Source organism: Diplodia corticola (genome assembly GCF_001883845.1).
Source record: "Diplodia corticola strain CBS 112549 chromosome Unknown scaffold47, whole genome shotgun sequence".
NCBI lineage: Eukaryota > Fungi > Ascomycota > Dothideomycetes > Botryosphaeriales > Botryosphaeriaceae > Diplodia > Diplodia corticola.
In genome coordinates, this window is record NW_017971526.1 from 1 (window position 1) to 131740 (window position 131740).

Consider the following 131740-nt stretch of genomic DNA (forward strand, 5'->3'; position numbering starts at 1 on the left):
CCCAGGGAGTGTGTCGGTGGAAGGGGACAAGTTGCTGACATGGAAGCGTCCACCAGGCAAGTGAAACGACGCACACATTCAGCGGCCCGACCGCGCCGTTGACCTCGCTCGCCGTGTCTCCCAAAACGTCGACGCTCTACGCCGGATGCTGGGACAAGAACATCTGGGCGTGGCCGCTTCCCCCTTCCTCTTCGCCCTCCTCCACAACAACAACAAAGTCGGCCGCGATCAGGGGCACTCCGCGCTTCAGCAACGGCCACACCGACTTCGTCAAGTGCCTGCTCGCCTTCTCGCTCGGCGGCCGGGACCTGCTGGTGTCGGGCGGCGCGGACGCGTGCATCGTCGTGTGGGACGCCGAGAGCGGGCGGCAGCTGTACAAGCTCAAGGGCCACGCGCGCGGCGTGCTCGCCCTCGCCGTCGACCCGGCCAGCCACTCCACCCGCCTCGCCCGCCTGGCCCCCGCCGTCACCGTGCTCTCCGCCGGCAGCGACCGCGAGATCCGCGCCTGGCGCATCCGCCCCGACACCGGGTACCAGATCCCCGTGGGCAGCGTGGGGAAAGAGGGTGTGGAGGAGGAGGGAGGAGAAGAAGGGAGCGGACCGGCGACGACGGCGTCGACCGGCGATCCCGTCGTCACGCCGCTCGTCATGCACGACACGTCCGTCGACGCGCTCGCCTTCGACGCCGCCGACGACCTGTGGACCGCGTCGGCCGACCGCAGCGCCAAGTGCCTCGCCCGAGGCGGCGACGGTCGCAACGGCCCCGGCCCCGGCCCCTTCGCCCACGCCGACACCAGCCTGCCCCACCCGGACTTCGTCCGCGACGTCGTCGTCGACGACGAGGCGGGCTGGGTCGCCACCGCCTGCCGCGACGAGCACGTCCGCGTGTGGGAAAAGGGCTCCGCCGAGTGCGCGCACGTCTTCGAGGGCCACTACGAGGAGGTCACCGGCCTGTGCCTGCTCCCCCGCCAGAAGCTGCTGGTCAGCGTCAGCATCGACGGCACCGTCCGCCGGTGGAGCCTGAAGCGCGCCGACGTCAAGAAGGCGCGCGAGGACGCGGAGAGGGCGAGGCGGGGCGGGGCGGACGAAGATGCGGTGGGGGAGGGGAAGAAGGAGGGCTTGTTGACTGAGGAGGAGGAGAGGGAGTTGGCGGAGTTGATGGATGAGGACGATTAGAGATCGGAGAAGAAGAAAGAAAAATGGGAAAGAAATGGACGATGGGGCGTGATGGGATGTTAGCATGCAGAGCATAGAGAGGGAGACTCCTAATAGTATGAAACAGGGAACTACTACAAAACAGTAGTATATTGATTAAACTGGGTTACATCTATGCTCAGACAAAACAACACTCGTACAACATCGAAAAGCTCATCAGCTAGCATTGTTGCAAGCTCGATGAGCAAATGTAACGGCTTGGTAAATAGAGTTTGGAGCCATCATTTCTCCATCCGCCTTTCCATTCTAGTTCGTATCCCTTATGGGGAGGCGGACGTCCGTAGATTCGCCCATGCAACCGGCCGAAAGCCTCCAATCGTAGTCGGACAGTGTTCCGGCATGGATCTCTAGAGCAATGAAGAAGCACAAGGCTGAGGGAGCAAGGCAAAAGCAAAATAAACCAGAATAATAAAACAAGGCTCAAGAGATCCTGAGCACGAACTGGAGATGTAGAGGAACGAATGGCCTCGCACAACACCGAATCGAGTTGAAAGGACAACGACTGTTGAGTAGCAAGTGCTTGAGTTCGCCTCACGCGCGCCCACCTCTTTTTACCACGCATACCCATCGTTAGCGACGAAGTTGTCCTCGCCATTCCAGTCCTCGTCGCCGCTGACTTCCGAGTCGAGGAAGTCGTTCTCGTTGAACTGCTCTTCACGGGGGCGGAGGTTGTCGATGCGGATATCGACCACTTCACACATGCCCTGGATGAATTTCTCTGGGCTGCGCTTCCAGTCTTTGGAGCTAGCGGCGGCGGTGCCGCCGCCGTCGTCCGACGTTGGGTGCTGGTCCCCTTCTTCTTCCAGAGATGAATGTTCCGCTTCGGAAGGAGACAAGGAGGGGCTTGTCGACGTGCCGTCGGCACCGGAATTGGTGGCGACCGCTCTGCGTGGGCGAAGGCGACGGGCAGCGGGCGCGGACGAGTCGTCAGGATTCTCGTCCCCGCTATGGGCGTCCTCTCCGGTAGGCTGGAGCGGCGCCTTGTCTCTGGCGCGCGGAGTGACGGCAACGTGTCGCAGTCGTCTGACGACTTTCGTTGGTGAATTATCAGGGGTTGGCAGCGTTGACTCCTTCAGCATACGCCAACGCTTACCGGACATGAAGTGTGGGTTAGGTGGGGACGACTTTCGGAGGAAGACGCGTTGGAGCCGGCCGATCCACTTGTCACGGAAGGTAGCGCGGTCGCGCCAGCCAATGTTGAGGATTGCCTTCAGTACAAGTCTGCGGAGATCAGGGAGCTCTTCTGCAGAGTCTAAGAGCGAAGAGAAGAAATTTTCTGCAGCTTCAGAGGTCCATTGTCTAAGCTGGTTTAATTCGATGATCTGGAGTGTCGCAGGCCAGCTTGGTATCTCATCGTCTTTCAGAAGGTCGATATACTTTGGTTCAGAGTCTCTGAAGGTGTCGTGAGAGTCAAAGTAGTTCAAGTCCATTTTCAGAACCTCAAGTCTTGGGCATGTTCGCTTCAGATCCGGGAGAAAGGAGATGTCGAGAGCCTGGTTGTGGTTGAGAATCAAGCTCTCCAACTGAGTTCCGTGAGAAACCAGAAAGTTGCGAAGAACTTCAGACGTCACATGGTGGCAGTTGATGACGGCGAGATGCTGCAAATTCTCTTTTAGAAGAGGAAGGAAATCCCCGTCAAGCACCTGGCAGGACTCGAAACTCAGACTTTTGAGTTCCGGTAAGAGCGCCAAATTATCCGCGAGAACTTGTTTACTGGAGCGTCCCCGATTGTCAGTGCCGTCGTTTGTCACCACAGCAAAGGATTCTGGCCCGAAATTGAACAGGGAAAGGTGCTCCAGCCGCTGAAAAGCTTCTAGCTGGTGGACTCCGCCCATCCAGAAGAGATCATGATCTCTGGAGCGAAAGTTCGAGTTCCAGTTCCAAGATTTCAATCGGATCTTGCTGGCTGCAAGGGATGTGAAGAGGGCTTGGCTATAATGCCAGCGTCCAGGCCTATTCAGAGTTCGGAATGGTGGGCGGTCCTGCGGGTGGACAATCGATAGCTCAGTCAGTTGGGGGACGAATGGTACTAGGTCACCAATCTCGAACTGCCTTCCGGCCCAGGTGTATGCAAGAGTGCTGGGTGCATCAAACTCCAGGCGGCGGATCTTGACATTATAGTTGATACAGTGAGTCGCAGTCGTGTCCGAGAGCAGATCAAGGAGCCTATGAGGCTTGTCGATGGTAAGCAGAGGGGGGGATCGGTAGAGTGCCGTCAGTGCCGGCTCCAGAAATGTTTTGCAGACTCGTGCAGTACTCGCCAGCCAGGCGATGTTGGGCGTTGGGATGAAATCGTCGTCATGCAGAGGGTCACTTGCGAACATGAAGACCTCTAACAAAACCTCATACGGTAGATTTGCCCAGTCTGGTATGACCCCATCGCTCTCTAGAACGGCTGTCTCCGTGGTCAAAGTCGGCCGGGGGTCGGGAACTGTATGGAAAAGAGTAAAGTCAGCCAGAAAAGCAACTGGGCCGAGCGAGACCTACGCTTCTTAGACTGGGTATTCCTCCGTGGTTGTTTCGCCGCGGATGACCTCGTCACTCGCTTGGGCCCAAGGCGTCTAGGGTTGCGAACTCGTCCACCCCTGCGCTCTGAGATATCACCCGTGTCCTCACTGTTGGTCTCAGTGTACAAAGGCGCAAGCTCACGACGCAGGTGAGCGCCGCTCAGTGACCTCTGAATGCGGCGCCGTCCTGTACGCCTCGGTCTTGACGGCTCAGCGCCCTCCTCTCTCGAGTCCTCATTCTCATTTGTATCGCCGTCCGACTCCCCAGCGCTGGGCAGGTGGTATGACTTCTCCGGCAGACGGCGCAGTTTTGTTGGGACTTCAGGGCTTGCTGAGAGCAAGCCATGGCTACGACTGCGCACTGGAGGCGGGGTAGAAGCGTTGCGTGCAGGAGGATGGTCTTCCCGGATGGCGCGCCTGCCGCTGCGGCGATTTGTCTCCTGCGGCAGCGATTGGGGAGCGGCTGGGGCTCGTCGCATGCGCTTGCGCGCACTGCCAGTTACTTCTCCTTCGTCGTCGCTTGTAACGGTATCCTCGTCGTCCGAGGTGCTGGGTTCGCGGTAGGAAATGCGGCTTCTCTTGCGACCTGCGCGAACCGCCGTCGCACGGGTAGCGGCAGCCATGTTTGCTGTCGTCGCGCGAAAGCGATTGGCGCGCGACAGCGGCAGCCGGATGGCGGAGGAAGATGGCGAGCAGGCAGCACAATGCAGCAGGCGACAGAGATTGGAGAGGTTGGCGCGGCACGGGCGTGGGAAAAAGTGCGGGTTGAGGCGTGCAGGGAGGTACAGAGAGGAGGCAGCGATGACGATGAATGGCCGATCGCCGGGGCTGCCTTATCGATTGGCACCCGGGCCGCTGCTTCTCCGGACGCTTGGGTCCCCGGTTGCCTCAGGCACGAGCGCCGCAGTGCGACTGAATGCCGTGGCGCAGGCGCGTCCAGGGTGGCTGGCAAGCGAAGGCTTGCTCCTCCAGGTGAAGTGAGACCAGCACAGTTGACGCGCTCTCTTCCGCGCCCGCTTATTGCGCATCGGCCGGGTGCAGACGCTGCTTGCATGTCGGCTGCTGCGCGTTCCTGCCGCATCTGCGCTGGAGGCCATCCTCGACCTGCGCGCTTTGACCGAACGCCCACCCGTGTGCCCGTCGCGACTGCGTGTACGTGAGCCGCAAGCCGACGTTGGACACATCTCGTGGCGTTGCACCGACTCTCTCCTCTCCTCTGCTCCGCGCGCGTGGCGGCGCGAACGCGATCCCCCGAGGCCTCAACAACGCGAAGTCTGCGCGCACCTACCACTCTCGACCTCGACGCGGCACGTACGCACCTATCCGCAGCCGCGCCCACCCGTGGCATGCCCGTCGCTCCGAGGTGCGCGCCCGTCCAACCAGTCCAGCGGCACCTACAGCCCTCCGGTCTGTCTCAGCGCCGCCTCGGACCTGCGGCCAGGCGCTCCAGGTCGCTACCTCCCGCCTCAGTCGCGGCCTTTCCTTTGACTTCAGTCACGCGTCATGCGCTTTATCGCGTCATCAGCTTTGCGTTTTACGGCCCTTTTGCTTTTCTCTGCGGCCTGTTGAGCCCGTTGCCGTACCACCCTCCTGGCGACACCGTCAAGCCTGGAGCATGAACTCGTCGACTGAACTCAAGAAGTACGGCGGGAACAGCGCCCTATACCTGATGATCGACCGGTCGCGCCAACGAAGCTTCTTGCGGAGAAATATTAAGCAAGCGCTTGATCAGCACGGTCAGGACTTGCGCACCTCTCAATCAAGCGCCAACGACAGCATGTGTGGTGATGCATGCGAAAAGGCCTGGAGTTTGCCTGACAAAGCGACTATGGCGGCTTTGGCCGCAAAAAAGATCCCGGTGCTAAGGATGGAGGTCAAACAACTCTTTCCGACGGGAGCAAACAGCAACTTGGTTCAATCAAAAGTAAAGACAAAGACCTACGCTGCCCCATGTAGACTTATATCCAAAGTCTACCACATTACTACGAAGAAACGACCTGGCGCTGACAGAGTCTGGGACGACATCCACACGCATACTGCGCATGCCATGATTCAAGCATGGCGCACTGGTGACAACGAAGAGTTCATCTCCGTGAGCATGGACGAGCCGGTATTGGTCTCAGCAGAGCAGCTCAAGATCCAAATGCCTCTTACCTTCGGGGAAGCATACAGGATGATCATGGCGGATGAGTACCTCATGACTATCAGCATTGTGCTTGACGACCACACAGACATGAAGGAGGTCCTTTCAATCACGAACCCCCAGGAGAACCCGCTCCCAAGGACCGCCGGCAAGTTAAATGCCAAATTTGGCAACCTTCTCTATCGTGCAGACAGAGGGTACCGCTCTCCCTTGAATTTTACGACAGGTGGCAAATCCTACCCCCTAGGCTTCGATATGTCCGTGGATGCTGGCTGGGAGGTATCCAAGGAGATGCCCATACAGGCCTACAACCAAAGATTACGCTGCATCCGAGGAGAACAGCTGTTATCGCCCATCTCGGAACCATCGACTCACGCCCAAGCTACTCGACTAGCATACTGGTTCAACGATCAAGTGCGACCAAAAGCAATATCTGTGGAAGGATTTCTGTGTCTTTTCTGCTCTCGACGCGACTATCACTCGCTGGACAGATTATACCACCATTTCAAAACCGAGCACGACATGTTCTCTTTCAACTTGCAAAAGCTAGGAGCCGATGCGCGGGCATGCCTCCAGAGCGAATACAAGGTCGAAGTCGACATCTCGGACAAGTACAGTGATCCGCGAGCAAGCAACAACGTCGCCGATCCACGAGAGATCCGATGGGTCGCTCCTAAGAAGCCTTTTGACTTGGAAGCGTATCTAAAGGGCGATGAATCTTGGATAAAAGCCGGACTAGGATTGAAAAAGAAGGCCCATCTAGCTCCCAGGATTGCGCCAATTCCACAGGGAGCTGTCGAGCCAAAGAAGCCAGTCGAAGTTCCGGACATGCCCATAGTCGAGAAGAAGAGACACCGGGTTCCCAAGGCCCCCAAAGGCTTACGGTTCTATAGATCGGACTCGAAAAGATCTCTGGAGGAAGGGGAATACCTCAGCGAAAGCGATGACGAGATCTCGGAAGACTGGCTCAAGTTGCGGCGTAATCTAGCCACCAAGGATGCTGAGGTGGCCGTTCCTGCGAGAGTCTTCATGATGAAATGGGATGATTACATGCAGGACGAGCAACTCTGCGGGGATGCCCATCTGGGAGATGCTGTGGTGCGATTTGCCCGAAAGTACCGCTCTTGGCTGAAGACTCAGGAAAGGATGGGCGATGAATTCCTCAGAAAGAGCTCGGAACTGTATAGCGACAGGATCATATGCAGCGATGTCTTCAGAGCTTGCGTTGACCTCATTGACGGTGACGGCAGTATGATGGACGCTTTGGTAGTATCCGCGGAAACCAGAAAGCGGCAACCGACTCCGTCTGATCCTGACCATAAAGGATCCTCATCCCGGCAGGGTGATCATAGGATGAAGCGGAAATACATTCCTGGAGGACCAGGCGGAGGAGGGAAATGGCTTGACGTGTTGGACGACGACAAGAAGAGACGAAGCAAGAAGGCCAGGCCAACAATCAGTCGGGAAACGTCAATGCACTCGAACCAAGAGAGTGAATACACTCTGCCAACACCTCAAGATGCCGAAGCGGGCTTTGATTGGATAGAAGAGGCCAGACAGGACAACTCAACCAAGCCACCTCTGCCAGAGGAATCTCCACATCAGCCAACGGCCGCGGTCCAGAGCGGGTGCACATGTGGCAAAGTCGTCGACGACGACGTTGCATCTATTTCGTGCGCTAATCTGGTGAGTGCCATAACATGCGGCTTTAATTCAGCACGAGTAACTTTGGTCACAGGACTGCCATCGGAGAGAGTACCACCTGAAGTGTGTCGGACTCACACGCAGGAGACCGAACTGGTTCTGTGTCGAGTGCATGTCATGAAGGACAGACGTGATCAGGCTGTGGTGACTACGAGCTACTGCCGATCGGGTTAGTAGGGAGGGAGCTGAAAAGTTTGGATGCACCGGCAGCGATGGGACGAGATATGGTCCCAAAGTACATAAATAGACGGGCCCTTTTCCCCTGGGACCCGAGGGAAGCCGTCCTCTCTAGGCGACAAAGCCAATTCGCCAATGCGTCATAGCCTCGAAAGCCGTGCGTTTGGGCGGATGGCGAAAAGGCGTTAGGGTGCAACGTGGATGTCAGGAACAGGCCCTGGGTGCATATACCTGGTAGTTTTGATGGTGGATCTCTGAGCATTTTCATTTCTCTAGCGTGCCTACGGACCTACGGAAGGGACATCAAGTAGTGTACTCCGTACACAATAATTCATCATACCTAGTGCGAGCGGGCGCGGGTCTTCGGATTGTGGTCCTGGCAGGGTGGTGATTGGATGCAGGCTCAAGGTCAAGAAACAGCAAGCTTTTTTCTTCATCACTGCAAGGCTGAGAGCTGAGACGAGGACGGCGTGGTGGGCAAGCAGCAAGGTGGGCGGGCAGGGGGTGACGGGTGACGAGCGGCGTCGCAAGCGGAGGGTGCGGCGGCAACGGGTGGCTGTCAAGGCGTTGCTGGTTTTGCTCGGGCCCTGCATCCATCGGCCGGCAGCTGTCGGCGCCGGAGCAGCGATTGAAGCAGCTAGCGCGCCTGTCGATCCGCAGAGGCTGGGGCTTGGCGCGGCGAAAGAGGCACCAGGCACCTCGCCGAACACGAGGGCCAGACGAGAGCAGCCTGCCCAAGCGCGCCTCAACAGCACCTCACCGTATTGAACACGCCTCAGCGCCCGAGCACAGATGGGGCCGGCGGACGGACGCTCGCTTGCACGATAGGGAGGAGGTGTGCCGGCACGTCGATACGCTTGGGGCGGCGGCGGGCTGGTGGCAGAGCGGATGACGGCAGCGCTGGGCGAGGATGGGCGAGGTTGGCCACACTGTGCGACTTGCGCGAGTGTCGGTCGCCGCGGATGGTTCGACTGGCAGACCGGCGCGGGGCGAGCGCGCTGACCCAAAGCGGGCAGGGACCAGCAGGTACACGAGCTCTGGACGCCGCGCAGTCCGTGGCCGAACGCCCCGTGCCCGTTTGGTCAGTGTCACGACGTCGACGGCGCAGGCCCGCTGCGTACCACCATTGGGAGTGAGTGGTCTGGAGTGGCCGTGTGGCCATGAATCTGGCTGTTCGGGGCGCGCTCCGCCGCGGCAGCAGGTGCAGTCCTCTACGGACGGCAAGGACGGAAAGCTAACGAGCCTCAAGAGGAGTCCACTAGCTGCAGGCTGCACCATCCTGGCCTTTGGTCCGTCTCTCTCCACATTACTATTCCCCTCTCCACCGACGATCGCCCAGCAACAGCCGATCGGCCTCCACCAGCCACTTCGCCGCCGAGCTAGGAAACCGCGACCCTGCTGTGTCTGCCGTATATAATCCTTCCGCCTGCGCCATCCCTGACCGCACTTCCTCGTCACGTCACCCTCCACCTTGCAGACTCTACAGACCCTTCCCTCCGACCCTGTCCTCAACCACCTGCATCCGTCCTCGCCATCATGAAGTTCCAGTCCATCCTCTCCCTTGCGCTGCCCGCCACCGTCATGGGCCTTGCGCTGCCCATTGGCTTCTACAACCGCGACGAGTTCCTGACCAAGCGCGATGCCGCCGCTTCCTTCGAGCCCACTGGCGACGAGTACCTCCTGAAGACGCAGCTCGTCAGCAGCAACTCCTCCCTGGCCAAGTTCAACAACCTCTACCTTACCGCCTTCCACACCGGCGCTGGCACCAACGACGCCGTCTTCACCGCCGACAAGGACAGTGCCGCCACCGGCTTCCTCAACGAGACCGCCGACGGCTCATACCAGGAATTCGACTTTGGCACCGAGTATGTTGACCAACTGGAACGCAATTTCCGAACCATCCAATTGCTGACACCAAGCGACGTAGGTTCCCTTGGAGTCTGGAGATTGGCTACGAGCCTTACACTGCCTGGGCTCCTGTCACCATCAACGCCGGTCTTTCTGACCAAGGTGACGGTTTCTTCACCTTCACCCCGTCCGGCCTGGTCTGGAATGTGACCCAGTTCGACGGCTGGCTTGGTAAGTCCCTTCGCGCCGCACGCTCTTCTAGCTAAAACCTGACTGACCACTTGGAACAGTCTGCGACTGGTGGCACACCACCCCCCAGCTCTTCTGGAAGACCGGTGTCGCCTACTCCAACAGCTCGCTCCCCAGCAGCTGCGCCGACGTCTACCTTGTCAAGGAGTCGTTGTAGTTCAATCTTCGTTCCGAGTCGCAAAAGCTTAATGACCCGAACTTGTAACTTCTAATGAAAAGAAGGCCTTGGGCGGGCTACATGGGCGGTTCATGGCGTTTACTCCGGTAGTTTTCTGGCGCATTTACCTTTTTTTTCTTCCCTTTTTATTACCATGGTCTCGATAGGCCCCGGCGATGGGTACTCAGGCATGACTGTACGACCAACTGCATTCACCCTCACACGGCTGAGAACTGTAACGATAGCATAGACTACGACTACGACGTGACGACGTCACAAAAAGCCTCCTACGGGAGCTCTAATGAGCTAATCCTACGACATTCCTTATGATCGTCACATTTGAATTCCCAATGCAGACTCGTGTTTAATTGTGAAGTGCATGTAGTGAACCGCGCCAGGATCATGGCTGGTTTTTCTGTGGAGACACCCGCTCCTGCCGACGTAAAACAGTGGTAGCGAGCGGTTCATTCCACAGACCAGTTGCACGCATGGAAGATCATGAACACCTGACAGATGCAAGATCGAAGGCTGATCATCGACGGGTACGCGTCACACTTTAACCTTCAAACCAAGTCATGTAACCTGAGGGGACGGCGCAAGAGATGAAATACTCAAAATTTGGTATTATGTAGACTACGTAGGGCGGACAACTCGAGAAGCGGAGCAAGAGTCCAAGATTACATCATCCAAGGGGTAAAGCGTCTCGAAACAACAACAACATCCTCAGAAGAGTGGGAAAAATAAAGAATCAAACCCGACATGGAAAAAAGTGACCATTGGCCGCCACCAATAGGAAGAAAGGGTCAGGGGTAAGAAGCGTAAATGGTTGTTTTTCCCCGAGCGCCAACCGACCAAAAAAGAAAAATCCCATCCCAAAAAGCGATATTCGTAACATGGACCTAGGCCAGATGCATAATCATCATCGGTGACGTCATTAAGACAACTTTTTGCCAAGGAAGTTAAGTGTGGGCGTGAGAAGGAGGGGAAAAGAAGAAGGGGGAGGAGAAAAAAAAAACATGAAGCAAGTATGCTCGCTCGCTCTCTCGCTCTCTCTGTCTCTCTTTCTCTAGTCGAGGGCCTCGGTAGGCAAGCCGACGCCGTTGGGAAGGTTCTCGTCGAGCTCTTGCTTCACCTTCTCCGGCTCGCTGCCGGCGACGCTGTCGACCCTCTTCTTGCCCTGGTCCTTGGCGCCGTCGACCTTCTTGTCGGCATCGCCGGCGCCCAGACCGTTCTTGAGGAAGCCCTCAGCGAGCTTGTTGACGGCGTCGTCGTCGTTAGACTTGCCGTTTTGCTGCTCCTCCTTCTTCCTCTTGCCGTCGGCGACGTAGTCATCGGCCTTCTCCTCGACGGCGCGGCGCATGTCGGGCACGAGGGCGGGGTCGATGCGCCAGCTCTGGATGCTCTTGATGAGGTCGACGGCGAGCTGGCCGTTCTTGCGCAGCGCCTTGTCCCAGTGCGGCGGGATGCTCTCCGTCAGCGCCATCATGCGCGCCACGCTCGACACCATCAGCCGGCGCATCTCGCTGTCCTCGTCCGTGTTGGCGTACACGTACTGCACGCGCCGCAGGCCCGGGTACGTGTCCGTACGCGCGTACCACTCGCGGGTGGCGCGCAGGGCGTCGCGGACGAGGCCGGGGGCCTGCCACTTCTCGCCCATGAGGTAGAGGTCGATGAGGGTGGTGAGGTCTTTTTCCTCGGACGGCGGCTTGATGTAGGCGCTGTAGAGCCAGGAGACGAAGGCGGTGAAGGGCTCGTCTTCGTCGTCCGGGAGGCCGTAGGACTGGTGGTTGGAGGGCGAGTCTTTGGAGTAGAAGATGCGCTGGAAGAAGCGCGAGCGCGTGCAGAGGAGCTTCTCGTGGAGGATCCAGTGCGTGTTGTCGGGCCCGACGTAGAGGTCGACGAGCGAGTGCGAGAGCAGCTCGTGCAGCGGCTTGTCGGCGCGCGGCGACGAGGGGCGCGACGAGGTGGGAGACATGGGTTCGCCGGGCATCTTTGGTGAGGGGAGGAGTCCGCTGGGAGAGAGTGCGGTAGGTTATAGGTGGTGGTGGAGGAGGGGGCCGGGAGGGGTAGGGATAGCCTGTTGTTGAGGATGGGACGGGTTGAAATGCAAACGGACGAAGGCCTCGCAGAATGAAAAGAAGGTGTCAGGACTTCAGTGGCGCAGGCCGTTGGTTTAAAGGTGGCTAGCGAGCAAGGGGGCAGGCAGCTGGAGGGACAGATTTTTTGTGTCCTCATGCACTACTGGGGCAGTGGGAAATCTGGGCTGGGCCAAGTTGGGCCGGGGAGAGAATGACGACAGTGGTGCTGCAGGGCAACGAGCTCTGCCTTGTTTTGCCGGGATGTCATCTCGTCCCACGCGCAGAACATCCCGGAGCGCCCGCGCAGGCGGCATGCAAGCCACAGCGACCAGTGGGAGGCAGCCGGGCGGCCTGTTCGGGCGCCCTCGAGCTGCCATTGGCGACGGCCGGGGGCCCGGATGACCTCCATGGTCCCCCAGGAGGCTGATTCTGGCGCGCGGCAGCTGAAATGGGGATTCCCAGCGGATGGACCCGGCGGGATGGTGTTGATGAAGCTGCAACGGCGTCATGGGGAGCTGCCGTTACGCGTGCGGAGGCCAAAGCGCTTGCGTCATCGCTGCATCCGTGCCCCGATCCGCCCCCAGTCGAGCATGGGATCCCCATACTCCATCTGCTTGCGGTTGTCGTCGCGGAGCTTTCGAGTCTTTCTTCACTACCGACTACTACCTGCGGCACAGCGACTGTCACCCGGTGCCGTCGGCGAGAAGCTGTGGCCTTGAACGTGCACCACCAGCCACGCCACACCACCACCCTCTGATCCTCCGATCGTCGCCTTCCGGCACACGGCCCGCATTAGTCTGGGTGGTCTAGACCATGGTGGCTGGAGGCCTTTGATGCGCCTCAAGCAGCCGCCGATCTTCCTCCCCTCTGCCACAGGAGGCCTCAGCCATCTCTACGAAACGGCCAGTCAGGTTTCACAGCGTCTGCACGAGGGTTGCGCAACCACACCTTTCGTTATCTGGAATAAATTGGCATTTGCACGTTCCCACGCATCAATGCTTCACCCGGATCAAAGTAGTCGTTGTTCCTACCATCATACACGTGCCGTACGGGCACTTCGAATTAAATACATTCCGTAAGCCCAACCTCTCACCATCACCCCAGCCATGCCCCAGCAACCATACACCTCAGCCTCTCAAGCCCGTCACCAACCAATGAGTCGACCCCGCATCAGCATTCTTCGATGAGCCTCCAACGTCGAATCCACGGCCTCAATCCGCCTCGATCCTTTTTTCAATCCTGGGGAGAGACGGAGAGTCAATTGAAGCCGGTCTCGATCCAACTCAATCCCGACACAAGGACGGGAGAGTCAGGAGAGTCCGTCAACAAGTCTCAATCCATCTCGATCCATTCGTGGAGAAAAGAAGAGCCGGAGAGTTTCCGTGGAGAGTAAGAGGCTCAAGCCCATGAAAAATTTATGCGAGGAACTCCAATCGGTAAGTATGCAAGAGAGCTTTTTTTCCCTCGTAATCTTGTTGGCGAGTGACAGTTCCGCGTTCGTGAGGTTGACATTTCGTTTCGTTTCGCTCTCCCAACAGTGGAGGTCGGGGTAGTGTGGCCGGGTCATGAGAAAAAGTCGTATGAGTGTACAGTGATGCGGATGTGTCGTTCGTGTCGTGACGGGTTTCTTTCTCTCCCCACCGTCCTTGTTGTTTCTCAGGCATTGATTTCTCAGAAATCACGTTGCAGTATCTTCTTCAACTCTGCGCTCTCCATCTCGTACTTCTCCACTTTTGCTTGGCTGGTTTGCACTTTGGTCAACAGCCACTTAATTCTAGATCCAAGCTCCCATGGCTGCTTTGGGAGCGTTCCCAACAGCTTCAGCTCGGCCTCGTACTTGTCGATGCTCGCAGTCTCGACCTTGGTCTGCTCCGCCAGGATTGAAAGATCCAGCTTGGCCTTCAGAACGTGGTCTGCTGTGAGCATCTTGAAGGCGGACTGATAAACGGGTTTTCCGGGCTTGATGCTGTGCGGCCGTCCGTTGCTCGAAACAATGGTGATGAGCTCGGCCTGTTCCAGAGCCTGGAGGACGCGTTCGCCGCCCGATTTGAAAGTGTCTGCTAGCAGGATGCCGTTGTAGCGCAGCGTCTCCTGCGCAGCAAGCTGCTTGATCAAAAGCCAGGCTTGCTCGGGCGTCCATTTCCGTTCACCGCTGTCTTGACCGACGAGGAACATCTTGAGGATCTCGGACGCAGACTGCTCGATGATTTGCTGAACCGCATTTCTCGGGCTCTCGCCAGTCTTGATCCGTCTCGCCAGGAATTCCAAATCGGTGAGACGACCACCAAGAGCACCGATGCAGTCATCCAGCTCGGCAATGTCTTTACGGCGTTGAGACGGCGTCAACTTCTCCCATTCCTCGTCCTTGTCTTTCTTGAAGTGGTGGCCCCTGGCCTCATCATCGTCTGCATCGAGATGTTTGATGACAAAGCGCTTCGCAACTTCAGGCGAGCAATCACTGAGCGAGATAAGCCTGAACACACGGTCCGGGAGGGCCTTGCTCAACGACTTTGAGAACGACACATCGTGGGTCAAGAAGATCACGTGAGCGACATTGGCGGTCGTCAGACCAGCAGCCCAATCTGCAATCTTGTCGTAAACGAGAGTGTCATCCTGGCTCTTGTGAAGGTAGTTGTCCACGACGACGACGGGTCGTTTCTCCGGGTGCACCTCGAGCCAGTCATCATCGCTGAGGGTTGCATCCTTGTCGCTGTTTTCGCGATGATGTAGCGCAATCTGCTTCAAAGCTGTCGCCGTGTTGTTGAGAATTTTACTGAGCTGGCCGTCGAGCGTTTCTGAGAAACCAGTCTTGACGCCAGCTGCGCCCTGCGCCGCGAGATCGATCATGCCACTGACGCTGTTCATCCAAGAGAACACAGGCCGATATCCAACCTCGGCAGCCGCGGCGTTGATGGTCGAGCTGTCACTGCGGGCCTCCTGGATTGGCTTGCAATCGATGATTAGTTTGTGCTTCCTGCCCTTGAGCGCCTGATCCAAGACGAGTTCTTTCTTTCCAGATCCGCGTGGGCCTTGCACTATGATGAAAGTGTCGGTAGATTCCATCAACCACGTCTGCAGCTGTTCAATGTTGGGCTTTCGATCGTCCCAAATGGCTTCCATGCCCGCGTCCTCTTCATGTTTGCGACGGAACGACAGGATGTCTGTAGCCTGGGATCTGAACCAGTTGTAGATTTTGTTGTCCTCGAAGCTGAAGGACCGATTCACGTGAGCTTTGATGAAGAATGTTCGAATGGGATCAAAGACGGTGACGGTGATGGTACCGAGGATGGCAATCACCGCAGGAATAACGATTCTCGGATGCCCGAGAATCCAGTCACGGAACCAGTGGCCCTTGCCCTTGGCCTCGTACGTGAGACGTAGTAACGTCCCGGCCTTCCCACCCCCTTCAGCTTCGGGGATCTTGACGCCATGCAGACAGTTCTTGGCCATAATGGCACGACGGGCTAGCGTGAAATCCAGGTATGCAAATTTGGGAACAATCTTCGAGTCCGGCGGTTGGATGACGATGTCCTTGAGTTTTCCGTAGGGTCTGAAGATGCTGTAGAGCTGCTCTGGGGACAGCTCGGCAGGTTCGGTGCCGACCTCTGCGGGCAGAAACTCGACCATCAAGCGTTGACTGGGCAGGCGATACAGGTCCTCGACCCACGGGCGACCGCGAACAAGCCTTGCGCGCATGCGCTGGAAGGGATTCCACCATGGCTTGATCTGAGTTTTCTTCAGGTGGTCCCGAATCTCAGTCTCGATGCTCGTCGGGTTGACGGACGGGTCATGTCTAATCTTCACGAAAGCACCACCCTCCTTGAGGCGGGGCAGCACCTCTTCGACGGTGATCTTGGCTTTGCTCAGGATCGGAGAGTTCTTCAAAACCATAACAGGGTCAGCAGCGGCGACGGTTGGGCTCTTCAGGCGCTTCATCAACTCGGGGAACTGCTTCTCGGTGGAGAAGGGAAACCGGAGCAGCCATTGCAGCTTGAGGGGAAACACATCTGGACGGCGTTAGCCTTTGGAGCTCACCACGTCTGGAACGAGAAGTCCAACGCTCCAACCGCGCTGCAGGACTGGGCGCTAGTGGCCGGTAGATAAAGGCGACTTACGGTCAAAGAAGAGGACGGCCTGGTTCAGGTCTTGATTGATGTGGCCGGACTTGTTCTCGCCGGCCTCGAGAGTGGATTTGACGCGTGCCTTGGGCGTGTAGGAGATGCATCGCTGCGGGACTGCAGCAACGCAGCCGAAGCTCGACGGCTGCAGCCTGAGACCCAGGCCTAGCCTCGAAACGCTGCTCATGAAGTTCTGCTAAATCGAGCTCACTGCGGCAGCGCACACATATTTATCGCCCGGAGAGCAGCACAGAGGGGTTGTTGGTGTCGGTGCGTTCGTAAAGGACCTTGCGCGCAGAGAGTCTCACGGTGCAACGCGCGGTGGTGGGCCCGCGGTGGAGACATTGAGTTGGCAGGACGGACCAGCCACAAGCGTTCCCGTTCGGCCGCCATTCACGTCACACGCCATCACGTGTTCTGCTGATCCCACAGCCGTCGACAGCCGCCGCGACTGGCCGCTGCGCTCGCGGTCGCTGGCGCCCGCCGCACAAACTTTCCCCAGACAGATCGTTGCCGCTTCAACATCCAGCTTCCACCCTTCGACTCCTTTCACCGGCTCCACCACCCCTCTCCACAATGTCTTCAAGGTGCGTCTGTCCGCCCAACACCCCTGACGCTCTCTGCTGACCCTTTCTGTAAATCCCGCAGGTTTAGCTCGAATCTCCACCAGCGCGACGCCCGTTCCCAGCTTTTCTCTCCCTACGACCAGCGCAAGGCCTCGCCGTCGCCGCACTCGCGCCCCGCGAGCAGGTCGCCCGCTGGCGCCGGCTACGGCTTCCCGGCTGCCAGTAGCGCAGGCCCCGCCTTTTCGGCCTATCCGGGCGGCTCGAACTCGAACCCCCCGAGTCAGAGCAGCTATCGGAGCGCAACGCCCAATACGCGCGGCCAGTACAGCGATGCCGTGCTGAGCGAGCTGGAGAGCCAGAACGATGAGGAGCTGAGCGGCATGAGCGCCAAGGTTCGGATGCTGAAAGACGTAAGTCGCTACGTCCTGGGGGGCAACAGACAGCATGTGTGGACGTGGGTTCATGTGGTGGTAGCTGGCCGCTAACGCCTGGGCTCAACGCAGATCACAACAGCCATCGGCGACGAAATCCGCGATTCGACCGCGCTCGCCGAGAAGATGAACGACTCGTTCGATAACACCCGGGTGCGCCTCCGTGGTACGATGAACCGCATGCTCCGCATGGCCGAGCGCACTGGCGTTGGCTGGAAGGTCTGGGTGGCCTTCTTCGCCGCTGTCATCCTCCTATTTTGGTATGTCTGGCTGTTCTAAAACGCATAGGGACGATGGTTGGATGGTCTAGGGTGGTTGGACATCGCTGTGGATACTCTTGTTGATGTGCATGGCTTACGGGACGCATATGGCTATGGTCTGTATGGTGGTGGCCACCTTCTACAAAAGCATGGCGTTGGGGAACGTATTCTATTATGAAAAGAACTTTCAGAGCATGCAGGACAGGCGCAGCTCATCTAATCTTATTTAATCTAGAATAGTCTTTGTAATAGGTAGCACACACTCATGCCTTCGTAAACATGCGCCCCAACGCCTCGCTGAAAGTGCAGACCGTGATGCTTCAGGCACAATGGACTACCGAGGGCCCCTCCGCCAATTCGGCCGCGGCGGAGGCTGCATCCAGGAGGGTGAGCCCCGTCCAAGCCCACGGCCCGCGTTCGGACTGCTTTCGAGGAACGATGACTCGTCTCCCAATAGAGAGCTCGGACCATCGCTGTGGAAGCTAGCCCGCAGTGCTCGGCGGTTTATATTGAAGGCGGGCACACCCGTGGCCTGGCGCGCTCCTCCCGCACCACTGCGGATTAAACCAGCATTCTCGAAGCCGGCCGGCACACCAACCCCCCGTCTGCTCGATCTTAATCGAGTGCTACGAGTGCTACGAGTGCTTGCGTTGAAGCTGCTGTTGTGCAAGTCCTCCTCAGTTATGTCTTCGATCTCCGTATCCGTATGCTCATATTCGCCAGCTTCCGGAACATCGTCGTCCAGGTCACGTTCGTCCTGAAGGTCTCCGGCCATTTCTGCCTCTTCCCGTGCAACCCATCGCTGCGCGTTTTCCACGTCCTCGTTGTGCTCCTCTCCGAGTAGGCTGGCGTCTCCATACATGCTTTCCTCGTTGAAGGTAACATCTTGCGTCACATCACCGGTCACTTCTTCTTCAGTCACTGCCTCCTCTTCATCGTCTTCGTCTTCGATGTTCTCATCGTCATCATCCTCTTCGTCGTCATCGTCATCTTCGTCATCCTCTTCCTCGCTACCCAGACTGCCCTCCGGAATGTCGGCGTCCAAGTCTGGCACGTCAGCATCCAGATCGGCGTCGCCCTCGTCGTCGCCGCCTTCGCCGCCTTCTCCTCTCTCGTCAGCCAACCCCCTTTCGATCATTTCCCTCCGCCTTGCTTCCTCCTCTTCCTGCTCCTGCGCGTTGGCCAGCTCCATCATGGCGGCCTCTCGCCTCGCCAGCATTTCCTGCTCCTCGCGTTCGGCCGCCTCGTCCATGGCAGCCTGGTATGTTTTGGCGATGCCCGGCGGGCGGATCCAGCCGGCACCGAAGCGGCGCACGTTCAGCTTGCGCTGCTCGATGATGTTCTCATCGTGCAGCAGGGCGGCCAGCGCAGAGGAGCGCGGGCCCTGGTTGTTTCGACGATGCAGTTGGTGTTGCGCGGCGCCGTTGAGGCCATCAGGCGGCTGGTTCGGAGTCGAGGCATTGGTCGGCGAGGGGGGATTAGGTCGCAGATGAGGCGATGCGTAGTGCCATATCGAGTGGTCCTATGCGTGAAGTCCTGTTAGCGCTGGCGGCGTGAGAGAGTGCGACGGGGGCGCGTCGTACGTCGTGCGGGACAATTAGAGGGAGCGACAGCATCTCTTGGGCGGCGCGCAGCTGCAGGCGCGTGACAGGAGCTCGGACGGGGGGTTGTGTGCGAATGGAGGTCTGTCGGCGGGCGTGTGCTGACAGGTGCGGCGAAGACAGAGTTCTCCGACGCTGCAGCCGCGTGACGCAGGGCCGCACGGGCGTCAATGAAGCTTGGGCGGCGTCCTTAAAGTCGCCTTCTCGCGGCAGATCAGCGCACGGGGGTGTGGGCGCATTCCAGAAGGCGGGCGTGATTGGGCAGGATGTCGGTACAATTTCCCGACATCCGCTGCCGTCCTCGTTGCAGCAAGGTGCGCGCCTGCCCAGGCGCACCAGGGCGGACCGTGCTGGCTGCACGACCGCAAAACGCAAGGGACAACGGCGCCCTTCTCCACATCACCAGCAAATTCGTACAAGCGCCGATGCCTGCATCCCTCGCCGCGCGCCGGCGCCAACCCCCGCAGGGCCCAGCTCCCTCTTCCGCGCACTAAAACGCGTCTAATATACACGTATCCGTTCCGCGCGCGCATTCCAGCCAAAGCCCTGCAGCGCCAGCTCAATCTTTGGCAGCCACTGGTATAACTAGCAGCCCATGCTCCTAGCCCGTTGGGACATGGAGCCCACCCCTGAATTCTCGAGAACACCGGCAGCCCAGAGCACAAGCACGCCAACATCCCGGGCGTGCATCCTGCATATCATAATCTTGAACGAGTAGCCACAAGACCCTCACCGGGCGCCCACCGCCTTCTCCAGTGAAGTGCTCACATAATCTCCACAATTAAACCATTCAAATGCCACCGCGTCCCCGCTCCACTTCTTCTCCTCCCACCGCTGCTGCCACCCTTCTGCTCATAGCCTCTGCGCTCCTCGTCCAACTTGATCTCATCCACGCCCTGCCCGCCCCGCGCCTCTCACCAACCACACTAACAACACCAACACCAACCCCAACCCCAACACCACCCTTCCCACCCACCTACGCCGACCATGTCCTCCTCCACCACCACGACCAAGGCCGCCGCCGCCCAAAACAAGTCGCCCTTCCGTTCGGGCATCCTGGTCCCGCTGGCCCTTCTCGGCTTCTTCCTGACGCTGCTGATGTCGCCGCTGCTGCTGGCCATGCACGAGCAGCCGGTGCAGCCCAAGGCCCAGCCCGAGGTCCAGCCCGTCGCGTAAAAGACGCGACGCCGCCGCCGCGCCGGACGCGCCCCGTCACGCTGCCCGTCGTGCCTGCCGCCGCCGCCGCCGCCTCCGTCGCCTCCGTCGCCTCCGCCACCATCACGTCCGTTGTTGAAGAAATCACCAGAAAGGAAAGGGAAGGAGGAGAAGAAGAAAAGGAACAAGGGAGGGGGGATGGTGCAGAATTGTCGTCGCCGTCGCCATTGTTGCTGCTGTTGCCGCCGCCGCCGACGCTGCTGATGCTGCCGATGCCCCAAGAGACACTGTTGCTGGATTCCGCTGCCGCTACCGCCGCCGCCACGCCCTCGGTCGATTCAATCGCCCCCGGCGACGCATACAACGGACGCGAAAAGACGCAAAGAGCATCGCAATCGCCGCCACACGAGGGCTACCCATTCCAGCAATTCCTGGAGCTCGGCACCGACAGCGGCGCCGCCGCCAGCAATGGCGGTCACGGCGGCCCGAAGAGGCAAGAGATGCACAGGGGCTCCGGCGACAGCGCCGACGCAGTTGTTACCGCCGGCGCGAGCAGTGGAGCTTTGTCGGCATCGGTCATGGGCCCGGCGCGCGGTGGTGGGGCGCCGTTACCGCCTCCGCCTCCGCCGCCGCCGCCTCCGCCTCCGCCAGGGGCGGTGTCGGCGGAAGGGGGGAAAGTCAACGACGGCACCGAAGCGGCCCCCGATGACCGACAACGACAAGATAATGGAAGGAGGAACAACAACAACAACAAAAACAAACACAACGACGGACTCAATGACGGTGACGGGAGTGATGGCGGTGGTGGTGGCGGCGGAGGTAGCAGCGGTCTGAATCGGCTGTGGAAGGATGAGATGTGAAAATTTTCCGCAGCCTGTTCTTTCGTACGGGTGCGTGGCGAGGGGAGGTAGTAGTCTTGGTTGACGACGGGGAGAGCGTGTTGTTTACGCTGATCACGGTTGTCACGAATCTTTTCTGCATCTTTTATGCATGTATTATCTTCCACATCTTCTGTTTCGGGGGCAAGAAGGAAGGAGGAAAGAGGTCCGACATTGGGGTCTCCGTATCCTGAGGGACGGTTTCTTTCTTTTCTGGTGGGGTTGGTTATGGTGGTGGTTTCGAGCTGTTCTTTTTTTTGTGCTTCGACGCACGTACCCTCTTCCCCCTCACGTCGTTTTTGTCACGAACGGCGGGCCACGAGTATCTTGCATTGTAATGTTGTTAGTTTTGAAGGAAAAAGCAAGCAAAGATGGCGGCAGTAGTCGCCAAAGGTCTGCAGACACTTGATCGTCCCCCATGTTCTATTTTGAAAAGTGAGATGTGTTCAACCAGCTACATCGTCTAAAGCACGACGATTTCATGACTGGTCATGCATTCATGCTTGCTTGTCATCTCATTTTATCTATTTCATCGATGCCATGAAATTTAGCCGAAATTATTTCTACTACCTACCTTACCATCATTTCTTCTTCTTCGTCTTATCCACAATCTCCACCCACGCCTTCGGCACTCCCCGCTTCTCCAGCGCCTTCAGCACCGCGTCCTTCTGCGGCCCCTGCACCATGACCTCCATGACGGGGTTCTTGGGCGAGCTGCCGACCTTCTGCTCGACGCTCGTGCTGCTCGCGCATGCCTTGCGCAGCTCGTCGGCCAGCGCCTGGGGGTTGATAAAGTACGGCTCGACGCCGCTCGTCTTGGTCACCGTCTTGTTGCCACTGCGCGTCTCCAGCGTGATGTTGACCTTGGGCGCAGCCCCAGCCTTCGGCTTCGCACCCGACGCGGCGACGGCCTCGTCGTTGCGCGTGATGGCGTAAAAAGGCGCGCACGACGCGAGCACGCGGTCGACGAGGGCGTCGCGCGGCGCCGCGCCCTTGGCCAGGACCTCCTTGTCGGAGCGCGCGGAGCCGTCGAAGACGGCGTTGGCCAGGACCGGGTTGAGCGTGACCATGCGCTTGTTGGTGGGCGCGACGAGCTTCTCCGCCTCGATGTACGCCGTGACGACGGGCCGCAGCTCGGCGGCCGTGAAGAGGCCCCGCGCGTCCGCGCCGGCGGCCGCGAAGAGCGGCGCCAGCTTCTCCTTCGGCCGGAAGAGCTCCACCTTCTTGAGCTTCTGCCCGATCGACGCGTCCTCGCCGCTGGGGCCGGCCGTCGCCGTGGCCGTGGTGCCCCGGCCGGCGCTGCTGCCGCCCGCCGTGTCCTTCTTGGGGAGGCGGTAGGGCTTGAAGTCCTTGAAGGTTTGGTCGCTGAAGTCGATGTCGAGGATGACGACCTCGTTCCCGTCTCGATCTTTGGATTTGATCAGTCGTGCCTTGTCCAGGGACTTGATGAATTTCTTGATGTTTTTGAAGGATGTCTTCTTTATTTGGAGAGAGGCTGTTTGCTTAGGTGTGAAGGCAGGGAGGAATGGTTGGACGAGGGTAGCCATGACGGAGGATTGAGAAAGCGGGAAGGAAAGGCCGTAGTTCGACTCGTTCCTGTTGGTCTCCATGTGGTGGTGGACTCCGTAGATGAATGCCTTCTTGAACGCCTCGTCGATCTCTGAGCAGCATTAGTTTCTGTTCTGCCAGCCACTGGTAGAGGGCTGGGCTACCTTTGGTGGTCAACTCCTGGTCCTCCGCATACTCGAACTTCTCTTCCTTGGAAACAACCTCACCATCGGCACCTTCGGCTGGTACCTCGGGATCCAGCTGCACGCCACCATCTTCAACGTCCTTCAGATCGGTGCCTTCCAGTTGGTCTGCCACCACCTCGACCTCGGCATTCTCGCCGTACCACCCCTCCAAATGCTCCGGCGGTGCTCCGCCTTCTTTCCCGGATGTGCTGCTCCACGCCCATATCTCGTCGCCCGCCCAATGTACCGACCTCACGGCATGACCCCTAAGACCCTGCACCTGCTGCAGCGCGCTGACGTCGATCTCGCACACGCCCACGGCGACGGGCACGGTTGGATTCTCCAGGCTCGCGACGGCCACGACGGCGCCCTTCTTCGCGTTCTGGGGGAAGGGCGGGCCGTTCTGCAGGCCAGGCGTCATCAGGTCGGCGCCGCCCTGGATCTTCTCGACGACGAAGCCGGGCGTGTGCAGCAGCGGCACGATGCCCGGGTTGCGCCAGAGGGTGTAGACGGTCGGATGCATCTTCTCGTCCAGCCGGATCCACAGCACGCGGTTGTCCTGGGTGCCGGCCGGGGCGCCGACGTAGACGGTGCCCGAGACTTTCCTCAGGTCGGGCCCGGCGGTGGTGGTGAAGCGGGCCGACAGCGAGCCGTCGGGTAGCAGGGCGTTGCGCAGGTTTGTCAGGCCGGCGGTGGCGGCGGCCTTGTCGGCGGGGTCGACATCTGCGGGCGGCGGCGGCACTTGGAGGCCCAGGTCCGCGATGATCTGGTCGGCGAGCTTGCGGCGCTCCGAGTTTTTGATGGGCGCGAGCGGCTTGATCTGGGCGGATTTAGCTGGAAGCAGCGGGGGCACGGCCTGGGCATTGGCGCACGTTCGGCTTCTTCTTGAACATGGTGGGCGGAGGCGGGTGTGTTTTCGGCTTCGGCGGAGGCTTTGGTTGTTGCACTGTGGTGATAGCCAGGCGCCAGTGAGGGGCACGGACGGACCTAGAGAAGCGCGATGACGTCTGGCGTCTCCCCCGCATCTCTCTCCCGGCATGCCGCAACACTTACGTCCAACATTGACTTACCTCGGACATTGCTTTCCTGTGTAGCTCCACCCGCTTGGTCTTTCCCGCGGCTCCTACTCCACATGCGGGGAGCCTGCCCAATGGAGAATCGAGCGCGCCTCGCGAGGACGCCATATTAATAACGATGGGTCGCAGCGCTTCTCCGCACTTCTCCAGACTCTCCGAAACACGTCTTCCATCATGGCGAACCAGCAGAGCTCGGCCGGACAGCGACTGACCCAGATCAAGGACTTCCTCACCATGAACAAAACCGCCACTACCATTCCCTTCGACCCGAACTCGACCAGGTTTCCCACGAGAAACGAGCTGCCAACGATCGAGGGCGCCCCCAAGGATGCTGCGTGGGTGTGGGGAGAGAATGACTTTGTTAGTCCGCCCGATGGGGCTACCCGGGCTTTTCCGCTTTTACCCTGCTAACTCGCCGTCGACAGATTGGTCGGCTGAATCTCCTTACGCCAGCCCGCGTGGCCGCTGCTTCGAGGGAAATCCAGACCGGCGAGATCGTTCCGGTGAAGTGAGGGTTTAATTCCGGGCGCGGCCAAGTACACACGAGCTGACCTCGGAAACCAGCCTGCCTCTGGATGTTCCCGAAGTCCCAGCCTTCCATCGCCAGCAGTTCAAGCATGAGATCAAGACCCTCACCGAGAACGTCGCCTACGACGATGTCTACTCACTGAACACCCAATCCGGAACACAATGGGATGGCTTCCGCCACGTATGTCGCTAGTATATTTCTTCCCCGTCCATCTACTTACCGCGTGCAGTTCTCCTGGCTGGAGACAGGCACCTTCTACAACAACGTAAGCTGCCACTCCATCTTTTTCGGGTACATGAACTCACCATCAGCAGACCAAAGGTACCGACATCGTCACTCCCAGTGGCACCAGCGCGAGCCACAAGTGCAGCATCCACCATTGGGCCGAACACGGCATCGCCGGCCGCGGCGTCCTCCTCGACTACCGAGGCTACGCAACGAAGAAGGGCATCGCGTACGACCCGTACGACCACTATCCAATCAGCTTCGAGGTCTTTTACCACCCGGCGCCCCCCCTCCACTGCCTCTCACAACTGACCGAGAACCGCAGGAACTCTACCAATGCGGCAAAGACCAAGGGATCGACATCCGCCCTGCGGCCCAGGGCGGGGACATCAAGATCGGCGATATGCTCTTCATCCGCAGCGGCTGGACCGAGGCCTACAACGCAAAGTCCCCCGACGAGCGCAACGCTCTCGCCGTGCGTCCCCACGAGTTCGGCATCAACGACGGCCAGCGGTGGGCGGGGCTGAGCCAGGAGGAGAGGATGATCGACTGGCTGCACGATTGCTACTTTGCCACCGCTGGCGGAGACGCTCCCGCATTCGAGGCCTGGCCGTCGCACGAAGGTCGGGCTTTTTCCCTCCCCGGTTCGTGGTTGCAGGGCAAAAAAAGCTGACTGGCAGATTCACAGCGCACTACCTTCACGAGTACCTTCTGGCCTTGTGGGGCATGCCGATCGCAGAGATGCTGGACTTGGAGAAGCTGGCACAGAAGTGCAGAGAGCACAACAAATGGTTCTTCTTCTTCTCCAGCGCTCCGGCCAACTGCCGTGGTAAGTCATTCACCCTCGCAGACCCGATTGTCTTGTCCTTCTAATGAGACGCTAGGGGGTGTGAGCAGCCATGTAAACGGACAGGCGATCCTTTGATTTGAAAGGTGCTTGGTGCCTTTTCGGACCGTGTTGCGACAAATTTGGCCATGCATATGATTAATGTGGTTCTTATTCCCATGAGTGAGGTCATGTAACTGTTTGAATGGACGGGGATGAAGCATGTCTACCCCCCAGGAAAGGTAAAATGAAATGTACATACTAGGGAGAACCATCACAGGTATGCAACAAATATAGAATTTTGCACGTTCCTTATTCCCCATCTTCAGTAATTCCTCTATCTGCTTCCCACTCCGCGGCGTGCCAAAAAAAAATAGAAAGCGAACGGAGAATGGGAAAACAAAAAGCTGCAAACAATTCATGGCCGGCTCCCCACCGTAGCAACAACACTCGAATCTTCGTCACAGTCATACCATTCGTCGTCTTCCGGCTCCTTGTTCGATTCCGGCCTCGGCTGCATGAGTTTCTTCCTCTGCCTCTTTTCTATGATTTGTTGACGAGTCTCTAGATGTTGTTGCTTGATTCTTTCTTGGTTGCTTAGCCGTTTTCGTCTTTCCTCGTCTTCTTTTATTTTCCGTTCCTCTGTTGAATGAGTCAGACACCAGCATCATGTACATTGATCTTTCTCTTGCAAAAGAGAGAGAGAGAGAGAGAGAGAGAGAGAGAGAGAGAGAGAGAGAAGGGGGAGAAGGCAAAGAGTAAAATCCCCAACTCACCTTTCGTCGGCGTCAACGCCTCCAGTCCCAGCACGCACAACGTCTCGTCCGACAGCAAAGAGGCGCGCTTGACGATGATCTGCTTGCCAAAGATGACATCGTGGCGGGGCATGTGTTCGAGCACGACGAACTCGTCCGTCCAGATGATAGCACCACCACCGCCACCACCCCTGTTATCGACAAAGCGCCACCGGGCGCCGCTGGCAATGTACTTTGGCCGCACCACCACCGACGATCCCTCGCCTGCCCAGAAGCTGAGGTGCGTGCACGGCCGTAGCTCGAGCCCCGCTTCTAGCGCTTGGTCGAGTCGAATGAAGTTGCAGTCGGCGCTCACGTCGAGGAGGGCGTAGAGCAGCGTCTTTTTGTCCCCGCGACGGCCGCCGCCGCCGCCGGCGCTGTAGAAGTAGACTCCCTTCTCCAATTCGGCAGCCGAGGATGAGGACGAGTCGGTCACTTCGCTCGGCCCTGGACTTGCTGGGCGATGCTGCTCGACTGCAAGGTGGTGGTCGTGCTGCTGCTTCTGCTGCTGCTGCTGCTGATGCTGCTGCTGACGATAGTGGTCGCAGCGGGTCGAGTATGTCGAGTGGTACGAATTTGATGCGTACGAGTTGGGCGTGGGCCCTTGGTGGGCGAGGTAGGCTGGATGAGGCGCTGCTGGATAGAACGGCGGCGCTTGTTGGTATATGCCGTGACTTGACCAGTAGCCGCCGTGCATCGATGGCCCCGGTGCGTCGGAGAAAGTCCCCGGCATGGCAAAGGCGGGTTGTGCGGGAGCGTAGTACTGTTGCGGAGGCGGAAATGGGTACCTTGGCTGTCGCCGAGGGGAGCTCTGCCTGGATTGTGGAGTGTAGCTACCTTGTTCGTCTTCCTGGAATCTAACACGTTGCGTGCGTCGACGTGGGGGCACCGGATCGGGCTCGGGGGGGCATGATCGTGGAGGTGTTGGGATAGGAGACAATTTCGGAGACGGGGCCGGGGATGGCGGTAAGTTTAAGATTGAGTGTGATGCTGTTGATAAAGGCGAGATTGGAGCTGATGGAAGTGATGGTTGAGGTGCTATGGGCGACGACTCAACAGGGTTGAGCGCGTTCAGACACTGTTCGTTGCTCGCCGGCAAAGGTAACTCTGCACTCGTGTCCTGAGATGCCGTTGGAGGCAGATCGCCACATACTGTAGGCTCATTTTCGTGCGTCTCCTCGCAAGTCTCACTTGCTGCGTTTGTATCCAAGCCCGTCGCGGATGTATGGTGTGAAGCTGTAAGTCCGGGTGATTCGTTGAGGTCGGCTACCTCAGGTGATAATGATCTCTCCGATTTATCCTCGGTGGTAGTGGTATGAGTGGAGCCACAGCATTCTGGCGTCGTGTCATAACTGCACACACTTGCTTTGATCTCATAAGGAGCGAGCTGGAACCAATCACCCCACCAATCAAAGGAGACTGACGGAGTTGGCTGGGGTTCGATGCTGTATGGGGATTCGACGGCAGTCTCAGGACCTGTATCCAAAGGCTCTGGGTCTGGTCCATAGTTTAGAGGATTTTGTAACGATGTTTGCTCTGAGGGCTCTGGAGGCTCGGGGTCTTCAGCCTCATCCAGAATACGATATGTGCAATCGGTAACTTTTCCTGCTTCACCCTGAGTAGAGTCAATCTGCTCGACGGGCTCGTCAAGGTTGCCATCCCCTTCGCAGGTACCCGGTGACGAGCTCGAAGACCCATGATGGTGGCTTACAGCACCATCAGTGTCTTCCGTGCCGGGAATATCCGAAGTGGAAATGCGCCCATCGTCCAGACAAAGATCAGCCCCAGAGTCAAGGGGATGTCTGTCCTCGATGATAGGAACGTCGGGGTCTTCTCTGATGGCCGGAAATTCGGTTTCAGCGAGCTCGGTTTCGTTGGTTACCGGACTGCCTTGCTGTCGAGGCTCAGCAGGGCCCTCCACAATAATGGTAGGGATTTCGGCGATGTCAACTCCATTGATTACTGAAATCTCTTCTTGTTGAGTATCAGCGGGATCCTCCAAGGGCAAGATGTGAAGTCCAGAATCTCCCTCATTCCCGTTCGATTCCGAGAGGGGAGGCCCATGTCGTTCGGCTGGCTCGGCCTGTCCCTCCGGATCATCCAGCTTCAAATTGTCGAAAGGAAGGCTGTCGATGATGTCGACTGCGTCACATGGTTCCTCCAGTTGGCCGATGTTCTGGGTGGTGCCATTCTGGTCAGTTTCACCTGCGGAAGGGCAGTCGAGGGCTTCAGGGGTGCCATCGTGCTGGTCCAATAATTGTAGGGCATTGTCTGCTTCTCCCTCAGGGCCCGGCAACAAGTTGATCTGGGGGCCGTTTGCCATGGCGCCCGTCGAGTCATCGTGCGATAGGCTCGCCGGCGGCGTGAAGCTTGGTAGGGATGCGAGGGAGATGACTCTGCGTTCTTTGAGCCTTTGAACCTTGAGATAGTCGGCCACGAGGGTAGAAAGATCGCGCTCAAGGACTTGTCCCAGCGGACACACAGGCTCCGTATGTGGCACATCACACTCCTGCCCGTAGTTGAGGCGTGTCTTTGTCGAAAAGGGTTGTGCCTGTCTCTCCGCTCTCGCACCAATAGGCCGACGGAGTTTGTCTTCTCCGCGAAGGGGCTTTGGCGGCTGTGCCATGGTATAGATGACGGCGTGCTCATTCTGTCTGTCCCGAACATCAGGCCGAGTCGTTGCCTGGCCGGAGTAAGTCTTGATCATCCTGCGGCACAGCTCAGCTACGGCATCCTGCATTCGAAGCAGACGAGAGAAGCCTACAGGCACGTGGAAGACCGCTCTCCGGGCTCGACGATGACATAGACACGAAGTGTCCCATCGGATATCTTGATGCGGAAGATCTAGAGTCGGTTAGCAGCCAGCGACGAGGCCGAAGGGGCCCAGACGGCGGGCGTTACTTTTCCGGCACTGAAGAAGTCGGGCCATTGCTCTCTTGCCACGGTCTGATAGCCTGACTCAGGAATCAGTGGAAGGTTGCCCTCTGACTATGCGATCTGAGGGGGTGGTGGGGCGCGCAGAACCAACGATGGTTGCGCAACGCGTGCACGACTCCTTGTCGACTTACTTGACGCGGCGGACCGTTTCTGGGCGACCGTGACCCGATCGGGGCGTCCCTTGGATCGAATTTTCGGCTGCATTGGGGCGAATGGTGTGGGCCGCGGAAAGATGGATGGAAGTGATACGGCGATGGATGGATCGAGGGGCGTGACGACACGCTCTCTTCAGCGACCGACTTGTTTCCTCGGTCATCCGGCAGCATCAGAGTCCAAACAGAAAGAGGCTCTGCTCGGCTTCGTCATTCACGGGCGGATGCAGAGCCCGCTTGCTGTGCGACGCCCGACGGCTTGGGCTGCAGGCGGTCGCATACGGGCGCCCCAGCGGTCGGCGTGCGATTGAGACGCGGCCACGTCCGTGACGGTGCATGCAGCGCGTATGCGAGGCGTGCTGTTTTTGCCCATACGACACGTCCATCAGCCCTAAGCCCGGGCGTATTAATTCCAATCGCACCCACTCGCAAGCGCCCAGCTGAGGGAGTCATATTGCCCACTGCACGAGCTCGACGACTCAACTTTGCAGAAAGCGTACCGACACTGTGGCATGCGACGGAGCAGGCTGGGAACTGGGAAATGATTGCGGCAGTGCGGGGTCAAGGGCTGGCGTGACCACCCCGGTAAGCATATGGAAACAGTCATCTCGGCTGTGCTTTCTGCTTTCCATCCGCTTGGTGCATTGCAACTGCCCTACGGATCCCCCTGAACGCAAGCCCGCTCAACAAAGCGGAAGGCGCATCCCACGGCGCCCTCATTTTCATGCTCTTCCTCAATCTCAGTCCTACAGCGTTTCAGTTTTTTTTTCTGGTCACCGCTGTGGCCCCTGACATCGCCCGTCCATTCAGCCATGAACCTCCACACTTCTGACTCAGATACTGTACCGACTACGTTCGCGCCTTCTTCACCTTCTCTTTCATACGTCATGTCCTCATCTCACAGCTGTCAAACCCCAATATAGAAGGGGAGCTCCGCGAAGCACCACCTTCTCTGCATTTAACAGAGATGCGGCTGCAGGATGATTGGAAGGGTTCTGTGAATTCGAAAGATTAGCGGAAATGGGTCGGCATATTTATATCGTTATGACCTGTATCTGATTTCTTCGTGCTTTCTGGTTTGTTCTTTTGTTTCGCGTTCTTTTCCACAATTCCAATCCGTCGGGGTGGGCATCACAAAACTCTAAAACACTGATTGGATAGAGGCACTAGGCATGGCGTATGTTTTGGGAAGCTTACTCGGATATGCAGATGTTGAAGTCAGAAATGCGGAGGCAAAAAGGACGTTTCGGATACAGGCCTTTTGTGTTTCTTTTCTTTTGTTTGACATGCCTTTATTTTTTTTGATCCCTGCTTTCTGCGCAAAGTACACTTCGAGCATGCATGATTACACAATATGATTTCTCAACCTCAAATATAAAGAACCCATATCCGTGATCGCACACGAATCTTCGCCGCCCTGGGCTCCCTTGCTCTTGCATTTTTGACCACAGCTCGACCTGCGAAGATGTTTACCGCAGCAGCGTGGCTCTTCGTTCTATCTGTCCATGATAACCCCACTGCAAGTTTGCCAGTACCACTTAACGAGCAAAGCCTACTGCGGTACTCGCCCGGCTTCCGCGATCCGCCTCCCATCCGCCCCTTTTCTTCACAGCTTTCTTCTCAAGGCTTTAGCAGCTGTTCTTCCACATCAAGAGGCGCTGCAAATGCCCAAAAAAAATCGCTTATCTACACTACTCATCCCCGTCCAATCAAATGCCGTTCCCCACTCGCGCCAGCGTCCGCCCCACCTACAAGCCTGGCCGAAAAAAAATCCGCACACCAACACCACACCCAGGACGGCATAGATTTGTCGTAACGAGCAGCAAAAAGAGGAATTCCGTCGCCGGGAATCGAACCCGGGCCTTGCCGGCACTTGTAAGTGAGATGACTCTCGAAGGACTGAGAGCGGCAAATCCTAGCCCCTAGACCACAACGGATGTTGTGAGCTACCTCGATTTCTCAAGGTGTCTCTCTCAGATCATGGGAGTTGCATTTGCTAGAAAAAATTATATCAAGATTATCAACCATTCGTGTCAGTTCACAAGGACAAAAAGGCCATGCAATGAAACCTTCTCTTAATGGTATTCCACTGCAAACACGAGTCCACTGTTGATGTGTGGTATGTGGACATGAAACCAATGTCTGTGAATCACACCTCCCAGCTAAAGACCCGATGCACTTCAGTCAAACTTTCCATCTCCATTCGTGTCTTGTCTCGACCTTCATCCTACACAAATTTAGGAGCGCAAAAAGAACAGAGAAAAGAGAACGCCGCTCATCTTTCCCAAAACACGCGCGGTTCATTACGCCATTACCCACGCCCATCCATCCGAAAAAAAGAGAGAGAAGAAAAGAAAGACACCTTCCTTACCCTTCCCCTTATCCGCCAATCGATCAAGCCCTCGTTCTCCGCTAAACGACGACGACAACGACACCGACACCGACAGCTACTCCTCGATGCTCGAGAGGGGAGGAGGAAGAGAAAAAAAGAAAGAAAGAAAGATAGAAGGAGAGACAAGAGAATCGTTTTCCCTGCCTCGCATATCGATCCAGGCCTCTTCCCATCCTTCACTGCACTCCCACATCAAAAAATCGTATGACGCATGCGGATGATACAACAGAAACGACAACAACAATGCTAGTTTCGTTCTTTGCACCTGCTTCCCCCTCAGCCCAGTATGCGCCACTCACCACCTCCGTCGCTACTTTTTCCAAACGAAAGGTAAAAGGGAGAAGAAAAAAAAGACAGAAAAAGAAATGAATACCGTTTTTTACCTCTCATGACTCCACGCGCTATGCCCTCCACTACCACCACCGCCGCCGCCGCCACCAGCCGCCGACGTCGCCCCCAACCCGGCCATGAACGCCGCGCTGCCAGCACCAGCACCACCACCACCGGAAGCAGCACCAGAGGACGAGGCGCCGCTCCCACCAGCGCCAGGCGTTCCACCCCCGCTCCCACCAGTAGTCCCACTAGTAGTCCCACCACCATGCCCCAACCCCTCAATCAGCTTCCCCACCTGCTCCACCGCCGTCTTCGCCCTCTCCCTGACGTCCAGCTCCGCATCGCTCAGACACAGCCTCACCCGCTCCTCGACGCCCAGCCCCCTCAGCTCCAGCGCCCGCTGCCGCGCCGCGCCGTGGTCCGACGCGTCCTCGATCCACGTGAGGTTGTTGACGAGCCACACGCACGCCACGCGGATGCGGCGGTCCGGGTGCGCGAAGAGCGGCAGCAGCTCGCGCATCAGCCCTGCCTGCGCAATCACCAGCTGCCGGTGCGACGGCTTGCCGTTGGCCACGTGCACCACGATGAAGGCCGTCGCCAGCAATATCTCCGGCGGCGCCAGGTGCGCCAGGTCCGACGGCGCCGACGTGCTTCCTCCGCCGCCGCCGCCGCCTGATGCGCTGCGGGTGGTGCCGGGAGCGGGAGCGGTGGTCGTGGCGCCTGGGGGGTTGGGAGAGGAGGATTCCGATGTGTGTTGTTGGTAGGCGCTCGAGTGTTGGCTCGACGAGAAGGGAGTGGTGCCCGCCGAGCGAGGCCGCAGTTTCGCGGTCAGGATCTCGAAGAAGCGGTCTCGTCCGAAGGTCTGTAAGACGTGGTCGATCATGTCGCCAGGGCTAGAGCCGGCGTCCGTCATTATCAGGTTGCGGATGAAGTCAAGCGCCTGCTCTTGAGTCCGCAGATCTTCCTTCTGGGCGCGGATGATGGGGTTGGTCTCTGCGTCTTTGATTGCCCGCAGCTTCGCCCTGTTCTTAGCGGCTGTGCTGTTCGAGTTGGCGCTGCGGTTCCGCAGAAGCCCAATGCTGTCTGCCATGACGTCGTCCTCATCCCCAGAGGCTCCGGTATCGTTGTCAATATCCATGCTTGGCTCATCAACGGCATTTAGTAGGTCGACCTGTTCGCCCGCAGCATTGGGAGTTCCCATGCTGAGCGAAGGAGTGGCTGGTCTCGAGTGCTGGAGATGTCCCTTGGCAGGCATCTGCACCTGCCGAGCTTCTCCGCTGACGGTGTTGATTAGCCAGCCTGTACCAAGCTCTTCCAGGCACTGTATCTTGATCTCGTTGTCTGCCTGTAAGACAAGATGCTTCAGAGCCCACAGTGAAATCAAGCGTATCCGTGAATCTGCCGAATGTGCATGCTCGCAGAGAGTCTTGACGACACCTGCCTCGATTAAGTCCTGAATGGTGTGTCAGCGAAGAATTTTCTCATCAAAAGATCAGACATACTTCTCTCATCGGCGAGAATTGCAAGAGCAGGTTGCATAAGACATCTGTCGTTGCAATCTGCACGTCGATGACTGGGTGCTTGAGAAGGCCATATATCGGCTTCGCAATACCATAGTCCATCATGCTTGTTCTCAGCACGCTGACGGATCTCGACATAGCCCTGGCCGCATTGCAGGCAGCAATGAGAACAGGTACGGGATTCCCATCCTTAGCGCCGGTCAAGATGGGACCCCGTGCCATCTCCTCGTCCTCGCGTTTGTACGGGATGAGGGAATCCGCAATGCAGGCCACAGCGCCGCTCTCGATGATAGTCTTCCGGTGAGGGTCTTCCTTGTGCGCGATAGCTGCAAGCGCGAGCAGCGAACACTCCCGACTCTTCAGCAGGATGTGTACCTCTTGCGGTATGCCGGGGCTGCCAAGAACGTCCGCTCTTTCTATGCCGTCCAGGCTGTCCATCTCGTCCGGTGATGACGGAATGGGAGACCAGGCTTTCGACTGCTCACCAACAACGACATCGAACGACTTCTTAAGAACCTGGCAGACTTTCCTGATTATGCCCGAGTCCGCAGCAGCATTCTGCAGAATCGGGTCGTATTCCAGCAGCGCTGCCATCAGCCTCATGGCTTTTGTGGAGCGCTCCGAGCGGCCGCCGTCGCCCTCGTCGGCCATTTTCGCTAGCAACGGGACAATGAGAACAGCCAACAGACGGCGTTGCCCCTCCTTGGCGTATTCAGACCGGTTATCAATGGGATTGGTCTCCGCGAACTTGACCAGTTCCGCAAGCAGCTCGACAAAGACGAGCCTGTCATCGTCAAGGTGCTCTCTGGCCATGCGGATGCACCACGCGTATATCGCTGTCTCATATTCTTGCCCTGTGACATGCTTCGCGGAGTGCGCGTTCGGATCAGCGAAGCTCGATATCCTTGTTCCGTCTCCAGGAGCGGTGAGGGATCCAAGGGCAGGGAATGCCTTCGAGAAGCTGCTTTCCTTGGTCTGTGCCACCTGCAATTGAGGCAAAATATACTCGTAAGGAGCAATGTTCTGCGTATTGTAGAAATCACTCGATCGCGGTTGGATCATGAACCCGTACTTCTCAAAGGCAGAAATCTGCTTGGCCGTAGGGAAAATGGCGACAACGGGTTGCGAGTACAAAAATCGGGCCGTCCTGTAGCTAGACTCCGCAATGATACTCGAAATTGCCGAAACTATGTGGAGAAAGTTCGATTTCGACGGCGCCGGCGGGAACGATGCTATGGCGGAGACCTCCACAACTGGGGACACCAGCGACGACGCCGAAACGTGGGCCGCGAAGTGCGAAGAGAGCAGGTCCAGGGCCCCGGACTTGACCAAGAAATTGCGATGGTCATCCTTCCGGCAGGTCTTCGAGATCAACTCGGCAGTCAGACCGATCTGCTCCTGCACCGTACGCATGGCCGACCGCTGCGCCAGGATCTCAGTCAACGAGTCCCCATCGGGCTTCTGGTATATTTCGTGCGCTATCCGCTCCCGGTAGGTATTGGGGAAGAGGACGGAGCCGGTGGCAGAGGCCAGAGAAATGAGGGTGCGCAAGGTAGCTATCACAAGCTTCGGCGGAGCGTCGCTCGGGGACAGGGCGGCGAGGAGGGGTTGGAGGAGGTCTCCGGCGAGGATTGGTGCAACGAAAGGTGGTCCACCTATAATTCAATACAACGGCCGTGAGCGTGGCTGTCCAAAACGCAACAAAAAAGGCCTCGTAGGTCCAGCGACAAGCAATTGACGTACCGACAGCCAAACTGCCCACGATCAGCGTGGCCTGCAAGCGCTCCTCGTCTTCCTGCGTCCAGCTCTCGGCGCCTTCCGCGGCGGGCGCTGAGGTGGAAGCTCCTCCCCCTCCCCCATTGAGGTGGCGCTGCCGCCGCTTGCCCGCCGCCTTGACGTTTGCCTGCAGCACGCGCGCGAGCTCTGGTATTATGCCTCTGCGGACGACAAGCTCCTTCCTCTGGTCATGTCCCACGATAAAATTCTTGAGTTGCTTGAGAGCGCTGACCTGGGCGGCGGGCGAGCTGGGGCTGCGAAGCTCCCCCAAGGCCGGGGGCGAGGGTGCGCGCGTCATTCTCGCAGCGTGGTGGTCGTCGACGAAATTCGAGAACGTGGTTGTTCCGGGCGGCGGCTGCCGGGGGGCGGCTCGGATGCGAAGGCGATGGCGGGGATCAGGCTCGAGGCTGAAGGTTGCGGAGGGCGGAGGCCGGACAGCGGACAGCGGAACGGAGGAGTGACGGTGCGGCCTCAGCGGTGATGTGGGCGGAAAGAATATTATGCCATCGAACGATCGAGAAATAGCCGAGTGCAAGCCGGAGGCCCTGTGGTCGTTCCGTTTCGTGAGCGGTGCGATGTACGGCGGCGCGCGAGTTGTGAGGCGTGCTCGAGTCGAAGGTTGGCCGCACTGCTCTTGCTTCAGACGGGCGTGACGTTGATGCTCGGAGGGCCGAGCGCGTCAAGCTCCCCGCCGCCTTTCATCACCCTGCTGCCAACAGACCAATGTCACGAAGCGTGAAGAATATCGCCGGCACTCTCGTCATCACGGAGTCAAGTTGATTTGTGTAACGCCCGCTATCCGTCCCATGCCTCGAAAGACCCAAAATGCCGAAATTCATACACCACACGCGCCCAAATTGACGAATCCAGACCGCCGCCTCCCGTCATGCTATGCCCGGTCATTACCCTCGTTATCTAGCAGTTCTGGTATCGTTCATCGACTCATGCAGAAATTCCCGCCCAAGCGCGTGCTACGCGTGACCCGAACCCCTCTAGTCTTCGTCCTTTTCCGTAACCCTCCCCCCCTCCGTCAGGATCACGACGCTGATGCAAGCCGCATATGCCTCTCTGATTGCGCAGGCCATGCACGTCTTCTTGATGTTCGCGACGATGGCATGATGACCCGTCTGCGCGCACCACGAACGGGCAAACACTTCGTTGTCGCTAACGCCAAGCGCTTCGATGACGAGCACGCAGTCCAGATGCGTGGATACCGGGTCCTGCGTCGAGGCAAGCGTGACCCTGGAGTTATTCCTGGAAGACATTGGCGAAGAATCTGAATGTGACAGCCCGGGCCCTTGACCCCATTCCGTGATGTCGACGAGGCCATCGTCAACCCGGATGGCCTTGAACTTGTAGTCGAAGAAGAGCACTATACACAAAAAGTCAGACCGTTTGTCGACACCAAAGACAACAGATGCTTATGAACTTACCATGCGGGCCCTGGTGGCAGGGATACGCGGCGACAAAGTCGACGTCGTAAGCCAGCCGCATCGGCCAACTATCCCCACCACAGGCAAACATGATTGCCGCATCAAAGAGCAATGGCGCTCCCTCCCCTCCATGCTTGAGCATCGGCTGCTCCTTGACAGGGTAGAAGCTCAACTTCTGTACCCGAATGTCGTCCGTGATGTCCTCCATCTCGGGCATCACCAAGTCGTAATCGCCGAGCGGATATTCGTCCTCTTCCGGACCAAGCGGATCCGTCCGCACCTTCACAGACTCCACATCCGAAGCCGTTAGCCGGATCTTTGGAGTCGCTATCTGGTTGATCTTGACGCATTCCGTGCGCTTCAGATCCGGGCTGTAGTAGCAAGGGCCAACCCAGCCGGTTACCTGTTTGACACCTCTTGACGCGCCGAGAACTTTCCCCACGATGCATTTGTAAGACCAATATGTGTTAGCCCTGTACTGGAAGCCCGAAGCCGGCGCAACATGTGTGAGGTATTTCAGCAACGGACCGGTCTCCTTGTCGCAATCTATCAGAGAGTTCATGAGGAGCCATGGCAAGGTTGGGCCCGGCAGAATCACGCCGGCAAACCAAGACATGGCGTCTGCCGAACGGTCCTCAAGCGGAACCTCGTAGCGGTCCTTCTCTTCGAGGACGAAGTCGAGCTCTTGCATGTTCGGCCACTTCAGCATCTTCGCAAAGAGCCGCAATGCCTCCTTCTGCCTCTGCTTGTTCCCGAGTTGGAAGCTGAATACGCTCTCATTTGATGATGTACGTGACTTCTTGATCGACATGTTGGCTAGCCAACGCTCAGCTAATGCGAGGTCCCACAACACCTTGGGTGGCAGCGCGGCGATCAAGGTTCTCTTGGCTTGGGCCAGGTGCATGTCATGGTGCACCCGCAGGTACAATTCCACGGCGAGTAGGAGTTGGTGGAAGAACTTTGTTTTTCTGGCGCTGTCCTTGCTGTCGAAGAACTTGGCAACCACGTGATTTTTCGCCTGGCTGAAATCAATCCAATCTGGGTTGATGAGGACTGTGAACAGGGCGACCATCTGCTGCTCGAGCCCGGTATTTCCGTCGGGATCCGGGTCTTCGAGAAGGACGCGGTACAAATCGTGGTGGAGTTCGTCAGGGTCCTATGCCAATTGCGTCAATATAAAGCCACCGATCCCTCCCCAAAGTGAAAAGAGCCGGAGGGAAACGAACATTGTCCGGAAATCCCTTGTTCAAACTACGCAAACGATCTAAGATGTGGCCTAGCTTGATCTTGCGCGGCTGGATCGCGCCACCCCCATACTTGAGCTTGGGCTTCAAGCTTCCCGACAGGCTGACCTTGTAGTTGAGTGTCGTGGTTCCAGGCATCCAGCCGAAGGCGTACGCCATGCACGGCTGCTCCAGAGCGAGCCACGGGTACGGGCCATCGGACGACGTTGTTTGCGACAGGGTGATGTCCTTGTACGCGTCGTGCTGATACCGCGCGCGATCGTTGCGCTCCGCGTCATCCCCCTCCATTATCGCAAAGAAGCGGTAGTAGCCTGCGGGCGCTCCGGGGGCGTCCTCGACGCGGCCCTTGAATATGCTCGCGCCGGTGGATATGAACTCGTCCGCCTGGGCCTGGTCCAGCATGGACTCGACCGTGTACCCGCGGGGCGGCCATTGTCGGCCGGCGGCCGGGCGCGACTCTTCGAGCACCGAGCTTCCACGACGGCGCTGGACAGGCGAGGCGGGCTTCTTCAGCTGGTACTCGGGGGAGCTTGCTTTGCGGTGACGGATGGGCATGTCCAGCGCCCACTCGTCGTCGACCATCAAGGGCTGGACCGGATCGGAGACGTGACGTTGGGCGCGTGGACGGTGCGCGAGCGGGGCGGTGTGTGGGGTTGTGGTGAGTGCTCTGGAAGCTTTCCGCACCTGGCGCAGACGGTGAGAAACGGGCTCTACTTTAGCGGGGGGTGGGAGGAAAAGGGCCGGCCCGAAAAGAGCAGGATTGGGGTCAGTTGGCCCTGGGCGCTGGGTACCTACTGGTGTGTATGAAGGTGAAACTGCCCATTGCGGCTCCGGCGACGCTGAATACTGAGGTCTCCACCGCTCGCCATAGAAACGCTCGTCAAGGCTCGACGCATTGAGCGACGACAGCCGCGAAAGGCTGTCGCCTGTCAACGCCGTGGCCATGTTTTCTTTTTTTCTGTTTTCACGGGAAGGGCGCAGCGGGCGGGAGCTCGTGTGACTATCAAAGTCGCGTGGCTTAGCTTCAAGCTATGTATGCAGGAGATCTCGAGAGCTCGCAATGGAGGCCGCGGTAGGAACCGAGCTGCCGCGACCACGTAGACTCACGTTCATTTCACTGTTCGCCAGGCTCTTGAGACATGCGGCGGCTATGCGTGCATATGGGGTATCAATGCGCCTGCGGTGCTGCTGCCGGCGGGCGTTTGCGCGGCGACCCTGGGTGGACCAAGGCAACGAACCGGCCTGTGGCTGGACATGCAGCGTGATGCGCAGGTCTGCAGGGCGGTCTCGAGGGGCGGGAGAGGCGGGAGAGGAGGGAGCAGGCCGTCGCAGAGCCGGGTACATGAGCTGGGCGGCTGGGCGACGGCAGGTACTTCATTCTCTGCCGGCGCTGGGCGGATCTTCGATAGCGAAGCTGATGCAGCAGGCCGGGGCCGCGCCATGCGACTGCGCCCATCCTGCAGAAATGGCACGTCGAAGACGGCGGCGCGAGGGTGCTTGTCGTAGGTGGCCTCCCCGGTCGTGAGCATGGCGATTCGATACCTCGTAAGGCTGCTGGCGGCCCAGCGAGGCTGCCGGGGGTGCGGGCGCTCGAGTCCCATTGGGCCAGCGCAGCACCCGCCGCCCCAGTTCTTTCGCAAGTGCTCCGCTTCCTATCACCATGACGAGAGCAAGACCACCGTGACTCGGCTTAGGCTGCTCGCTACGTTCCGATCGAGAGCAGCTTGCAGCTGACCCCGTTCAATCAAGAAGGTTGATAGTCACGGCACGCGGCATCCGGGCCAATTGGCAGCCCAAAGCCACCCATGCCTTCTCGCGTGCTGTCAGCCTTGATAGAGGTGCTCGGAAGCTTCCATAGACGAGATATTCTGGTCCTCCATTCTAGAAAAGCCATGAAGAAAAGCCAGGCAAAAGCGCTGGCTGCAAATCCTGCATAACACCCTTGGTGGTATCCGCTATGCAATGCAATGCAATGCTGTCCCCCAACGCCGACTTTCGATATGCTCCGTTCTTCCCTTGCTCCGGTCCGCTCGCCTCGGTTTCCTGTGCCACGTCCAGCTGAGATCCCCCTCCGGGATAACACCACATCCGAAGCCACGCAGTTTCGTAGGTGTCCTGGATAGCCCTGTCCAATCCAATCCAAGCAGACCATCACCAGAAGCAACCGCCCGTGCGACCGTGTTCATGGGAGCTCGGAACGCAGCCTGCTCTCCTAAAGAAAAAAAATCACTCCTCCTCGGCGTCTGGATCGTGCGCCATCACGTAGCCGTCGCCCCGCTCCACCAAGCTCCTGTAGTAGTCGACCAGAACCTCGGGTTTTGGCACGATCCGCCATTGCAGGCGCGTGAGAAACTCCAGCTCGAGCAGGGCCAGTTCTCTTGTGCTGACACCTCCTACTCTTGCATAGGTGTTGTTCGTCCAGAAGCTGTCGCTGAGGCCCTTGGAGGCGACGGTGGCGGCAGCGATGAGGAAGCGATGCACGGTAAGGCTGCTGATTGTGAAAGCGGGATAGAGGAGGCAGAGGCGGTCGATGTAATAGACCATGGAAAGGAGAATTGGTGGCGAGAGGGTCGCATGTGCAATGAGTCGGTTGAGGTAGTCGCGGACGGAGATGCTCGGCGGTGCACTAAGGCTGGGTTAGGATCGTGGTTGACAGGTCCCCGAATGCGCGTGCCGCAGCTCACATGGACGCCCCACAACCCGGCGCGTGGGCTATGGAGCTCCCCTGGGCTGCGGGCAGGGCAGGGCGGTACGTACCGGGAGTGGAAGCGCGTCAGCTGGCCGTCCTGCAGCGGGAGGGCGTCATTCAGCCGCAACAGCTCCATGAGCATGTCGGAGATCAGAGCGCCCAGGTCTTTGACATCGCACGCCTCGTACCTGACGGGCATCACCTTGGTGCCGGGATGCAGCGGCTGCGACGGCGGCGCAGCGGCGCCATCTTGCTGCTCCGCCTGCCCCTCTCCGTCGGGCTGGCCGGCGCTCGCGACAGTGGCAGGCTGCGGCGTCACCCGCGGCTGCGGCTCCTGAGGGCCTTCCGTGGTGGCTGCTTCTGTGTCGGCGAAGGTCTCCCTCCGCTTCGCAGCCCTCGGGCTCTGGTGTGGTGGGTCGGCGCTGGCGCTGGACTGCCTCTTGCCCTGGGTTGGGCGGAAGGTAGGCGGGTAGTCGTTGGGTGTGTACTGGGTTGCGGCATCAGAGGTTTGCCGCTTGGGTATCGGGGAGCGGGCGCGCTGGACGGAGGCGGAGGTTGTGGGTACCAGCGATGGGGAGGCATCTATGCGCCGCGACGAAGGAGGCGCCGCGGCAGCTGCAGGGGTGAAGACGCGCGGAGAGGCAGCGCTGGAGGTGGACGAGCGGCACGAGGCATTGTACGGCCGCGACGGGGTGTGGAAGGGCGCGCTCGGCGAGTTGGAGGCGGAGAAGGTTGGCGAGGGAGAGTGCAACATGGCCATCGTCAGGCGCTCACGAAGTTTTTGCAGCAGGAGTGGGTAGCCGGCCGTCGCCCTGGACGCATGTTCTTCCCTGCGCTCTCCGCGGGCAGCTCAGCGGTCGGTGGCGCGAGGCGGGCGAGACCAGCGAGCGAGCAACGAGCAGGAAGAGCACCGCCGGGCCAGAACGAGAGGAAGCTGGCCTGCGGGAGGGCTGCACGCCGTTATTTATCTCGACTGTGGATGCACGCAGACGTGCGGGTGGCTGCCAAGTATCCACGAGGGGCGACAATTGGCTGTCATTTCATCACGGATCGCGGCACCGGCTGCGTGACGAGGATCAGCCAGTGTGCGCGGCGGCCTCGATGTGCCGGGCCGGCTTCCATGGTACTAGTAGGGCTGCCTGGCGACTGAGAAACGGCCCGTCATCAACAAACCTCTGCGCTTCTGGAATCTGGCCACTTTCCCGCACGCCGTCATGCTCGAGACCTTGATGGCATGGCTGCGCTGCCTCGGGGTGTTTGCCGACGCTAGCTGGGCCTCTCTCCAGCGCGCTATCTTAGGCCCCCCCGCTTCAGCCAGGTGCCCGCACGCACTTCTGCAGGTGCATGAACTTGCAGCCGCTCGACAAAAAGGGTGTATCTATTGGCCCGCCGTTCGCACTACGGAATAACATAACAAGCTGCACAGCATCATCAATATCAACACAACCATGCGCCTGTCCAACGCCGAACGCCATGTTCCTGTCGCCGCACCGGGCTCGTTCGCTTACGCCATCGCGCCTCTAGCCCTCCATCTCATGCACATGCGGCTTTTTGGGGCCCGGGGACGGCAGGGGTGGGGGTGGAGGTGGAGCCGAGCCTGGCGGCGGTGGGCTGCCTGCGTTGGACGATCTCGATATGCTGCGTCCTTGCATCAGTCTCGCGAAATAAGCGTTTGGACTCGGCGAAAGCTGTACGAACCCGTCTGAAACCACGCCGGTGTGGTGAGGATACATGCCCACCTCGGTGAAGTACGAGCGCGGGTGACCCCCAGATTGCCCGGTGCCGTAGTCGTCGCCCGCCGGCGAGTACGACGGCGGGCCGGTGTTCATCGATCCCATGTCGGCCCGCTGAAAGTAGGGGTTGCTTTGCGGGAACATGCCAACTGGCGACTGAAACATGGGCGGGCTGCCGGCGGCGGCGTGAGGACTCATCGGCGCAGATTGACGCCCCCCGTTTTCTTTCAGCGACTTGTTGCGGCCGACGAAGAAGAACAAAGCAGCCATTATAGCAACCACCGCAATGATGCCGATGACAATGCCGGCGATGGCTCCTCCAGATAGGCTGCTTGAGTGGCCACCAGCCGCTGCTGTCCCCGTCGCCTTCGAAGTCGCTGTAGCCGAGGCTACCCCCGACAGAACTGACGATGAAGCCGCTTCATCGGGGAATTTTTCGCCGGGGCTTAACGAGAAAGAACTGGCTCCAGCCTTTTGTTTCTGGACTTCTAACGATGTGGATTTGTTCTATAAAAGTCAGCATCCTTCAGTGTCTAGATTTCTCGTGTGGGCTCACTGGGTTGATGACCCCAACCATCTCGTAGTTGATGCATGAACCAGGTGCGGAGCAATAAAAGAAGATTGGGTCAGTGTCGTTGATTTGGACCGTGTAGGATGGCGGCTGGAGGACATGTCAGTATCGAGGTCATACAGCTCAGCGAGAGATACTCACGTCATCTAGTATCACATCTACCGGGTTAAAGCCAGAGTAAAAGCCAGTCTTCCCCACACCAGTCATCTCATAAGGGATACACGGGTACCCATACTCGGCACGAACGACGGAATGGTTGTTGGGGTAAAACTGGAATTTGATGAAATCGCCGGCAAGAGCTTGGGTAACGTCCGGTTCGAACTTGTGGTCTGCTTTTCCCACGAGGACGGTGTGAGTCGTGGCGGCTGAGCTGGTTGTCGACGAGGCTGACTGGGTAGCTATGGCAGAGCTGCTGCTCTGGGCAGAGACGCATGTGCTTAGAAGAGCGAGTCCACAGACCACCGCGCTGGGCAGTCGCTTGGCTTGAAGCATCTTGTCTGTCGAGACGGAAATGTCGCAAAGATGTCTGGAGACTCTTGATCAGATGCAACGAGGTGGAAGCGATGCAACAATATGAGAGGGAGAATAAGGCAACAAAGGAATCAGCAGGCGGGGTCCATACACATCAGCCAAGAGAGCCTGGATGTAGAACACAAGCCACAAATAGTGCCACTGCTCTACCTCTCAAAGGGCTGGTGTCGCTAATGGCGTCTGTGATGTGGTCTGGTTCAGCTCAGACTGCGTTCCAGTAACACATGGTAAAACCCGCATACTCCGTCACTGAACTACTCACGCCCCCATATATTTGCTAGTGGTTCTGAATGTATTGTTAACGTATGCAGAGGTGGAACTGTGCCTCGTCTGAGTGGGAGCCGTACACTGAGAATGGCGCATCTCACATATACGCTATGTGTTTATAAGTAGTGCTATTGCCAAGGTTTACGACGGGTGCCACGGCTGGGCACGGCTCAAAGACAGGCGGAAATTGGAGTGACCAGAGGAACAAGGTCTTTTCCTGAATAGGCATAAAGGAAGAATATTCATTCCAAAAGCTGCAGCCCAGCAAAAAGCGCCAACAACGGTCTAGATCGTATGTCCACTTTAGTAATATCAGGCTGATTCCCGCAGCCAGCATTCCTTACCATAATGGCTTCTCCGAGGATCCTATGACGACCATTTGAATAAACCCGGACCAGCAACAAGCTTATCCACCAGGTCAGGCAGATTTCTCTCTTCTCATCTTTTTGATTTGAAGATAATCCTTTGCTTAATAAGGATATGAGTCTTCGATAAAGGTAATCGATAGGCGCCATGCACATGAGTGGCTCTAACAAAGAGCGCCGGAAATGGCCCTGCCATTTGTTTGGAGCGCGAATGGCTCGCCCGCACCGAGCGTGGGATCCAATTGCAATGTCTATCATCACTCTGCCGTCCTTCTCGCGTCGGGCATATTCTTCCTCTCCTTGGCGGTAGCCTTCTTGCGCCTCCTCTCGATGAGCCTTTCTCTCTGTTTGCCCTTCATGTTGGAGAACTGGTCCACAAGAGCACGTTGTTTGACCTCGGCTGTGGCATGGACATGTCAGTAGGCTGTCTGGGGTGTAAAGCGGGGATGGAGGATATAATGCCGGGTTGAACAACTTACACTTCTTTAAGAAGTAAGGCGTCTTCCCCTGCTTCACTGCGTCCCTCTCCTGCTTCTTATGCTCTCGGACAACCTTTTCGTGTCGCTCCTTGGAATCCTTGGCCTTTTTCTGGCTCTCCATGCTCAACAGCTTTCGCTTCAAAATGTTCTTATCCTCCTCGTTCTTCGTCTTCTTAATTGATGCCTTCAATTCGGCCATCTCGGAGTCACGGTACTGATCGAGGAAGGCGTAGTTGTGTTTGAGCTGATTGCTATCGAGGGAACCGGAAAGCGCCTCGAAACGTGGGTCGCGGGCGGTACGTTTCTTGGACGCAAGGACTTCTCTCTTGCGACTAACTGGCTTCTTGCTGGTCATGACCGCGGGTGCATGCTTAGAGGAGCGGGATTTGGACTTCTTGCCAGAATCCTCCTGGTCTGAATTGGATGATTCGGTGTCGTCGTCGGACTCTGGTTCCTCAACCTTCCTGGAAGGTTTCTTGGTGTTGGCGTCCCCCGCTTTGGACTTCTTCAGCTCCCTCAAGCGCTCGCGCAGAGCCTGCAATTTGTCTTCCTGATCCGCCGTCTGATCCGAGCCTCGCTTTCGCTTCCTGCCGGTGTCTTTGTGCTTCGAGAGGGAATCCTGGGCTTTTGCCAGCGCGCCGAACGAAACTTTGCTTAGTTGTGCTTGGACGTCCTCGCCGTTGGTTGACTGCGATCCGAGAAGAAGATCAGTGTTTTGGCAACGCGACTGGAGCGGAATCCCGGGCGCATACCTCAGCGTCGTCCACGTCCTCATCCTGGTCAGCATCGGGCTCAGATCCTGAACTTTCAATCTCTCCACCATCGCCGGTTGCTAGCACAGAGGGCGAGCTGCCTTCGAGCTCGTCCGAGTACGGCTCGTCGTCCGACTCCTCTTCTCGCGCGCGCAGCGAGCGGCTCAGATTTCTCGATAACACCATTTTAGTGCAGACGTGTGTTGGTGTCGGTGCCGTGGTTACAGCTCCAAGCCAGGAAGTTTTCAGCGGGTTCTGCACGGACCACTCCCGCTTATCCCCGGCCCACCTGCAAACCCCGGCGGCTGATGAGTGGCATGCCATGTACAGGCAAGTATGCTCTCCACAAAAAGCTGCTGCGGGGGGGAATATTGCAAGCATGAGCTGTCGACGAGACTCAACCATGCCTTGGCAATATCGAAATACATTGCGAAAACCATGAAGAGCGCAGGTCCCGGAAGAAAGTCAAAAACCTGCGGGGGAGTCCGCCCCGAGAAAGTGGCCCCAACGCGCAGAATCTCGGGAACGATGCGGGAGCCCTACGATTTGTGGATATCGTTAAATGAAAAGATTCCTGCTCGCTTGTTCGGCTCGCAAAACATCAAAGGCGGGGATCGGCATTGAAGCTTCAGCCCTACCGTATCATGGAGTCGGCTTCGGTAGCTTGCCGCAGAGCTCCGCCGCTAGTCCCACACGATGCCTGCGAAACTCAAACCTCATCTCATCCCTCGTCCATAACCCATCCTCCACCACCATGCCATACCGTATCATTAACGACAACCGTGTGGGACTGCGCCTCGTCCTTCCAGATGAGACGCAGACAGTAAGTAACAAGTCTGCCTCTCCACTTGCAGAGCTGGGATGTGCTGACGCGGTTGCGACAGGTGTCGAGCTTTGGATGCGCGTCCTAAGAACGAAGCACAATATCCCAGCACCCAATAGTTTGCATGTACCAGTGCCCTGAACGACGCCTCCAATAAGGTTGCGTGAAAAAGAGAAGGATGTTACACGGGCCATAAACGAAACCCTTCTGTTGAATCGCACAGGCAGCTGCAGGTTTGATTCTACGCTCTGCCGTCGGAGCGCCCGCTTACTAAGGCTGCGCGGGGTATTGTGCCTAGCAAGCCAATGTCTGCGCGTGTGAGGGGGTGTTGTGTCATGTGGTGGCTCGACGCTTCGTTGCCCACTGTGCTGCGGTGGGCGAAAAACACCATGGCTTGTGATCGCGGGATGCCTCGCGATAGCCGTTAGACGGGAGGTGATAGAGAGGGCCACTGGCCTAAGGCGCTCTTCTGGGTGTACGGGTTCAAGACGCGCTAACAAAGGCAATGGTCGCGAGTAGGACAGGGAGCGACGTCCGTGTAACAGCGCGCCTGGGCCGCCGCGGTGAACAATCGGATGCGCCGCGCAACTAAAAGATGCTGCGCAAAGGTGAAGCGTTTCGTCGTGGAGCTGACGATCAAGACCCTCTAGTAAATAAGGCTATCCGCTAAACCCAGCCAATAACGTCAAGAGTATACTTGGTCTACTTATCACAGACAAATACTACCATCGCATACGGCTTATGGGGCAGGGGCCATTGAGTTTGATCCTGAGGCTAGCCAAATCAGACAGTCCCTGGAGAGTCTGTTTATTACCGGGCCCACCCTTAGTCGCACTACAGGGAGACGTTATGGATTCCTCCTCCCTATGTTAGTTGGATACGGCTTTTGGCGGCCAGGTACCTTGTAAACTGCCTGGAGAGATGCTAGCCATATTCTTCTCCAGTCCCAGTTCGAGATCCAGCGGTATTTTTTGGCCCTTTTTTTTCTACTTCCTTTTTTTTTTTTTTACAACACTTCCACTGCGCTATTTCCATCATCATTCTACTCTTTACTTACATAGACCCTACCTGAGATTATGACCAGCTAGCAAGGATGATACGCTTGTGACGAGCGATATACCGTAACGCTTTTTTTTTCTTTTGAAAAACAAACTTTGCTTGAAGTCCATAAAGCGGTGAAGCACCGCGACGGTCGGTGCACTCCTTAAGACTAAGATCAACATTGCAGATACTGGAAGTCTCCGTCTTTGAAAAGGATACGTGGATTCAACGGCACGGTTGTTTCTCTTTTCGTGAAAGGGGCAGCGCTTCTCTCGAAGAGCGGTGACGCTTTCAGGGACATCGGCCAAACGAAGTCCGGCTGAAATTATCGATTGTGACGCAAGACACGCCTTCACTGAATCATGTCTCGCATGAGTTTGAAGCACTTGATGTAAAATAACCCAATACCGCATTCGAATTCGTGGTCGTAGTCATCGCGTCATGAGCATACGACCATAAAGGCTTATAATCTGCAATAATAGAGCAAAGTGAAATCCTCATCCTGAATCCCCCAAGCATATTACGTTAATAAAAGAAACCGCAGGATACCGCAGATCTGCAATCTTCCTCTGTGAAAGTCGGGACACCAAAGCTAAGCCGCTCAACTCATCGAGACGCCAAGCCGCCCTCCAGATCCCTCGGTAAAATCCAGCATGTAAGGTATGCAGTGAAGAGGAGAATTGGAAGAGCCATCTAGCAGCACTTGCCCTGCTTCGCCTCGGTCTCGGCCGAGTTTGTGATCTCGATAACTCTGCGCTCGCCACCAATGGCGTTTTGTGCGGAGTCGCCCTGGTCGAGCGCCTTCTGTGAGACAATGCGGTAGATCTCTGCGTTTGAACTTATCAGCACAGTGTACGCAGGTAAACAGAGATGGCGTATGGAAAGCGACTATGTGGTTGGTTCGGCCCGGGTGCGTTGTTGCTGCCTGATAGCAGATTTCCCCAATGACGGTACCCAGATAAACGCTCAAAGGACAAGGCCCGGTTGAAACAAGGCGGCATGCGCATGGGAGAGTGACTTGCGTACCGGTAAGGATGTTCTGGAAAGCAAGCTCGACGTTGCTGGCGTCCAGAGCGGACGTCTCGATGAAGGAAAGGTTGTTCTCGCCTGCGATTAATCGCGTCAGTATGCGGGGATTTGAAGCAAGAGAACCCGAGTCCACATACTTGCGAATTGCTTGGCCTCCTCGGTGGGCACAGCCCTCAGATGCCGCAGATCGCTCTTGTTTCCCACCAGCATGATGACAATGTTCGAGTCGGCATGGTCCCTCAGCTCCTTCAACCACCTGGTGACGTTCTCGTAGGTCTGGTGCTTGCTGATGTCGTAGACGAGCAGCGCACCGACGGCGCCTCTGTAGTATGCGGAGGTGATGGCGCGGTAGCGCTCCTGACCAGCAGTGTCCCAAATCTGGGCCTTGATAGTCTTGGCATCGACTTGAATGGAGCGCGTGGCGAATTCGACACCGATGGTGGACTTGGAGTCAAGATTGAACTCGTTGCGCGTGAAACGGCTCAAAAGGTTGGATTTACCAACGCCCGAATCTCCGATGAGGACGACTGTGAGGGGTAGCGGTGAGCGCACGTCAAACACGACCCGACCTCTGAGTGCGTGGTACCTTTGAAGAGGAACTGTAGGCAGTGCGGGTTAGCTCCGTATCACGCCGCGAGGTGCGGAACGACGGCGGGGGACGCTCACATCATACTCGTCGTTAGCCATTGTTGCGGAGGGAAGTCAGAACAGCTTCGAGGGTGCGGGCGACCGGGTAGGTGGTGCGCGAATTGGGCGAAGGTTGCGGACCGAGGCTGGAGAGCGAAGGCGCAAAGGGGAAGGAGAGGTGCGGTCGCGAGGGAGAGTGTCAGGGTGGTGGAGCAGCTTGTGGATGTTCGGTGGCCTCCTCGCTGGCTGATGCGGCGCCCGGTATCTGCACGTGACGCACGCCCGCCCGCCGCCGAAAGTGATGGCCGCGCGTTGACCGCCCAATGATATAGGAGAGCGGGTGCGCCGCGACGGCCTGGCGCTAGCCCGAACTGCTCACGGGCGCGAAGCAGCAAAGCCAGCGTTTGACATGCGGGTCCACGCCGAGAGCTGCAGCGGCAGCTTCTCGAGCGCATGCGCTCTGCTCTGACACGCGCTATCTTCATCCACGGGCCTGCTCAGCGCTGGAGTGCAGGCAGGCAGGCCACTCATTTGCTGTTGGGAGTACGTCTGGACAAGTCTGATTTTCCCTTTGCTGCGAATCCGCATCCGGATGGCATCATCTCTTCACGATGCCGCGCTAGGTACCTGTGTCGCCCGCACTGCTGCCTGACGGCGTCATGGCGCCTGCTCGAAAGGTGGCCGCTAGCTAGCGCTTTCAAGGCCCGTGCGTGGCGAGCGTCAGCAGGACCCTACTGGCCGTGCCCCGCCGCCCCGCCAATTCAAATTCCGCCCCGCGTTTACGTTCGTTTCCGCTCCTCCCTCTTTACAGCCAGCCAGCGTGCATCGCGACACTGCACGAACGAAAAGGACAAGAACTGGGCGCAAAACTGTGGATGCCTCTCTAGCGACCTAATAACCAAGATGTTGGCACTCACCCAATCTCCCCCAAGCCTAGCGCTTGCAGCTACACTGATGCTCTTAAATCCCAGTTGTAAGGGTATGTTCTGCCACGGTTCCAAGAGCAAAGGGTTGGTTTAGTTACAAGAGGTTGTACGGGTTGCGGAGATAAGCCCGCAACGAAGGACTATCTACTTGTAAAGAGGTCACGTGCCACACGTAACGTCACCTGGGTGACTCGACGGGTGGGCTGTAACAGTTCGGTGGCATTCTATACTCTCTTGGCTAGATACTTAACCCTTTATAATTAACTTAGAGGCAACTAGCTTAGTATATTATATAATTACGTAATATCTTTTCATTTAAGAGAGCCAGTATGATTCTCAAGGCAAGCTACTTCGCAAGCATCGTGAAACTCCTCTCATGACCTGCCAGTTTTGGCTCTTCGGCCATCTCGGATGGGCTCCAGTGTCATGTCACAAAGAGGCGAAGGATTGTAGTTACGCGCACTACTTCACGGGTACAGTGTCGGACTATCGCCAGCACGGTAGCCTTATCCAAGCAGCGCACATCGGCTACTTGTATCCTAAACAGTTCCGATGCCCAGTCGAGTATGTGGCACGCAATACAGGGGCTCGATCCTGTCAAAGAGGGGAGGGCTGCAGATTCAAGCATTCTGGGAAGACGACACTGGTTGTAGGTAGCTTGGGGGAGGATGAGTTGGTCCGTCTTTTCATCCAGACCCATAAGGATGAATTCGACGAATTTGTCAAGGCGGAGGGCGTTACCGTGGGTTAGAAGAATGGCGATGGCGATAGCGATGAGCAGACGCATGCGAAGGGAGAACAGAAGATTGACTAAGGACAGAGGTTCTGTGGAAAGGAAAGGCGCAAGGCCAAGGCATTTTTCGGTGATGTCGAACAATCATAGTAGCTTGAATATTATGAACTTTTTTTTACATGTGCAGCTGAAGACGACATAGTGTATTACAATAGAAGGTTCAAGCTCTCTTACGGGTCAGTAGAAACAACCTTCTGGGCGTATACGTAAGTTCATGAGCCCTTCTAAGAAGACATTAGGTAGAGATGTCTAGATGTATCTGATTACCGTGTATATCCGGGTATGAGATTCGCCTATCCACGTAGTATATTCCGGTCGGACATATTCGAAAAGACTAGAATTCTGCGACCTGCTGTGTTGTTGATTTCAAAGTTTCACGAATACACTTGGATGTTACTTCCCAGAACGACCTGCTTGAGAGTATGGAACTCCGGTAAACAAATGTGAGTTTGTCATTCACGAGTAGTTGGGTAATGGAGTCCACAAGCTGTTCGCTCAATTAGAATGCATACTGGTATGTCCTCTATTTAATCAAACGGAATTACTAACAATGCGTCGGATGTTCTCTATCAGCTGGATGCAGACGAAATCATATGAACAATGGAGAATAAGTGATTATGGACCGAAGTAAGGCATAGCCCAAGAAGAGAAACCCGAAACGCCTCGCGCCATTGTATGCTGCATATCATACAGCTTGGCGAGCCATCCATTGCCATACCAAGAGTGCCGTATCGTCAGTCATATCAACAGCAACCACCGCCGGTCTGTCCCCTCTTCGCGGCGGCAACATCATTCATTCCCAAATTCACGGTCCTGGCGGTATTGCCGCCGCCCGCATTTGGCCCCTTAACACCCGATCGCCTGTCGTTCAAGTCGTATCTTCCAGCTTCGATATTCTGATATATGCGTTCAGCGACTTCCAGAAAGGCTCGCTCAACGTTTTCGCCTGATTTTGCAGACGTCTCAACATATTGCATGACTTTGTTCTGGCGACACCACTCCTCGGCCTCTTCGCGTGTGACTTGGCGCTTATTGTCGGCATTGGCGTGCGGGTGTTCCGAGTCATTGGAGGAGGCAACAATCGAAGAGGGTGCCAGGTCGGCCTTGTTGCCCACCAATATGACGACAATTCCCTCCTCGGCTATCTGGCGCAGATCATGAAGCCATTCCGTGACACTGTCAAACGTAGCGCGCCGGCTGATATCAAAGACCAGCAATGCGCCGCTGGCGCCGCGAAAGTAACTGCGAGTGATGCTCTTGTATGTCTCCTGACCGGCAGTATCCCAGATGGATAGCTTCATGTGTTTCTGATCCTGTTCGGTGAGCGCAGTGGCATCCTTCGCGCTGTCATCCGCACTGGGATTGTTGATTCCGAGCTCGAGCGAGGCGGGAGGGCCAACGGGTATGATGCGTGAGCCAAACTCGACGCCAATGGTCACGTCATGGTGTGGGGAGAAGCGGCCTTCGCACAGCCGGACTGTTAGCTAGACGAAGCAAACGGTTCAAATCAGCAGGCGTGTTTGGCGACCCGAAGGAGGGAGAGGTGGTGTCGTACGCTAGATTTGCCGCATCCGGAGTCGCCGAGAGACACTATCTTCGCAATATAGTTCCTTTGGAGGTGGTGAGCCGACTTGCCCCCATGCGGCTCAACAGTACGGAAAAGCCTACCATGGTTGCGCCGGGTGCGCCATTTGGGGCCGTTGGTCCCGAGGGCGGATGGGAGCGTGAGAGCGCGGTCGGACGGCGACAGAGAGGAGCGCAGGAGGCGACGGCGGCGGTCAAGACGAGGTCAAGACGGAGGTGCGATGGGCCCGGGTGGTGCGCGGCAGATGACTCTGGAGGCTGGGTCGACTGACTGTTGCGGCGAGCGGAAGTGGCTGAAAAGCGGTGATGACACAGACAAAGCGGCGCGGGTCGTGGCGCGAAGGGCAGGCGGCAGGGGCTGGGCGGAAAGGCAGCGCTTCTTTGATGGGCCGTCGTCGGCGGCTGGTATATCTGCAGTGTTCACGGTTGCGATTCTGACTGGATGTGCGGCAGCGAATGACGTTTTCGGCGAGGGTCGGGGTTGTGCTGTGCTGAGCTCCACCCACGGCCATCACCGCCGACGGCAGCCTACCGCCCAGGCATCCCCAGGCACCGCCGCAGCTGCCGTCGCCGTCCACGCCCTGTCCCGGCTCCGACGCCGCGAGCCTCACTCTTCGCCTGCGGCCTCCCAATCCTCCTCCTCCTCCACCTCCCTAGGACGATCGCATTCCTCTCCGCCGCACCTCCATCTGCCCAGGGCCCCGACGTCACCGCCCGAGGCAGCCGATCGCCAGCCGGAGCGAAGCTCGACCACTGCCACCACCGCGCCTTCAACCCGAACTCACCGACTCGCCGGCCTCTCCTCCGCGAGCACCTCCCTCTGCGCTCCCACGCGCTTGCTTCCCACCGACGTCCACCGCGGCCAGCTGCACCGCGCCACACTAGCAGCTGCCCGTGCATAAGACATCATGTTCTCCGAATGTAGGTCGCGGCAGCCCTTATCGCCCGCTGCGCCAGGCAGGTGATCGAAGCTGTCTCACCTGCCCACAACCACGTTCGCGTGACTGACATGTGCGCTCCGCCGCCAAAACAGATGCCTCGCGCTTTCTCGCGCAGTCGCAGTCGCGTCTGCTCGGTGGACAAGAGAACGGAGAACCTTCGCAGCATCCATCCCGCCCTAGTCGGCACCGCGGCCCCAACCAAGCCTCCTCCCGATACCAGCCCTCACGGTCCTATCTGCAGCGTCCCAACATGCCCAACCCGTATGGGCCCAGCGCCTCGCAGGTCTCGCGCTTTCCTTTCGCCTCGCGCACTTCCGGCCCCGCTCCGCTTTTTTACTCTGCCACCGACGACTTTCGGGAAGAGGATGACGGCTTGGAGCACGAACGCGAGGTCGCCGATTTTTACGCCCTTCAAAAATCGCGCCGCCAGTTTGGGGGGAGCCATTTGACCGACTCCTCCGATATGGACGACCACGAGCGCGCATCGAAGTCTGAGCACAGCCACGGGGGTGAAGATGGCGATGATGGAACTCCGTTTGCTAGGGGAATCAGAAGCTCGTGGAGGGGGAGCAGGGCGACAGTAAGAGGCCGAGAGCCTACCGTGCAGCCTATTCAAGAAGCCGAAGGTCGAGAACGGAGTGCCAGCGGCTCCGAAGCGAGTGCCCCAAGCAGCAAGGGGAAGGGCAAACTTGTCGATGTAGAACTGGCCTCGACGGCGAAGGATAGCGGAGATGAGTTCCACGACGACTACTCAGACGATGACCAAGATGCTCCGCCAGCATATCAGCACATTCCTCGAGCCCAAGGGATCAATCCGCCCCGTAACCCGTTACGCAACACGCTGCCGATACCCCTGGAAACAGATGAGGAGGCTCTCTTGCAGGATCCAAGGCCAGCAAGCCCAGACCGCGAAACCGTCGTCACCATCGTACCCGAGGAACAAGAGGAACGATACGACAGTTTTTGGTCGTATTTGTATCTCATTTGCCTCGCCGCCTTCTTGGGGACGACATTTCTCGTTTGGCTGCACACCTCGGCACCAGGCAAGAAGCTGCCGCTGGGAGACACCATCTATTCCACGCTGCATTCGTCATTTCATTTGCTTTCAGTCTATACGCTCGTATCCATGATTGTGGCAGGGCTTTGGCTAGCATGCTTGTCATACTTTGCTCAACCGCTGGTGCAGCTCATCACTTTGGGCGTGCCCATCATTCTTACATCGTTCTTCCTATACCCCTTCATTTCAAGCTTCAAGGGGTCAGAAACAACTTTCCAGGATAAGGCCATGCGTTGGACATCCTTTGTTCCAGGCGTTTGCGCGGTTCTTTGGATCCACATGGTATACCAAGGACGGCGATCGATCGATAAGGCAACTCGCATATTACAGCTTGCGAGCCGGGTACTTGCGGAATGCTCAGCTCTGGTCGTTGTCGGCATGGCTGTTCTTGCGTTTACCGTGCTATGGACATGGATTTGGATAGGCCTTTTCACCCGGCTATTCCTCGAGGGTCACAGGAGTGATGGTAAAATCACCCTTTGGGTTATCGATTTCAGTACCTGGTGGCTTGGCGCTTTCTACATCATCTTCTTCCTGTGGACCTCTTCAATCATCGCAGGGATTCAACGATCGTTGACGGCGGCCACCGTGAGTCAATGGTACTTCCACCGCTACGCGACGCCAAAGCCAACAAGCCGCCAAGTTGCTCAAGCATCTTTCTGGCATGCCGTTGGCACCATGTTTGGCTCCATCTGCCTTTCGACTTTCTTGACGATCGCCCTCCGGCTCCCTCTCATGGTCCTACCTCGCCGCTTTGCTGCTTTCGTGAGCCTTTGCTTATACCAGTTTATTCCAACTTCCGCGGTGATGCTCACGAACCCGCTCACGCTTACTTACGCCTCGATTCACTCGATGGATCTTCGTCGTGCAGCACACGGACTTCGCCAACTCTCCTTCGTCTCGCATTCAAGGCCCACAACAACCTTGACGCCGCGTTCCTTCTCATCACCGTCTGGCCATGAACTCGTTCCCTACCGCTTGGCGAAGTTGTTGCTGCACGCAACACGCTTCGTGATGTGCATGGCTCTAGGATTCGGTGGCTGGGCCGGTACCGCCCACTCGCTGGAGCTCGCCGGTTCCAAGCATCACGGCAGCTACTACGCGTACATCGTCGGGATGATCGCAGCTGCAATCGGCTGGAGCGTCCTCGGCGCATTTGAAGGCGTGCTCGGCTTCATCCTGGACGGGCTGATCGTCTGCTGGGGAAGTGAAGTGGGCTCGCAAGGTACGGGACAGAGCAGGTACTGCCCCGACGCCGGGCAGCTCTTCGGTGAGGAGTCTCGTAGGCATTAGTATGGAGTGGTATCCAGTTTCCCCTTGCACTCTCGGGATCATGATCACGCTTGCTCGGCCGCTTGCATTCTCCTTCGGCAACGGCGAAACGGAAGGCCTTTCTCGGACATAGTTCTCTTCATCGAAGGGGGGAGTTTGAACATGCTGGTATAGATTGCAAAGCCGGACGACGGAGTTATTATGTCTGCCTACCTCTACTTTTTTTTGGCTTCATCGTCTTTTTTTATCATTCTCTTGTTTCTCGCGTAAGGCGTTTCGACCCAGAGATGGACGGAGCATATGGATTTTTACTACCTAACGATGGGTGGGTGAACCAGGCGTCCCTCTTGGCCACCATTCTGGGAACGCGGGGGAATTATTTTTTTTTCCTTTTGGATCAAACGTGGACCGTCGTCTAGCCACGACGGGAACGTGGGGGAGTTTTTTTTTGGGATTTCCAGGGAGTGGATCATGACAATCTCATGAATCCGTAGGGACCGCGAATTGGAGCTGGGAGGGGACTGACTTTTGGGAGTGTTTCTCGGTGTACTTCGTCGCTTGTTGCCCGCTTTCTGCCAACGATCTTTCAAGAACACTTATCTGGTTCGGTCGCCGAGTGGTTGGAGGCGCATTTCAGGCAAGATTTCTCTGTGCCTCCTTTCTTCTTTTGAAAGTCCGGCTTGGTGACCGGCGTTTTTGATGTCGTCTGGTAGAAATAGAACATGATTAGTTTCTTGATCTTTGGTTCGCTGTTGAAAGGTGTATTGCTTGCTGCGAAAACGTGGTCGCTTTGTGATTGTTATGGAAAGCGAGAGTAAGTATTGGCTCTGATGCAATGGAAGGAAGCATGTATTTTTTTTCCCCTTCAGATCTAGAGGCACTGGCCCTTTCGACTGTGAGAGGGGCATGGGTCCCAGATTGTAACAGAATACAGGACGGTGAAGGGATGCGGGATACCGCAGATCATGAATGCTATAACGTCGCCAAAGCATATTTTGGTCGGCAAAGAGCCATCAGCCAATTATCTATCGCAAAAGCTTCCGGGAGACAATAAGCAAACCAGGATATCTAAATTGAGGTATCACGTCTAATCATCTTTCATAAAGCCAAGTCTTCATCTCGTAAAACAAATATCTATAGACCAAAGATAGATGAACGGGCAGGGAGCGCATCTCCTTCACCAAAACGGCGTAAGCATATCGGAGTACTCTCCCAAGACACCATCCTTGCCCCCCGTGAACTCAAAGTGCGCCTCATCGAGGCCGGCGAACAGCTCCGCCAGCTTCATCCCGCGCTGCCGCTCGGCCTCGATCTCGGGCCACGTCAACTCGCACTGGTCGTCGGCTGCGTCGTCGTCGTCGCCAGCGCGCGGCGCGAGGGTGGGCAAGACATAGGAGCCATCCACGGCGCCACTGGTGGCAGCAGCAGCAACGGGAGGAGGAGGAGGCGGGGAATCGGCATTGCTCTCGAGCGAGCCCAGCTCCTGCGGGCGCGGGCCGGGCAACAGGCCCGAGTTCAGCAGCGCCTGCTCGGCCGGCACGGTCCAGCGGCCCTTCTTGACGACGTACTTGGCGATGCTGGTGGCGTACACGGCGGCGTTGAGCTTCTTCCGCCGTGCTTCCTCGTCCTCGTCCTCATCCTTTTTTCCTCGTCCTCCTCCTCCTCCTCCTCCTCCTCCTCCCCGACGCCGGCGCCACGGCTGCAGCGTGTATGACGCGGGCGGCTCGGCGACGCCCGGGCGCACCAGGTGCGAGACGAGATAGAGCCACTTGCGGTCCCAGCACAGCAGGCGGGTCCAGATCTCGAAGCGGGCGTACGGCGCCACCTCGCGCCGGAAGTGGCAGGTGATGCCGCCGAGGGCGATGGCGAAGTTGCCCGGGCGCGTGTCTGGCTCGGATCCATCCTTGGGGGGCTTGTTGATGCTGCGGATGCCCTGGCGGAGGAGCGCGGTGACGAGGTGGGTGCGCGAGATGTCGAGGTCGGAGAAGTAGGTCGAGTTGGACTTGTGCAGGTTGTAGTCGCATTCGGTGAGGGGCGTGCGGGTGGAGGTGACGATGGGTTGGAAGAGGGCGCGCGGGGGCAGAGGCGTGGGTTGCAGGTAGAGCTGGTAGACGAGGCCGCGGAAGAGGCGGATCTGGAGGGTGCTGGGTGAGTATGGGGGTTTCGTCGTGGGGATGGAAGTGGTGATGCTTACGTGCCACATGAACGGGAGGTTCTTGAGGTTGATGGCAGCCAGGATCAGGGCGATCAGCCTCCATGTCCCTCCCGGAGCGCTGATGCCCAGGAGGCGCGACAGGAAGGCGCGTAGGGTGGAGGACGAGGCCATGGCAGCGAGAGATGCGCCGGCTCCTGCGATGGCGGCGATGACGGGCAGCTTGCCTGACGCTGACATGGTGGGCGGGAAGCGTCGGTATAAAACGACAGCTGGCGGGATCGACTCGCTTCCTTGTGACGTCTAGCAGCTCGGCGTAGCCATTACAGTGCTGTGATGGGCGGAGGTGGACGCGGTCGCGCGTGCTGGGCGCAACGAGCCGAGGTCCTAGGCAGCATTTGCGCGACGATCGGCCGGCCAGGACGAGTGCAAGAAAAAGACGCCATCATGTGCTGGAGCAGTCGATCCAAGCGTTTTGGACAAGACTGCGAAGAGTGTTGTTGCAGCCATCAAGCCTCGCCGCGAGCTGGCGCCATGGCCCTGGGCACTATTACGCGAATGCCCCATGCTGCGTGCTCCGGCCTGCAGCTTCCGCGGCCGCATATCATCGACGCGCAGATGACGCCAGGTCATCTCGCCAGGTCATCTCGCCATTGCTCTTCGGCCATGCCTGCCGTGTGTCGTCTCGGCCGGTCATGATTTCCTCCATACGATATCTCGAAGGCCCCTGCGTCTGTCCCCGACTCAGCCTCTGGAGCCTATCTACGACGTACTTGCGCGCCAATCTGCACACGCAATAATCCATCAATACCAAGTCTCGTCCCAAAGGCAGCTCCCGCCCCGCGTGCTGCAGCCTCTTCTCTGCATCCGCCTCTCTTTCTCGCCATCCTCAGCTTCCACACCACTACCGAAAACGGCAGGTGGCAGATAAGTCTAGATGGCCGCCAAGCTGTTCCTCTATCTCGTGCATCTTGGCCTTTCTTGGCCCTGTCCATTTCTCTGCCATTCCGCTCTATCACGCAACCGAGCTGGCTCCCCTCCTCAGCCCATGCCCGCCTTTTCTTGGCGTTGACCCGTCCTCCTCGCTCCTTCAGCGACATCTCCTCCCTGATGCAGCCAAAGTGCCGTTTCGTGGAATATTCGCCTGCCTGCCCCTCGGCCGGGTGAGGCTCGTCTAGGCAGTGCTGCCGCCGCCTATCCGTACGACTGCGTGTAACCCCAGCATCTCGGATGCAAGTCACACCAATCTGTCCGACGCCGCCGTGATCGATGCCAAAGTATGTTTTAGCCAGGGGAAACACGGGCCGCCCGTGACAGGGCTCCGAGTACATGTATAAAAACCGGCGTGTTCTTGGTCCACCGGCTTCTGCTGCTGTCGTGTGTGCGGGTTTGTCAATTGCGCCTGTCTCTGCTAGCCCTCTACTTCCACTCGTTGTCTCCACAAGATGCGGTCTGCCCTCCGTTCTGCCGTCGCCGTTGGCGCATTGACGCATCTCGCCGTCGCTGCTCCCAACCCGTACGCATGGAAGCCGGCGCCCAAGCCTCGTAGCGTCTGGCGCCCGGCCGTGACCTCAGTGCGTCCATGTCCCAACACCTTCCAGAAGGAACGAGGAAGAAAGAAGGAATGCGTTTCTAACACACCAATTTGATTCTACAGGAGGAGCTCCAGGCCACCATCTCGGGCGACGCGCTGCTGGGGCATGAGGAGAAGCTCCAGAGCTTCGCGTACGCCTACCCGGAGCGCAACCGCATCATGGGCGGCCAGGCGCACAACGACACGGTGACGTACATCTACGAGACGCTCACCGCCCTGGGCGACTACTACGACGTGACGCTGCAGCCGTGGTCGTCGGTTGTGCAGGTCAGTGGCGAGGCCTCCCTCGCCATCGACGGCGCCAACATCACCGAGGCCGCCCTGATGGAGTACGCGACCAGCGGCAACGTCTCCGCACCCCTCGTGGCTGTCTCGAACTCCGGTTGTGATCAGGTATGCATCAAGTCTGCCCTCTTCTGACCGTCATTTGTATCTCTTCAGGATCAAAAGAGAACTAAGGAGTGAAGAAGCATAAGCTGACTTTGTGAACCCAAATATGAAGTCCGACTACCCCTCTGAGGTCTCGGGCAACGTCGCCCTCATCTCGCGTGGCACCTGCGAGTTCGGCCTCAAGTCAGTCTACGCAGGCCTCGCCGGTGCCGTCGGCGCCGTCATCTACAACAACGTCGAGGGTAATCTGTCCGGCACGCTGGGCACGCCCCGCGAGGAGGGCCCGTACGTGCCTACGGTCGGAATCTCCAATGCCCTTGGCCTCGAGCTGGTCGACGAGATCGCCGGCGGTGCGTCGCCTGTCGCCGACCTCTACGTTGCCACCGTGATCGAGAACGCTACGACGTAAGTGAAGAGCCCCTCCTTACACTCCTCCACACGAAAGAAGAGGAGTGGAAACCTACGATCGACAGAGGGATGGTGAGGACAATCAACACTGACACCCTCCACAGCTACAACGTCCTCGCCCAAACCCGTGGCGGCGACCAAAACAACACGCTCATCCTCTCGGGCCACTCCGACTCGGTCGCCGCCGGGCCGGGCATCAACGACGACGGCAGCGGCACCACCGGCATCCTCGAGATCGCGCTCCAACTCTCCAACTACACCACCACCAACTCGGTCCGCTTCGCGTGGTGGTCGGGCGAGGAAGAAGGCCTCCTCGGCTCCACGTACTACGTCGAGACCCTGCCCGCCGCCGAGCTCGCCAAGCTGCGCCTCATGCTCGACTTCGACATGATCGCCTCGCCCAACTACATCTACGCCGTCTACGACGGCGACGGCTCCGCCTTCAACACGTCCGGCCCCGCCGGCTCCGCCGAGGCCGAGGCCCTCTTCGTCGACTACTACGCCGCGCGCGGCGTCGCCAGCGTCCCCGCCGAGTTCGACGGCCGCTCCGACTACGGGCCCTTCCTCGACGCCGGCGTCGCCTGCGGCGGCGTCTTCACCGGCGCCGAGGGCATCAAGACGGAAGAGGAGCAGGCCCTGTTCGGCGGCGAGGCCGGCGTCGCCTACGACGTCAACTACCACGCCGCCGGCGACACGACCGACAACCTGGACATGGAGGCTTTCGTGCTCAACGCCCAGGCCATTGCGCACGCCGTCGCCACGTACGCGACGAGCTTTGAGAGCTTGAACCAGGACGCGGCGCTGGCGCGCAGGGGCGTGCAGTGGCGGAAGCCCGTGTTGGAGGGCAGGGACGAGCCGAGGATCGCGAGGAGCAAGAGGAATGCGTTCAAGAGCAAGAAGACTGGGAAGATGTTTGGTTAAATGGAATAGGGGAAGAAAAAAATAGGTGGAGAGAGAGAGAGAGAGAGGAAAGATGTGTGTGTCAGGGAACTGAACCTTTCGGTGTGCTGTAGATAGCGTACGTACTAACATTGCCATCTACAAAATATCCAGAAGAGCATACACGCATGTTTTCGACCATAGGAACAAATCTGGCATACAGAGGAGAATATTTAGTGAAGTGCCGTAGAATCTGATATTCGGGCTCTCTATGGAGCACGTGCGACACGGGCCTCCTGACCTTCTTGAACAACGATCCACATGATGCCTTGGAAGGTCATCGTTTGCTTGATGAAAGGCAGCTAATACTGACTGCTTTTTTGAAGACCAAGTCACCATTTCCAAACCAATCGAGAGTGATCCATCACCGTTGTGGTTTACATCTTACAGTATTTTCGTCAAATTCCGCGGAAAAGATAAAAGGAGTAGATCAGCGCGGCTTCAACTGAGCTGCTCGCAAGCGTCGCTAGACGGGTTTTTTCGGCAATTAAAATATAGTTCCGACACCAAGGGTGAGCCACGATTAGACAACTAGCTCTCGAGCATCTCTTTCCACTCAGACACGGCGAGCAGCACGTCGAAGCGGCTGCGCTGTACCTGTGCTTAGAGAGCCCAGTCAACCCTGCTGGATAAGCTTGCTGATAGAGTGGAGCTTCAGTGATATTCGTTGCCGTGTTCGATGTCGAGTCTTTGCACTTTTTCAAGAGCGGAAGACTGGCGCCCCGCGCTAGAATCGAGCCGCAACCTGCTCCATCCTACTCAAGCTGACAGACAGGCAAGAAGCTTGAAAGTGGCGCTGACGCGAAGTCCGGGCTGGGCTCAGAAGACCTCTTCAGTGACGCGCTTGCCGAACCAATTCGACAGCTCGTCACCCTGGTCATCCTGCAAGCCGGAGAAATACGACGAGATGTTCTGGCCCTCGTCCTCCTCCACCGGCCAGTCGACCTTGAGCCCGCTTTTCTTGTCCTCCAGCATGTCCTTGGCGGTTCCCCAGCTAAAGCGGCACTCGGCCCCCCAGCCGAAGAAGGGATCCATGTTGCGCTTCAACCACCCCGAGCATCTCGCATCCGACGGGTACCCCGAGCCCCAGCCGTCGGCGGCAACCGTCTCGGCGGCACTCGAAGCATACGTCTCGTAGCAGACGTCCAGGGCGGCGTCCCTCGTGACCTTGGCGCAGACGGAGGCGGCAGACACGCAGGGGTACAGCGAGTCGGCCTTTTTGGCGACGGTGATGTGGACGGTGGGGAAGATGCGCTCGAGCCGGCGCTGGTAGGCGGCGGGCTGGCCGATGGTGTCGATGTAGATCTCCTTGACGTTGACGCCGGCGGCGAAGACGCGCTCGATCAGCTCGACGGTGGCGTCCATGGCCTGGGCGTTGAGGTTGTACGTGCCGCCCGCCTTGAGCATGCCGGCCGAGATGTCGCGCGCCGACATGACCTTGGCGGCCCAGCCGCAGCGGCGGTGCAGGTCCGTGTCCGCCGTGCACAGCTTCTCCATCAGCGCCGAGCGCACCGCCGGCGTGAGCACCTTGGAGTCGTCGAAGTGGTGCGTCTCGGCCAGCAGCGAGCGGTGGTCCGAGAGCGGCAGGTAGAGCAGCGCGTACACCATGGGGCCTGGGCACATATGTCAGACACGGCGTCGACGAGTGGTTGAGATGGCCTCGAGCTTACCGAGGACGGGACCCCTGCCGGCCTCATCGACGCCGAGCACGCACTCGGTCGTCATGTCGTTGGCAATGACCTCCGGGATGGGCGAGTAGTGAGCATAAGAAGCGCCCTTCAGGATATCCTCCGTCTTGATCGAAGGCGCGCGGAAGACATCGTCAGCCGGAGTCTCTTGCGCGACATCCTGCGCGTCAATCATAGGCTCGTCCATTTATTTTGTGGCGCAGTCGCGTAGAGCACGCTCGATGGGTGTCGCTGGGCAGTTGCTGTGAGGATGGAGACTGGAGCGCGTCGGGAAGACGCGACGGAACGCGACTGATTGCTGCGGGCACCAGCCACACTGCACCGCCTCCAAGCCACCATCACCATTTCCCCAACTCGAGCGCAGCCCTAGAGCTCACCAGAGCACCATACCGCACTTTTCGCCCCAGTCCGGATGAATGAATTCACAAGGCGGCCCAGCCGCTGCGGAAGGTCGATTGACACGCTAAGCCCTTACCCACATACATTTGTGCCTGTCAGCGGCCCCCACCCCAAGCTTCCGCCAATTGCCTCTACCGCAGCACAGCCAAAAGCTTGCTTCGCCAAATCGCCAAGCACGCTCTGCCAGGATAGATGAGGAACACACAGTCCACGTCATACCGTACAACCACGTCCATTATCCCTGCTTTTGCCCTTCACCCAAAATCTACAAAGCTCTGATCATCCGCCGCCTCGCAACTGTCAGCGACCATCTCACAAACAATTATACCTCACGCCTGTTACGACCATCTCTCTCCCTTTCCTTCTTTTCCCTCTCCATCCTACGCTGCAACCACAACGTCGAAAGACCACCAAGAGAAAGAGAAATAAAACCCTTCCAACCAACCAACCATGCCCTCCACCACCACCACCTCCTCCTCCCGCATAGCAACAACCCTGCTCGCCATCCTCCTCGTCAGCCAAATCATCCTCCTCGCAGCTGCCGACCCCGTTCCCGCAGCCGCGCCTGAGCCTGCACCCGAACCGAAGAAAGGCGGCGGCAGCGGCGGCGGTGCCGGTGGCACCAATGGCAGCCGCAACAACGGTGGTGCGGCGATGGACATGGCGGGGGTGACGATGATGACGGTGATGATGACGGTTGGGACGAGCGTCTTTGCGGGTCTGGGGTCGTGTTTTTTTTGAGGTGGGTGGGGAGCGGGGGCTGTAGATCAGAGGAGTGCTGGTGGGTGGGTGGAAGAGCGAGGGTGGAAGGTGGGTGAGAGTGAGAGTGAGATGGACGGGAGGAGTGGGTGGGAAGCGGGGAAGAGGAGGTTTGCCTTGAGAGTGTTGGCTGTCGCCTTTTTCTTTATCCTGAAAAGGAAGTGATGAGAACATGATGTGAACGGCCTGCCTACTACTATTCTATATATATATATATATATGTGATATTATCCGCGCTCAATCCATCACATAATACATGAGCATACAAACATTACCGAGGGATGAATGGCAACGGTAGTCTTTTCCCCTAGACGACCCGTGGTTCATGGAAGCAAACTTTCTATACATCACCATGCACATTCCCAAGAGAGACGTTTAAGCATAAACTTAATTTTTCGTGTGAAATCGAAGGTTAATCTGCTATCGTTTATTACCACATACAAGATATTCGAGATACCTTACGCAAACGGACTCATACGGCATCACCACATCCTCCGCCTCCTTCCGACCTCTCTCCCCTACCAACCAAAAAGTATACTCACCAAAATGTATGTACAAGAACCAAACGCCTCACCCTCCACCACCTCTCCAAACGACTAACCACCCTGAACCAACACCACGGCCCCCAGCGCCGCAATCCAAGCCATCCCTGCAACCAGCGCCACAGCCCCTGACCGCAACTCACCACCATCACCTATCGTTGTTGTTGTTGTCGTTATCGTCGCGACCGCATTCCACCTCATTACCTCTCAATCAGAATACGACGTCGCCTCGGGACAACCGACATCGCTGCACAACTCCGCATACGCCTGGTTGGGCACGAACGTCTTGAGCGGCGAGCTCCTGCTCAGCACCCGGCCGGCCGCATCCAGCGCCTCGACCGCCACGTACTTGCTGAACCCCTGCGCGCTGAACGCCGTCTCGAAGCCTTCCTTATCCTTGGTCCCGATCGCCTGCGTGAGCGCGTCGGGCGCGTCGCCGCCGTAGAAGCGCCAGCCGACGGCGTCCGTCGCGCCGTTCCACGACACGAAGACGGCCGTGGACGCGGCGGCGGTGGCGTTGCGCGCAAAGGCGTACACGGCGGGCTCCGTCTTGGGCGTCGCCGTCCAGTTGAAGGTCCAGGCGCGGTAGTTCATGACCGGATACGCGCCCCACGTGGCGTACAGCAGCGGGGTGCCGTCGGCGGCGTGCTCCGACAGCGCGTCGACGTTGCCCCAGCCGTTGAAGAAGTTGCCGTTGGGCAGAAGCTGCGTGTTGCCCTGCGACGACGACACGATGCCGCCCGCCTCGGCCGGCGGCGTGATGCGCGTGAGCATCGTCGCCTTGTTGGTCGTGTGGTCGAGGGCCACGACCATGGCCGACGACTCGGGCGACGTCTGGTTGAAGCCGTTGGAGGCGTTGTCGTAGAGTGAGAGCACCGTGTGCGTCGTGTTCTCCGACACGAAGCGTGCGTCGTGCTGGTAGGAGAAGTTGAAGTTGGTGCAGTCGAAGTCGGTGAAGGCGCCGCCTGCGCTGAGCGTCCAGATGATGCTGCCGTCGGTGGCGTTGAGGTTGTAGAGGGAGGAGACGCTGCGGGCTGAGATCAGATAAGTGTCGGAGTACGAAGACTTGTCGACCGAGTTGATATGGCTGTTGAGTTTCCAGTCAGCATGTTTGAAGCAACAAAAATGGTTGGCGAATACGTACAACCAGTCCCAAGGCGAGCTGGGCGAAAGACCGGTGCCAGAGGTATCCGAAGCGTTCGGCAGCACATACGAAGCGTTCAACGGCACGTGGTCAATGGCACGCCACTCAAAGAGCACCTTGCCCGTGTCTACTTCGACTTCCTGGAAAGTGCCATCCTGGAGGTATCCGACGCCGGTGGTGATGCCAAAGTCGGCCAAGTCGTACGGAATCGTCATGTACGCAGTGACAAGCGCAGAGGCTCCGTCGTTGATCATGTTGAACTCGTGCATGTCCACAGACGGCACGCCGCTGCCGCCAACCTCGATGGACTTGACGATCGTGTAGGACTTGTCGAGAATCAATCCATGGCCGCGAGCGTAGCCCTTCATCTGGTTGCCTTGCATGAAGCATAGGTGGTCCTCGCCGTTGTACGTGCAAACCTGCACATCGTGCGACGTCTCGGGGCCGGCAAAGCCAAATCCGGACCAAACAAGGTTCTGTTCGCGGTCTTAGCACACGTTGCCCCGGATTGCGTGCTCGGGAGATCATCAGGCGCTTACGCAAGACTTATCGTAGATGTAAGGGCCAGACTGCGTGGCTCCGTATGGCGCAATGAAGATGTAACCTTAATGCTTAAGCTTAGCTGAAAGGTCGATCATTGTGGGGAAGCGGCTGCCATGTGAGTGCATACCTGGAGCGATGCCGTCTTCGTGGATGTGGCAGGTGAGCGCGGGAGGCGTCAGGTCCGGGCGCTGTGAGCAGTCTTAGCGTCAGCGGTCGAGCTAGAGTTGGAAGAGACTGTACATACAGAATAGAAGGTCGACAGCGGCTCGGTAGTGTTGTCCTGGGCGGCGGTCAAGGCGAAAAAGGAAAAGGCGAGGGCGGCGAGAGCATTGCGCGCTCCAGGCGCATTGGTGGAAGCGAGCATGGCTCGGGAAACAAGACTAAAGGATGGGGAGAGAATCACGTCAAAGAGCAAATGGATGGCGACAGAGACCAAAAGGAGCGAATGCAGGATAGCAGCGAGGCTGGGCGTGGGGTGGTTTTAACGGGCAGGAGCAGAAATAAGGATCCGCGGCGGCAGGCATAAAAGAGACGGCTATATGGAGAAAGCCCGTAAGACGGATCAACACGGCAGGCAGGCGCACACATCATTGCCTGCCAGTCAATTCAGGTCCGTCATCGGCAGCGCCTGGCTGCAATCAGGGCGCAAACAGGCGCACAGGTCCTCATCGGGGCGCATCCGGAAGGCGATGGCGCCGGGCCACCCATGCCGCTCTGCAGACGGGAGGGGCGGACGGGGCGGACGGGGCGGGCGGGGCGGACGGGGCTGACGGGCAAAAGCTTCTCTTCGCAGCCCTTGACTTCATGATGCTGAGGCCTTGGTAGCGGCAGGTGGTGGGCTGCAGATGCCAGGGGTTTGGCCCTGGCACCCTGGCTACGGGTAAAGTGCAGCGATTCGTGAGCTCTTAAGGCAGCTCGGGCGTGCGTTTCAAAACCTCGTCGGCCTGAACGCTGTGCGGATCGTCATGATCGGACTACCGTTTCGGCATAAGGTGACACGCGGCGGACCTGGCGGCACGCCTGGCAGACGACGAAATAACCTAAAGTTTGCTTGTTTCATGTGCCATGGAACCTTGTTCCGTCATTCGCTTTGCCCATCCCGGCTGGCTCGATTGCCGCCCACGTCTGTGCCGTCAGCTCCATCCTACGGAAGCCATGGGGGCGCAAGGTGACGCGTTACTGATGAGCGGCATATGCAATCGCCGGACGACATCTCACTCCAGGACCGTCATGGTCAGCCCGATTTGGGAAACGTAGGCGCATGTGGCGGGCTGTGCGGCGACAGGTCTTGTCTGCAAGCGTGAGAAGGAAAAATTGCTATATAGGCGTTGGCGGGTCGCCGTTGGGGTGTACTGAGTAGACGTTGCGCCAGTAGTGCCTTGGCCGCGGTACGAAGTACACTAGCTCACCTCCAACGAAGCTTGTCCAATTGCAACGCCCGGCGTTGCATCTGCCTGTTAAGGGACCTACCTTCGCATCTCCCCTGGCTGAGGCAATGTCTGTGTGCCAACCGCCCGACCCGACCAACCGGGCTCCCTTGCCGGGTGCCGGGATGGCGGTGACCGTGACGGTGATGACGGCAGCCTGGCCTGGAATAATCCCTCTTCGTCTCTCCGCGGGGCACGCCAGGCCCTGTGCGATAGGTACGAGGCCACTTGGGTGCTCCCTTGACGCATGAGCAAGCCCGCCTGAAGCTTACCGCCTGTGATCTGCCTGCCGCCGAGGTCCCAAACGTCCACGGCGTTCGTAGCCTTGTCGGCGGGGTCAGCATCGGTCGGATCGCAGCTGCAGGAAGGGATCTCTACAAGCGCTGGGCAAGTGTCGCTAGGTATGTACAAGCTCATGCCGGCGATTGATGAGTTGACGCCGCCAAGGACCAGGCCGACGATCGACAACCATCACTGGGATCTGTCGCCTTCTTTTTGGGGCGGGAAACGGGCTGCGGTCGCCGGTCGGGAACGAAGGGAGTCATGCGCTGCTGGGCGAGAGGGCGTTTGGCGGACAGCGAAGCCCGCGATCACCGCTAAAGCCCGCCAGCGCCCCACGTGTCGAGCTAAGTGCCATGACGAGAAAAGCACCATGTTGGCGCAAGTGCACACACGCATATTTAAAGCCTCCTGGCCGCCCGCGAGCGAGCGGGCGTTGGTCTGACCGGTCTTCTGCTTGTCATCGTTGTTCGCAACCGCTTCTTTTTGTGACTAGGAAAAATGACGCCTAGTTGCCCATGCTCGCTGCTATCCGCAAGATGAGTGTCTCCAGACCTCCAACAAAACCTGCACCCGTGGGTGCTCATCTCGAATAAGTAATCCTTTTTTCCCCTACCATCGTTTTTTGTCCTTGTCCCGGAGTTCCAATCTGTCCCTGGATCGTTGATCCACCGTCGCAGCAATGATGATTAAAAGGAAAAGGAAAAACTCGCTCATGCTGCTCGTAAGGCAGAGGCCATGCAAAGAGCTGACGATCCATGGCTGGAAGATCTTACAAGAAAGAGAAGGAAAGGGTCGTAATCATGAATGCAGCTCCACTTCGCCAAACGAAGCTCGCCGCCGTCGAATCCAACTACGTCGCTACCCTCTTCTCGGCAGCCAGCCTCAAACTTGCGCCATCAAGGAGATGGCTTGCTTAGTTGGGGCAGGCAGCCTGGACGTGGCCGGGCTGCTTGCACTTGTAGCAGACGCGCTCGTTGGAAGTCTCGGACGGGCAGTCCCTGGACAGATGGCCGACCTCGCCGCCTATGGTACAGTCAGAACGGGTGCGTCGCGTCTTGGACGGAGTGGGAACTTACAGTTGTAGCACTTCTGGCCCTGCGTGCAGTCACGGGACATGTGACCGTAGCCACCGCAAGAGTAGCAGGTCTGACCGCGAGGACCACCGAAGCCGCCACCCTGGCCGCCGCCGTAGCCACCGCCGAAACCACCGCCGCCGGCGCCGTACGTGTTGCAGTTACGGGCGATGTGGCCGACCTTGCCGCACTTGTAGCACTCCTGGCCAGCACCCATGCCGGGAGCACCACCCTCGGGGCACTCGCGGGAAAGGTGGCCGACCTTGCCGCAGCGGTAGCAAGGCTTCTCAGCCTGAGGCTGGGGGCACTCCCTGCTCAGGTGGCCCTGCTCGCCGCAGTTGTAGCAGGTGGGGTTACCCTTGGTGGGGCAGTCCCTGGCCTGGTGGGTGGTATCGCCGCCTTCTCCTCGATTAGCTCAGACTCCCCTCGGTTGTTTGGCGCGGTGATGAAACAGGCCCAACGTTGAAGCATTGCGGGCCTTGGGGCGCGACAACCAGACAACGTAGACAAGCAGAGGGCAAATATACAGGGTGATGGGAGAGGTGGCGATTCACAAAAGGTCACATCGCAGTGCGGTGATCTTGGTCGGTCGCAGTGCGCTTGCGAGCGATGCTCGACCAAGACTGCTCGTTGTGGGCGTCGCAAGGACTCCACTCGGATCTACAGCTCAACGAACCGTCCCCGCTGTGTGTGAGAGCTTAATGCGAATTTTGTATGGAGTGTGTGCGAGAGGCGGGCAGGCGGAGCGGCGTCGCAGGTGTCGCGTTTGCGCTAGAGGAAAGGGCAGGACATACAGTTGTAGCAGCCACGGGCGGGGGGAGCGGAGAAATCCATGATGAGGTGGGTGGTGGGTTGTGAGGTTGGAAGTCTGGGCGGCGTCAGTGAGGCTGGCAGTGGGGGGGCTGGTGCGCGGCAGCAAGGCGCTGGACAGACGTACCGAGGGGTTGGACTTGGGTCGTCAAGGAAGAAAGAGGTATTGCTAGTGCAGAGAGACGTGTGTCGTGCGCAGAAGTGGACCTTGAGGTGGTTGAAGAGCAGCCGGGTGCTTTATAAAGGCTGGAGGGCAGAGGCGAAAACAAGAACGGTGGGTGCGATGCACTAGCGTCCCCGCGGGTACGGAAAGACGTCGGCGCCTTTAGCGAGTAGCATCAGTCTTCGGTTTGCACACCCAAAAGAACCTGCAGCGCCGTGTGCGCAGCTGCGAGATTGTTTGATGTAGACAGGCTTTGGCTCACTGGTTGGTGGAGTCTCGGATTCGCCAGATCTGCCCACCCCGCCGCAAGCTTTGATGCCCGCGCAGCAAGTGGATCCGTCCGCTCGAGCAAATGTTGTGCAGGGCGGGCGCACTGGCAATTGAGGCTCGTGACGGCCATGGTCGCACAGCAGCTGTCAGCCCCGTTGAATGCACGTGCTGGCAGCCTGCCAGAGGTGTCGCGCGCTGAAGCCCATGGCGCGATCGCTGTCGTCCAACCCGAATCAGGTAAGGCCAGACCGTCGGAAGGGCGGGAGAGGGCTTTTCGCACCTGCGCAAAGAGGTGATGCTGCTGTTGGAAGATTGAAGGTTCTTTCGCAACCTCAGGTCGCGATGAGGGCTCTACCGAGAGGGTCCAGATGTTGATTTGAGTTAGATAAGGAGCGGTCAAGACGCATGAAACATACCCAATATGGCCAGAGCAGAGCAAATACGTGTCGCATGTGCGTTTCCTTTCGTGCTGGTTACGAAAATCATGCGCTGCACTGTCGGGCAACTCTTGGTTCCGCCAACTGAATCCCGAAACCCGGGCTTATGGGGTCCTGAGAGCGGTAGAGGCACTCCTCGGGGTGACTATTGCTCCACTTGGTACGATGTCGTCTCGGATGGAATATCGGGTACTGCGGGCCTTCGACGCATCTCAACACAACTCACTGCCTAGAAAAGGCCATCATCTTCACGAGAGAGCGATTTGCAATGCCGCAGACACACTCGTTGTCCTGTCAACCTGGAGGTTTCCTCTAGGTGAAATCATACACAACTAACGCCTGACTTCCCTCGCTCCGTTCTCGCAACACAATCACTTTCTCCTCGTCGAATCCAATCCAACCTTTTGTGACGGTCGTCTCATCAAGGGGTTTCTCCAAGACGAATCCCACGTTAGAGTTGTGGAGGGCGTCATCGTCAGAAGGATGGTCCGAGTCCGAGCGGAGGGGAGTCCTTTTTTCGGGCCTGATCCGGATACTCAGCTCTCCAGCAGGATTGCGCCTTCTGGTCACAGAGGGGATCATGCCTCCTTCCAGCTCCCAGACGCGCAATTCATCGCCGCGTGAACTGACGGACACTGCCTTTCCCCTGCCTCCAACGTACGCTCCCGAAACTGATGACGTGTGGCCCCATAATCTTGTTCCTGGCCCAATATTCAACGAGGACGTTGTCGATGTAACCATGTAAAGCGTAAGAGTGTTATCTGGGTGAGAACTAAGGAGATAAGGATGCGAGTACGAAAGAGATGTCGGCTTGGAACATATCGGAACCGGTGTCACCGGTGTGCCCGGATCCGAACGTCCACCGGGGGAAGACGGCAGGCTCGAGTTTGAAGACAGCGATTGGAAGCCCGGCTGGTCGGCTGACGCGAGCCGTGAATCCACGAGCTTTCCTTCCGGAGTAATGTGAACCTCCTGGATACCAACGGTCCACCCTGAAAAATACGTGGGCAAAGCATATGCGATAGATGCCACAATACTCTGCGCGGAATGTCGGATAGAGAGTGATAACGGTGGCCAAACAGTGTGTGATCTCAGCGAGTACAGTAACCGAGGTGGATCCAGGATGTCTTGCGTCCGTCCATCTTGCGGTTCCTTCGGAAATGCATACAGTGACAATAGCTGCATGCCAGTCATAGTCAATATGTAAGGGAAAGCAAATGCTAGAGCTGAGAGCATGCCGTTGGACGACGCAGGGTGGTTGTATAGAAGGGTGAAGATCGTGCTACTTTCAGTCAGCTGATAGATTGAGAAGCTTCCATCTTCAAAGCCCACAGCAACGCGCTGGCGAGAAGGACTTCTTTGTTGGTCTGTATCAACGGTTAGGGATGTCGGCACAGGATGTGCGCGGTCGCTGTCTTGCGCTAAAGTAATGTTCGCAAGGAGGCTCCGGTCCTTCTGGGCTGACCAGGCACGCAATCCGGCAATCGCATCAGCAGTGTAAATAGTGCCGTCGTGCAGGTGGACCAATATCGGTGGCACGGGTGGCGCATCCGACAACGGTATCTCATCCACATCACAACTTCCCCGCGACCAGTTGTGGCGAAGTTTGTATTGCCTCTTCCAGTTGGTCTCCTTGCCCTTCTTCACCAAGTTTGCTTCGTCAAGCCATTTCGAGAGTTTCGAGGAGAAGTGAAGGTGGTCGGGTGTGTTTGCGTCTTTGAGCCCGGGTAATCTTGATGCGCGAGGTCGGACGAAACGGTTGTAATAGGCAGCTTTCCAGAGCTGATGATCGCTGGCAACGGCATGCAATCGTTTCGACACTCTAGAGAGATGTCAGTGTATGCGTCTCTCGCGGGAGTGGCGCAATGATTACCTCTGACATATATTCAACGTAGCGACTGGTACGTTTGAGAGGATGCGCAAAAGTAGCTCATCGCTCAAGCGTGATAGCTTGTCAGAGACAAAATTCCTCGTGCGCTTGGCTGGAGGGAGCGCATCCTGGTCGCTTCCTTGGACGCGACGCTTGGGCATGATAGTGACGAAGCAGTTGCGCGCGCGAGCGTGGAAAGAGGAAGAGGGCGTGAATGTCGGGTTCGCGGCAAGCGCGAATCGGTCCGTTATCGATTGCGATGATAAGGCTAAATGACGCGCACGTGCAGCGCGTCACGGCGGGGGCGTCCCAACGCGCCAAGCCCCCCAGGCAGACACGCGTAGCGCATCCTTCATCGCCACCAATTGGTCGCCAGCCTCTCCTTACAAACACTCAGCGTCACTCCGCAATCTGCAAACTCGCTGCACTCCTCCCCCTTCGCTTTGGAATATATTTCACACCCTCAACGCACCCGCAACCGCGAGACTGACGCGTAGTGACGCGTTCACATTCCTATCCGAGTCATGGAGGAGAAGCCAGATGAAGCTGCCCTACAATGGCTCGAGGTAGACGATACGGACGGCGCGATCGAGAGACACTCCGCGATTCTCCAGCAAAACATCAGAACCAACAATCTGCGCCGTATGTTCTATACCATGGCCTACCCTCTCATTTACTAATTAGCGTACTTAGATCAAAATGAGAAGCGGGCGCTAGAACGTAACAACACAGAGCTCCTTGTTCGCTTGCAGAACTTAGAGCGAGAACACGAGGAGCTGAAGTGTCAACTCGAGGCCGCCATCCAGGCTTCGACGAGTGCCGCACCGCAAACTAAACCCCTGTCGACAACCAACACGAGTGCTCCCCCACGTAGTTCTGCGACGGTTTCTACACAAGAGGCCACAGTCCCTTTCCACGAACATAAAGAACTCGAGCGCATGTACCATGTTGTCCTCAGGGAAAATGACGGGCTGAGAATAAACTCGGAAAGGCTGGCCAAGCAACATGACGTGATGAAAGGCCGGGTTAAGGAATGGAGCACATGGGCGTCAAAGGAGCGCGAGAGACGGCGTAAGGACCGTCGAGAAAACGCAACAGAGAAGTCCGTCAAAAGCTCTCTTGTTGACATGGACAGACCGCCAACGCCTATGAGCAACGTATCGCAATCCTCAAAGGCGCAACCCACACCAGAACACGGCCTGGAACCAGGAGATATGCATAAAACAATCGTTGAGCAAGCCTTTCATTTCCTGGAACACCATGAAAGTCCTTTAAGGGGAGCCTCGGCTGCAGCAGACCTTCCTGAAACCATCTTATCTGATGGCCACCAGCTTCCAGATGAACTCCCACAAACGTATCATGTCGCTGATATACATGCGGCGCTTCAACAACAGCAGCATATGAAAGACCTATCTAAACCACAAAGGATGCTGTCTAGCCAGCAAGATCAGGTCCAAGCACCGTCGCACTCCCGCAACGGTTCTTTGAGACTTACTTCGAGCCAAACAACTCAGGATGTCGATGATGATCACGAGAACATGCAGGACGCAGGAAAACATGTTGGTCAGCATCACTCTTCTGATGACGAGCCAACAATCGTCTCCGAAAGGTCCCTGAAACGAAGGCATCCAAGCCATGTCCAAGTGCATCAAGATTCTGTAGGACGACAATCGGGGCCATCTCCTCATGTCAAAGCGGAACCTTCTGATACTCAAGCCACTGCACCAGCTGTCCCTGCTCTTCTCAACAGAGTCAGCACCCTTGATCTTGATGCTATGGGAATTCAAATACAGACACCACGGAAGCGGCGTCGCATGCAGGATGCCATTGACAGTTCGCAGCTGCAGGGTGAAGTATGGGCAAAATCACGTCCAGCGCTACTTCGTGAACGGTCATCAAGCCTGCCCTTAGACTTTCCTCAGAAGACGGGGTCTGCCAAAGAGGCGAAGCTGGAGGCGCACGACAAAGCCGCCATTTATGAACTTCCTGATTCAGATCCCAGCCCTACGGCTGAAGAGCAAGATGACCCGCTGGGTTCCGCAACGGCTATCTTGACGAGAAGTCCAGACAATCCACGTAAAGCGAGCGCGCTACGCTCTCGAGATGTCAATATACAACCACGACCTCGTCTTGAGACCTTCTCTGCCCTTCGGCCTCGACGACGCGGCGACGAGAACAGAGGGGCGAAGGCTGTACCAATGCTATCAGAGGATGGAGAGGACACAGAGATACGCGAGCTCTCTCCGCTCAAGATGCAGGAGTCAGATCGGCGCTTTGCCGAATTGTACGAGAATCCACCGCCAGCGCGGAAGGCGCTCAAATCACCAAGGACTCCGGCCCCCAACAGTGCCACCCGAGCATCTCCAAGGTCAACTGTGGCAAAAAGGCGGGACGCAGCAACACCTAAACTCCGAAAGGCAGCCGCTCAAACCTCTTCTAAGAAGCACTTGACCCCTCAACCCCTAACACCGCAAACGGGAACTCGTACACCGAACAGCACCCGCTCGTTACGTCAACGTCAACGTCAACAGGCTCCCTCAGTTCCCCTACGCACCAAAACCATATCTGACCTTAACCTTTCTGACTTCAAGATCAATCCTAACGCCAACGCTGGGCTTGACTTTGCCTTTACGGAAGTCGTCCGCAATCATGATGTTCGGCGTTGCCTTCCTGGATGCACTAAGTACGAGTGCTGCGGCCGCGAACTCCACGGAATGGTCCGGGCTGGCCTGAAGCCCCCGCTGCCGCATAGCTTCTGGGAAAATTCGCAGTCTCAGCAAGAACGACCTTTCATAAACGAGCAGGAGGCAGAGGACCACAGGTACCTCGGGTGGTTCATGGGAAGCGGCTACTCCCGCGACCGCGTCGATGCCATGCCTATCGTTCAACGTGAGGACCTCGTTGTCCAAGCTAAAGTCAAGCTCCTGGCCAACCAAGTAGGTCGTCATAGGAATGCGCATGAGCGCTCGCGCACACCACCAGGATTTTGGCGCGTAGATTTTCCAGGAACGCAGGAGAGGGAGAAGGATAAGGAAGAAGCCCAAAGAAGGGAGAGAGAGGTAGTTGAGGAAAGGTGGAGAGAAGCGATGACGGAGGGCGGGCGGTGGAAATTCGTGGACGAGTGAATTGCTGTTCAACAATGCGTTTTCCAAGCGCACCATGGTATTAATCCATGTTTGCTCACCGCTTTTGCTGAGGCGGAGTGGAGAGGACTGAATTCTGCTGTTAGCTTCGCATTGAAACAAGAGGCTTTTCTGTCTTCATATCATTTCTGACATGCTTTCTGCTTTTCTGGCTTGGGGGTTCAAGTTATGGGCTTTAGTTGATCTTGACCAAGGACAAATGCTAGACAGGATACTTAGACGGACGGAGCATGCTGTCTGCTACGGCGCTAGAGGATATGTACATATATATTCGAGATTGTGTGCATGATGCAAATATAATATGTAGGTTCGATAGCGTGAAACCATTAGGCAGGTTCATAGTGCGGTGTCCATCCAGTAGACGCATTGTGGCTTTCCTTTCTTTTTCAGATGCGAATCTGCAAGCCTCGCAGATAAAGCGCTTGGCTTCTCAGGGTGCAGTATGTCTGAGCTGCACGAGCAACGGATGGCGCCTAGTCGGGGCCCTAGTTCGAAATACGCTACAGCTCGACATGCCGTTCGTGGCCTATGTGACCACTGTGATAATCAGCGAAGCCAGAATGATCAAAAATGCGCAGTCAGCCGCCCGACCGTCGAACGCAGCGCGGCGACAAAATGGGGCGCCATCCAGATTGAGATGGAGCGGTACGGAGGTACCTCTGGGCATGTCTGGGCTGCGACAAGCGCGGAATCATGGGGTGTCAAGCGACCGGGGAATTGGAGGGGCCGGAGGGCGGTAGTACGTTAGGATTCAGTTTAGGCGGCGGGCGGGGAGCGGGTGGAAGGGCGCTTAGGCTGCATCGTGCACGCGGACGCCTGAGGCTGATTGAGGACGGCAGGCGTCGCGGAAGTCGGCCCACCGAGGCGGGCGGTGCCTGCAGCTGTGAGTGCGTCGTGCTCAGCGGGCGCGACTCAGCAGGTGGGCGTCGAGCTGCACGTTCCAGAGGCACGCGAGGACGGCCCTGCAAAAGGTTTCTGCGCACTAGCGAGCAACAGGGAAAGCTGCCGCATGTTACCCCAGGTTTTCCAAGGTTCTGCGCAGACTCGGACGACCGCCGCGCACGCCCAACTCTCTTGCGCTCCCAAACCGCACAAATAATGCTGCCCCAGCCCGCCCGCAGCTTTTGATGACGCCTCGTTGGCTCCGCATGTCGCCGCCTGCCCCCATGGACTTTTCGCGACCGCCCGTCCTCCCTCGTCCGTCTGCCGCGCCTCAGCCTGCCAGTCCCGCCGCTCCCCTCCGTACAAGGGTGCGCCTTCCCTGCCTTGGCTCTGCCCTTGCTGTCTTCCTCGCGGAAGTGAGCAGGGCGGGCGCTGAGTGATACACGTCCTGTGAGTTTGCGTAATTGCTCCCGGCTTGTGCCTCGTACCGCAGCCCCGCTGTCTAACCATTCTTTTTTCCACCAGAGCGCAGCTTGCCGACCGACAATCGCCCCCCATGTCCTCGTCGCCGCCGCCCGAGGCGCTGCCTCAAGTACCCTCCCAGGCGCCGTCCGCGTCCATGCGCAACCAGTCGTCGACCAGCTCGATATCGAACTTGTTCAAGGACCTCCTCGGCCGTTCGCGCACCTCGACCTCCGACATCCCTTCCGCTTCTACCAACGTCTCTCCGGTACAAGGAATCTTTGCGAGGAGACCAAGCGTGTCTACTTTGCCCCGGCACATTCACACCTCGTCCCCAGACAATGCGGACTTCGCGAACATCCGCCATTCGCTCCGTGTAAGGCCGAGTCAGCATGATGGTGATATCCAAATCCCACCAGTCCTCGGAGGTCCTCCGGAACTAGAGGAACTTTTGGAACGGCTCAGTACGAAGGCACCGCTATCAGCGCGTATTGACGCAGCACACAGGCTGTGTCCCATACTCGAGCAATTCCCGGTGAAAGGCGTTTGGGCAGTATGGCTCCGTGCCAATGACTCACTGTTGAAGAGCAAGGATCCGGAAGCTATCCAGGCGGCATGCCGCCTATTGTCACGCCTAGTGCAGCTACCCCATCTCTCCCCTCTCGAGAGGAGCAACTTCTTCTCTTCCATCTCTGATACAAAGCAAGAACAAGTTATGGAAACGCGACTGCAGCTTCTCGGCTGCCTTACGCATGGCGGACGGAATATTGACGCTTTTGAGAGCAAGATCGCACCCGTCTTGACGCGGGTGCTCGACAGATGCTACGAGGCTGCGCGGAAGGCAAGAAATGCTCCGAGGGACTCGAAAGCGGACCTTGAGCTTGCCGAAGATGCCAACCTACAGCAGGCCTTCCGTTTCATCATCGATGTGCTCAAATTCAACTCTCAGCTCCTGGCGGACAAACATATCGAAGAGCTCTTAGAAAGGGTTCTGTATGTCTCCAGACGCACAGCAAGGAAACCGGATCTCAAGGGTGGAATCACTGTCATTGAGACACTGATCACGTACGCCGAATTGCCGCGACCGCTTCTCAAGCCGTGCTTGGAACTGCTGTGTTCTGTCTGCAATCGCATGCTTCTGCTTGACGACCTCCGAGACCAGGCCGAACGGGTCATAATGCACTTATTTAACTCCCACGTGGCACCAGCTGCTATCCATGCTTTCATCGAAATTCTTTATGGCGAACTTGGTTCCTCCAAACAGAGGACAAACGTCGTTCGTGGGGCTGTAAAGGTCCTAGAAGACATGCTCTTCGATCCAAGGGCTGCGCATCTCCAGGAACTTCAGCTGTCGCTCTTCTTGCCTGCTCTCAACAACTTGATCTCGGTCGAGTACGCTAACAGGCGAGCATCTGAGACAGCTTCGGATACAGACAATCATATGCTGAAGAAGCTCAAGGCTGACAACTTCCACCTGGAATCGGATATTTGCAACATCATGTGGAAGCTACTCATCTCTGGGGACGCGGATAACAAATACACCCGGCAACTGCTTCAAGAATACGATTGGTCAACATTCCTGGACATCATCATCAAATGCGCCAACGACGTGTCTGACAGCGAAGTTCGAGACTTCACGAACTTGGCCTCGGAGACTTTCTCGAACCCTACCGACGATGGAGAGGATGAGGAGGAAGAACCAGAAAACACCCATCCCTCCATCCCTCTTCGGGGTGTCCTTCTGAAACTGTTTGAAATTCGTAATGAACTCGACATCATTCAGAGACAAGAGACCATGGCCATGCTTGTCCGCGTTGGTGCAAAGCTCCCGGATGATATTGCTCAAGGAGTCATCAAATACTACGAGGACGAACGTCTCCTTCAGCCGCCGAGCGAGGATTGGAAGGCAGCGTGGGAACAGCTGCTCAATCCGTTCTTTAATGACAAACGTCGGTCGGCCGACTTGCGAAAGTATACCATGAGGACAATCATCAGGACATTTGAATACATTTCATTCGTGCTTCCGCCTGACGTTCAGGACACCTGCGCAAAATTCATTCTCGAGCATATTCACGAGGAGTTGGACCCGGATGTTCTAGCCATCCTTGCTGATGCGGCTGTCAACATTGCCACGGAAGCATCGGATGAGTTCGTGGAGTACGTGATGGATCTATTCCGTGTCTATCTCTGGGAGTTCATTGGAGACTTGCATGAGCATCATTCAGCCGGGGACTTGATGTACGAGGACAATCCAAACTCTCCCAGTAAAGTCATCACCAAGGCATTGGTCCGTATCTTCATCCGCACATATATCCGTTCGGCTTGGAAGGCATCAAAGGCCTACGAGCTGATCTTGTACGTGGCGGGGACAAACAAGTGCAACATGGATGCTCGAATTGCTGCAGTCAGATTCCTTGCTCGTCTTCGCAGTGATGCAAATTTTGCGTTGCGCGTCAATGCCGCTCCTGAGGGCGAGAACATAGCTGCAATACTGTGCAGGACTGCTGACACCCTCGTCCCAATCCAGAAAGAAGAAGGTCCCTCGGAAGCAGTGATTCCAGCAAGCGTGGAAGAAAAGAGCCTAACACGCCGGTCACTGGTGGGTGCGGTCCAGAATCCTCTATCGCGGAACCCTTCTCGAGTGTCCAGCGGCGTGGTGACAGCGAAACCCGCACAGCCTCTCTGGATGTACCCAGACCAGGAAGGACTCCCAGAGCAACCGCCAGCGACGCCTAGTCATGTGCTCTTCACCGACCTCGGAAGCACGAAGGCCGAAGATAACATGGAGGGCGAGGAGACACAGGAAAATGGTGACGCCATCGAAGACATCCACCGCGAACTGTTCCCAACGAGTCGTTGGCTGGAGACTGCTATTTCTCTTCTCCAAAACTGCAACGACTGGGAGGTGCTCAGCTACTTGTTCGTACATTTTGGAGCGCAGCTTTGCAACCACGCACTTTGGAAGAATTGTATTCCGCAACTGCGACTCCTTCGCAGCGTCCTGAGTGACCAGATCAGAATCGGCAGTGTGCCGGAACCTCCTCCGTACTCGGGCGTCAAGAAAGCCGATATAGCTGTCTGCTATTTCCACCTCCTCACCATGCTGGTCAGCTATCACCACCATTTTGAGAAGAGTGAGCAGGACGAGCTTGTCAAATCGTTCTACTTGGGAATCGGCTCGTGGGATAGGACATCGAAGTGGTGCATCCATGCTCTGACCGTTTGTTGTCACGAACTACCGGATTCAACAACGAAACACCTTCAGAACATCGTGCAGAAGATGTCTCAAATAATCACGCAACCGCAAATCGCAATCCATATCCTGGAGTTCCTTACCCATCTGGTTCGGCTGCCTAATTTGTACGTCAACTTCCGCGACGACGAGTTCAAAATGGTGTTTGGCGTCTGCTTCCGTTACCTGCAGTATGTGCGTGACCAGCAGGAGAAAACCTTCAGCCCTGCACCTGCCCGTCTTAGCGGAGCCGGTTTGCGACACACCGCTCCATCGCGCGATCTTAGGGAGTCGAAAATGACCGACCAGAATCCTGGCAAGGCGAAACCCGCGGATGACCTTCCGCAATACGTCCACGCGCTGGCCTACCACGTTATAACTTTCTGGTTCATGGCCATCAAACTTGAAGATCGCGAGAAGTTTGTGCCTTGGATCATCAAGAAGTTGGTCCACACAGACCGCTTTGGACGTGAGACTCTCGAAGAGCAAGCCTTGATCACCATCGACATGTTGCACAGTCGTGCCTACACTGATCGAGATGAGACTGGATATCAAGAATCATTCGCCAAAGAATCCGACGGAGAGGTCACCAAGCGATCGTGGGTTATTGGTGGAGAGATGATATTGACGCTTGAGACGGCTGCGCGGACCGGCATCACCCAAATCATCAAGCGTCGACCGTCTTATACGGGCTACGGCATATATCACCCACATCTAATCCCCCCACCTCGCCATCAAGTCCCGTTGCTTACTGGTCTGGCTGCGGATGCTTTCTACACGTCTTCTTATGTCGGAGTTCTACCCGAGGATATATTCCAGGGCTTGTTCACACCTGTCACTCTTTTCGATCCCAGTGCCGTCGAGAGATCTCCGTGGGTCAAGCTGCCGGACGACGATGTCACCCGTCGTTCTATCGGTGTGCTGGACCGCGCATCGACAGTCGACAGTCACAGAGTCGGTGTGATTTTCATCGGCGAAGGTCAAAGCAACGAGCAGGAGATCCTTGCCAATGTCATGGGCTCTGCAGACTACACCATGTTCGTCGAGGCTCTTGGAGAAGGCAAGCTTGTACGGCTCAAGGGATTGAAGATGAACACCCAAGGACTAGATCGAGAGTTTGACAGTGATGGCACGCACGCGGTCTGCTGGCGTGATCGGGCGGTGGAAATGATATTCCACGTGATCACCATGATGCCCACGGACCTGGAGGCTGATCCCTACTGCATCAACAAGAAAAAGCACATTGGCAACGATTTCGTCAACATTGTCTTCAACAACTCCGGCCTCCCTTTCCGTTTTGACACGTTCCCTTCGCAGTTCAACTACGTTTACATCGTCATCACGCCAGAAGCTCGTACAACGTTTGTCGACACGCGAGACAACGTTGGTCTTGACCAGTTTTACAAGGTGCAAGTCCTCACACAGCCCGGGTTTCCAGAAGTATCACCGGCGTCGGAGACGAAGGTCATCAGCGGGAAGGGACTCCCTGCCTACATCCGCATGCTCGCGCTCAACGCCAGCGTGTTCTGCCAAGTATGGTCAATTCGCGACACAGGCGAGTTCGTGTCGTCGTGGCGCAGCCGGCTTCGGGAGATCAAGAAGCTCTGGGACAAACACCTCCCCGGCGGGCCGACGCCACCATCCAGCGCGGCGGGCCCGAGCGTGAGCAGCGGGGGTGTGTTCCATCGTCAGAGCATTGCCACGTACAACAGTGAGGGCAACAGATCCAGCATCTTGAGTGGCACCAGCGCGGAGATGGAGCGGCAGAACTCGAGCGGGTCGCGTGGCTGAGGGTGCAAATGATTTCCCTTTCTTCATCTATTGCTCTTGTTGCTGCTTGTTTTCTCGATTGATACCCCCGTTGCGGCGTTCGGGAACACCCCTCACATCATCATCGACGGCGACCGAAACACAAAAAGACAAAACAAAAGATATAATGATGGGCATTACGGCAGGGGGAGGCTCTTTTGTGTTTGAGCTGTAAGACAGAAAAAAGTTCTGGAGTTCTTTTTCCATTCGTTCTCAAGGGTTGCACACAAAGGATAGACCGAGTGGGCGGATGCTGTTGTCATTTCATCGGCGTTGTTTTCCTTGTGCTGGCATTGTGAGCACGATGGGGGAAGTGATACACTGTGGGAATCTCATCCACGAATGGGCCAAGCTGGTGAGAAAAGCGAAAATTGCTTTTGCAGCGATGAATCGATGGGTTGCTAGAAAAGTGCAGTAGGCAGCAAGCAGAGTTGGTAATGACATCACGACGCTATGCCGGTTACGTGCTAGTGCGGGAACGGCAAGACCTCGGGCTCGCGCGGCGGCGGCGGCGTCTTCTTGGTTGCGCGGGCAGATCAGAAAGTCTTGGAGCTCTCTTTCCACTCGACTGCAAACCCACCACCTCCCTCATTCCTCTGTTTCTCGGGCCAATCTTCGCCCAAGTCCTCCACGATGGCCGGGAACACTCAGGCTATCGCCCAGCTCCTGCAGCAGAGTCTGGATCCTCGTCACTCTAAGGATGGTGCGTCTGTTTACACTGTTTGCCAGCCAAACCGATGCCCGCAGCTCCGCCTGCACACCCTCGACTCCCCGCCCCCACTCCCCCCCTGCATGCCACCACGCGCCGAAGCGCCAGAGATGCCGTTGCCATACTGACAGTCATTTGCGCAGCCGAGGCCGCCATCAAGCAGCAAGAGGGCACACAAGGCTTCTCGATTGCCCTCCTCCAGATCGTCGCCGACACCTCCATACCCCAGACCTCGAGACTCGCCGCCGCCCTCTACTTCAAGAACTTCGTCCGGCGCAACTGGACCGTACGTATCCCGCCGGGCTCTGCTAAACAGCATGGATGGTGACCGCTTTGCAGGATGTGGAAGGCAACTACAAGCTGCCGGCGGAGGAGGTCGCCACGGTCAAGCAGGAGCTCATTGGCCTCATGATCTCCCAGCCGCCGTCGATACAGCCCCAGCTCGGAGAAGCCATCAGCACGATTGCTGAAAGCGATTTCTACGAGCGGTGGGAGAGCCTTGTTGACGTACGTATGCTCGCTGGTACCCCACCCCGGACCTTTGCTTATGGACGTGCCAGGATCTTGTGTCGCGCTTGACTGCCGACAACCCCGTCACCAACAACGGCGTGCTGCAGGTCGCACACTCCGTTTTCAAGCGCTGGAGGCCACTTTTCAGATCAGATGATCTCTTCACTGAAATCAACTTCGTGCTGGGCAAATTTGCCGATCCTTTCCTCCAGCTCTTCCAGGTGCGTGCTATTGCATTGGCGAAACGGTGGGATTGCAGACTGACAGGCTTGTAGAATACCGATGCGCAAATCACCGCCAACGAAGGCAACAAGCCGGTTCTGCAGAGCTACTTCACTTCCCTTAACCTCATCCTCAAGCTCGCCGTCGACCTCTCTTGCCAAGACCTGCCTCCGCAGTTTGACGAGAACCTCAAGGGCCTGAGCGCTTTGCTCCACAAGTATCTTACCTACGACAACCCTGCACTACACACCGACGACGATACGGAGGCCGGCCCTCTCGAATTCGTCAAGGCTGGCATCTTTGAGGTCTTGATCCTCTACACACAGAAGTATGAGGATGAATTTGGACAGTACCTGGGAAGCTTTATCGAGAGCTCCTGGAACCTCTTGACCAACATTGGCCAAGAGACAAAGTACGACATTCTTGTCAGTAAGGCGTTGCAGTTCCTGACCTCGGTCACGTCGAACAATGCCCACGCTCAACTCTTCAACAACGAGGCTACCCTCAACCAAGTCGTTGAGAAGGTCATCCTGCCCAACCTGTCTCTTCGCGAATCAGACGTTGAGATGTTCGAGGACGAGCCCATTGAATTCATTCGCAGGGATCTGGAGGGCTCGGACAGCGACACTCGGAGACGTGCTGCGACCGACTTCCTACGCCAATTGATGACACAGTTCGAGGGTCTGGTTACCGGCGTGGTGAACCAGTACATTGACAGGTACCTCCAACACTATGCGCAGAACAAAGCGGAGAACTGGAAGTCCAAGGACACGGCCGTCTATCTCTTCTGCTCCATCGCTGCTAAAGGAACATCCACGGCCCAGTTTGGTGTAAAGACTGTCAACAGCCACGTCAACATTCTGGATTTCTTCCAAAGGAACATTGCTGAAGACCTCACTGCTGATAGTGTTGAACCGATCCTTAAGGTCGACGCAATCAAGTACGTCTACCTCTTCCGCAGTCAGCTTACCCCGGAGTATTGGCAAGCCGCTTTCCCCCTCCTCGTCAGACACCTCGGCGTCTCCAACTTTGTCATTTACTCTTACGCTGCTATTGCGGTCGAGCGTGCGTTGTACCTCACCAACGACAGTCGGCAACCTGTCATTCCGAGGGACACTGTCGCACCCTTGGCAAAGGATTTGCTCGTACACCTTTTCGGTCTGATTCAAAAGGAGTCGGCTCCGGAGAAGATTCAGGAGAACGAGTTCTTGATGAAGTGCGTAATGAGAGTGCTCATCGTCATCAAGGATGGCGTTCTGCCTATCACAGACACGGTGCTCAAGAACTTCATCAACATCACCATGGTCATTCGCCACAACCCCAGCAACCCTCGCTTCTACTACTACCACTTCGAGGGTATCGGGGCACTCATCAGGGGAGCAGCGCCTTCGGAGCCCCAGAAGCTGGAGACGGCCCTTTACGAACCTTTCTCGACGGTTCTTCGTACTGAGGTCGAAGAATTCACGCCCTACGTCTTCCAGCTTTTCGCAGCTCTGCTTGAGGCAAACCCGTCGGGCGTGCTCCCTGAGTACTACAAGTCGCTGATCCCCCCGCTCTTGATGCCCGTTGTATGGGAGAACAAGGGTAACATTCCGGCTTTGGTCCGCCTGCTGTCCGCCATGGTCGGCCGTGACCCCGCCAGCATCGTTCAGAACAACCAACTTGAGCCCATGCTTGGTATCTTCCAGAAGCTCGTGTCCACCAAGACGAACGAGGCCCATGGCTTCGATTTGCTGGAGGCGATTGTCGCTGCAGTTCCGGCGGACAACTTGAAGCAGTACTTTGTGCCTATGCTCACGATTATGCTTACACGGTTGTCCGGCTCGAAGACCGAGACTTTTGCCTCTCGCTTTGTGCGTTTCTACCACTTCGTTGCTGCGCGTGACGACAAGGGTTTGGGCTCGGATTTCTTCATCAGCGCCGCCGACAACGTTCAACAGGAGTAAGTTGTCCCTTGATCGCGATCTTTGATCGTCCTTCAACTAACGATGTGGCCAGCGTGTTCCGCCCGATCTACCCTCAAATAATCCTGCCCGACACCCAAAAACTCACGCGGCCCTTCGACCGCAAGACGGCCGTCGTCTCCCTCACCAAGACGCTCACCGACGGCCAGGCCTTCATCGAGCGCTACAAGAAGGGATGGCCTCTGACTTGCGAGGCCCTCCTGAAGCTCCTCATCAACCCGCCCGTCGCGCCCAGGAGCGACGACATCATGCCCGAACAGGACGTCGACGACCTGGGCTTCGGCGTCGGCTTCACGCAGCTGAACACGTGCCGCAAGGCCGCCGTGGACCCCTTTCCCGAGATCACCGACGTCAAGCGGTGGGTCGGCGAGTACCTGCGGCAGGCCGACCAGCGGAACGGCGGCAGGTTGAGCGCCTTCGTGCAGGAGAGGCTGAGCGACGAGGCCAAGCAGGCGTTGGTGGCGACGATGCAGGGTTAGGAAGCGGTCGGTCCGGTCTCCTTTGTTTGGATATAATTGAGATAGAGGAAGAAGAAAACAGAGGAAGGGTTGTGCGATTGATACCATCGAGAGAGAGAGAGAGAGAGAGAGAGAGAGAGAGAGAGGATATGTGCAAAGGTAGGCAGCAGAATGCAAAATGCTGTAGTGGCTGGCTGGCTGGCGTGGTCGAAAGAAGTGTTAGCTCCTCTCCCCCCCGTTCCTTTGATGGTCGGCGACTAGTAGTCAAGCCAAGAAAAATATCAGACTACGATTTTTTTTTATCATATGCGATGGAATGGAGAATTCGCCGTCTACCATCGCACGGATTTAGCAAACACGGCCTGGTTTTTTCGAGGCTGTTTGAGGGATGTTCGCTCGGCTGGGAGAAACGGGAATGTAAGCAAGCAGTGTGCTTAGGGAAAGCATCCAGCGAGCCGATTGAAGAAGCAGTGGGAAGAAATAGTTACCAGACGTGTTTGTGCGGGTCGTTGGATGGCTTGTTGGACCATGCACCCTTCCAGCGGCCTCATTGGCTGACCAGGATCCCATAATCCACTAACCCTCTCCAGACTAGACTAAAGGATCTGATTCTAACCTCAGGTCATCACTCGCGTTGCACGGCTTTTGTCACACTTGTCACTCAACACGAACAACAGACGTTTACTGGTATCTTGTCGTTTCTCATAGCTGATTCTGTCCAAAGAATCATCATGCACCATCGGCCGTTGAAAAAAGTCTGTACCATGAAGAAAAGGTGTCTCTTGTCGACCCCCTCCCTTTAACTTCAATCTCGAAGCCTGCTTGAGCTGTGATACTGCAAGAAGACTTGATCAGAACTTGGTGAAATGAGAAAAAGGTCCGTCGAAATGAAAATCGACAAAGAAAAGAGACCGCTACGCTGAAATAGCACTGACCCGCCCACAAGATACCTCCGTTGAGAAGAAATAGGTATGCATAGTGTGTATGCCGGAACCCTCTTCGTGCCTCGACTGTAGGCAATTTGAGAATCCTCGTCAAGCTTAGGGCGCGACGTAGGTCGGCTCATCGACCGGAGGACGAATGACATTCTTGTCGAATTCACCCTTGACATTGCCTGATACCTGAGTCAGTGCATGCTTGGTTTCTATGTGTCGTGGGTAACTGACCAACACTCTTGTAGTTGCAGACGGTCAAGTAACGGCCATATTTACCGTCAGGCAGGTAGCCGTCATGGCATTCGTTCGAACCTGAGCCGCATCCGAGCCTTTGGCATTCAGCCTGTGCGCATCCGACTTGGTCCGAGGCGGCCCAGATGACCTGGGTGAAGTGGCCGTAGCGCTCCCAAGTCGTGCTGGAAGGGTCGATCATGTCGGGAGGGGTCGGTTGGCCGTAGTAACTATCGGGCCAAAATCCAACCTCCGAGTTGTACCAGCCGTTGGTGATGGCATGCTGGATCTCACCCCTCGGACTGCCAATCTCAAGGTTCTGGCCATAGCCTCCACCGTTGTAGTCCCTGAGTCTTTTTCAGCTTTTGATACTTTCAAAAGAATATGGCGGACTTACATCAAGTGGCTGAAGTTGCACTGCGACGCGACGAAGCTGGCGCTTTCGAACAAATCCTTGGACCACTTCATGTCGGGAACGGTGTGGTTGCGGCGATGACGGTTGTGAGCGTCCAGTGAGTCTTGGCAAAGCTGGGGGTCATCCTCATGAAGAGACTCGCAGTCACTACCAACGCCGTCGTCGTCGTCGGAGCCGTAGTTGGCACTGGACGAGACAGGAGCATGGACCATCTTGGTAGTTGAGGCAGGCTTGTGGGCGACGGCAGACGAGACGCGGTGGAAGTGGGAGTTGTGACTGGCGGCGGCAGGAGCTGCAGCGCTGACAGTGATGACCTTGGCGGGACCAGTGACAACTACGGCAGACGCAGTGACAGTGGCAACCTTCCTGGTGGCGGTAACGACATGATGGACCGCGTAGCTAGGAGCTCTGGTGGACTGGTGTCCATGGACGGTGACGACTTTGTACGTCGTACGAGTGACGACGACGGGGGCCGCGGCGGCAAAGGCAGCCAGGCCACCGACAACCAGAGCCAAGAAGCGCATGATGACTCGAGAGAGGTTGCTGGTTTACTGGTTGGGATCTCAGATCTCGGTGTGTGTGATCAGAAGGACTGGAGTTGAGGGTCAGGTCAAGGGATGAAAGAGCTTGGACAAGGTGGCCGGTCCGATGGTAGTGAAAGGAAGCGAGTGAAAGCAGGAATATATATATGTATGAAAGGAGTGACGAAGAGGGCCGGCAAGCGTGGCAAAGGATCTGGAGAGGTAGGACGGTGGGTGAAGTCAGTGATGAGGTCAGTGGTTGTAGACTTACGTGGACGGGCCTCAAGCTCAGCGAGAGAACCCAGGGTGTAGGGCGGGGCGCACAAAGGAAGGAACGACGGGTGAAGAGAGCGGCAGTCGCAAGGGAGCGGGGTTGAAGGAGTGAAGATGATGAAGAGGCGAGAAGGACGGGCAAGCAGAAGGCAAGAAATAGGCGGCCCGGGGCGGCAGCGCTCGCTTAACTGGTGGAACTTCCTGTTTGGGCGGGTGCGCACGGCGGCGGGCAGCTGGCCGGGAAGGAACGACTGGCAGCGGCGGGCAAAGCAGGGCAGCGGTGACGACACGAGGGAGGGGGCACGCGCGAAGAATATCTGGCAGAGCCTCCGGTTTATACGTCCCCGCGTCGCCGACAGCCTGGGTCGGCACTGCGCTTGCGGACCAGACGAAGCATGCGCTGCATGTCTGGATATCCCTTGGGAGCGGCCTCTTGCGCGCAGCTCGCGGACGTGCAGTACCGCGGCGCAATCTTCGCTGGGACGCAGCTGTTTGATTGAGGCTCGCCGGGGTCGGGGCGGCGGCTGCTGCTTGGACAGGTCTCGCATGGGCCCGGCTCGCGCGAGGTCTGGCTCCAGCGTCAGCACCCGCTGTCATGATCAGCGGCCGGGGCCTGCTGCCGAGTGCTGCCCTACGGCGCCCTCTCGCGTGCATTGATTGGCCTCGATGCCGATCAGCCCTGGGCTCCATGCTGGCTCCGTGCTGCCCTCATCTCGGACCGGCAGGCCAGGCCAGGGAGCCTCTGCGCTCGTCTGGCCCTGCCATTCCTGCCCGGCTGCTTCCTGCGGCCACCTTGCGCCACTCGACGCCGCGTCGCTGCGGCGTTGGGCGGACTCGGGCTGGCAGAAGACGTTGCACGCATGAGCGGCTCGCCGTGTCACTGGGGGAACGGGCAGAATGCTGCCTCGCTCGACCTCGCTCGACGTCTTTCTGCGCAACCCGCGGCAGTGGGCGAGCGGCAACAAGCTCATGCGCAGGACCAGCATGACGTGCAGACATGCAAGGCACCTCGGGGCGCAGAACAACGCGTGATCGCTCCCATTGACTTACCGGGCACCCGCGAACAAAGTCAGCTCCCACAAAGACGCGCCCTTCGAAAAAGGCCGTCCCTGAAACGGCCGTGTCCCCGCATTCCGCAGCCCAGGCCGCCCAGGCCGCCGAAACGCTGCCGCAGGTGAAACAGGGAAGGAGAGGCGTTGCACGCACCTGCGACACGGGCAGCGGCAGCACCGGCCGGCTGACTGCTCACGCTGTTGCCATCCCGTCCCTTGTTTCGCGCGCCATGCGTCGCCCGAGGCCAGCAAGGCTCTTCCGCGACGACATCACAATGACATTCCTCCCGGCTGCCTGAATAACATGACGAGATTGGTTTCACACAGGTGGTTGCTTCAGAGACATGCACGAGTTGCATCGCGCTCTCCGAGTGCTTGCCCGCGTGGGAAGTAGTCGTCTCCAATCAATCCACCGTCTCGCGAGACTCAATGCTTAAGCGCCAGCGGGTATTGAAGCGCAGCCACCGGTGCCCCGTCGTCCCGATCCAGCGTTGGAATTTCGACCGTGCTTAATATAACGAATTCCATCCGCCGCGTTGAGGGCGTTATCGTCCTCCTATCCGCTGCTTTCTCCCGTCCCAACGCACAGGCATGTCTTCCGCAACACTGTCCCGCTCGCGCGGAAACTCTTGCGCCAGTCTGGAACTGTTCCGATCCACCTCTGGTCGCACAAGCGCCAGCATATCCGCCGCCAGTCTCAGAATATTGGCCAGAATTACCTAAAGCAGACACCGAGTTCTAAAAGGCCGAGTAAGCTCGCAAGAGAGGATTCAGCTGCCCAGAGCAACTGAAGGAATGGTGACGGAACGCCTCAATTGACTGCGTAGTCAACACCTTGGGGCAGACGACCCGAGCATGAGTCTGCAAAACTGCCATCGGCAGTGAGAAGATTTGCGTCAGCGTCATGTTTGCCCCCGTGTGCCACCGACCCAGCCCAAGTCAAGCATGTGGATTGCGTGAAGACCTACCGGTCGTACTTGTCTTAGGATTTCCACAGCCACATACCTGATTTCTGCTATACCGCCCGAGACACCAACAGCGTCTTGCTATAGAGGCGAATTACCCCTTAGGCTTGAACCTTTTCTGGCAACAAGGCCTTGATTCCTACAAGGAGAATGCCGCGAACATGTAGCAGCACCGAATTCGCGCCCGAGGGCAACCGCTCTGAGAAGATTCTTCCTCCCAACCCAGGGACCACGTCACCGCCGGGCACTGCAATCACTCTGCTCATGACGCAGCTGAACCACCCCGAGTCTCTCGAGACGTACCTCAGGGTCGCGCGGGGGATTTGACTCGAGCAAACGTCCATCGACCGTGCTGTGATCGAGAGTTGCAGCGAAGGGCCAGCTCTCAAGGACAGAGGCTCTCATCGATGCTATTGTACAGGACGGCGATACTGTCCCTACCCGCCAAGCGCTGGACTCATCCACTGCCGCCACAAATCTTCATGCGCCACCAACCAATGGCAGCGCATGCGTCCAACCAACCGCCTGTGCAACGGTCCCACCCAATTCTACGGGCGCCTAAGCCTTCGGGTGCAGAGAGCCGCGAATCCAATGTCCAGAGGCAGATGGAAGTCTCAAATGCAGACAAATGCGTTCCTGTATTGGGATTCAACTACCCGCGCGCGCGTAGGAATGTAGTGTCCTTGTCGGGGAGCTCAGACGGCTCAAATCTCTTGTCGCCTGCTGTGATAGTGACGATCGATGTTAGCTGTGAAGCCGGCCCCTTCGCGGGTCATCCATCACGGTTCTACACGAAATTGAAGAAAACGGGTATGAACGATGTGTGGTCGGTAGCTTCAATTGGCATTTATAGTTACAGATCAGGGAGGGGAAAGAAAGGTCGGCATAAAAAAAAACCATACCGCCATTACAGACACACAACAACATCTGCCACCTGCAACCTCTATAGGTTCCGTCCCGTCCCCACCCAACTACCTCTCGACAACAACAACAGTCACCCAACACATCTTCCGCCTCGCTTCTCCCTCACCGCCCCCTCCCTTCCAATATTCCCCTCACACCGCAGGCGAAAGAACCCCATCATCATCATCATCATCATCACCATCATCATCACACAACAACCTGCACCCAACACAAACTCCCCACATGCCCAACCCCCGCACCAGCCGCCCCCGCACCAGCCCCCGTCCCCGTCGGCGGAAACGGCCCCTCCGCAACCTCCAAGCCCAACTCGACGACGAACCCGGTCCAGCCGCCGACGCCAAACGGACACACGAGCTCGCTCTCGAGCGTGGTCTGGGCGCGGGGCTCGAGGCGGACGCGGCGGGCCCAGCCGAGCAGCTGCTGCGCGATGCGCGAGCGCACGCCGTCGTCCGGGTCGAGCTGGGGCGAGCCGCCGCGGACGCGCACGACGGGCGCGACGGTGAAGCTGTGCGCCGTGTCGGGCGAGGTGTTGACGAGGGTGGCGGTGACTTTGGCGGTGTCGCCGCGGCGGAGGGTGTAGAGGGGGCGGGGGATGGGGGTAAGCGCTGACGATGGGGAGTGGTGGTGGTGGTATGAGTGGTTGGTTGATGCGGAGGCGGCGGCGGCTGCGGCGGCGGCGGTGGTGGCGGTGGTGACGCGCAGCTCGGGCGGCAGCGACATGCTGATGGACAGGATGGACATGATGTAGCCGACCGTCTCGGACGTCAGGCGGAGCGCGGCGCAGTTGACGAGGCCGGAGCGCGCGCCCGAGCGGTCGCGCCAGCGGCAGCGCAGGCTCTGCAGCAACTTCTGCCGGTACCAGAAGCACATGCGGTCCTCGCGCGACAGCGGCTGCGTGTCCGTCAGCACGAACTGCCGGTCCTGCGCCGCCGGGATCGCGTCGTTGGAGTAGGGCAGGTGGATCTTGGGCACCAGCACCGCCATGCTGCTGGCCTGGCCCGGCTTGAGGTAGTCGGAGCGACTGGTGAGTGGGTGGTCTGCGCCGGACGACGGCGGCGGCTGTGGCCTGGTCGGGGAGGCGGGGACGGCGGCCGCCTCGTCGTACCAGGCTTCAACGCCGAGCTCGCGGTCCGAGACGTTGAGGAAGTCGAAGATTAAGACAAAATGCTCGTTCAGGTCTGCGTGCGGGAACTTGGCCGCGATGTGCTCGCTCGCCTCGCGGCCAGGCAACACGGAGAAGTGCGAGGCGGTGATGGATGGCTGGACGGTGACTGCTATCTCCTGGGAGACTCTGCTCGTCACCAAATAGTCTCCGAGCTCCGGCGGCTTGTCCGCTGCAGCGTACTCGACACCAACAATGCCCTTGTTCAGGCCGGGGACGCCAAAGACGTCAACGGTGAAGGTCATGGTCTTGTACGGGTCGAGGTGCGACGAAGGCTTGAAGTCTCTGGACTTCCACTCAGCGCGGCCGATGTCCTGGCCGAGCTCGTATATCTGCGAAGGGAGGTTACTGCTTCTACGAGAAACCCTTAGCACATCCACGGTATTGTTACGTCCGAGCATGTGCAGGATGTTGGCCTTGATGGGTTTGTCCTTCTCGTCGTGGCTGATGGTGGCTTTGAAAGTCTTTGTCTCTCCCTCCAGAAGGGAGATGGTGTCCTGTATCAGATTGGTTCTGATAGCGAGGCTCGGCTGCTGCGGCACCACGGTGACGGACGGCAGAGCCGGCTGTCCTCGCGAGACGGGTCTGATGGTCGTCGCTGTACCTGGCCTCGATGTGTCTGTAGTCCCCTTGGATTTTGCAATATTGTGGCCCACCTCCTTCATCTTCTCCACCTCTTGGATTGTCGTTCGGCTGATGGAGACATCGAAATCCCTTTCGCGGCACTGGCGCACCTTGACGCGCAGCTTGACCAGATCATGGACGTCTGGAACGGTGGCGACGACCGGGACGCGCAATGGCTGCACCGCGCAAGGCGGAATCTGGTACGTCAGATTGGGAGGACAGGCAATCTCGACACCTTTCGTCGACACCAGTTTGATGGACTCGATGTCAAGAGAAAAGGCGAAGGGGTTGCGCAGTGTTACGATGAATTCACTGGGCTCGCCTGCCACGAGTGGCACCACGGCCGAACCTTTGTTTCTGTCTCCAAAAGCTTGGTGCTCGAACCTGGCGCTGGTTCTTTGCAGCGGGTCGTCATTTGTGTTTTTGCGGAGAGTCAGGTCACGCCCTGCGCGCTCTGAATCATACTTGACGCTGTGTACAAGATGATCATACCAGAAGAGCGCTTCAGTTTGCTCCATGCCAACCGCCTTCGCAGCTTCCAAAGAACGATGTATGTTTTGTACCAACCGATGCTGATCTTCTCGTGGCATAAGGCATCTGAAGCCTGGGTCTGTCTCTTCGAGGGGTTCCTGGGGGGCAATTATGCTGAGGAACGACGAGGAAAAGTCCAATACTCCTTGAAGATCTGCCATCGCCTCACAGACATTGATACACCGCCGGAGAACTTCCGCCTTGAGCACAATACTCCCGTAAGCCCGAAGGTTTTCTGAAACGCCGTCGGCCTTGGACTCAAGTCGACTTCTGGCGGGAACACCGTACTCGCGCACAAACTGTTCTAGGAAGATGAAGACTGTTTCGCCGTACTTTCTGTCGTTGGGTTGGACCAGGCCGCCCGCAAGCATCCCTGCAGCAGGATGAATTCCCATTTCGGCAGCTCCCAGTTTCCGTGCCTGAAGCAGTGCCGGGACCAGGATATCCATCAAGAGTGTGACGACAAACGCCCGTTTCCTCGAGAGACCCAGTTTGGCCAAACACCCTGCCGCTTCAGCGTATACTGTCGCCCGTTCCGTGTCGGTAATAGTCGCCGATGAGGACACTGAATCGATGGCGTCGGAGAGAATATTTGAGATGTAGACAATCCTGCTTGAACTTCCTTTCACAGGAGGTGAGCTGTTTTCGGATTGGCTCTCCACCTTTGCTAGAAACTCCTTTGGTGTAAAAGTTTTGCCCAAGCGTTCTATTGCTGTAAGGAGATTCGACATTCGGATCTTGTTCTCCGCGTCGACCAAAGTAAGCAGATGGCCTGAATCGCTCTTGAAGGAGAGTCTGTAAAAGCTCATCACTCGAGAAATGAGTTCCGGAGTGTATTCAATGACATTTGCAAGAGTGCCGGACACCGGCATCCCCTTTGTGCTAGGCGTGCAGGTCGTGGGTATCTGCTTGACGTTAACAATCTAAGAGTGGCATGAATGTCGGGGTGCGGCCTACTTCGAACTCCTGTTCATGGCCAACGAGAATTAGAGAGCAGATAAGCATCTGCTCCAAAGCCTTTCCCATAACCAAGTGCTCGTTGACATTCTCTGCCTTGAGGTAGGTTTCATGAGCTCTCTTGAGGCCTTCGGCAACAAAGCCAGCCATTAAGCAGACTTGGGCGTCGACTAGATCATGCCGGCAAGCATTGCTGAGCCTTGCCTTTTCTTCCATGCTGCCGGATCCGAAGCCCTGGATCGAGAATCGCTGGAGAGCGCGAGGGCGTGTAGGCATGGAATCGGTCGGAGTCGTCTCGCCCGATTTATCTTCAGCTGGTGAGAGTTCTGGAGGGGTAATTGCGCGGAGATGGTCGGCAGGGGGACTTAGCCGCAAACCAAGGGAGCCTCGTCTCCCGGTTGCTTCCTGCTTCTGCAGCTGCTGGATCTGAACAGGCTGGGCAGGAGATGCGGTGCGGGAGACAGTGTTTTCTGCCGCTCCAAAGCCAAACGAACTCTGCCGGACGAGAGAGAAGGGCGATTTGGGAGGGACGGGAGAGGAAGGGCCAGAAGCAATGCTGATCTCGGGCAATGCTTGTAAAGACTTGGACAGCCCGGTCAACTCTGCGAGTAGCAGCGACGAAAGATCGCACATTACGGTCTTCATGGTGGTGCTGGTGGATTCCGACTGAGGCGGCACGAGTATGGTTTCCTCGGGCAGCCAGGGGGGTAGAGAAGGAAGGCCGCAGTCAAAGAGGAGAAGCTTGTGCACGACAGCACGAGGGTATTCCTCGCGCATGACATCGACGACTTCATTCAGCTCCTCTCGTTTTAGAGCGGTGTTAGTCTTGTCTTCAGCAGCGTTGGCGCCGTCGCTGTCCAAGGCCTCCTGGTACTCCTCTCCGTCAGCGACGCCGAGGACCATGAGCGGCTCTCGACACAGCTCGAAGGGAGACAGGGAGATGTAGGAGGCTGGCGGCATGGAGGTTGTGAAATAGTACAGCACGGTGCCCTCGGGGTTGCGCAAGGGCGAAAACATGGCTTGAGCACACAATTAGCATGCACCGCAAGCAGCCGTGACGGGGCAGCGTACTTCGATCTGGGCGCGGGTCTGGGGTCACATCGCCCAGGCGGACGGAGGACTCGGGCTGCAGGCGCTCGACACATGTCATGAAGCGCGAGCGCTTGATCTTGCCAGCGGGGACCAGAAGCACCCGAATGCGCGCGGGCGCAATGGGCGAGAAAGGATCAACGGCCATGGTGACATCTGGTGTGACAAAGGGCGGCGCCGCGGTTGATATTGCAAGCAGCGAGCTGGCGGTCAGGACTCCAACGCGGACGCGGGGTCACGTGGCCAGAACCGGTGGTTGGGCGGTTGGCTGGGGCCTCGCTGGGCGGTCGCAGGCCGGCTGGGCGGTCCTGGGTCCAGGAAGAGGCGGGCAAGATCTGGCGGCGAGGGTCTGGGGCTCGGGGAGGCGTGAGGTTGCGCAGCATCAGGGAGCGCAGCATGGCCGAAAGGAGCGGCGAGGGCGGGCCCCGACGGCGATCGCCCAGACGGTCACGGCGCCGCGGCGGGGCGGGCTTTCTTTTCGGCGGGCGGAGACGTGGCGTCCACCAGCGCCGTCCGAGCTCTCCGGGCTTGGCCTTGGGCGGAGGCACGTGGGGCAGCCCAACAGGGCATCGCAGGGCAGCCGTACCTGACTCGCGCGCGTCGTTGCCTCTCCAGTCTCCACCCGCCCTCCGGCGCCATCAGCCTCAGTCCTGTCACCTGTGGTCCCCGTCCCCCCTGTGCTTTGTCAGACTCTGTCCGTCGCAGCGCCGTCGCCCACCCACGGCGCAGTGCAGAAAAGCACACCGTCGCCCTTCGGTCGCTTTATTTCTATTTGATTCCCCGCCACCGCTCGCTGCATCCCCTCCCTGTTTGACCATACCCGGCCGGCCGCCTTGCGCATCGCCGCTGCTGCCTGACTGACGGCCCGGCTCCATCCCGCCATGGCCGGCTCCATCAACTATGCTCGCATGCGCGAGCTGACGATGCAAGAGGGCCAGGACGACACCGTCACCGTCAACACCCGTGCCTTGATCGACAAGGTCTTGGCCCGTTACTCGGCCGAGTTTACCACCCTCAGAGAACTCGTCCAGAACGCTGCGGATGCTGGCGCCACCAAGGCTACCATCAGGCTGGAGACGGATCCGTCAACTCGTGTGCCTTTGCCGCAGACCCAGGATCCCTCCGTCCTGCTCAGGCACGTGGTCAAGAACCACACTCTGAGAAGTCTTGATGTAGCCAACAACGGCAAGCCTTTCACTGATGCCGACTGGTCGCGCCTGCGCTGCATCGCCGAGGGAAACCCTGACGAGACCAAGATCGGTGCTTTTGGCGTGGGCTTCTACTCTGTCTTCAGCGAGTGTGACGAGCCGTTTGTGATATCCGGCAACAGGACCAGTAAGCCGCTCCCAGACCGCTTGTCCTCGATCCCTTCGCTGACGTAGCCGTTCGTGCAGTGGCCTTTTTCTGGAAAGGGAACACTCTCGCCGTCAAGTCCGGGACGTTGCCTGCTGAGCAGGCCTCAGATAGCACGCGATTCGTCTTAGACTACCGGAAGTCCTCTGACAAGAACGGCGACGTGACCCCTTCTCCCGTTCCTGACCTTTTTGAATTGTCCAAGTTCTTCACCACTAGTCTTACATTCCTTGCATTGCAGAATATTGAACTGTTCGTTGATAATTTCAAAATCCTTCACCTTACTAAAACAACATCTGCCGCTGCCGCAGTCTCGATACCAAGCCATATCGGGAGGAAGTCCGAAAAAGGCCTGATGGAGATCCGCGATGTCACGCACCAGACGGCGAACATCAAAGCCGAGTGGACCAACGTGATAGCTTGGGACCGCAAGGAGTCAACCCAGGAAGCGGTGGCCGAAGAACCAGCTCCAGCGGTGCCCAGCTTTAAGGGCTTTTTCGCAAGGTTCAACATCGGCACCGCGAGCAAGAGAGAGCAGGAGCAAAAGGCTGCCCAGGAAAGGGTCCAAGAGCAACAAAGAGCTGTGGCAGAAGACGTGGCTGGCATCTCGCAAGCAACCATTGCCTTGCGGATCAATACGGTCAACATAAACACCAATGTCCCCAAGGTCCTATCCAGCGAGCTTCTCCGAGCCACCAAGAAACCCCCGCCTGGGCAAACTCGCCTGGCCATTTTGACCGCAGACCAAAGTAACCCGGAAACTTCCATTACCGACGCTTTCGGCCTCACCGTGGATCGCTCCTCCGACCTTTTCGCCTCTGCTCTGCCAACGAAGCATGGTCGTGTCTTTATTGGATTCCCCACCGGCCAGACGACCGGCTACCAATGTCATATATTCGCGCCTTCTCTCATTCCAACCGTAGAGCGTGAGAGTATTGACTTGTCAAACCGTCATGTTTCGACGTGGAACGAGGCTATGCTGGACGTCGCCGGTATCGCTTGTCGGATGGCATTTGACAGCGGCATGACCACCATCAAAGAGAATCTTTCCAAGGAGTTGAAATCTGCCGGGGCATCCCAACCCACTGTCGATCAAATCTCGAAGACCGTCCCTGATGCGGTGCGTTTGCTGAAGCAGTGGACTTCGGAAGAGGCTACGCCGTCTGCCGTGGTAGGGAGATGCGTGGAGGGAGGTTTCTGGAGGGCCTCCCAAAGGGCCGAGATTCTCTCAACGAATGGCGTTCTGCCATGTGAGAAAGTACGCGTGTCATTGTTGAAGCTGGGATTCCTTCAAGACCTTCCCATGGTCCCCGAGCAGATCATCGAAGAGAACAAATCTTTCGTCGAGAAGATGCTGTCTCGGCGCATCCTGTACTATCTCACGGTGGAAGACATTGTCCAGCGCCTTGAGAACAAACCTTTGAATGAGGAGGAGATGCGCGAGTTCCTCAAGTTCACTGCTGACATGTCCCATTCCGACACGATTGATGCCAGCGACCTCAAGAAACTTTTCAATGCCGCCGTGCTAACCGATGATGCGACTATCATCGCGCTTGGAAGCATTACTTTCTATCTGAATGCTGCCAAATACCCGCCCGATCTGCCTTTTCCGGATTCTGTCATGCCTTTGAAGTACACAAAGGATTTCACCCGTGCACAACTCGAAGGGTTCGGATGGGCCGAGCTTCCTGTGGAAGAATGGATTCGCTATCTCCTTGAGTTCAACCAGCGCAATGGCGGCAAATCGCTCACCAAGGATGCTGAGTTTGCCACCCAAGTTCTCAAGGTGATATCCAAACAGTGGGATCAATTAAGAGCACACCAGCGAACTGAGGTGGTTGCACTACTCCAGCCTCATGCTGTAATGCCCACGAAGAATGGCATGCAGACACCACAGCAAACATACCATCCTAACGTCAAGCTCTTTGAGGATCTTCCAAATCTTACTGTACTTGGCCTGAAGCCAAAATTCCTAGAGGCACTGGGGCTTCGCCAGACCATTGACCTGGACTACGTCTTCACCCGACTGCTGGCTACTCCTAACAAGGCCGCTCAAGACAACCAGCCCAAGTGGAGTCATATGGATCTCATTGAATACCTGACCGAGGTTCGCGACTCCATTCCCGCCAAAGACCGCACTGTTCTCGCCGAGAAGCCGATTTGGCCTGTGGAAGAGTATTCTGGATTTCGAGGAGATGCAAAGAAGTTGTACAAACTCCAGCAGCTCTACGAACCAGGAAATGATAACAAGACACTCGGTCTTCCGGTCATCAAGTGGCGAGCGAATACAGAGTACAGGTCCACGGACCCGAAGGCCAAATTCCTTCGCGAACTGGGCCTGCGAAAGAGCCCGGGCTGGAATGAAATCGTGGACATGATGTTGAGTTCAGCGAAGGTCAACGATCCTCAGCAGTATGAGATGGCCCTGCATTACTTCTTGTCCAATCGCGCGCTGTGGCAGAATATCCCGGCGGCTGCGCTGGCGGACAAGAAAATCCTACCTGTGGAGGCCGCCCCCTTTCCCTCTCTGGTTCGCCCATCTGAGTGTGTCACCAATCCCGACTCATCCATTTTTGGGTACAACATCTTACGCCGTGACGTGCAACCCCACGCAGCCGTTTTCGGTGTCTCTCGCGACCCCCCGATCGATGCTTGTGCAAGGAAATTGATCCAGTCTCCTCCCATCAGCAAACAGGAAGCCGCTCTTTACTTCGGATACATGGCTGGGAGAATTGCCGACATTCAGAGTCTACGCCAAATCGCACAGGAGCTTGGCAGCTCTCCGATCGTCCCGCTTGTCAGCCCTCAAAGTGGCGCAAAGATGCGGCATATTCCACCGCATTCCTGCTTCGTTGGCGAGAGTAAGGAGTTCGGTAACATCCTAAACTTTGTCGACTTTGGTAGCATTGCGAATGCTTTCCTAAGAACTGTCGGAGCCAAAGATCAACCCACCATTCTAGAACTCGCCCGCATGGTCGTTGACAATCCATCAAAGGTCCTACAAGAGCTCCAAGCGCCAAAATATATGGGCTTGCTTCGACAGTTCGCTGTAGAAGAGGGCCAACTCAAATCGGACAAGAATGTCTGGGCCGCTTTCAAGACCAGGCCAGTGTTGCTTGCTTTCAAGGATGAACAGCAAGATGGCAAGGTCGTGGAGGTGAAGGAGAAGTCTCTGCTCGACGACGATGACGACGACTTCGATGATGCCGCCATTCAACAGGTTCTCGTCAGTGCTTCTGCTTCCCAGATTGTCGTCCGAGACAATGTCCAATACTACGGTGTATTCAGACACTCGCTCTTGGTTGCCCCCGAAGATGAAGTTCTCGAACAATTCTACATGCACCTTGGCGCCGAGAAGCTCAGTGATCGCGTCAACGTTGAGAAGATTGCTGGCAACCCAGTCCCTGGCGGAGAGCACAAGGCAGCCGCATTGAAGGCGCTTCTCGTAGAGCGAACGCCCATCTTCCTCATATCGTACAACAAAGACCAGATATACCACGATGCACGGTGGTTGGAATCGAACTTGGACGTCAAGCTTGTATCGTCCCTCACACATCGCCTCCAGTTGCCTGGACAGCGTCCCGTGTCGCTCAAGACGAGCGCTGGCCTCCTACGGGTGAGATCGAGGTTCCAAACTTCGACCGTTCTGTACGCTCGGCAGGATTTCGACTTCTACGAAGTCAGTCGCGAGCTTGTGCCGCTACTCTTGAAACGCCAAAATCCAAAGCATGAGGCGTTGATCCTGGAGACGATCCTGAGCAACAGTCTGCGCCGCCTGCGAGACAAGGGCTACGACGTGCACCGCATCCTCGCCCGCAAAGAAAAGCAAAGAGCTCTGGAGCAGGCCAGGCTTGCCGAGGAAGAGAAGCAGAGAATTGCAAACGCACCTCCGCCGTACGCCGAGCCAACATCGCCAAAGCAGCATCCCCCTCCAGGGTACCAGCAACCGCAAATCGAGGCCGCGGCTGCTGCCAACCAAGCGCCCCCGAGAACTCCTGAGAAATCGAACGTGTCGAAGATGCCCGGTGCCTTCGGCTCCCCGGAGCACGACACACCCGGAACCCAGCTCCAGCGCCGCCCAAGCGTCGACACAGCTGCCGCCAACAACAATCGCCGCAGCAAGTTCATGTCCAACTTCACCAAAGCCTTCGAGAACTTGACCACCGGAAACAACAGTAACAATCGCTCCAGCATCTCCTCCACCGGAGGAGCCGGCCCCAGCAACACCGGCACCGGCGGCGGCCAATCCCGCCCCAGCGACCCCAACCACATGTCCAGCGACATCACCGCCAACCTCGAGACAGCGCTGCAAAAGTGCCGCGCGCACAACTCCCCGCACGTCCAATCCGCCGCGCGCACCCGCGACATCGACGAAGCGCGCGGCTCCTACTGCGACAGCAGCACCAGCAAGGACCTCACGCGCTGGCTGCCCGAAGCCAAGCCGGGCACCGGCATCGCCGTCTACCTCGCCAACAACAAGCCGGCCCCGACCGCCGACCCGGCCTTCCTCGCCGGGCTCGACGCCTTCGCCGACCTCGTGTCGCGCATCGGCGGCGGCGTCTTCGGGCTGGGCGTCGGCGGGCGCGGCAGCAGCAACGGCGTGCTCAACATCTTCTACGAGGAGACGAGCAGCACCATCGCGTTCAACCAGGGCGGCGCCCTGTTTTTCAACTACCACTACTTTTTGAACTTGCATCGCGCGGCCATGGCGGAGCAGGACGGCAGAAGGAAGGCGCATGTCTTTTGGTGGGAGGCCTTTTGTCATGAGATTGCGCATAATTTGGCGCAAGAGCACAGCGCGCAGCATGTGTTTTACGAGGGAAGCTTCGTGAAGGAGACGTTCTTTGCTATGGCGAGGCTGATGAACGCGTTATAAGAATGACTAGGTCGGTTGGGGGAAGTGGTTGTTTTGGCTGGTTACTTGGTGTTTTGGGGACATGGGCGCACAATAGACCTGTCTTTCGAGTCATTCATCCGCTTGGATTTTTGTTTTGCTATGCTCTATCTCTAGCGCTGCTTTCTGCAAGAAAGATGAGACATACCACGTTCCCGTCCTTGTTTCTAGATAAAGTTCGGGATAGACTATTTCATGCCATAAGCAGTATTGGGAAGGGGGGGAAAGGCGCCTTCCGAGATGGAATCTTTACTCCGTTTCCCTTCGCACAATAACGTCCCTCTGCATTTCTCCGTAATATCGTCAACATGCCATGAACGTAAATTTCTCAGCCACAAGCATTATACATATCCAAGGATGTCGAATTTGAGCCGCTACTGTACAGAAGCGTCTCCCTGGCAGATCTATTAATACCATGAAGACTGCCTAGCTATTTCGTACACGAGATATCTTTACCATCAATAACCTGGCGCGATACAAGCACACTTCACTGATTTTGAATGTTATGACTTGCCTCTTTCGCGGATAGCGGGGGTTACAGAAGATCTCAGTTGCAGTGGCTTCACGTAGAGCCGTTGTCCAGCTTGCATGCTACGAGACGAAGATACGGAGAGGTGGTTTGGGTGGTGATGAAAATAGTGGCCGGTGATGAGGGCGGACAAGTTTCATACACCACGCCACTCCAAACTCAACCAGGCGTAGATGGTGCAAGCTATAACTGAGATCTGAGAGGATAATGATGCCAAGCTTAGGAAGGAGTTGAGAAGATCTTGTGCTGTTTTTCGTTGTGTTTATGCGAGGTGCAGCTTGTTGAAAGCGGCCCCAAGTCTGGTTATCTCTGAGATAATGTGGCCGCAAAGCCACGAACAAGCCTGGGAGCTTCCGTAACACGCATTTGAGGATACCCAAAGACCCCGGCTGCAAAGTCTCTACCGTAGCTTCATCAAATGAGAAGTCCAACGCGAACAGCTCCTCTTGGGCTCTGATATTGGTCCCTGCCGATTCCCTGCTGTCCAAGCAAACGGAGCGGCCCGAGCAAAAGGTTCCAGCGATGTTCCCGGCCAGATCCTGCACGGAAGAGCGCGCCCGGACCACCCCGCCACCAAAAAACTCTTCTCAGCCCTCCGCAGCCACCACCACCCCTACACTTCAACACAAAAACAAAAAGATGTGGGAATTGAGCCCAACGCGGGGATCGAACCCGCAGCCTTGAGATTAAGAGTCTCACGCTCTACCGATTGAGCTAGCCGGGCGGCTGTTGCAAGATGTGGAAGGCATCTTACCGATGGTTGATGAAAAGGTCGCCACTGATGCGTATTATGTCCCACAGCTCTTGTAGCAGCGCGCCGCACGCATGTACTGCATCTACAGCATGCTCGCATTGTCCAGGTTGATAGACGTTGATGTTGCTTGAAAATTCGCAGAGATATGCTTGGTCTCGTATTTCGCATTCGCCAAAACGAAACAGCCTGTTGGACTGGAACGCAGGGCCTTACTACGAAAAGCCGTTGGTAGGAATGCTCTACCCGGTGAACTAGAACACAGAGATGCATATTAGCTTCAGGGAGAGGATCGCGAGAGTGCAATACTGCTTCTATCGTGCACGCTTTCCCTTGTAGAAGAAAAAGCGTCGCGCGCAAACAAGTCTGTACGTATAGCTGAGACTATCGCTGGGGCAGGAGCTGCTGCTCTGCTCCAGTATCGCATCGGGATAATACTCACCGACAGCGGCCTCTACGACGACGATAGAGATATTGAGCGGATGGCGATCCTGGTCGATCTTCCATCCCGTTCTTTTCCGAACCTTCGATCAGACGACAATGTCCATACATTAGCGTATGCTGCTTCCAAGATTTCGGCGCTTCACATGTTGGCCCGGAGAAAAGGGGACTTGTTGGGCTCAGGGTGCCTCGGTGTCTTGGCGGACGGCACAAGGGCGCCAGTAGCTCGTGCCGACAAGGTTACAACGCAACCTGTCGCTTGCGGAATCCAGTAACAATGATGAATGGTGATGATGGGGGAGAGGCCTCGATCTGCAAGTAACCGACATGTGTGGGAGAAGATAGCGGGGGTGGTGTACGTATTCTAAGACGGGGAAAGCCAGGTGGATGCACAATCCCCACTTTCAAAGAAGCCACCCTGTCAACCATTCCAGCAGCTGGCAGCTCCACCCCCGAGAGCGCAAGCGCTAATCGCATGAGAGCTGAACCCTCTCATTGGTTGTGGATCAGTTACTGATTGCACAGCAGGTGTAGTAGTGATCTGCCAGCTGAGGGCAACAGAATCCGCTTCTGCCGCTGGTGACGCAATTCCGATTTAGCTTTGTGTTGAGATGCGTGCGTCGGGTTGCGCGCAGTCGTTGGTATTACAAAAATAGCTCGAGATGTGGACATGCCGTGCTCTGCGGCATCTTCAGTGCCACCACGGGCCGCGACACATGCAAAAGCATGCGTCCAATCGGCCCCCAGCTTCTGCATGGAGTGCATGTTCGTTATGCACTAGCAAATCACTCTAGAGCATGCCGACGAGAAAACTCTGTTGTTAAGCTGGTCAAATTTGGGATTGATGTACGAAGTTGGGATGACTGGAAATCCTAATCAAGAAACGAGTCACTTCATACCATCGTTCTACGATGTCGATTGACTAGGTATTGCAGCGGAGGACCAGCAACTGAGACGACTATCCAGCCATAGAATACACAAGCATATCTAAATAGGAGCTCCCTAATAAGAGCTTCAACTACCTCGACCTTGAACATATATTTCGATTCTTCTTAGGCAATCCGCTCAACGTACCAATGGATAGGAAGCGTCTTACTATTTCCTTGACTTTGCCCACGAACGAGCCGTGTATGTACTATCCAAGTTGTTACGGGCCAAGCATGGTGCAATAGCAATTGAAGATGGAAATTAAAGACGATGATTGCGACAAAAGACGCCTTTTCTGCCAAAACCCCACTCACTCACGAGCCTCTACACACCTCCCGCTTTCTCGAACCGTATTCTTCTGTGAGATCCCCACGCATAAAGGTCGTCGGTTCGTCGGTTCATGGCTGGATACCCCGCCTTTTGCCGCGTCCATCCGGCATCCGGGGAAACCGGACTCAAAACCTCACGATTTCAGTTACCAACACGCTCCATCCTTTACTTCCAATCGTTCACACTTATTGCACGCTGAGGCTGCTTGCTCGTTTGTTTGAACGACTCAATGTCGATTGGGTTAACCTTGCTTTGTCTCGTAAAATCCTCTAATTGCTTTCTTTAAACAATAGAAAAAAGAAATCCCCTCCCAGCTCTAACCTTTTGCCACCCCTTCCCCGTCCAGTAACTTTTTTCTGTCTTCCCTGCAAAAACAGCACCGATAATCTCTAGGTGGTCTAATATGGGTAAACCCCTGCTCCGACAATCTGTCTACTGCTGCTGTTGTCCAACTGCCATCCCGAATTGTCTCCAACATGTCCGCGAGAAAGCAACACGAAAAAAGTTGATGAGAAATGGGGATGGAAGCGAGAGAATGTCCTTGGCGTCCGTTGGTTGCGGCGACGACGGTGGCCATTGTGCGAGAGCTGACGAGCGATGACGAAAATGGAGGCGGGGTTGAGACGTGTGTGCGTTGGCGGCCTGAAGAGATTCCCCTCATCGACCGACGACACCTGTTTTTCACATACCAGACGCCTGAAAATAACCCTCCCCGAGCAAACGAACCCGAGGATAAAGAGAAAAATCTGAAAAAATCAGCCGCATGGCGGCTCGCTCTCATTTACTCATCGCTCATGCGTCGTTGTCGCTCTCGGCACCGACGATCATGCCCTCCTGCTTGGCGCCCGGCGCCGGGATGGCAACCGGAGGGACACCAAGACCGTTCCTGTTGCGGAAGAAGAGAACGCCCTTGCCCTCGCCCTGCGCCTCAGCGCTGGGCTCAACCCACTGGCACCAGCGGGCGCTGCTCCACATGGCCTTCAGGAAACCGACGGGACCGCCCTTGACGTCGGCGCGGTAGTGCTTGCCCATCACAGGCTTGATGGCCTCGCTGGCCTCGTCGGCGTTGTAGAAGGGGATGGTGGACACGTAGTGGTGGAGCACGTGGGTCTCGATGATGCCGTGCAAGATGTGGCGGCCGATGAAGCCAAACTCGCGGTCAATGGTGGCGGCGGCACCGCGGGTGAAGGTCCAGGTGGCGGCATCGTAGTGGGGAAGCGAAGGGTCGGTGTGCTGAAGGTAGGTGATGGCGACTGCAGAATTTCTTGTCAGCTTATCATTGTCAGATCATCATCATCAGAACGCGTCGACTTACCCAGCCAGTGGTTGACCCAGAGGTACGGAAGACCGTACCAGACGAAGAGGTTGGCCCAACCGAACTTGGAGCCAAGCTGGTAGAGAACGTAGCCAGTGATGGCGAGACCGAGGTCGCTCAGGAGGATGAGCTTCTCGTCCTTCTTCTCGTACAGAGGGCTGCTGGGCATGAAGTGGTTGACGCCGCCGAACCAGCCGTTCTTCTTGCCGACGCCCTTGCCCTCCTTCTGCTTCTCGTGCTGGTTGTGGCCGGTGACGTTGATGGAAAGGTACAGCAACCAGCCGGCAAGCTGCTGGCCGATCATGTGAGTGGCAGTGGCGATGGGAGTCTCCTCGGTCAGCTCGTGGAGCTCGTGGACGAACCTCCCAATGCGGGAAGCGTACTCCTCACGTGTCTTGGGGACGAAAACCATGTCTCTGGTGAGGTGGCCGGTGGCCTTGTGGTGCTTGCCGTGGGAGATCTTCCAGGAGAAGTACGGGACGAGGAGAGCCGAGTGGCAGATCCAGCCGACGGTGTCGTTCAGCGTCTTGGAGGGAGAGAAGGCCTGGTGACCGCACTCGTGAGCCAAAACCCAGATGCCCGTACCGAACAGACCCTGGACCACGGTGTACAGCGCCCAGAGGACGGCACGGACCGGCGTCGAGGCAATGTACTCGGGAGTGACATAGTTGTAGAAGACGTAGAAGACAGAGCTAAGGACGGTGAGATCCCGGGCAACATAGCTCAGCGAGCGGATGGCGGAGCGCTCGAAGCAGTGCTTGGGGATGGCGTCGTAGATCTGCTTGATGGTGTAGTCGGGGATCTCGAATTCGTTGCCGTACGTGTCGATGAGCTTGCCGCGGGCATTCTTGACCTCGGGCTCAACCGAGCCCATGGACGACAGCGAGGTCGACGAGGGCGATTGGGCGGGCGAGTCGTTGGGGGAGACGGCCACCGAGGGAGCGGACGAGGAGACGGTCGAGGTGGCGGTGACGTTCCTCCTCAGGACGGGGTTCTGGGGCGTGGCAGTGGTGGCCATGACGGGCGAATGAGAAACAAGGAAAACAGAAATGGTGCAGGAAAAAAGCTGGAGAGAGAGAAGGGTCTCGCGGGCGGCGGGTGCGGTGGAGCGGAAGCTCTGAGTTTGTTGGGCGGCAGGCGAGCGGAGCGTTGGGACGGAGAGGGGCCCGCAGCGTGTATGGGCAGGAGCTCCAAGCACTTGAGAATTGGAGGAAGGCAGGAGTGCAGCGCGAGAAGGGAGAGCAGGGAGGCAATGGCTTAAGAAGAGCAGCGTCTTGGCCGGGGTGGGCAAAACCCTAGACACCGCTCGCTGGCCCTAACAGCTGGTAGCCGAGGCGCGGCGCGTGTTCGAGATTTCAGGGGTCCAGTTTTCAAGATGGCACATCTGCATCCGTTGCCAGAGGCTCGGGCATTCTCGCCGCCAACCAGCCCGGCAGCCCAGCAGCCCAGCTCCAGGCCCAGCCCGCCCAACTCAGGCGCGCAGCAGCCCGCCCAAGCACAGTCCGAGCCGGCGCCGCTGAGCTCAGCCCGCCAGGAGCTCACGGCAGCATGCCACAGTGCCACCGTCGACGGCTCTGCCCGCACGAAAACGCTGCGCGTCTGCTCCGCCGCCTGCTCGGCGATCCCGCTGCGCCAGCCCGCTCCACGTCCACAGCTGCTGCACCGTGGCCCGCCCGCGCCGACAAGCACAATTGCGCGCCCCCGGAGTGGCTGCAGCTGACCGCCAGAGCGCCATGCCCTGCCGTCGCACATGCACCGATGCACCGCGCGCTGGAGTCGTCAGCCCTCATCAGGGTCCGCGCCGCCGCCGGCACACATGTGAAAGCGCGGCGGCCGCTAGCTGCAGCAAATGGCAGGCCAGGGCGGGGCGCGACGATGTCGGGGCGGCTGGAGTGCAGGCAGGCGACAGGCGACAGGCAGCAGACAGCAGACAGCAGAGGCAGACATCTGGTACCGTCGTTGTGCAGCCGGAGCCGCGATGAGGACGGGCTGCTTTCGGGAGCGGGCTAGCTCGTCGTGGCCACTCCGCGCCCTCGCTTCTGCAGGGCCTGCAGGGGCGGCCACGATCGTCGCCGCCCTCAGGTACTTTGTTGAGCGCCCGGGGAACTGCCTCAACAATTCGCGCTTCACATCAGAGTCTCCTTACCTTCACACCATTGCCCTCTCAATTGGCCCATGCGAGTCAGTGCTCGCCAATCTGCCCTGTCGTGCTGACGCCACCACGTCGCTGCGAGACGGTGCCCACGCCGTGACGCGCCCACGGGGAAACGATGCGCGATAGATGTGCGCAATCTTATCTCATCCATCTCCGCCCAGACACCGCCCGTCCTCGCCGCCTTGCACATCGCCTTCTCGCTTGGTCGGTGGCACGCTGCTTTGACTAACACTTTTAGCGCCCTGCCGGCCATGTGGACGCAAGGATCCTCGCCCCCCGCCGCCGGACCGGTGTGCTGACGGGCGAGTGGCGGCGCGAATCCCATCGCGTTTTTTCCCTAACTTTTTTCCCCTTCCGTCCCTTCACCGGCCGGTTTTTCGCCGTGCAGGCTGGCCGAAGATGCCACGGAGAAGGCGCGCCGCTGGCACAGAACGCTCGGGCCGTGGGACGGAGGGGAGGGTGGGAAGGGAAAAAAAATGGAGGGGCAGCGAGAGAACGCGCTGGCATCGAGAACTGACCACCACGACCACCGTGGCCACCGCACAGAACCCACACGCCACGCCACAACTGCGTAGGGCTTATCGCTCTGCCGTTGAGCCGCCTCTCCGAGTGTGGGTCCCCCGAAATGCTGGGGTGCTTGGCCTTTGCCTTGCGCCGCCTTCTCCGCAATCGGACGCGTTGAATGACCCAGCGTGCCAGCAACTCACTGCCGTGGCACCTTTCACGCTGCATACCCGCGTGTGTGTGTGGACCCATAGGCATGCAAATGCTGTATCGCAGCCTGCGTCATCGGTAGCAACGAGCTCACATGCAAACGGACACTGGTGAGGGGAAGTCCAACACCCGCGAGGCGAAGAATTGTGGGGTTCATCAATCCGCAGCGAGCTCGTTCAGTCGGCAGTCAGAGCTCCCAGGGCCGCGGTCGAGCTCGTGGACTGGGGTTTCAAAACAAGCTGTCTTGGAGATCTGTTTGATGTGCGTTGTCACGTTTCCCGATCTGAGGGATTGACATGAGCGAGCCCACCCCTGATTCCACGCCAAACTCGCGGTCGTCCACCTTCATTTTTCGAGGCTGCGTCTGCACTCCGCTCCCTTCTTTTCTTTTTTCTTGAGTGCTCGAATAACTAGCGCGGCATTCTGAAGGCGTCGTAGTGAGCTCCTCTGGTAAGGTTTGGTGAGAACCAGACATAACGTGGAACGAATGGCATGTGCATGCATGTGCTAGATGAGGGGGTTGAAGTAAATTCCGGTGTGGCGGTTGTGCATCGCAGCTGATAGTCCGTATCAGTTCTGTGAAGCCATTATCAAGATAAGCATTCCCTGGCTCATTGGGCAGGCAGGACGTCCCCCTCCCGGTCAAAATGATATGGTTTGCCTTGCTGCTGACCTTTTAGACCCTAGGAACAGATTTCATCAACACATGTTCACCGAGGGAGCACCAGGGATTTTTGTCTGTACTCCTCCTGCTAGGTGATTCCAGTGATTCATTTGGGGGCTTTCCACTTGTTCTCTCTGTCCATGCCATCATCGACTTATTGTCAACTCGCGTCTAGAAAACGCCCCCTTCGGAACTAAAGGGTTGGTTGGGCATGCGTTTATCTACTCCCTCAAGCTTTGTTGAATGCATGTGAATGTTTCACCTACCTTTGCTCTCTACAAGATAGGAAAGGCAAATAATAAAGGGGCGGAATGCGGCAACTGCGTACCGCCACATCGTGGACTAAGCCGATCCCTGCAAGTTCTTACTTTCTATGGAAGGTATGAGGTAAGCTTATTGCTTTTCCAGGAACAAGGAATCTCTTCAGCTGAAATTCGGGGACGGCTGTGTTTGCAACTCCATTCCATACACATCTGTTATCCAGAATGTTATTTCAGATCCTCGGGGTGGCGAAGTGACGTTTTCAGGCAGAGGGAAAAAAGGCAAATTGCAGAGTTTTGGACCTGCCTGGGTCAATGGAAGTTTGCATTTAAAGTTTGGTTCGGAGTACCGCGTTTACTGCTTCCTGATCTGCTTTGCCACCATACCAGATCCACTCACGTGATGAGCACTGTTCTTGCAGTCGTTGTTATGGACATTATTGTGTGCCGATCTGAGAATATCCTTCCGCATTAATGTGGACCTTGAGCGTGATAGACCCGAGTTTTAGGTATGTTGTGTCAAATCACGCGAATTGCTACATCCATTTTGTTGGCACTTTTGTGTAGTTTTTTTCTCTTTTTCTTTTTTTCTAGAAAGATATGAATCGCGAGTCCCTTCCGTCATTATTTACATGCAATCGTTTGAGATGACTGAGTCTGTCCCTTTAATGTCGTTATCCAGAAGTCCTGTCGATGGTATCCTGCTCTGCTTATCTCAAATGCCCGCTTCTAGATGCAAGAACTCGAACGCCAGACGATGTAACCGGAACGCTCAATGCCCTCCAAAACACCTCATCAAAACTGACAGTCGTGTCTGTCGGTTCCTCAGGAGGAGAAAGTCTCGTTCCTCAGTTCTCGCTCCAGTTCAATTTGAACCGACCCTCGGCGTTCCTGTACTCCTGCAAGCACTGGATAACCTCGTCGGCAGACAGGGCCTCGACCAGGATGCCGGCGCAGGTGGGCGAGACGAAGCCGCTAGAGACGGCGTTGCGGACCCAGCTGATCAAGCCGTCGTAGTAGCCGTCGACGTTGAAGACGACGACGCCGCGGTTGTGGATGCCGAGCTGGTTCCAAGTAATGACCTCCATCAGCTCCTCCATGGTGCCGTAGCCGCCGCTCAGCGCGACGAAGCCGCCGCCGGGCCCGCCCGCGATGACCTCCTGCGCCATCATGCTCTTGCGCGTGTGCATGTCCTTGACCACCGTCGTCCGCCCGTACACCTTCTGGTCGATGACGTTGCGCGGGCCGAGCCCGTCGTGCGATTCGTCGCCGTTGCCCGCCGACTCCATGGCCTTGTCGTAGTTTTGCTCCAGCTTGACCAGCGCCGCGGGGATGATGCCGTGCACCGCGTCCGGCCCCGACAGCGAGACCAGCGTGCGCGCCACCTCGCCCATCAGGCCGACCGTGCCGCCGCCGTAGACGAGCCGCATGTTGTTGGCGTGCAGGGCGTGTGCCAGGGTGCGCGCCGCCTCGAGGTGCTTCGGCGAGGTGCCGCTGCTGGCTCCGCAGAAGACGCAAATGACGGGGCGCGGGTCGGCAGCTGCATCGCCATTGAGCTGCGTCGAGGGCACCGGTTGTTCGGGTTGTTCGGCGGCTGACATGGTGGCGGGTGGCGGATCGGTGTGGTGGTCGGAAGATGGGATTGCGTGATAGATGGGGGTACAGGTTCCGTTGCGTTGATTGGAGAGATTAGAGAGCTCTAAGGTTTAAATCGTAAGCCTATGGTAGGGGGTTCGGTGCTGTGCGCGGGCACGTACGGTGAGTGAGTCACTAAGGAAAATAGTGGTGAAGAGTAAGATGGTCCCAAGGCAAGGTAGACGGAAGGGGCGCAGTGGGCCAAGGCGTTTAGGCAACTATATAGCTGTAGAGGAGTCAGGCGGCGAGTGAAGGCGACTCATTCGGTCATCAACAAGTCATTTGATGCCAGCTCACGGTGTGCTAGCGTGCTGCTGTGCCTCATGTTTTGTCAGAGGCGGATGCGGGAAACATGGGCGATTTGCATCATAGCCGTGGTCGCTGGTGCCTGGCCAATCGGAGGCGCTGCCCGCCGGCGTGTCCCCGCGAAGCCTAGGCCCCAATTCCCTGACCGCCTTCGGCACCGCATCTACGCGTCGTGTCGTGTCGTGTCGACTTCGACTGCCTAATTCTTCCCCACCCTACAACGCTTCATCTCCTGTAGGCACCTGTTACGAGACGAGGCCAGGCCCACTTCGTCCAAGATGCCGGAAGAACAGAGGGAGGAACAGCAGAGCGTATGTTCCGTGCCTCACCGCATCGAGTCCGGAAGCTAATCGACATGGCCACCTTCAGTTTTTCCGCACCGCGGCGCAGGGCATTGGTATCTTCATGCTCATTCAGTTTGCCAGCAAGCAGTTTTTCGGCGGCTCGCAACAGCAACCCACAGCCAACGTCCCTGGCGCCAACGTTCCTGCCGCCAATCTCCCTGTCCCAGACTTCGCCGACCGGCCCCCAGGCCTCGCCCCGGACGCCCAGTACAATGCCATTCCGCAATCCATTGCGCCCATTTGGCCTCCCGGCACTGAGCTGGACCTGAACATCTTTGTCTCTCCATCAATGGTCATGCCGTCGCTGAAGTCGATGCCCGCTGAGTCCCTGGTCGTGGATGAGAGGCAGTTCGCCTACGGTGACTTCCAGGATAAGCGTGAGATCGACACGACGATCAAGGTGCCGAAGGAGGCCCAGGCTGGCAGCCCCATCTGGGCGCATTTCTTCGTTGCCCTGACTGGCAAGGAGCTGGATCCCGCCGCTCCGGCCTATGATCCCTCAAAAGCCTATCATTTCGCATACCCCTTAACCCAACGTCTGCCGAGAAAGAAGGTCAAGAAGGCGAAGAACCTGCTGGCTGGTGGTGATGATGAAGACGCCGAACCGGAGCAGGAGATTGAGCAGCCCGGCCGCCTCGTGAACTACTACCACCCTAACTTCACCATGTCATTCATTCCGGACTCGGGCGTGCAGAAGTACCCTCAGCTTCACCCGGCGCTGCGCAGCTACATCCAGCTCGAGGCCACGGGAGCTAGGGATGCCTCGGGTCAGAATGGGTGGTACTACCCGATTCTGTTCGTGAACACCTTCTGGCAGCTCAAGGACCACATGATGGAGCTGAACACTACCACCACTGAGATTCCTCTGCACATTTCTCTCAACCAGCAAAAGAACTGGATCTACACCATTCTCGCCAGTGTCGACGCCAATGTCAAGGCTAACCAGGCAAATGCAGCTGCCAACCCCGGACAGATGACTGCTGGTGGCTCTGGCGAGGAGTTCGAAGACTTCAAGCGCATCTTGATCGACAGCAACGCCTATCTGCTCGCAACCACCGGCGTTGTCACTGTTCTCCACATGATTTTTGAGATGCTTGCATTCAAGAACGATGTCTCTCACTGGCGCCAGAAGAAGGACAATGTCGGCACTTCGGTGCGCACGATCCTGGCCAATGTCTTCATGCAGTTGATCATCTTCCTGTACCTCATGGACAACAACGAGAACACGTCGTGGATGATTCTCTTTGGCCAAGGCATGGGCATTCTCATCGAAGCTTGGAAGATCACCAAGACGGTTGACATCAAGATCGAAGCCGCCGCCCCAGGCTCCATGTTGCCGTACAGGATCGAGTTCAAGGACAAGCACGAGCTGTCGGACAAGGAGAAGGAGACGCAAGAGTACGACCGCATTGCGTTCAAGTACCTGTACATGGTCGCCGTTCCCCTTCTGCTCGCATACGCCGGCTACTCGCTCGTCTACGAGACACACAAGTCGTGGTACAGCTTCGTCATCGCCACCCTCGTCGGCAGCGTCTACGCGTACGGCTTCCTGATGATGGTTCCGTCGCTGTACATCAACTACCGCCTCAAGTCTGTGGCGCACATGCCCCGCAAAGCCATGATGTACAAGTTCCTGAACACCTTCATTGACGACCTCTTCGCCTTCACAATCAAGATGCCTACGCTCCACCGCTTAGCGACCCTCCGTGACGACGTCATCTTCTTCATCTATCTCTACCAGGGCTGGAAGTACAGAGTCGACTACAGTCGTGTCAACGAGTTCGGCCAGGGCGGCGAGGAGGAAGACGAGCCGGAGAAGGTCGCCAACAAGCCGCTAACAAGCCCTCCTGGTGACGACAAGAAGGCCGTTGAGGGTGTTCAGGAGGTCAAGGCGGAGGCCAAGACGACAGGTGCGGAGAAAGGCGGAAAGGGCAGAAAGAGGAAGTGAAGAGTCGGACAGGGTCAATGACTGTAAAAGCTTTGGTCTAGATACAGCCCGATCATTATTCGATGACGCATCTCAAAACAGATGGATATATTGTGAATAAAACATGATATGGGAGGAATCGCCTAGCCTTCCTTCTGATTCGTGTGTATGTACATTGCAATTCGAAGAGCGGATATCGATGCCGTTTGATGTTCTGTGATTACGTAGAGGCCTGACCGGCAAGCGTAGCTAAAAAAGACATACTGAAAATACGTTGCACTGACGTTGGTCAGGATGTGGATGGTGCGCGCCACAGTCTCACCAGCCACTACGGCGCGCTACGACCACCACATCCACGCACCTACCTTCCACGCAGCTCTCTCAAGCTCCCACCACCAACCGCAACCCAACACAGCGCCCTCTCACCGTCTCAATTGGCCACACCTGCCCCGCTGCACATAAACCTCCAGAACCGACGACCGAGGCTCCACCTCGCGGCGCCTGCGCAAAAAGAAAGCCTCCCCCCCAAACCCAACCAGCCCTGCCGCCCATCCCGCCCGGATCCCAGCCCAGACAAAGATGCGCCTCTCCACCGCGACCGCCGCCGTCCTGGCCGCCTCGACGTCGACCGTCGTCTCCGCCGCCAACCTCACCTTCGCCGTCGTAGCCCCGCACGCGGCGCTCCTCCCCGGCGGCAGCGGCGCCGCCGCCGCAGCCTCCCTCCCGGCCTCGACGCACGCGACCCTGCACGCGCGGGGCCCGGCGCTCTCGGCCCCGCTGCGCCGCGACGGCACCTTCGCCTTCGTCGACGTCGCGCCCGGGTCGTACCTGCTCAGCGTGCACGCGCGCGACCACGTGTTTGAGAATTTGAGGGTGGATGTCGAGGTCGCGGCGGATTATGGTGGGGATGACAACAAGAAGGAGGGGGCGACTGGGGTGGAGAAGGTGAGGGCGTGGCAGACGTTTCGGGGGAACGAGTGGGCGAATCGGGGGGAGAAGAGGGGGGAGAGCACGGCGACGGCGACGGCGGCGACGGGCGGGGCGCAGATGATGGCGGAGGTGAGGGTGGTGGGGCGGAAGGAATATTACCAGGAGAGGTCGGGGTTCAGCCCGTTGGCGTTCTTGAAGAACCCGATGATTTTGATGGGGGTGTTCAGCTTGGCGTTGATTGTGGGCATGCCGTATCTCATGGATAACAGTGAGTTTTCTTTCCCCTTTCCCTTTCCCTTTTCCGTTCCCTGGTTTTCTTTTCTTTTCTTTAGCGGGCGTCCGGGTCCTTTTTTTTCCTTTTCCCGGGGAGCTTGCTGCTAACGTGCGCGCCTACAGTGGACGAGGAGACCAAGGCCGAGTTCGAGGAGATGCAGAAGAACAGCCCGCTTGGGCAGAATCCGGCGAGCCAGCTGCAGAATTTCGATCTGGCGTCTTTCTTGGCCGGCAAGAAGGAGGACCAGCCGCAGCAGTCGTCACAGAGCGGTGGGAACGGTGCTAGGAAGCGCGGCTAGAGCCATGCCTTGAGGGATGGGGATACTGCAGACTGATGGACCTATAAAAAGTCACGTGGAATACGTTGGGGGAGTATGATGAAGAATTGATGAGCATTGATGGATAGAAATCGTGCATGGACCGTTCATGAGAATGGCTTATCTGAGGGGCTGAAGGCGGCCAAGCTGACGCAGTAGAGGGTTTATATTCGTCTGCATGTAATTACGAGTCGAACAGCCCAAATTCCCCATCAACTCCTTGGCCACCACACGCCTCACACGAACCCATGTGCTTATCCACAAAAGAAACGGCTACAAGGTTTGATTCCACTGCTGTTCCAATGGGCCTCTCGGATGCCTCTCCACCACCCCCTCCTTCTTGACCACTTCCAGATCAGGCAGCCAATGCGACTTCGTCTCGATATATTGCTCTACCAAACAAAACCACGCAGATCGTCAGAAAACATGCCCACACACACATACACCTACACCGCATGATCGCCCCTAGAGACGAGGGAAGAAGAAGAAGCGGGGAAGGGGGGAAGAGAAGAAAGGAACGGAAACGAAAGAGGAAAGGAAACCAAAAGGAAAGAGAAAGACGCCCACCCTTGTTCGGCCTCCACCTGACCGTCGCGTCGTCCAGGGTGCCGCTGCACACGGCCCGGATCTCGTCCAGCAGCGGCGTCGTGATGTACACGGGGCTGCCGCAGTCGCCGCAGAAGTGCCGGAACAGGGGGGTGCCGGAGTCGGTGTCGGCGTCGCGGTAGGCCTTGGGCGTGCCGCTGGTGAGGGTGAATTGCTGCATCGTCATCAACGAAAAAGGCGCTCTCTCTGGTCAGCAAACCGTCTCCCGTTATTCGGTCCGTCCTCCAAGCGTCGACGGGGGGGAAGGAGAGGAGGCAAAAAGAAATTTTCGAGAGATGGTTGCTGGCTTACGGAGCTCGTGAATATGCTCGTGTTGACCATGTGCGTTCCGGTGGATTTCTTGCAGTTCACGCAGTGGCAGATGACACTGTAGATGGGCGAGGCCGAGGCCGGCAGGCTGTAGCGGATTGCCCCGCAGAGGCAACCGCCGGTTGTGGGTTGGTCCGTCATTGTACTGGCTTTGCTGCTTGTTCTTTTCCAATGTCGCGGAATTGGGATTGTGTTTGTATGTAAAGCGGTGGTATGAGCTGATCTGTGATGATAATGGCCTAATGTGAGTGGGGTGCATGATGTCATTCGCGGTGCGGGGCCGTATTTAAATTGTGCTTCCGTGCGGCCAGATGGTGTTCGGAATAGAATAGAGTTGTCAGACAAGCATTCAGATGGATGAGGGTTCATTATTGGGGGGTGAATTACCAGTGGGCCGCAAATTCTATAAACCTACATAACCCCATCTCACGGAGATGGCGATATCCTATTACCTACACATTTGTAAGGTTTCAACACTCAAATCTACATCTAGATATCTACTTTGACTACTCACGTAGAAAGGCTTCGGCGTTGCCACAACTGCCTATGCGCACTACTGATTTGGAGAAGTTGGTGGAAATACTCTTCTAGGCCGAGGATATCCATGTCGATGAGGATTTGGCCTCAGCAATTTGCAACTACATGAATCTCTTTTCGTGAAAGTAGCCAGACTTGACGCAATGTAATTTCTGCCCAGTGCTCTGAATGTCAAAGCATTGGTTTGATCGCAGAGGGTCGTTGTGGAAGCACTTGGTTTTGGATAGTTTATTAAATCTACTACTACGTGGTGTTAATATACATTAAAAAGCATAGCGACATCAGCGAAGGGTGGCGATAATAGTAGACATCGTGATCTGCGCTCGAATCTTCCGGGTCCCGGTACGAAGATGGCAAGGTAAGATTAGGCGGAAGAGTGGAAATAGCATTCATGGCGGCAAGTAGAGAAATATTTTATTCTTGCTTGGCAGATCATACCATTGCCTGTAAGTACAAAAATTGTTGTGTTGTTGTGATCGTTGAGGCTGGTAGACTGTTTGTTCCGAAGGCAAGCGAATACTTCAGCTGGAGATCCCACGTAGTGTCCCGGGACGGCGCAAAGCAAGACAAGGAAAGGAGCGGGGAGGATTCGATTTTTGAGGAAGCCTGGGTAACCATGACTAGCAAGAAACTTCTTCGTAACATGGTAGCCAAAGCGCTGGTTCATGGCATCCTGGAGGCGGCCTTGTATAGCTGCTTGAGAATGAGACTGTGCACAGAGAGCCTTGCCGCCTGGCAATTTGCCGCGTCGCACATGCGTACCGGAGACAAACTTCCGTCGAAGGACTGGATCTCGACCGCTGTCACCGACGGCAAGGCAACCAAGGGGAAGCGGGCCGTACTACAAGCCCAACCATAAATAGCACCTGTCAGCCGCAGCAACCACCTATCTTCACAGGGTTACCTCAAGTAAGGGGGCCGTCCGGGCAGGGATGAGCCCATAACCTTGTTACCACCGTGACATTCTCAATGTTTCGAGCATGCAAAACTCAATGTGAAAAAAGCAGTCTCGTTGGTATCGTAATGCGTTGAGACAGACCTAGCTGCGAATGACAAGCTGTCCGCCCTACGTGTGTCTCTACATACTCGTTTCTTCGTCTCTGTTTTCCAGCCGCCAACATCAGCAGGCGCAATGCAAGAAGGTGCTGCAACTCATCTGTACATTTGCAGACCGAAAGAGCCCCAGCCGCAGGAGATACAGAACCGGATTTTAGCCGCCGACATATAGGAGATGATGAAGAAGTAAGGCTACGCTTATAACAAGAAACGTGTCCGCCTATCAGAAGAAAATCATGCTACAGGAATGGAGAGGTGACCGCCACGTGCGAGACATGAGGAAAAAGTAAAAGCTCGAGACAAGAAAAGTGGGCAATTTCAAATATCCAACATAGAAGATGCGCAGATATGTGACATTCCGTATGCGAAAAAGACGTCATTCCAAGGGTCGCAGGCTCACTCCTCACTCCCAGCTATCAGCCCTGCAACTCTTCTCAGGGCGCCGCTTGAATAGCTCCTGGAAACCAGCACAACCTGCGGGCCGGGCCGGAATCGCATGTCATACTCAGCTTCCAGCTCGTCCATCAGCATGTCCAGCTGGTCGTTTCGCCTCACGGCCTCGGCTTCATCCTCGCCGACGATGAGCAGCACTGTTGGAATGGCAGGATCGGGTCCAGTCCGCTCCCCTAGATCTGCTGCTGCAACGAAAACCTGAGATGCGAACCGGAAGGAGGAATCGGAAGATGGATTGTGCTGTGAGCGGTGGGGCCAAGGAAGCGCGTCATGGTTGAACGAGGCCTGGGTAGGCGTGGTTGAGGATTGGCGTGGGGGAGGAAGGATGTAGGTTGAGCGGTCAGGCTGTTCAAACTTCCCAGAAGAGGGGGGCCGTCTGCTGCGGCCTTGTTCGGCATTGCATACAACGACCAGGACGATTGCGGAGGCATGCTCGAGAAAAGTGCGGTGAGTGCCCGTCATGCCGACGCTGGGCACGTAGGGCACATGGCGCACGCGGGAATGGTGGCGGGACAGGGCGCGCCCAAGCGGCTCGAACGGGTCCATTGGGGCATCGCCGCTCGCACGGCCACTCTTGCTGGTGTGCGGCGGGGACTGGACCGCGCCGCCATCGTCTCCAAACGAAGGCTGCGGCTCGGGCTCGGGCGGCACGGCGGGGGAGAACAAGACGAGGTTTCCGGACCTTGGGAGAGAGCGGATTGCAGCGAGGGTGTGGGGGTCACGGCACAGAAACCTGGGAGGAGTGACCATGCTGCGGCCGCTGGAGTCGGCGGTGTGGTCGGGGGTGGTCTGGGAGGCGGCGGAGCGGTGGTGGTGGAGCGAGGTGCGATTTAACAGGGAACAGATGGCAGTGGTGCCTGGGGTCGCGCTGCGGCGGGCGCGGAACTTGGCCTCGCCCATTTTGGGCGAATTGCTGCAGTCAAAGTCGCTGATTGGCGTGTCGAGGTTGCGACAGGCGTGAGCAATATGCGATTGGGAGAGATGACGACGGACAGGGAGAAGAGCAGCGCGGCAACGAAAGCAGGCAACAAGCGAGCAAAAAACCACCCGAACGGAAGACGGCAGGAGTCGAGCAGTCAGGACATTTATAGCGGCGCGCTGGGCTCCAGCTGGGGTCGCTCACGGGTCGCTCACGGGTCGCTCACCGGCGGCGGGTCTTGGGACGACTGGCCAGGAGTCTGGAGGCCGCGGCGCACCGTGGTCCAGCGCGGGCCGGGCTGGCGGCTTTAAAGCTGGCATTAGGAATCATCGAATCGAAGGAATGGCGACGGTCACACGGGGCGACGCATGGCCGAGGGTTGAGCAGAGGACGGCGTGGTACGAGCATGCCATGGGAGAAAAAGAAGGTTGGCGCGGCGGGCTGGCGGGCGGCGGGCAGCGGGCAGCATGCTGGCGGCGTGATGCTGCACGGCAGTACGCCGAGGACAGCCGGCGACGGTTACACAGAGCGAGTTGGAAAGGGAACGCGGTGCAGGTGCGGTGGTGCTGGCCCTGGGGCTGGCCTGGGGCTGGCCTGGGGCTGCGGCAGCTCCGGCGACGCGCATTGGCGGGCGGCCCGAGTGGAGAGGAGGCCCAGGAAGGAGGCCTGGCCAGCGCGGCAGCAGCGGCGGGCGGAGGTCGGCAGCGGAGGCGCTAGGCGCGGTACAGTCGTCGGTCGTGTCTCGACTCGATGCCTGCCCGCAGGCAATATGACCAACATGTTGGTATTGGCTGGCTTACACGGCGCTGCGGCGGGCGAATCGCCGCCCTGCTCGAGCGCGTGTAACGTGGGACCGCCCGCCGTCGTCATCGCTTCTGCAAGCGCAGAGCCATATGCACAGTGACTGCTGCGCGCGGCGGCTGCGGCCAGGCGGGAAACAGGCAGTCCTGTCCGCTGCAACAGTAGTACTACTGAGCAGTGAGCAGTTCGCACACGCCCGCCGCCGCCAGCCGCCAGCCGCCAGCCGCCGTGACTAAGCCGCCGTGCGCTGCTGCGCTGCGCTGCTGCGCTGCCTCGCTGCCTCGCTGCCTGGGGCACCCGCGCACTCGCGCACCCGCGCTACGCCCGGAACGGCTCTGCCCTGCCCCAGCTGGCCGTCGTCCTGGTCGTCCTCGTCCTGGTCCTGGTCCCCCAACCCGCGCCAGAGCACCCTCCGTGCCTCTCCCGTGCCTCCGCGAACTCGACTCCGCTCCGAGCGGCAATGCCCGCCCTACCGCATGGCGCCCTCCAGCCCGCGCCGGCGCCTGTGCTGACCGCGACCTCAGATCGCAACCCTGCCATGCGCGCCACCATCGAAGCCCTGCGCACTGGTCAGCTCTCCACGCGTGCTTCCAGAAAACACGCCCGCTGATGCCTGCCTCCAGCCTCCACCATCCCCGCCAAGCAGCGCAACGAAAAGGTCAACCCCGTCGTCGATGCCGTGTGCAGTCATGCGTACCAGCATGGCCTCAGCCGCGACCATCTCCAGAGCATTGTCCAGCTCGTCACGCGCCGCAACCACCTTGACCAGACGAGCTCGACTAGTCTCATCAAGAACCTGTACCCTGCCGCTCGAGTGCCGTCCGACATCGTAATCGCTATTGTTGGCGCACTCGGCCACGCCCAGTCCAAACCCTCGGCTGCCACCCAGGCCGCTTTGTTGAAGTGGGTCATTGCTGTCATCGATGCGCTCGAGGATGCAACCGTACTGTCCAAGCTCTATGGCGTTTTGTTCAACTTGCTGGATACGATGAGTCTCCGGTCAGGCCCTCCATCGATTATGTAGCCGCCCAGTTTCTCACTGTCGTGCAGAACTCCACTTTGCCATCTGCTTTCCCTTGTCACGCGTCGCAAGCATGTTCGCCCCTTCCGCATCCAGCAATTGTAAGACACACTGCCACCCTCTGTCTTCTTTTCTAACCCGCTCGAGCAGGCTGGAGATGGTCCGCACGAGTGGCCAGGATCCCGCTCTGGTCGGCCTGCTTCGCGTCTACAAGGACTACTACCCGGAAATCATCGTGGGGAATGCTGCCTCAGGTCGCACTTCTTTTGCGAGCCCAGCCCAAGACGAATGGCGACGAAGACTCCAGACTATCCAAGAGGCCAACGCCGACAGCAACTATCAGCCTCATGCGCAGCAGCATGGTTTCAGAGTCATTCGACGTGGAGCGAAACGAGCAAAGGTTTCCATCGTGCCCGAAGTACACACTTCCTATGCAAATGAAAAGTCTGTTACGCTTGAGGAGGTTCACAATGCCGACGCGCTCGTTAAGCATCTGGAGCGCATCGAGCTGCCGAACCAACTGTTGGCATCGTTCAAAGACCCTCTTCTGCAGAAGTTTCTGATACTTAAACCTTCCGACACGGCTGCACGTAGGCTAGAGCTTTGGCTGGAGAGTTATCTTCGAGAAGCCTTGGATGCTATTGCCAGTGGCACCAAGGGTCCTGACCACTTTGACGAGTTGCTTGATGGCATGTTGAACTACACCACAGCCACGAAGGTTTGCAACTGCCGTGCGATACAATTACTATTTGTGCTGACAAGACTAGAATCTCCTTCCCACTGGCCGAGATTTTCTCAAGTCGTATCTTCCATTTTGGGACGGCCGGACATATTCGGAGTCCATCCTTGGTCTGTTGGCTTATATTCCTATGGAAGATTTCCGAGGTACCTTTGTGCACAAGCATATCTCCTAGAGCACGGATTGACATTCATTCCTTCAGAATCTAAAACTTCCTACTTGAGCCCTGCCGAGGCAGCAGTAGTCGCAAGTGGCACCGCTGACGCCTACGACCGCCTTCTTGCTTTCTACACGGCCCTGGTACAGAACTGGAACCACGCTGCCAATACCAGTAGACCAGACCCTCGAGACCCCGCCGAGGACCCTGTCACGTCCTCCGACTTCGCTGCTTTGACTACCCACATCTCCAACACCGTCCTATCCCTCTTAAGCTCACAGCAACGCATTCCTTTATCGACGGCAACCGCCATCCTTACCTACTACACGACCCTATCCACACTTTCCTCTGCCATCACTCCACTCACCATCCCATCTGCGCCCACCCTCTACAACCTGCTTTTCCAGCCCTCGCTCGCCACCATCTCCCACCTCTGCACCCTCCTCGCGACCTACAAACGCGCCTTCGAAACCGACCTCCAGGACCACGCCACCGCCTCGGCGAACCTGCCGCGTGCCGTCACCAACGCCTTCAACGGATACCTCATGGACGTCGCCAACCTGTTCTGGCGCTCGCGCGCCCTCACGCCCACCGACCCCAACGCCATGGGCTGCCTATGCGCGCCCCCCGTCGCCGCCGCCCTCAACGCCTACGTCTCCTCCCTCCCCCCCGTGCTGATACCACCAGCCTCCACTCCCACCACCACAACGACCCCCACTCCCACTCCCACCCCCGCCCCCGGCACCGGCCCCGACTACACCCTCGCCTCCCTCTTCGGCCTCTCCCACAACGCCCTCACCGCGCCCCTCGCCCTCGCCACCCTCCGCGACCTGGAAGCCGCCCACCTCGCCGCCGCCGCCGCCGCCAGTCACGACAACGACAACAACGACAACGACGCGCCACAACCACCGCCCCCACAACCCCCAAGACACCCCCCCGGCCCCGTCACCCAACGCACCCTCCACCGCCTCGCGCGCTCGGGAGCCGGCGGCGGCATGGAGCTCAGCTGGAAGGCCTACCGCGTCCGCGTCCTCGAGTGGCTGGCCGAGCACGGCGTGCGCGGGCTGCGCGACTTCATGTTCGTCACCATGAAGGATTTGATGAAGGAGGCTGCTGCTTCTTCGGGTACGACTAGTACTGCTACTGCTACTGCTACAGCTGCTACAGCTGGTGGTGGTGGTGGGGGTGGTCGCGGCGGTGCGACTACGGCGGCGGCGTGAGTGAGTGAGTGGATGAGTCAGGGAGGGAGGAAAGGAGGGAGCGAGGGAGCGATGTAGCTGGAACAAGTAAAGTAAAAAAAAATAAAAAAAAAATGGAGAGATGGGGGGAGGGGAGTCAGAGGTGAAGATTAAAGGGAATAATAGCTTCCTTTGGAAGAGAAGATTGTAGGCCAAACGCAGGGCGCATGAGGTGAGGAGACCTACTAGAGTCGCGTGTGAGGATGTGATGATGATATGATTTCGGGCGGACGGAAGGATGGATAAGGATGGACGGAACGGCGGAGATCACGTGCGGCGTGTATTTCTGATGAGAATTCCCCGATCGGCTGATATCTTGGGGAAAAGAATCGTGGGGGAGGGAGTATATATGGCGGGAAAAAACTAATGTAGGTATAAGGTGCTGATGACCTGGTCATTTACGGTAGTGTCCCAACATCGAGTTGCTCACCGCGCTGTGTGAAGTGAGTACGTCATCTTTACAATAGAGCTCGGCCACGTCACATCCACAACTTGCGCTTTCTGTTCAAATGCACGCAGGAATGATCTCAGATGGTGCGAGGATCTTCAGCTTTAGGATTACACGCCAAGATGGCACAGGAGAAGACGCCAGATGTCCTTCGTTCATCCCCCTCTCTGTACAAAAAATTCAAAAATGCATTTCGTGGGAAAACTGGCCCGTGTCTTTTTCTAAACATGAGCTGAGAGAGTCCCCTCGTCCTTTCACCCGGCGCTTATCTCCATGTGTGGCAGAAATTGTCGGTTGCTCTCTTCTCCCGTAGCTTAATCTACTTGCGCTTACGACTTCTCGAGGTCGGCAAGAATCTTCTCACCCTTGGCGCGGGCAGACTCAAGGTCACCAACCATGTAGAAGGCACCTAAAGGTCGAATTAGCAATCTGGGAAGGGAAATGGTGGAAATGGTTGCAACTTACCCTCGGGAAGGTCGTCACCCGCACCCTCGAGGATAGCCTTGAAGGACCTGATGGTGTCCTTCAGGTCGACCAGCTTACCCTCGATACCAGTGAAGACCTGGGCAACGGTGAAAGGCTGCGACAGGAAACGCTGAATCTTACGGGCACGCTCGACGGTAAGCTTGTCAGCTTCCGACAGCTCGTCCATACCCAGAATGGCAATGATATCCTGGAGCGACTTGTACTCCTGGAGGATCTGCTGGACGCGGGAAGCGGTGTCGTAGTGCTCCTGGCCGATGACACGGGGGTCAAGGATACGCGACTTGGAGTCGAGAGGGTCGACAGCAGGATAGATACCCAGCTCAGAGATACCACGGGACAAGACAGTGGTGGCGTCCAAATGGGCGAAGGTGGTGGCGGGGGCAGGGTCAGTCAAATCGTCAGCAGGGACGTAGACGGCCTGGACGGAAGTAATGGAACCCTTCTGGGTGGTGGTGATACGCTCCTGCATGATACCCATGTCGACGGCGAGAGTGGGCTGGTAACCGACGGCAGACGGGATACGACCAAGAAGGGCAGACACCTCGGAACCGGCCTGAGTGAAACGGAAAATGTTGTCAATGAAGAGAAGCACTGTTCCCTGATTAGCTTCGCTCCGCAATCTGCGTTCGCCTGCAATTCTTACCGTCCTGGCCCTCCTCATCACGGAAGTACTCAGCAATGGTAAGACCGGTAAGGGCGACACGGGCACGGGCACCCGGGGGCTCGTTCATCTGACCGAACACCAGGGCGACCTTGGACTCGCCATCAAGCTGAATGACACCGGTCTCCTGCATTTCGTGGTACAGATCGTTACCCTCACGAGTACGCTCGCCGACACCGGTGAAGACGGAGAAACCACCGTGGGCCTTGGCGATGTTGTTCTATTGCGTCGTCAGCGAAGACTCGCAGAGTTGGAGCCACGGGTATCCTCACAATCAGCTCCTGAATGAAGACAGTCTTGCCGACACCGGCACCACCGAAGAGACCAATCTTTCCACCACGAGCGTAGGGAGCGAGCAGGTCGACGACCTTGATACCAGTGATGAGAATCTCAGCAGAGGTGGACTGGTCGACGAACTCCGGGGGGTCGGCGTGGATGGGAGCGAACTTGGTGGCCTTGACGGGACCGCGCTCGTCAATGGGGTCACCAGTAACGTTGACGATACGACCAAGGGTGCCGTGACCGACGGGGATCATGATGGGCGAGCCGGTGTCGAGCGCCTCGGCACCACGGACGAGACCCTCCGTACCTGTTTCCATCATCAGCGACACGCCCGAATGCGCGCCGGGCGCGTGGTGGCAGAGAGTACTGACCGTCCATGGCAATGCAGCGGACGACGTTCTCACCCAAATGTTGCTGCACACGGTTTAGCTGGTGTTCTTCGGCGCTCCGGAGCTCGGCTCAGGTTGGGCGGCTTACCGCGACCTCGAGGACCAGCTTCTGGCCACCGTTCTGCGTGGTCAAGGCATTGAGAATGGCGGGGAGCTTCTCGCCCTCGAACTTGACTGCATTCCGGAGTCAGCGATGATGGAATTGATGTCGGTGCTGTCGCGGCCGCGGGTCGACGGCGGACAGAAAAGTTTTTCGCATACCGTCGACGACGGCACCGATGACCTGGTGGATCTTGCCGCCCTGGGCGGCATCAGAGCTGGCGAAGCGAGCAGAGAGCGCCGGAGCGAAGTTCTTCTTGATGGGCTGGAAGGCGGCGCGAAGCGCAGGCCTGCGGAAGGCGGAGGCCCTCAGCGACCGGTTGATGCCGCTGCAATTCCATCATGTCAGCGTCGGCACGGCGCCAATGGCATCGGGAATCGGCGTCGGGCGTACCTCTTGAGCATTCTGCAAGATGTCGGAGGGCAGGGTAGATGGGGGAGTGGAGAGGTGGATGGGGAGAGAGGAAGCTCGTCTGGGAGACGGTCGAGGTGCAACTTCACTGCGAGCGAGATTCTCCGAGGCGGGCACAGGCCACGGTCGGCAGGTCCAGTGACCACGCCTTCCGAAAGCCGGACCCCAACAACCTCCCGAACCAAGTACCTACTAATCCTTTAACGCGCCCGCGACCCGGCCCGCAGAGCATTGTTGCAACGCTGCGCTTGGCAGTACTTGCGCACACCCTGCTCGATTGCGCGCTACCGCGTCCTCTTCAATCCTTCACTTTCACCACTGCACCGCACTTGGGATACCTGCCGCTACTCAGGTCACGTGCAATACGCGCGCAGCTGCATGTCATTCTGGCTATGATACATACTACCCTGCCTACCCCTCACGCAACTCGAAAACCGGCCATTCATATCACACAATCTCTTCACGTCCGAGGCCTGTCCTTACAAAGTCTCCTCAAGCGCCAAGACCTGCGATTGTTAGCCAAGCTGCCATCTGGCTGCGTCTACGGGCAGAACTTACGATTGCCGTCTTCGATGGAATGTACACCTGCAGGAAGTTCTTCCGCTCGTTCCAGGCAAACGGCGTTGTGAAGAAACGCGTTTCTTCGCTGATGTTGCCATGTCCTCCAAAGTCCTTCGAGTCAGTGTTGATCACGATCCTGTATGTACCCTCCTTTTCCACGCCGACGCGGTAGTCGGTGAAGCTGCTGCTTGGGTGGAAGTTGAAGATCCACAGCAACCCGCCCCGTTCGAAGACAATCACTTTGTCGCCATCGTGCTTCAGGCTGATGTAGGCCTGAGGAGAGTGCAGCCAGCCGTACTTCTCCTCGGTCCATTGCATCTTGCTGTCGAACTCGTTCAGGAAGCGGTAGCGAAGAAGCTCGTCATCCACAAGGTTGAACTGCCGGCGCGCGTAATGGAAACTGTTACCATTGCCCTCGCGCGGGAAGTCTAGCCACTCCGGGTGACCGAATTCATTGCCTTCAAAGTTGAGGTACCCCTCGCCACCAAGGCCGTGGGTGACGAGACGGATCATCTTGTGTAGAGACAGTCCACGGTCAATGACCGGAGTAAGCTCCGTCAAGACTGACATGTTGGTGTACAACTGCGCATCGCACAGCCACATCAGAATGGACTTGTCACCGACAAGGCTGGGCAGGTTAGTTTTGATTCATTGTGGGTGGGTCAAATGCAACTTACGCCTGATCGTGACTCTCGGCGTATGCGATAGTCTTCTCTCCGTGCCGACGGTTTACCAAGGTCCAGCAAAGGGCGTTCATGTCCCAGTCGATATCCTGCTTCTCCTTGAGCCACTTGATGTACAGATCCGGAATGGCCATTGCCAGCCTGTAGTCGAAGCCGATGCCGCCGAGCGACAAGGCAACGCACAGACCAGGCATGCCGGACACATCCTCTGCAATCGTGATGGAAGTGGGATACAGCTGGTGAAGCATTTCGTTGGCGATCATGAGGTATACGACGCCTTCCTCGTCCACACCTTCGCCAAAGTACTCATGGTAGCCACCAGAGAAGCCACTGGAACGGTTAGCGAAAACCCACATGTTTGATAGTTGCGCACTTACGTTCCGATGCCGTGGTGAGTGTAGAGCATGCTTGTGACACCATCGAAACGGAAACCGTCAAAGTTGTATTCTTCCATCCAGAAGCGAAGGTTACTCAGCAGGAACCTCAGGACCTCGTGGCTACCGTAGTTGAACAGCCTGCTGTCCCACAACTCATGGCGGCCTTTTGCTCCCTCATGGAAGTAGAGGTGATCGCTATTGTCGAACATGTTCAAGCCATCCAGGACGTTCTTGGAAGCGTGGCTGTGCACCACATCCAGCAGGACTGTGATTCCCATACCATGCGCCGTGTCAATCAGCTCCTTGAGGTCGTCGGGCAACCCGTAACGACTGCTTGCAGCAAAGAAGCTGTTGATCTGGTATCCAAAGCTAGCATAGTATGCGTGCTCCATGATGGCCATCAGCTGGATGGCATTGTAGCCCAGATGCTTGATGCGCGGCAGAACATTCGCTGTGAATTCCTTGTATGTCGCGACCTTGGCCTCCGGCGAGGAGATTCCGACATGTGCTTCGTAGATGCGAAGGCTCTGTGGCTTCTTGGGCCGCTGGTGCTTGAAGACGTATTTCTGGTCCTTCGGGGGGTTCCAGAATCTTGCGTCGTAGACGGGAGACACTGAGAGGTCTTGGGTCACTCGAGTGATCCATGCGGGGATGCGCTCTTGTCTTGCGTGATCGTTGGGAACCACGAAGGAGATCTAAAGGCAGTGTCAGCTTCTAGCGTGGAATTTGAGGGCACGTCCAGCACACCTTGATCTTTGAGTCGTGTGCAATTCCCGGCTGGCCATCAACCGGTGGGACGGTGATCTCGAAGACGCCAAACTCGTTCTTCGTCATTTCATGGGAATCACGGTTCCAGCCGTCTGGCAGTTCGTCAGCCACCAAAGTCGGCATGCTCTAGGCGATAGACATACTGAAATCGCCAATGAAGTAGGCGCGCAGCGCATTGGGTGCCCATTCCCTGTAGGTGACGGAGTTGTCGTCATTCACGTGAATTCCGAATTTCTCGTAACCCTACAGACGAAGGGGTTAGCTGTGGATGTGGGGCAATGGCACAAGGTGGGATACCCTTGAAAACTTCTCCAGACCGCCTTCGTGCTGCTCAATGGCCTTGAGCCATTCTTGAGCCTTGCTGTAGCGGGTTTTGAGAGCGTCCTTGAAGGGCGAGAGCCACGGGTCGAGGGACACAATTCCTGGCGAGGTCAGCACACCGCAAGAACTGCGGGACGAAGGCAGGGTACCAGTGCCGTCGCTGGGCAGACTGCCGGCAGAGTCGCCCAAGACGGAGTTGTCGGAGGCGTTATTGGTTTCCATGGTGGCAGACGATGGATTTGGACGCGCGGGCGACAGAGCTGGGGGGTGGCGGTCTTAAAAGGCGTTGAGAGGTGGGCGGCGGGACAGGGCAAACAGACAGTGCCTGGATGCGATAGCGAGGGCAGGCGCGTCGCGTCACGGCGCATGGCGGATGGCAGACAGTGAGGCTAGAGCTTAAAACGCAAGGGTATATGCGGGGCCCGGCGTGCTCTCTCTCCACTCTCCACCCAGACCTCCCCTCCTGGGGCTGCAGCATTTCGCAACGCGCCCGCGGCGGGCGCAAACATGGCCTCAACGTCATACGCGAGACGTGAGCTAGGGCTGCATGCAGCTAGGCCCCCGCCTCAAGGGAGCTTGGACGCGCCCCAGCCCGCGGAGAGCCCGCTGCGGCCCCGAGCTCCAGACGCACGCCGATGACGGACGCCGCCTTCAACACCGCTGCCGTCTGCGTACACTCTCCTGAATCCCCAGCCAGAGCCTCCCCGTCTGCCCGTTGCCCGTTGCCTGCGCGCTCCAGCGTCCCCTCCCCTCGTGCATCGCCTCGCCCCCAGCGCCCGCTGCCTGCCGCCCCCGCTTATCTCCGCTGCGACACCCCGCCGAGCTTGACTCAAGCGTCAGTCGCCAGCCGCGCTCTGCGATGAGCTAGAGACAACGCATCAAGCGCGGAGACGCTCCCCAGTTTTCCGAGCAGGAACTACAATCGAATGCCTGCAGATCCAGCGTCGTTTGCCACCATATCCAAGATGACGCTCGCCGCTGGTTTCACCATCACCATCTCGCCACAGGCCCGCTCGTCCTATCTCGCCCTGTACTCCATAAGCCGTGCCTTTGCGACCTCTGCAACCCAGTGCTCGTCCAACCACTACAGCCGCTCGGATTTTTCTGGCCAGGGATTCACGGGCATCTATGAGCCTGGTCAGCCAACCGGCGGGCCGCTGGGCGGCGCCAGCATTGTCGGCGCCCCGCGGGTAACCCCGAAGGCGCTCAAACATCACCTGGATCAGTTTGTTGTCGGTCAGGAACGCGCCAAGAAGGTTCTTAGCGTCGCTGTATACAACCACTACCAGCGCATACAGGAGCTCGAGCGGCTGGACGAGGAGGAGCAGGAGCACCTGGCCCAGCAAGCGCGGCGGGAGATGGTACATCGGCATCCCGTTGAAGGTACTCATCATAGAAGGCGTGACGCTTCCGGCGCCGTACTGACGCAGCATCTTCCAGATGAGTTCCCGGGGCAGCAGCGGACTATCAATGTCTGGGACGCTGAAACTCAGTACCCGCCCGACCCCTCAGCGCCGCCCCCGCGCGCAACCCCGGCCTTTGGCGCCGAGCCCATCGTGGACAACAGCCCCATGACCATCGAAAAGTCAAACATACTATTACTTGGGCCGTCAGGCGTGGGGAAGACGCTCATGGCGAAGACACTTGCTCGCGTGCTTGAGGTGCCCTTCAGCATGTCTGACTGCACCCCGTTCACCCAGGCGGGGTACATCGGCGAAGACGCGGAGGTTTGCGTGCAACGGCTCCTCGCTGCGGCAAACTACGACGTGGCCGCTGCCGAAAGGGGCATAATAGTCTTGGACGAGATAGATAAAATCGCAACGGCAAAGGTCAGCCACGGCAAGGACGTCAGCGGAGAAGGCGTGCAGCAAGCATTATTGAAGATTATTGAAGGCACGACACTACAAGTACAAGCTAAGCCGGAGCGTGGAGGCAACGCCGGGAGAGGGCCAAGCAGCAACGCCTCAGGCTATACTTACACCCCCGGAGGCGGCTCTGGTGGACCAGGAGGTGGCGGGATGAACATGGGCCACCCTCCCTCGCCCAAGGGCGAAGTTTTTAACGTCCGTACTGACAACATCCTTTTCATCTGCACGGGAGCATTTATTGGTCTGCACAAGGTAATCCTCGATCGGATATCCAAGGGCAGCATTGGCTTCGGCGCGCCGGTTCGAGCATCCAACCCGGAAGCGTTACCCTCCGACACCAGACTGCAGGGCGATGAGGCCCTTTTCCGCAAGCACGTCCCCTTCTACACCCCAGAGTCCGCAACAGCAGCGTCTCCCCAAGCCTCCCTCAACACCCTCGACCTCGTCGAACCCGCGGACCTCCAGAAATACGGCATGATCCCGGAGCTCGTCGGCCGCATCCCCATCTCCTGCGCGCTGTCGTCCCTCGACGAAGAAGCGCTCGTGAGGGTGCTGACGGAGCCCCGCAACTCGCTGGTCAAGCAGTACGAGCAGCTCTTCTCGCTCTCCGGCATCGAGCTCAAATTCACGTCCCCGGCCCTCCGCGAGATGGCCAAGCAGGCGTCGAAGATGGCGACGGGCGCGCGCGGCCTCCGGACCGTCATGGAGCGCCTGCTGGGCGAGGCGCAGTACGAATGCCCCGGCAGCACGACAAAGCACGTCCTCGTGACCCGCGACGCGGCGCAGCGGAAGAAGCCGCTGACGTACGTCAGCCGCGGGCAGCAGCAGCGGTTCCAGGCGCTGTTGGATCAGGAGGAGGAGGAGTGGCAGAGGGAGATCAGCGGAAAGCAGGCCGAGGTGGAGCATCAGCAGAGGGTCAGCAGCTTCGAGCAGTATAGGAATGCGGAGGCTGGGTATGCTTAGATAGAGAGGGGGAGGGTATGCTCGT

At 57.6% G+C, this 131740-nt stretch overlaps 41 protein-coding genes across 41 annotated transcripts; 16 read left to right on the top strand and 25 right to left on the bottom strand.

Annotated features, from left to right (window-relative positions):
• Nucleotides 1–1765: 1765 nt before the first annotated feature.
• On the bottom strand, nt 1766–4344 carry BKCO1_470001 (uncharacterized protein; the record flags this gene model as incomplete). Its single annotated transcript, XM_020276358.1, has 2 exons — nt 1766–3645; nt 3702–4344. The coding sequence occupies 2 exons, from the start codon at nt 4342–4344 to the stop codon at nt 1766–1768; spliced, it is 2523 nt and encodes an 840-aa protein (XP_020127783.1).
• Nucleotides 4345–5336: 992 nt separating this feature from the next.
• Nucleotides 5337–7742, top strand: BKCO1_470002 (polycomb protein vefs-box; the record flags this gene model as incomplete). Its single annotated transcript, XM_020276369.1, has 1 exon — nt 5337–7742. The coding sequence occupies one exon, from the start codon at nt 5337–5339 to the stop codon at nt 7740–7742; it is 2406 nt and encodes an 801-aa protein (XP_020127785.1).
• Nucleotides 7743–9281: 1539 nt separating this feature from the next.
• On the top strand, nt 9282–9999 carry BKCO1_470003 (uncharacterized protein; the record flags this gene model as incomplete). The annotated part of the gene is made up of 3 exons (XM_020276380.1): nt 9282–9610; nt 9673–9824; nt 9884–9999. 3 exons carry the CDS (start codon nt 9282–9284, stop codon nt 9997–9999), a joined length of 597 nt encoding a protein of 198 aa, XP_020127784.1.
• A 1066-nt stretch (nt 10000–11065) lies between these two features.
• On the bottom strand, nt 11066–11989 carry BKCO1_470004 (btb poz-like protein; the record flags this gene model as incomplete). The annotated part of the gene is made up of 1 exon (XM_020276391.1): nt 11066–11989. The coding sequence occupies one exon, from the start codon at nt 11987–11989 to the stop codon at nt 11066–11068; it is 924 nt and encodes a 307-aa protein (XP_020127787.1).
• Nucleotides 11990–13748: 1759 nt separating this feature from the next.
• Nucleotides 13749–16382, bottom strand: BKCO1_470005 (protein rna12; the record flags this gene model as incomplete). The annotated part of the gene is made up of 2 exons (XM_020276402.1): nt 13749–16084; nt 16193–16382. The coding sequence occupies 2 exons, from the start codon at nt 16380–16382 to the stop codon at nt 13749–13751; spliced, it is 2526 nt and encodes an 841-aa protein (XP_020127786.1).
• Nucleotides 16383–16771: 389 nt separating this feature from the next.
• On the top strand, nt 16772–17471 carry BKCO1_470006 (snare complex subunit; the record flags this gene model as incomplete). Its single annotated transcript, XM_020276413.1, has 3 exons — nt 16772–16782; nt 16844–17171; nt 17265–17471. The coding sequence occupies 3 exons, from the start codon at nt 16772–16774 to the stop codon at nt 17469–17471; spliced, it is 546 nt and encodes a 181-aa protein (XP_020127789.1).
• A 315-nt stretch (nt 17472–17786) lies between these two features.
• Nucleotides 17787–19068, bottom strand: BKCO1_470007 (replicase polyprotein 1a; the record flags this gene model as incomplete). The annotated part of the gene is made up of 2 exons (XM_020276424.1): nt 17787–18974; nt 19036–19068. 2 exons carry the CDS (start codon nt 19066–19068, stop codon nt 17787–17789), a joined length of 1221 nt encoding a protein of 406 aa, XP_020127788.1.
• Nucleotides 19069–19847: 779 nt separating this feature from the next.
• BKCO1_470008 (uncharacterized protein) lies at nt 19848–21068 on the top strand (the record flags this gene model as incomplete). The annotated part of the gene is made up of 1 exon (XM_020276435.1): nt 19848–21068. One exon carries the CDS (start codon nt 19848–19850, stop codon nt 21066–21068), a length of 1221 nt encoding a protein of 406 aa, XP_020127782.1.
• A 599-nt stretch (nt 21069–21667) lies between these two features.
• Nucleotides 21668–23712, bottom strand: BKCO1_470009 (rna binding protein ligatin tma64; the record flags this gene model as incomplete). The annotated part of the gene is made up of 3 exons (XM_020276445.1): nt 21668–22746; nt 22799–23639; nt 23692–23712. The coding sequence occupies 3 exons, from the start codon at nt 23710–23712 to the stop codon at nt 21668–21670; spliced, it is 1941 nt and encodes a 646-aa protein (XP_020127781.1).
• Nucleotides 23713–24069: 357 nt separating this feature from the next.
• Nucleotides 24070–25574, top strand: BKCO1_4700010 (cyclase protein; the record flags this gene model as incomplete). Its single annotated transcript, XM_020276359.1, has 8 exons — nt 24070–24255; nt 24321–24403; nt 24460–24604; nt 24654–24689; nt 24739–24915; nt 24975–25272; nt 25338–25478; nt 25534–25574. 8 exons carry the CDS (start codon nt 24070–24072, stop codon nt 25572–25574), a joined length of 1107 nt encoding a protein of 368 aa, XP_020127738.1.
• Nucleotides 25575–25893: 319 nt separating this feature from the next.
• On the bottom strand, nt 25894–29410 carry BKCO1_4700011 (peptidoglycan-binding protein; the record flags this gene model as incomplete). The annotated part of the gene is made up of 5 exons (XM_020276360.1): nt 25894–26117; nt 26252–28977; nt 29034–29113; nt 29171–29223; nt 29338–29410. 5 exons carry the CDS (start codon nt 29408–29410, stop codon nt 25894–25896), a joined length of 3156 nt encoding a protein of 1051 aa, XP_020127746.1.
• Nucleotides 29411–32129: 2719 nt separating this feature from the next.
• Nucleotides 32130–36143, bottom strand: BKCO1_4700012 (armadillo repeat protein; the record flags this gene model as incomplete). The annotated part of the gene is made up of 4 exons (XM_020276361.1): nt 32130–33536; nt 33586–35258; nt 35347–36012; nt 36101–36143. 4 exons carry the CDS (start codon nt 36141–36143, stop codon nt 32130–32132), a joined length of 3789 nt encoding a protein of 1262 aa, XP_020127808.1.
• A 228-nt stretch (nt 36144–36371) lies between these two features.
• Nucleotides 36372–39001, bottom strand: BKCO1_4700013 (vtc domain-containing protein; the record flags this gene model as incomplete). The annotated part of the gene is made up of 4 exons (XM_020276362.1): nt 36372–36751; nt 36813–37968; nt 38039–38740; nt 38852–39001. The coding sequence occupies 4 exons, from the start codon at nt 38999–39001 to the stop codon at nt 36372–36374; spliced, it is 2388 nt and encodes a 795-aa protein (XP_020127807.1).
• A 1281-nt stretch (nt 39002–40282) lies between these two features.
• Nucleotides 40283–41505, bottom strand: BKCO1_4700014 (cyclin-dependent protein kinase regulator pho80; the record flags this gene model as incomplete). The annotated part of the gene is made up of 2 exons (XM_020276363.1): nt 40283–40682; nt 40814–41505. 2 exons carry the CDS (start codon nt 41503–41505, stop codon nt 40283–40285), a joined length of 1092 nt encoding a protein of 363 aa, XP_020127804.1.
• A 760-nt stretch (nt 41506–42265) lies between these two features.
• Nucleotides 42266–43541, bottom strand: BKCO1_4700015 (extracellular serine-rich protein; the record flags this gene model as incomplete). Its single annotated transcript, XM_020276364.1, has 4 exons — nt 42266–42383; nt 42444–42985; nt 43035–43139; nt 43191–43541. 4 exons carry the CDS (start codon nt 43539–43541, stop codon nt 42266–42268), a joined length of 1116 nt encoding a protein of 371 aa, XP_020127803.1.
• A 928-nt stretch (nt 43542–44469) lies between these two features.
• BKCO1_4700016 (rrna processing protein) lies at nt 44470–45629 on the bottom strand (the record flags this gene model as incomplete). The annotated part of the gene is made up of 3 exons (XM_020276365.1): nt 44470–44612; nt 44692–45379; nt 45444–45629. 3 exons carry the CDS (start codon nt 45627–45629, stop codon nt 44470–44472), a joined length of 1017 nt encoding a protein of 338 aa, XP_020127806.1.
• A 2371-nt stretch (nt 45630–48000) lies between these two features.
• On the bottom strand, nt 48001–49023 carry BKCO1_4700017 (ras gtpase; the record flags this gene model as incomplete). The annotated part of the gene is made up of 5 exons (XM_020276366.1): nt 48001–48134; nt 48334–48414; nt 48474–48863; nt 48923–48935; nt 49003–49023. The coding sequence occupies 5 exons, from the start codon at nt 49021–49023 to the stop codon at nt 48001–48003; spliced, it is 639 nt and encodes a 212-aa protein (XP_020127805.1).
• Nucleotides 49024–51425: 2402 nt separating this feature from the next.
• BKCO1_4700018 (secretion related gtpase) lies at nt 51426–52373 on the bottom strand (the record flags this gene model as incomplete). Its single annotated transcript, XM_020276367.1, has 3 exons — nt 51426–52166; nt 52238–52292; nt 52351–52373. 3 exons carry the CDS (start codon nt 52371–52373, stop codon nt 51426–51428), a joined length of 819 nt encoding a protein of 272 aa, XP_020127758.1.
• Nucleotides 52374–53457: 1084 nt separating this feature from the next.
• Nucleotides 53458–55557, top strand: BKCO1_4700019 (choline transporter-like protein; the record flags this gene model as incomplete). Its single annotated transcript, XM_020276368.1, has 1 exon — nt 53458–55557. The coding sequence occupies one exon, from the start codon at nt 53458–53460 to the stop codon at nt 55555–55557; it is 2100 nt and encodes a 699-aa protein (XP_020127757.1).
• A 1156-nt stretch (nt 55558–56713) lies between these two features.
• On the bottom strand, nt 56714–57928 carry BKCO1_4700020 (capsule polysaccharide biosynthesis protein; the record flags this gene model as incomplete). Its single annotated transcript, XM_020276370.1, has 1 exon — nt 56714–57928. The coding sequence occupies one exon, from the start codon at nt 57926–57928 to the stop codon at nt 56714–56716; it is 1215 nt and encodes a 404-aa protein (XP_020127753.1).
• Nucleotides 57929–59133: 1205 nt separating this feature from the next.
• BKCO1_4700021 (aminopeptidase y) lies at nt 59134–61001 on the top strand (the record flags this gene model as incomplete). Its single annotated transcript, XM_020276371.1, has 4 exons — nt 59134–59262; nt 59346–59675; nt 59785–60077; nt 60185–61001. 4 exons carry the CDS (start codon nt 59134–59136, stop codon nt 60999–61001), a joined length of 1569 nt encoding a protein of 522 aa, XP_020127754.1.
• An 837-nt stretch (nt 61002–61838) lies between these two features.
• BKCO1_4700022 (ribonuclease h2 subunit a) lies at nt 61839–62894 on the bottom strand (the record flags this gene model as incomplete). The annotated part of the gene is made up of 2 exons (XM_020276372.1): nt 61839–62632; nt 62690–62894. 2 exons carry the CDS (start codon nt 62892–62894, stop codon nt 61839–61841), a joined length of 999 nt encoding a protein of 332 aa, XP_020127755.1.
• Nucleotides 62895–63556: 662 nt separating this feature from the next.
• Nucleotides 63557–63847, top strand: BKCO1_4700023 (uncharacterized protein; the record flags this gene model as incomplete). Its single annotated transcript, XM_020276373.1, has 1 exon — nt 63557–63847. The coding sequence occupies one exon, from the start codon at nt 63557–63559 to the stop codon at nt 63845–63847; it is 291 nt and encodes a 96-aa protein (XP_020127756.1).
• A 767-nt stretch (nt 63848–64614) lies between these two features.
• On the bottom strand, nt 64615–66458 carry BKCO1_4700024 (arylsulfotransferase protein; the record flags this gene model as incomplete). The annotated part of the gene is made up of 5 exons (XM_020276374.1): nt 64615–65494; nt 65552–66027; nt 66091–66155; nt 66222–66282; nt 66339–66458. 5 exons carry the CDS (start codon nt 66456–66458, stop codon nt 64615–64617), a joined length of 1602 nt encoding a protein of 533 aa, XP_020127749.1.
• A 2258-nt stretch (nt 66459–68716) lies between these two features.
• On the bottom strand, nt 68717–69710 carry BKCO1_4700025 (zinc knuckle domain protein; the record flags this gene model as incomplete). The annotated part of the gene is made up of 3 exons (XM_020276375.1): nt 68717–68826; nt 68880–69275; nt 69671–69710. 3 exons carry the CDS (start codon nt 69708–69710, stop codon nt 68717–68719), a joined length of 546 nt encoding a protein of 181 aa, XP_020127750.1.
• A 1158-nt stretch (nt 69711–70868) lies between these two features.
• On the bottom strand, nt 70869–72587 carry BKCO1_4700026 (f-box domain containing protein; the record flags this gene model as incomplete). Its single annotated transcript, XM_020276376.1, has 2 exons — nt 70869–72378; nt 72430–72587. 2 exons carry the CDS (start codon nt 72585–72587, stop codon nt 70869–70871), a joined length of 1668 nt encoding a protein of 555 aa, XP_020127751.1.
• A 363-nt stretch (nt 72588–72950) lies between these two features.
• BKCO1_4700027 (dna repair protein sae2) lies at nt 72951–75551 on the top strand (the record flags this gene model as incomplete). The annotated part of the gene is made up of 2 exons (XM_020276377.1): nt 72951–73068; nt 73120–75551. 2 exons carry the CDS (start codon nt 72951–72953, stop codon nt 75549–75551), a joined length of 2550 nt encoding a protein of 849 aa, XP_020127752.1.
• A 1456-nt stretch (nt 75552–77007) lies between these two features.
• BKCO1_4700028 (gtpase activating protein) lies at nt 77008–81936 on the top strand (the record flags this gene model as incomplete). The annotated part of the gene is made up of 1 exon (XM_020276378.1): nt 77008–81936. One exon carries the CDS (start codon nt 77008–77010, stop codon nt 81934–81936), a length of 4929 nt encoding a protein of 1642 aa, XP_020127747.1.
• Nucleotides 81937–82587: 651 nt separating this feature from the next.
• Nucleotides 82588–85838, top strand: BKCO1_4700029 (chromosome segregation protein; the record flags this gene model as incomplete). Its single annotated transcript, XM_020276379.1, has 6 exons — nt 82588–82657; nt 82807–82949; nt 83003–83170; nt 83224–83394; nt 83449–85337; nt 85394–85838. 6 exons carry the CDS (start codon nt 82588–82590, stop codon nt 85836–85838), a joined length of 2886 nt encoding a protein of 961 aa, XP_020127748.1.
• Nucleotides 85839–86857: 1019 nt separating this feature from the next.
• On the bottom strand, nt 86858–87922 carry BKCO1_4700030 (pr-1-like protein; the record flags this gene model as incomplete). Its single annotated transcript, XM_020276381.1, has 3 exons — nt 86858–86931; nt 86984–87330; nt 87381–87922. The coding sequence occupies 3 exons, from the start codon at nt 87920–87922 to the stop codon at nt 86858–86860; spliced, it is 963 nt and encodes a 320-aa protein (XP_020127802.1).
• A 3397-nt stretch (nt 87923–91319) lies between these two features.
• On the bottom strand, nt 91320–95644 carry BKCO1_4700031 (hypercellular protein; the record flags this gene model as incomplete). The annotated part of the gene is made up of 3 exons (XM_020276382.1): nt 91320–94355; nt 94408–95426; nt 95479–95644. 3 exons carry the CDS (start codon nt 95642–95644, stop codon nt 91320–91322), a joined length of 4221 nt encoding a protein of 1406 aa, XP_020127801.1.
• Nucleotides 95645–96377: 733 nt separating this feature from the next.
• Nucleotides 96378–101725, top strand: BKCO1_4700032 (hatpase c domain-containing protein; the record flags this gene model as incomplete). The annotated part of the gene is made up of 2 exons (XM_020276383.1): nt 96378–96831; nt 96891–101725. The coding sequence occupies 2 exons, from the start codon at nt 96378–96380 to the stop codon at nt 101723–101725; spliced, it is 5289 nt and encodes a 1762-aa protein (XP_020127800.1).
• A 3788-nt stretch (nt 101726–105513) lies between these two features.
• Nucleotides 105514–107054, bottom strand: BKCO1_4700033 (oleate delta-12 desaturase; the record flags this gene model as incomplete). The annotated part of the gene is made up of 2 exons (XM_020276384.1): nt 105514–105974; nt 106037–107054. 2 exons carry the CDS (start codon nt 107052–107054, stop codon nt 105514–105516), a joined length of 1479 nt encoding a protein of 492 aa, XP_020127799.1.
• A 3623-nt stretch (nt 107055–110677) lies between these two features.
• BKCO1_4700034 (lysine decarboxylase-like protein) lies at nt 110678–111430 on the bottom strand (the record flags this gene model as incomplete). Its single annotated transcript, XM_020276385.1, has 1 exon — nt 110678–111430. One exon carries the CDS (start codon nt 111428–111430, stop codon nt 110678–110680), a length of 753 nt encoding a protein of 250 aa, XP_020127798.1.
• A 618-nt stretch (nt 111431–112048) lies between these two features.
• BKCO1_4700035 (clptm1 domain protein) lies at nt 112049–114062 on the top strand (the record flags this gene model as incomplete). Its single annotated transcript, XM_020276386.1, has 2 exons — nt 112049–112081; nt 112140–114062. The coding sequence occupies 2 exons, from the start codon at nt 112049–112051 to the stop codon at nt 114060–114062; spliced, it is 1956 nt and encodes a 651-aa protein (XP_020127797.1).
• A 558-nt stretch (nt 114063–114620) lies between these two features.
• BKCO1_4700036 (uncharacterized protein) lies at nt 114621–115543 on the top strand (the record flags this gene model as incomplete). Its single annotated transcript, XM_020276387.1, has 2 exons — nt 114621–115239; nt 115368–115543. 2 exons carry the CDS (start codon nt 114621–114623, stop codon nt 115541–115543), a joined length of 795 nt encoding a protein of 264 aa, XP_020127796.1.
• A 2922-nt stretch (nt 115544–118465) lies between these two features.
• BKCO1_4700037 (uncharacterized protein) lies at nt 118466–119422 on the bottom strand (the record flags this gene model as incomplete). The annotated part of the gene is made up of 1 exon (XM_020276388.1): nt 118466–119422. The coding sequence occupies one exon, from the start codon at nt 119420–119422 to the stop codon at nt 118466–118468; it is 957 nt and encodes a 318-aa protein (XP_020127795.1).
• A 1280-nt stretch (nt 119423–120702) lies between these two features.
• On the top strand, nt 120703–123379 carry BKCO1_4700038 (mis6 domain-containing protein; the record flags this gene model as incomplete). Its single annotated transcript, XM_020276389.1, has 6 exons — nt 120703–120811; nt 120866–121241; nt 121293–121364; nt 121414–121981; nt 122031–122148; nt 122205–123379. The coding sequence occupies 6 exons, from the start codon at nt 120703–120705 to the stop codon at nt 123377–123379; spliced, it is 2418 nt and encodes an 805-aa protein (XP_020127794.1).
• A 795-nt stretch (nt 123380–124174) lies between these two features.
• BKCO1_4700039 (atp synthase subunit mitochondrial) lies at nt 124175–126167 on the bottom strand (the record flags this gene model as incomplete). Its single annotated transcript, XM_020276390.1, has 8 exons — nt 124175–124254; nt 124311–124922; nt 124975–125212; nt 125265–125581; nt 125646–125688; nt 125752–125837; nt 125925–126091; nt 126157–126167. 8 exons carry the CDS (start codon nt 126165–126167, stop codon nt 124175–124177), a joined length of 1554 nt encoding a protein of 517 aa, XP_020127793.1.
• Nucleotides 126168–126653: 486 nt separating this feature from the next.
• On the bottom strand, nt 126654–129106 carry BKCO1_4700040 (uncharacterized protein; the record flags this gene model as incomplete). Its single annotated transcript, XM_020276392.1, has 8 exons — nt 126654–126680; nt 126733–127363; nt 127413–127748; nt 127796–128490; nt 128543–128655; nt 128707–128806; nt 128861–128985; nt 129034–129106. The coding sequence occupies 8 exons, from the start codon at nt 129104–129106 to the stop codon at nt 126654–126656; spliced, it is 2100 nt and encodes a 699-aa protein (XP_020127779.1).
• A 743-nt stretch (nt 129107–129849) lies between these two features.
• BKCO1_4700041 (atp-dependent clp protease) lies at nt 129850–131715 on the top strand (the record flags this gene model as incomplete). The annotated part of the gene is made up of 2 exons (XM_020276393.1): nt 129850–130267; nt 130325–131715. 2 exons carry the CDS (start codon nt 129850–129852, stop codon nt 131713–131715), a joined length of 1809 nt encoding a protein of 602 aa, XP_020127780.1.
• Between the last annotated feature and the right edge of the window lie 25 nt (nt 131716–131740).